The 143,373-nt window shown below is 41.3% G+C and overlaps 6 protein-coding genes and 2 long non-coding RNA genes across 16 annotated transcripts; 3 read left to right on the top strand and 5 right to left on the bottom strand.

The window, feature by feature from the left end:
• Positions 1–14,602: 14,602 nt before the first annotated feature.
• On the bottom strand, positions 14,603–18,229 carry LOC123651516. 2 transcript variants are annotated; one of them, XR_006740292.1, is made up of 5 exons: positions 17,788–18,229; positions 17,418–17,475; positions 16,626–16,861; positions 15,823–15,908; positions 14,603–14,768 (listed from the first exon to the last, which is right to left on the bottom strand). It is a non-coding gene; the product is annotated as an uncharacterized LOC123651516 (long non-coding RNA). The 2 variants fall into 2 exon arrangements; XR_006740293.1 differs by having other exon boundaries at positions 17,965–18,229.
• A 144-nt stretch (positions 18,230–18,373) lies between these two features.
• ZNF397 (zinc finger protein 397) lies at positions 18,374–25,323 on the top strand. 2 transcript variants are annotated; one of them, XM_036417540.2, is made up of 4 exons: positions 18,374–18,471; positions 19,920–20,410; positions 20,671–20,809; positions 24,161–25,323. In XM_036417540.2, the coding sequence occupies exons 2-4, from the start codon at positions 19,997–19,999 to the stop codon at positions 25,195–25,197; spliced, it is 1,590 nt and encodes a 529-aa protein (XP_036273433.1). In that variant the 5' UTR covers positions 18,374–18,471; positions 19,920–19,996; the 3' UTR covers positions 25,198–25,323. The 2 variants fall into 2 exon arrangements, with proteins under 2 accessions (XP_036273433.1, XP_036273434.1); XM_036417541.2 differs by lacking the exon at positions 18,374–18,471 and adding an exon at positions 18,827–19,031.
• A 5,161-nt stretch (positions 25,324–30,484) lies between these two features.
• Positions 30,485–39,310, top strand: LOC118707378 (zinc finger protein 271). The gene is made up of 2 exons (XM_045574507.1): positions 30,485–31,156; positions 36,282–39,310. Exons 1-2 carry the CDS (start codon positions 31,108–31,110, stop codon positions 38,228–38,230), a joined length of 1,998 nt encoding a protein of 665 aa, XP_045430463.1. The 5' UTR covers positions 30,485–31,107; the 3' UTR covers positions 38,231–39,310.
• Positions 39,311–41,830: 2,520 nt separating this feature from the next.
• On the bottom strand, positions 41,831–64,690 carry LOC123651515. Its single transcript, XR_006740291.1, has 2 exons — positions 64,592–64,690; positions 41,831–44,263 (listed from the first exon to the last, which is right to left on the bottom strand). It is a non-coding gene; the product is annotated as an uncharacterized LOC123651515 (long non-coding RNA).
• ZNF24 (zinc finger protein 24) lies at positions 46,258–53,185 on the bottom strand. Of its 2 annotated transcripts, none has more exons than XM_045574510.1 (4): positions 53,062–53,185; positions 50,712–51,226; positions 50,394–50,541; positions 46,258–47,558 (listed from the first exon to the last, which is right to left on the bottom strand). In XM_045574510.1, the coding sequence occupies exons 2-4, from the start codon at positions 51,129–51,131 to the stop codon at positions 47,020–47,022; spliced, it is 1,107 nt and encodes a 368-aa protein (XP_045430466.1). In that variant the 5' UTR covers positions 51,132–51,226; positions 53,062–53,185; the 3' UTR covers positions 46,258–47,019. The 2 variants fall into 2 exon arrangements, with proteins under 2 accessions (XP_045430466.1, XP_036273435.1); XM_036417542.2 differs by having other exon boundaries at positions 50,712–51,217; positions 53,063–53,165.
• Positions 64,691–65,551: 861 nt separating the features above from the next.
• Positions 65,552–87,096, bottom strand: CUNH18orf54 (chromosome unknown C18orf54 homolog). 3 transcript variants are annotated; one of them, XM_045574508.1, is made up of 11 exons: positions 86,915–87,096; positions 86,327–86,368; positions 85,497–85,596; positions 83,274–83,602; positions 81,483–82,262; positions 80,280–80,427; positions 75,672–75,774; positions 74,882–75,013; positions 72,610–72,680; positions 65,921–65,962; positions 65,552–65,801 (listed from the first exon to the last, which is right to left on the bottom strand). In XM_045574508.1, the coding sequence occupies exons 4-11, from the start codon at positions 83,554–83,556 to the stop codon at positions 65,657–65,659; spliced, it is 1,704 nt and encodes a 567-aa protein (XP_045430464.1). In that variant the 5' UTR covers positions 83,557–83,602; positions 85,497–85,596; positions 86,327–86,368; positions 86,915–87,096; the 3' UTR covers positions 65,552–65,656. The 3 variants fall into 3 exon arrangements, 2 of the variants coding, with proteins under 2 accessions (XP_045430464.1, XP_045430465.1); XR_006740290.1 differs by lacking the exons at positions 85,497–85,596; positions 86,327–86,368 and adding an exon at positions 68,517–69,061 and having other exon boundaries at positions 65,703–65,801; XM_045574509.1 differs by lacking the exons at positions 65,552–65,801; positions 65,921–65,962; positions 85,497–85,596; positions 86,327–86,368 and adding an exon at positions 66,683–69,061.
• Positions 87,097–87,215: 119 nt separating this feature from the next.
• On the top strand, positions 87,216–99,481 carry STARD6 (StAR related lipid transfer domain containing 6). 2 transcript variants are annotated; one of them, XM_045574512.1, is made up of 7 exons: positions 87,216–87,889; positions 91,340–91,433; positions 91,609–91,658; positions 92,380–92,506; positions 93,905–94,022; positions 96,373–96,466; positions 99,115–99,481. In XM_045574512.1, the coding sequence occupies exons 2-7, from the start codon at positions 91,344–91,346 to the stop codon at positions 99,311–99,313; spliced, it is 678 nt and encodes a 225-aa protein (XP_045430468.1). In that variant the 5' UTR covers positions 87,216–87,889; positions 91,340–91,343; the 3' UTR covers positions 99,314–99,481. The 2 variants fall into 2 exon arrangements, with proteins under 2 accessions (XP_045430468.1, XP_045430467.1); XM_045574511.1 differs by lacking the exons at positions 91,340–91,433; positions 91,609–91,658.
• Positions 99,482–108,214: 8,733 nt separating this feature from the next.
• On the bottom strand, positions 108,215–130,112 carry POLI (DNA polymerase iota). 3 transcript variants are annotated; one of them, XM_036418910.2, is made up of 10 exons: positions 130,016–130,112; positions 128,568–128,690; positions 126,401–126,565; positions 124,627–124,779; positions 123,099–123,335; positions 118,757–118,935; positions 117,229–117,320; positions 114,402–114,532; positions 112,039–112,244; positions 108,215–110,084 (listed from the first exon to the last, which is right to left on the bottom strand). In XM_036418910.2, exons 1-10 carry the CDS (start codon positions 130,032–130,034, stop codon positions 109,281–109,283), a joined length of 2,109 nt encoding a protein of 702 aa, XP_036274803.1. In that variant the 5' UTR covers positions 130,035–130,112; the 3' UTR covers positions 108,215–109,280. The 3 variants fall into 3 exon arrangements, with proteins under 3 accessions (XP_036274803.1, XP_045430447.1, XP_036274802.1); XM_045574491.1 differs by having other exon boundaries at positions 130,029–130,096; XM_036418909.2 differs by lacking the exon at positions 130,016–130,112 and adding an exon at positions 129,835–130,008.
• Between the last annotated feature and the right edge of the window lie 13,261 nt (positions 130,113–143,373).

Below are 143,373 nucleotides of genomic sequence, written 5' to 3'. Positions count from 1 at the left end.
TAGAACGAGAAAGAAGCTATTCTCTGAAACTGCCTCTGGGAAAGAGAAGTGGGTGTTCCCATGCCCCATTCACAAAAGCCACGGCCCGGACCCCGGACACTGCGATGGCCTTTACTGCAGAGGAAAGACCATCCACTGTGTGCCTGCGAGAAAGGTTCCGGCTTTCACATCCGGAGAGAACAGAGGATGTTTGACTCAGGAAGGGGAGGACATTTTTGTAAGTTTTTTGTTTTTTTTTCAAAGATATTTTACCATGGAAGTGTGTGTTGTCACCCAGAAGAACCATTCCTGTGGGATTGTGACTGGGGTCCCTCATGAGCTCAGCGGTTTTCATTGGACAGGATACGTGAAAGGGCAAAGGAGGAAATACATGTGAGGCCTACTATGTGCCAGGCTCCACATGGAAGAACCAGCTAATTTAAAATGCCAGCTTCTGTCTTCAAGTGTTGAAGATTATTGATTATCATTTAAAATATTTTTTTCTTCTTTGTGGTAATGGGTGTTAACTAGACTTATTGTGGCAATACAGCTGACGCTGAACAACACAGGTTTGAATTGCATAGGTCTGCTTATACATGGATTTTTTTTTTTCCCAATAAATATACAGATGGTCCTGTTGGGTTTTGCATTTGCAGATTCAACCAATTGCAAGTCAAAAATAGTAATTTCGAGCCGTGGTTAAGAAGCCAAGGATGCAGAGGGTCACTGTATGCATTATTCTACATTATTTTGTACACAGGACTCGAGCATCCTTGGATCTCTGTATCTGCGGGCTGGGGGTATCCCAGAACCAATCCCTTGCAAATACTGAAGGACAACTATAGCCAATTCTCTATAGCTAAGTTCTGGGGGAGTAGAAAGTTATGCACAAATTTTCACTGCGTGGGAGTCAGCACCCCTGACTCCCCCAATTGTTCAAGGATCAAGTGTATATACAAATACCATCATTATGTTGTACACCTGTCGCTAATACAATATTACATGTCAATAATCTCAATACCAAAAAAAAATAGAATAAAAAAAATCTTCCTGTTTCAATTGCTGTTAGAAAGTTTTAATTTTATCATGAAAGCACCTCTTTCTCTGCCACCAACGCCTTCCTCCAAAGCAGGCCAAGGAGCCGCAGTGGGAAGAGGTCTGGTCCTGCTTACATGGAGGGTGCCTGCGTGGCTTAGCACTGGGGAGCTCCGCGCATGCTCAGTTCCCAGCCTCCTTCCCTCCCCCGCGAGGGCCCTCCCCGTGGTTCAGAGGAGTGACGGATGGGCAGGGCTCTGCCAGCAGCAGCCAGGACATCATTAGGCGCTGGAGATCCGAACACTGTGCCCTGGGACTCGCGCTTGCACCTGGGTCACACCTGCTGCACCTGCCCCATCAGATCGCTGCATCCTCGCTCCCTCCGCACCTTCCCATGGGACCTGCAGAGCTGCCCCCAACACTGCAAACCCCCGCCTCCACTGGGCTTAAACCAATTTACTTTATATTTTCTGAATGTCCTAGATATTGGCTAGTTTGGCTGTTTTAAGCTTTAAAATAAAGGCTCTGGGGCTCTGGCTATAAGCATTTATTGGGTCCCTCTAAGACCGGTGTCATTCTGGTTGCTGAATTTAGATCGTTGCTATATTCTCTGCACAGCTAATTCCAATATCCTCGTATAATCTCCATAGCAACCCAATGAGGAATATATTACCACCCTCATTTTACAGAGGAGCAAGGTAAGCCTCAGAAGTTGGAAATGGGTAGGACGGTGATAATGACTCAAACCCACTTACTGATCTCCTAACCATCAGGGAATGCTGCCCGCAGCTCTCTTCATCCGGGTGGTTAGCCTAAAACCACACCCAATGACATGCTCAGAAGCCATCTTCACCGTATCTTTTAACTGTGTGTTTTTACAAGCCATCGACGTAAGGCTGCATTTAGAGGAGCTGGTTCTTAACGTGATTTTGGTTGCGGATGCCACAGAGGATCTGACAATGCTGCAGGCTGGACATACACACACACACACACACACCCCGCCCAGAAGGAGGCACGCACCGCACACCAGCGTGTGGGCTGCCAACGGTAAGGGTGTCTCCACCGACAGGTGGGGATCCTTCGGAGTCACAAGGCTGATGCTGCCGGAGGCCTCTCTCAGAGGTTACCAGCAAGCCCTCCCAGGCTTTGCCTTCTTTTTCCATGGAAGTGAAATGCGCCATTTTCGTGACTACATTGTGGCCATGGCACACGGAAATGACCCACAATGGGCTTTTCACACAGTCAGGACCCCGTGTCCTCAACAATGATGTGTGAGTGACCTTCCTACCCATCGACCTTAGTGACATGGTGTTGTCTTGCTACTGTGCAGGACATTTTCCCTATTAAAACAGCCTTGGCTTGTATTTTTTTTAATAGATTTTTATTGATTTCAGAGAAGAAGGGAGAGGGAGAGAGAGAGAGATAGAAACATCAATGATGAGAGAGAATCATTGATCGGCTGCCTCCTGCATGCCCCACACTGAGGACTGAGCCCAAAACCCAGGCATGTGCCCTGACTGGGAATCGAACTGTGACCTCCTAGTTTATGGGTCGATGTTCAACCACTGAGCCACGCTGGCTGGGCAGCTTGTATTTTAGAACACACGTAATAATAAGGCACAATTCATTCCCCTATCATGGAGCCGTTCAGAGAGAAAGGACTTCACAGCAGGGCATAAGAAACATGCTCAGGAGAAATTAGATCGAAATGTAAGACCCTCTGGAACTGCATGGACGTTAAGAGCCCAAGCTTGGGAGTAAGAGAGTAAGTAAGGTGGCTATAGGTTTGAGTTTGGGCTCTGCCACTTACTTCCCCTGTGACCTTGAGCCATTTACTTAACTTAATCTGACTTCTTAATCTGTGAAATGGGGATAATACTACACATCCTGCAGGATTCAGTTAATGTTAAGAATACATGTTAAGCCGGGACCAGTTTGGCTCAATGGATAGAGCGTCGGCTTGGGGACTGAAGGGTCCCGGGTTCGATTCCAGTCAAGGGCATGTACCTTGGTTGCGAGCATATCCCCAGTAGGGGGTGTGCAAGAGGCAGCTGATCGATGACTCTCTCATCGATGTTTCTAACTCTCTATCTCTCTCCCTTCCTCTCTGTAAAAAATCAATAAAATACATTTTTTTTAAAAAGAAAAAAAGCCCGAAGCCGATTTGGCTCAGTGGTAGAGCGTCGGTCTGCGGACTGAGGGGTCCCAGGTTTAATTCCAGTCAAGGGCATGTACATTGGTTGCGGGCACATCCCCGGTAGGGGGTGTGCAGGAGGCAGCTGGTCGATGTTCCTCTCCCATCGACGTTTCTGGCTCTCTATCTCTCTCTCCCTTCTTCTCTGTAAAAAATCAATAAAATATTTAAAAAAAAAAAAAAAAAAGAATACATGTTAAGATGAGAAACACACAATTTGGCACTTGGTAAGCACAGGACAGTGGGTGATATTATTCTTTGTAATTATTAATAGACTGGTCATCTGACATGATTATAAAAAATGATATTCTGATCAACAGATAATCCTATATAATAAAGAGGTAATATACAAGTAATTGACCATCACTACAACACACAAGATGGCTGACCCCATGTGGACACAAGATGGCCACCATAAGATGGCCAGCAGGGGAGGGCAGTTGTAGGCAATCAGGCCTGCAGGGGAGAGCAATTGGGGTGATCAAGCTGGCAGAGGAGGACAGTTGGGGGTGACCAGGCCTGCATGGGAGAACAGTTGGGGGGGAAAGCCAGGTTTGCAGGGGAGGGCATTTGGGGGGGGACCAGGCCAGCAGGGGAGGGCAATTAGGGGTGACCAGGCCAGCAGGGGAACAGTTGGGCGTCGATCAGGCTGGCAGGAGAGTAGTTAGGGGGTGACCAGGCTGGCAGGGGAGTAGTTAGGGGGTGATCAGGCTGGTAGGCAGAAGCGGTTAGAGGCAGGCAGGCAGGCAAACAGTTGGAAGCCAACAGTTCTGGATTGTGAGAGGGATGTCCCAGATGGGAGAGGCTGCAGGCTAAGCTGAGGGACACATACACACACCTCCTATGCATTAATTTTGTGCACCAGGCCTCATATTCACACACACACACACACACACACACACATATATATATAAACATATATATATATATATACATATATTTATAAATTATATATATATATATAAAACACTGTTAAAAGTAATATGTGGGGAGAAAAAAAAGTAATATGTGGAATTAAACTATGGACTCTTTGCCTGTATCCAAAAGGAAGCTCAATCAACTGGAGAACTGATTTTTAAGGAATTAGAACATAATAAAAATGCTTAAAGATGAAATAATATGACTTATCCTATCTTTACTCATTTGGAAAAATCCTCTAGGCTCAAGATTGCATTAATAAATATTAATCATCATTATTATATAATAGGCATGCAAAAATACAGAGTAAGAGAGGTTTCCAGATGATAAAATAGCAATTATTCTTTTACTACAGAATATTCCATGGTGTACCTTTTCATGAAGTCACCTGGAAGATTTGTTTTTAAAAGATATTGAGAACACAGTGGCTACTCACCGGATGCTTTCTGAATCAAAGGCCAGAGAAAACCAGAGGTGCCCGCCCTTTCGGTACCAGGACAGAGATGAAGCCACTGTGTGCTAGAGAGCTTAACTTGCCAACATGCATGCACATGTAGTGAATGGTGTCAAGTGACTAGTAATTAGTGCACAGCATTCCAACCTCGGCCTGGCTGCGAAACCAACATGGCTCTTAACCATACTCTGCTGGCTGCCAAATTTCATAATGAAGCATGCCATTTCCACACAGCCAGCTGCTCTGCTGATCAACTGTCTTACTGTCTCCGTAATCAATCTTATAAGCTGGGGTGGAAGGGGTCGATGTTTACAGAATACATAGAACGTGATGTTTCTTGAATAGATTTCAAATTCAAAAAAAAAAGAAAAAGAAAAAAAAAAAGAAGGTAAAAAATGCAATAGAACGCTGATCTGAGGTAATTCAGTTCAGAAATACAGCCCCCTCTTCCAGGCTATTATGTTGGTGCAGGTGCATGAGCTGCTATCTAAGTGAATGACAACACCAGTCACATGCATCCTTGGCAATCTGACTACTCACTGGTCTGAATGAAGCAGCATGAAGAGCACATGAAAACTATGAGTATATATAAACCAACAGGACGTCTCCAGGTTCATGAATCATACCTTGAGGAGATAAGCCACAGTTAAAAGTTAGTTTGCTGAGTCTCACAACACACAGACAATGAACAGTAGATGTCACTGATTCTATTACCTCGATACCCCGACTTCTCAACGCAGTGCCAGGTCTTTCTGTTGCAATGGCTATCTGCCTTGATTGTTCTATTACAACCACACTTATCCAGAGTCAGGAGGGGAAGCCGGAAGGAAGCACCAGGTGGAAAGGTAAGACAATGCAAAGCCGAGGCTCAGTGGGAGAAGCCCAAAAAGCACCCGGGGCTGAGCCTTCGTGACGGATGAGACTCTGTCAGAAGTCAGTACCAGAGAAGAATCAGTTAGAGCCAAGTTCGGCAAACTGCAGCTCGCGAGCCACATGCAGCTCTTTGGCCCCTTGCGTGTGGCTCTTCCACAAAATACCACGGCCTGGGCGAGTCTGTTTTGTAGAAGTGGCATTAGAAGAAGTTTAAGTTTAAAAATTTTGGTTCTCTAAAGAAATTTCAATCGTTGTACTGTTGATATTTGGTTCTGTTGACTAATGAGTTTTTTAGAGCTGCCTCATTCTCTTTAATTTATACCCTATAGAACACCTAGTCACTTGTCTGCAATTCCGTGTTTTTACAAACAATACCACAGCAAGCTCCTGGTACTCATCTCCCTATGCAGAGATGCAAATATATTGTGGGATAAAATCCTACAAGTACCATAGATCTTCTTTGGTGGGCGCATTATGTAATTAGGTCATAGTGTCTGTTGAACTTTGCAGCACGTGTTTGCTGTGTGCATATTGAATATTGCACATAGCAAACACGTCCCATGTTGCCACATAACCTCCAAGATTAGAGTTTGTTGTGGTTTATCACTCCTCACCTGGGGGTATACTCAACCTTTCCTCTGGTGTCAGGCGGTTCAATATTCCTCAAGACTTTCCTCAGTAAATAATGTGAGGTCCACCTCACACACTGTACCTTGCCTGTCCCCGCCCCCCACCCCACCCGCGCTAGTTCTCCTCTCACTGTGCCCTCCTCATAGGCAGGCATCCGCACCCCAGAACACGCTCCAGGTCGCATGGCCCCAGAATGCCTTGCCTAAATGGCGTGACCCATGCTGCAGCATGGATGGACCTTGAACACATGTGCTGAGTGAAATAAACATGCCATTGTTGGAGAATTCTTTTAAAACTTCTCAAACTGGTTACCATCTTCAGAAAGTTTAAATGTTCAATGTAGCTCAAATCTAACTGGAAGCCTCTGCTTAAGAAGCTCCCTCCCTCCCCCCACATCTCAGCCCCATAGAACTATCCTCCTCTAGCTTTGTTTGCTACATTCAGATCTTTAGTCCATTCCGCACATGTGTGTGTGCAAACATAGCAAAAGGATGCATACCAAATTATTAGTACTGGCTACCTAGCGCTTCCATAGTATAGAACTGGATCCTTTACAATGTATATGTCATTTTCATAAAGAAGAACAACAAAGAGTATTCAAACACACACACACACACACACACACACACACACACAACCGATTCAAAAAAAAACACACACACACACAAAAATCTCTGGCCAAATATCAACAGTACAACGATTGAAATTTCTTTTGAGAACCAAGTTTTTTAAGCTCTGCTGTCTTCCCTGCCAAGCCAAGAAAAGGAATAAAATAGACCAAATCACTTGGGAGCATTCAAATGTACTCAGCAAAAGCCAAACATCAACCCAGATTCTAGATAACCTCTTTCGCAACTTTAGAACAACAATTTTTTTCCCTTACATGGATTATCCAGAGGGAAGAGTAAATAAGCCCACATTCCATGAGGATAAAATGAACCTGTGGTTCATCGAACGCTCTAGCTTAGGCTAATGAGTAAGAGAGGCCAGGCCAGATGCTGATAACCAAACCCCAAGGAAAACAGCAGCACGTGAGTGAGCAAGCAGATGGCCGCTTGCAATTTAACGAGCAGACACTGCTCTTTGGATGGACAGCCCAACCTGGGGAGGCCTTTGGCTGCGGCTGGCCCCTGGGAGCCCTAGCTGGCTGGGCTTCAGCATCTGCTCAGCGGACAGCCCTCTCCTCCCACGAGTGGCTCCCATGATCCATGAAAAGCTCATGTTTCTGTCAGACAAGCACAGACCAGGCGCTCACACTCCTCCGAGACCGAGGCTAACTAACGCTTTACTTGCAGCCACACACAGGCAGACACAGGCAGGAAAGCGCTATTCTAGCTTCTACGGTGCTGGAAACCAAATCAGTTTTACTGAGAAAGAGATGTTGACAGGAAGCCAGGAAGGCTGGTCAACAACCTTAATTGCTCTAACCTTTAGTTGAGATTTTGTTAGCTGAAGCAGAATCTACCTTGTCCATGAAAGTTTCTGTTATTTCCTGCCCAGGGGCTACATGTAAATTTCTGTTTATATTGCTTAAGATGTTTTCCCCAAAGCCTCAATAAAAGGGGATGGCAAGGCCAGAGCAGTAGTAGTTCTCCCACTAGAGTTGGACTACCGCCTGGCCCCCCAAATTGCCAAATTGAATTTCTTCAAGTCTCTTCATTTGTGTGCGGCCCTGCTCCAGAAGCTGAACCCTGAATTGGAACTCTTTCTACGCGGGCCGTGAAAGAGAGTCATATACTACGGGTCCCATTTATATTTATTTTTTTAATATGTTTTATTGACTTCTTACAAAGAGGAAGAGAGAGGATAGAGAGTTAGAAACATCGATGAGAGAGAAACATCAATCAGCTGCCTCTTATACACCCTCTACTGGGGATGTGCCCGCAACCAGGGTACATGCCCTTGACCGGAATCGAACCTGGGACCTTTGAGTCCGCAGGCCGACGCTCTATCCACTGAGCCAAACCGGTTTCGGCAACGGGTCCCATTTAAAAAGCAGCCCTCGCTGGTGTCACTCAGGGGATAGAGCGTAGGCCTGCAGACTGAACGGTGCTGAGTTCGATTCCAGTCAAGGATACAAGCCTGGGTTGTGGGCTCGATCCCCAGCAGGGGGTGTGTAGAGGGCAGCCAATCAATGATTCTCTCTTATCGTTGATGTTTCTCTCTCTACCTCTCCCTTCCTCTCTGAAATGATTCTCTCATCACTGATGTTTCTATCTCTCTCTCCTTCTTCCTTCCTCTCTGAATAAAAATATATTTAAAATAAATAAATAGCAGAAAGAATTGGCAGGAACCACACCTTACTGAGGTTGTTTCTTATATATACCTGAGTGAAAATGTGTCGACACCATGTGAGAATGGGATCAGGCCTCAGAAATAGGCCCCAGGAGTGCAAAGGTCAATTCAGTAAAGGGAAAGAGGAAGGAGCCAGGAGCTCTCAAAAGAAATTTCGCTCGTTGTACTGTTGACATTTGGCCCTGTTGACTAATGAGTTTGCCGACCACTGGGTTAGGACACGAACTCACCCTTTTCCACTCAAAGTCAGCCCTGCAGACCTTCCCTGGAGCAAACAGTGTGTCCAGATCAAAGCGTCTGCGTATTACACTGCAAGTGGCTAGCATGCACCGAAAAGATCCCAGCCAGGACCTTAGGCGGATCTGACAAGGCCTACGTAGAATTATATACATCTTTAAGTACTTCCTTTTTTGTATAAACGATTCCAAGAACAAGGTGTGTGGACAGGGGATTAGGGCTCAGTCCATCCAGCTTTGAGTTTTGCAAGGAACAGCAGCTCAAAATTTCTATATACTACATATATAAAACCTTAAGGAGGAACAACTGAACAACTAGTCACTATGACGTGCGCTGATGACCAGAGGGCACTCAAGGGACATGGTGGGCATCAGCTGCAGCAGGATGGTGGAGCAGGTGAGCGGAACTCCGGTCACTGTCATCGGGGCAAGCCTCTGGTGGTTACTGAAAATTCTCTGCTCCTGTGTGCCGTGGTCCCGCCCAGCACTTGTACCCGCTGCCTGTGCCCAGCACCAGCCCCGGTCGCTCAGCATCATCAGCGTTTCTCCACCTCCCCCTGCTGCTGAGGGGCGATCGGGGCTGGCAGCCACCTCCCACACCCGCTGCCAGCAATGGCCCCCCTTGCTCCTGCAGCCGGCTTCGAAGCCACTGCTCACACCCGCTGCCAGCGCACAGCGCCAGTTGCGATCTCTCAGCACCATCAGCGGGTGTGAGAGATGGCTGCCAGCCCCGATCGCCCCTGAGTGCTTCTCCACCTCCCCCTACTCCTGAGGGGTGATGGGGGCAGCAGCCACCACTTTTGCCAGCTGATGGAACCAGCCCCGCTTGCACCACTGCTGGTGTCGATCCTCATTGTTCCACGCCGTCAGCAGGTGTGAGTGGGGCTGGTGCCATCAGCATGTGAGAGCAGCGGTGGTGGGGGCAAGGCTTCAGGCAGAGAGGGGGTGGGGGGGAGAGCAACAGGAGGGGTCAGGCGGAGGCATGGAGGATGGGCTGAGACCCACCTCTCGGCCCACAGTTCCTTTCAAGGTGCAAGAATTCATGCACTTAGTCCTAACAAAACCCAAATATGCAAATCAACCAAACAGCGGAATGACCGGTCACTATGATGTGCACTGACCACCACGGGGCAAACGCTCAATGCAGGAGCTGCCTCCTGGTGGTCAGTGCACTCCCACAGGGGGAGCACCACTGAGGCAGAAGCTGGGCTCGGGGCTGATGAGTGCAGCGGCAGTGGCGGGAGCCTCTCTCGCCTCCACAGCAGCACTAAGGACCTCTTGGGGGATGTCCAACTGCCGGGTTAGGCCCGCTCCCCAGAGGGATCCCAGACTGCGAGAGGGTGCAGGCCAGGCTGAGGGACCCTTCCCCAACCCGCTCCAGTGCATGAATGTCGTATACTGGGCCTCTAGTATTTAAATAAATAAATACTGGTGGTTTTTCATGTCAGTCTGAAATTATTGACATTACCTCTTGGGCTTTGTTTATGTTACCTTTTTCTAGCTAAAAAAAAACTTTTTTTAATTTATTAATCCCCTTACACACCAATCTCTATTTCTCCTAGATTCAGTACCCTTTCCATTAGCAGAAGTTTACCTTGCATTAAATTGAAGATTTACATTTAAATCATTCCCACACACACACACACACCCCAAAATAACTGCTAACACATTAAATAGGAGAAGGAAGTGGAGTTAAGAACTGGAGGCCATAAGAATTTTTTGTTTCTAAAGGATTGACTGTGACTGCCAACAATTTCATAGTTTTAGCTGCTTTCAAAGGGGAGGAATGTGATGATAGCTCCTGGGTGGGACAATTTTGGCTGCACTTGATTTAATCTACGCTTAAGACTCACAGAGACCAGCTTGGACTGCACTTTTTATTTATTTTTAAAGAAACAGCCATGCATTTTATCTGACTGCGGCCTTGGCACTACCTTAGACAGTAACAGAGGGAGCAGTACTACGCTGGGTCATGGAGTTACCCAACTCCAATCATCACTGAGTGTCTCACTGAAAGCCTGCAGGTGTGGTGCTCAGTGAGTCTGAGGGCCTGTCCTTTCGTGAAGGGCTATGTCACTCAGCTCCCAGGAAGCACAAGTCCACGAGAGAACGAGTGACAAGCCCTGGGCACATACAGCTGGCGTTTTTATTTGCACTCTGTCTTTTCCATTTGGTCAATAAATCATTTTAAACTCCCAAGAAATGCATCTCGATTTTGCATCCAATATCTTTATTTTTTGTTAATCCTCACCCAAGGACATTTCTCCATTGACTTTTAGAGAGAGTGGAAGGAGAGAGAGAGAAACATTTACTTGTTTGAATGATACACATTCCCTACATTGGTTGTGGGCACATCCCCAGTAGGGGGTGCGCAGGAGGCAGTTGGTCTGTGTTTCTAGCTCTCTATACCTCTCCCTTCCCCTCTGTAAAAATACATTTTTTAAAAAGAGCAAAAAGGGTATACATTTAGGTAAATACAATAAATTGCTTTTGATGGTTGATGAAAAAAATGATAATAACATTGTTTGATGTGGTTCTTAATGTATATAGAGGGAATATTTGGACAATTACATTCTAAATCAGGGAAAGGGGCCCGACGGGAGGGAAGGTTTCTATACATCATTCAAACGAGTAAAATGTCAAACCAGTGGACTGTGATACACTGTGCATATGCTAGAGCAACCACGAAGAACGCTGTGAAGACACACACTCAGACCACCATAGAGAAGATAAAACAAAATCTTAAAAGCTGTTTTAGTAACCCATATAAAGGCAAAATGGAGAAACAGGAAAAAAAAAAAAAAGGAATATTTAAGTAATGTAACCCATTGAACCTTGAGAGCATCTTTTTCTTCATGTGACTACAGACCATTTGGTTGTCTAGTCTGTAATATTATTTTCTTTTATAATTCAAATACTTAGTGAATCCTTTTGATGTTGAAAACCCAAAGTCTGTGTTCCGAAAGTGTTATGTGTTCGTGGGAATGAGAAATTACAGAGCAGTTTCCAATGGACTAAATTGCGGTTGCCCTGCCTTGTCTGGCCAACAGGTGGCAGCACGCTCCAGGGAAAAGCCTCAAGAATCCTGTGACCGATTTTCCACGGGAGGGTTTTCAGAACTGCTGGCCTGTGAACCACAAGTAAACAAAAACCTGTCTGCCGTGTTGCTTCTAGCCAAACTGTATTTCCAAAGCAGCAGAGGCCACACCATTTTACAGCTGGATTCAGGTCACCACTGTCACCAATTGCTAACTGCTTGTTTATTCACAAAGACAGCCCAGCGAAAACGGGCAAGGTTCCTGCCAACCGGAGAGGAGAGGTAAAAAAACAAGGGAAACTGGAGAAAACAAGAGACTGAAGAATGCTGGAGCAGTGCGGAACATCTCCCATCTGAGCATTTGATAACATTTCCGTCTACTAAATGTGATTAATAACATGTGACATTTTTACTGTTGATAATGCCAACCTTTTATAAAAATATAGCTCTAGTTGCTACGGGCCAGAAGGAAAAAGATGCTGAATGGTAAGGGTGTGCACCTGATATCCTGAGGCTACAGCAAAGCAGCAAAGATTTATAAATAGGTGATTATATAACAGATTCAAGACGCTAGCAGTAATCTGAAAAGTGCACAGGAGAAAGAGACATAGGAGGCAAGGAGATCATTTAGGAAGCTATTACATGAAAAACAAAAACAAAAAAGGTAGGAAAAAAAGACAACATGGAGCTATTTCAGAAGATGATTCCAAAGGTTCGGAGTTTTAAAATGACCAATTTCTGGTCCCTTACACTGGCCCTAAAATTCCTGCTTATTTATGACAACGTGAGGCAAACAATGGCAAGTTAATAAAGTAAGACAATTACTTGATTATAATAGCTCCATAATAATTCTTCCTTAATAAGAAGATTAGAAATGGAAGCAGGTAGTCAAATTGAATTTGGACATGTCAGAGTGGAAGCATCAGTTGATTACCCAGGTTAGACGTTCGAACAAGTTTGAAATTAAGATCTGGGGCTTGGTAGATGGAATGTGATGATACAATAAAGACCATGTGGTTGCTCTTCATCCCCCAATCCTGGCACAGACTGAGCCCATAACCCATGGAGTCTGCGCTCACTCGGGTTCCTGTCAGAATGAATGAAACTGTAGGGCACCCTTTGTGTCCACAGAGAACCGGAGAGGTGCGTATGAGATGAAAACTCACCTATTTATGTCAAAGTGTTACAGTAGAGAGACAGTGTTCCTCTAGTAGCCGCATCAGGCGTGGGAACACAGATTTGGCGTCATTCATATGTGAGTAGCAGAGTGCTGTCATGTCATTCCCTGAGAGAAGGCGTGTGTGCAGAGAAGAGTGTTACCCAGGAGCTCGGCCAGAGCCTCACGAAGGAGTAGGTGGTAAAGAGAAGCCAGCTAGTCAGTGTGTAAACGGGCAGTGTGTAAATGGAGGAAAAGCAGTGCCCTGGAAACTGAATGTTTAGAAAACAGGCAGGCTGCCAGCGGTGACCAATGCTAGAGGTCACAAAAGGACTGAGAGGCGGCCATCGGATGTGGTAACAAGGCCACTGTCTCCAAAAGCTCAGCTTCTGCGGGATGGGGAGAGGAGACTGCATCGCGTCAGGGTGAGGAATAAGAAGTGACTGCATCCTTCTCTCCATACTTCAAAGATTATACATTAGTATAAAGTTATAGCTTAGTTGTAGGCAAACTCTTTAGTCAACAGAGCCAAACACCAACAATTAAAATGTTTTTTGAGAGCCAAATTTTTTTTAAACTTAAACTTCTTCTTCAAAATAGACTCTCCCAGGCCATGGTATTTTGTGGAAGAACAACACTCAAGAGCTGCATGTAGCTCAAGAGCCGCAGTTTGCCAACCACAGTTACAGCTTAACACATTTTAGTACACTCTCAACAGGGATGGTAACATGCAAAAATGTGGTCACTTTGGCTCTTAAGGGTCAAGCATCAGCTGTCTGAAATGCCACCATAAAGAACACCTCCTTCCCCCAACAGCAAAATCCAAAGCACAGCTTTGTTTTCAGTGATGTTTATGCTGTACTTAGAGAGAACAGTAACCCACACCACGTGGGAAATAAATCCACACCGGTAAATCAAAGGATAAACACTGAATGCTCAAGAGACTCAAAGAAGACAATATTTTACATTTTATATGTCTTTTCCAGAATTAAATTAAATGTCATTGCTGCATTAATCTTGGCACTAGTGTTCTCTAATTCCTTTACTAAAAACAAAACAAAATAAATGCAGTTACCACTCCTGCTTTGGCCCCAGAAGTAGATAGGACACCGGGGAGGTCGAATTGACCTCTAAGTCAAAACACTACCAAATACTTTCTGGTATTCTGTCACAAGAGAGCAACAAAACCGTTTTTCAAAGGTAAATATTCCTGTTTGGTCCCATCTTCCTGGGGAAGGAGGAAACGAAAATCCAGCTGCCTTTCAAAGAGCAACTCTGAAGAGATTTGTCAAAACAACCTATATTAGGCTTGGCAAATAGCCAATCAGACCCAGGGAAACTCCTAATCTGGTCGGAGTTGCTTTTCTGAGACCAGGTGTCTCAGCTTCCCATTTACGGGTCAAACACTTGGCCGCCGCTGCTGCCACCACCACCAAACCACCACCACCACCAAACCAACAGCCACACCAGGTCGTTTTCTATTCCCAGATATTTCACTTAATGTGAATATAAGGCCTCTGGGTAACTGGGAATTTCCCTCTTCAACATGAGAACCATGGCTTATAGCTTCTGGGGTTTTTTTCGTGTTTTGTTTTTTGTTTTTTTGTTTGTTTGTTTTTTGGTTTTTTTCCATCAACTTGTAATGCTTTTATGACAAGGAAACAAAGCTTTTTTTTAATTTTTATTCATTTTTTACAGAGAGGAAGGGAGAGGGGTAGAGAGTTAGAAACATCGATGATGAGAGAATCATCGATCAGCTGCCTCTTGCACACCCCCTAACTGGGGATATGCCCACAACCAAGGTACATGCCCTTGACCAGAATCGAACACGGGACCTCTCAGTCCGCCGACCGACGCTCTATCCATTGAGCCAAACCGGTTTCAGCAAAACAAAGCTTTTTGTTTAAACAGTTCATTCGAGTCACTCTGGGAAGGCCCATTTGGTGTCTTAGAGGAGGAACCTATAAGCACAAAAATGAGGGATTTGTGTTGGTTTTAGACTCTGCTGGATGCCCGGTGCTTAAATCAGTCCTTTGTCCATGTGGACATCTGGACATAACTGTTTAAAGAATGGATCAGAATCCACATCTGTCAGACTCAGAAGTCTACACTCTATCTACCACATCAGTTTCCCAAACGAAATTTGATAAGAATCATTTCCAGTATTTGTCAAAAGTATAAATTCCTACAACTCTTCCTTGTGTGCTGATTGAAGGCCCAGAAATACATGCTTTTAACAAAGACCCTAAATAATTCTTACCATCAGGCAAATTCAGGAGTGTGGAAATGTTCCTTCTCTTGGCCTCCACACTCTCAACAACTCAACCCTCCCTCACCAAACGCCAACAGTACACATGCACTGAGCTCTGCTCTGCATGGGTTAATTCACTTGGTGCTCATAACAACCTCATAACATAGGTACCACAACTATCCTCATTTTTTTCAGAAAAGGAGATGGAGGCGCAAAAAATTTAAAAAGTATGCACAAGATTACAGAGCTAATAATTGAGAAGCCTGGGATTTGAAGCTGAAATTGTAACCAATACATTATTTTGCCCAGACACATGTGTCCCATTTGTCTCCAATGTTCGGGCCCCAATTTTCGCCTTTGGGCACTCATTACTCCTGGTGATGAAATTCACCTTGTACAGATGCTGGACCACACGGGAGAGGTAACCCTGGAAAAGCAGATCCTCTGCTCTTGTGGCATTCACACTAGGAGTTCTGAGCGGTAAGTAAAGTGAAGAAGCTTTTCTTTTATTTCACGTGAGCCCTTCCCTTTTCGTACCAGTGTTTCCCATGTACTAATATTGAGTGATATTTGCCGAATGAGTGGGGGATTCATTTTCCTTCAGCATCAGAATCCACTGTCTCTATCCGTTATTACCAAACAGTGGCTTACAGCTAAGGGACTGTCAGCACCCTTGTCTCACTTGATGACTGGGAAGTAGAGCACTGTTGAATGACACAGAAATGCAAGCAGTTGAACTTGACGGAATGGATAGCTGTACTCACCCATCACCAGTTTATGAGTCAGGAAGTGAGGTCTCACCAGACACTAAAGCTGCTGGTGCTATATCCTCCGACGCCCCGGCCTCCAACTGTAAGAAATAAATTTCCATTGTTTATGAGCCACTGAGTCTATGGCAGCCTTGGTTCAGCAGCCCAAATGGACTAAAACACCATGCAAAGTAGAAATTGTTGGTTAAGGCTTTTAAAAAGTAATCAGGCCGAAACCGGTTTGGCTCGGTGGATGGAGCATTGGCCTACAGACTGAAGGGTCCCAGGTTCGATTCCCTTGGTTTTGGGCACATCCCCAAGAGTAGGGGGTGGGCAGAAGCAGCTGATCAATGTTTCTAACTATCTCTCTCCCTTCCTCTCTGAAAAAAAATCAATAATATATACATATTTAAAAAAAAAAAAAAAAAAGGTAATCAGCTGCTATCCCACTGTAAACCAAGTCCTAGAAAGTAGCTCTAAATTTTCGGTCTACATCTCTTATAATTAATTAATTTGCATTTTAAATATAGTATGTACCACCTTATAAGGAATGATAGGAACTGGGGTTTTTTTCCTCATGTGTCACTTTCTTACCTATTTTGAAAAGAAATGAGATTATCTATTGAGGCAAATGCCACCGTTACACACTCAACACTCATCTATCTATTCCCTTTTTCTGCCTTTAACATGTTGCCTCTTTGCACAGTCCCTCTGGGAAAGTTTCCTGAGGTGTACTCAAACCAACCTCTACGGGGCCCACAGAGGAAGAGAGGGGCTGACAGCTCCAGAATTAAACCAAGTTTATTAGGAGGACTTACAGACAGAAGCAGAGACCGGAGCGGCAGCCGGACACTGAAACCTCCACACCCAGGAGCGGCTGCAGCTTCATATATTGAGCCTCCACGAACACAGGTGCCCTGCAGCCATGCCACGTGCTCCTTAAGCAGGTGGTTTCTAGCCAAGGTGTGCGAGAACATTGCTTTCAGGTGCTCTGGCCATGCCTCCCAGGGCGGACTGCTGGTCGCCCAGAGCAAGTTGCTTCTTCTTCTTTTTTCTTTTTTTAATATATTTTATTGATTTTTATTTTTTTTTTAAACAGGGAGAAAGGGAGAGGAATAGAGAGTTAGAAACATGGATGAGAGAGAAACATCAATCAGCTGCCTCCTGTACACTCCCCACTGGGGATGTGCCCGCAACCGAGGTACATGCCTTTGCCCAGAATCGAACCTGGGATCTTTCAGTCCGCAGGCCAATGCTCTATCCACTGTTGAGTCAAACCAGTTAGGGCACAACTTGCTTAAGATGGCATCAGGCCCCAGCCAGTTTGGCTCCGAGTATCAGCCTGCGGACTTGGGGGTCCCTAATTCAGTTCTGATCAAGGGCGCTCATCCAGGTTGTGAGCTCAGTCCCTGGGGGGGTGGGGGTGGGAGGGAGTGGGGGAACAGATGATCAGTGATTCTCTCTCACCATTGATGTTTCTGTCTCTCTCTCCCTCTCTCTTCCTCTCTGAAATCAATAAAAAAATTGTATATATTTATTTTTTTTTAAAAGATGGCATCTGTCAGGCCAAGCATAGACACCAGTCTTCCCAACACCCTTATTTTGTTCACCTTCCCCTGATTGTTGCTGGCCTCTCCTCGGCTCTGGGACATGAATCTTCTTTCCTCTCTGAAATCAATAAAAATGTATTTTTTTAAAAATTAGTAAGTCATTAATACCTCTGTATGCTGATGAATTTTTCCCCCAAATACGTGTCTTTTGTCTCCACAAGGTATTTGTTTTTATATATGTCAACTTGTATTAATGCTTTTAAAATAATCAAATACAAATAAAACGGGAAATGCTTGCAACAAATGAACTGATACCCTCAACAAGTAAAATACTTGCAAGTATAAAAGAAAAAAAGTGACACCTCAATTTTAAAAGTGGGGAAAGCCATTGAAGAACCGTATGTGTTCAATCACCAGGAGGGGGACATACCTTATCCTCGAGCTAACTACACACAGCAGGAAACATCATTTTTCACCTACGAAACGGCCAAGGAAAATTTAAATTCTAAGATTCCGGGGCAGCTGGATCCCAGAAAACCGGAAACCCCTCTGGGAGGGGCGGAGCCTGGGAGCGCACGGCGGCCCTGACCGGGACCCGCGCTCTGACCTGTAGTCTGGGGTGGGAAGCCGTGGCTGCTGCGACGCCGTGGTTACCATGGATCCGGCCTGTTGTCACGTGATCACTCTAATCAGAGAACCTGGGAAGGCACCGGAGCGACAGGAAAACGTTCCTAAAACATCGGAGGGGGGGAGATCCGGAGTGACTTGGAAACAAGATGGGGGGGCGGGGAGAAGTAGGTGGCGGGAGGCGGTGGGCAGCGAGCCGCCAGGGTGGGGAGGAGCGGCCTCTCACGGCGCCCCGCCCTTCCGCCATGCCGCCCGGCCCGGTCAGCCCCGCCCCAGCCCGGGGTCCCGGCTCTGCGGCGTCCGCGGACGCAGGGGGCGGACGGTGGAGGGACAGGATCCAGCGCGCTGATTGGCTGCCGGAGAGCGCGGTGGGGCGGGGCGGAGGGGCCCGGGGAGTCGCGAGCGGAAGGCCACGGGGGTGTATTTCCGGTCTTTGTGTCTCGCCGCCGGGTCGTTGGGCCCCTCGCCGGCCGCTGCTGGCTTCGCGGTGAGGCTCGCGGGCCCTGAGGTAGAGGGAGGCGGGGAGGGTGCGCGGCCGGCGGCGGCGCGGGGAGGAAGAGCCCGCTCCTCGCCGGCCCATCCCTGGGCCGAGGCGCCTCGTCCCGGCGGCGCCTCCTGGTGACCTGGGGACGCCGATGCGGTTCAGTGATTCTCCGATCCCTGGATCCCGCCGGGAGGGCACTTGCTCCCCACCGCCCCGACCTTGCAAATGCTGCTGCTGAACCGAACATCAAAGTAGAAAAGCCAGTGCCGCCGAGCTAAATAAACCACAGATCTGTAGCCTTCGTGTCCTCTCTCCAGCTAATGGTAGTGTTAGGGTTTGTTACCACTGTCCTGCTAATTGAAGAGCATTCCCTCCTGTGGACAGTCCCCCATCCCAACGTCAGATTCTGTCCGACCTGGATCGGAAAATGTAATACGTACTCGTTGCCATAGTTCACTTTTTAAAAATGTTTACTCCAGTATATTCTAAGCTTCTTGAGAGCTGAGATTGGCCTTTTCACTTCTGTCTCTATATCTGACGTGGTTTCAAACAAGAACTTCTTGGTTATTCCCAGGTAGAGTCATTTATTCAGGAGCAAAAGCCTTTGCATCCTCTGACGGGGCTCAGGACAGAGAACATAATTAGTTCCTGTGTTCCTTGAAGAAATTCAGTGAATACCAAAATTGATCAAATGGCAAATATTCAACATTTTTATTTAAATATTTAATATGCATTTTTTTAAAACTGTTTTACTACTAGTACCTTAAATGAATCAACACTATTTGCCATAGTTTACTAAAAATATATTCTTTAAAATCAGCATTTTAAAATCCCAGATAGATACTGTTACCTTTGGTAGTCTGAGGCTTATAACTTTATTAAAGAGGGAGTTCTGCCCTGGCTGGTTTGGCTCAGTGGATAGAGCGTCAGCCTGCGGAGTGAATGGTCCCAGGATTGATTCCAGTCAGGGCACATGCCCAGGTTGCAGGCTTAATCCCCAGTTGGTGGGCTTGCAGGAGGCAGCCTATCAATGATTCTCTCTCATCATTGATGTTTCTCTCTTTATCCCTTCCTCTCTGAAATCAATAAAAATAAGATTTTTACAAAAAAATAGTACTGTTTTACATGTTAAAGAGATTTTTCTCCTCGATGCGTCAGAATTGAAAGAATTAAAAAGGAAGTTTCTCAGTATGTGACTCATGTTAGTATTGCATTATTTTGCTTCTAAAATAATTTCTTATAGAATTAGTGGTAGAAATTCTATAAAATAGGACACAGTGAAAGACATGAGTGAATTTTAGTTTGCCACACGATTATTATTTATTTACATCCTCAAACTGGCTCCCTTTCAGTATATTATTGGGCTGACTGGTGTTTATTATCAGTCCTTCGAGGTGTGGTTTTGTTTTTTTTTCACTGCTATAAGTTAACAGTGCTTTTTCACTCTTCAGGAAAGAAGAGGTTATTCAAAGAATTTCTGAAGTAGAGAACCCAGTTGTGAGTTTTTTATCAGCTGTTTCAGGCCGGAATGGCTATGGAATGCAGAGCCGTTTCAACCCTGCTACCTCCAGATCCTCAGGAACAAGAACTAATACTAGTGAAAGTGGAAGAAAGCCTTTCCTGGGGGCAGAAATTAAAGCAGAATGGGAGTACTCGATCTTGCCAAGAATTGTTTCGCCAGCAGTTCAGGAAGTTTTGCTACCAGGAGACTCCTGGGCCCCGGGAGGCCCTGGGCCGCCTCCAGGAGCTGTGCCACCAGTGGCTCATGCCAGAGTTGCACACGAAGGAGCAGATCCTGGAGCTGCTGGTGCTGGAGCAGTTCCTGAGCATCCTGCCCGAGGAGCTGCGGGCCTGGGTTCAGCAACGTGGTCCCAAAAGTGGCGAGGAAGCTGTGACTCTGTTGGAGGACCTGGAGAGGGAATTTGATGATCCTGGGCAGCAGGTGGGGACAGGGAGGTACAGTATGCTGTGGGAAGAGGAATTTACAAACTGGAGCATGTGGCGTCATCATAACAGTAGATGGAAATTTGTCTCTATGGAACCATGACCCTGAAGTGACTACTAGGGCCATGCCCTTCTCTACCTTTAGTTATTTTTCCCTTATCCCTCATGCCTGGCATGTCTTTGTTAACCTCTGAGATTTTTACTAAGCATTTCCCTAGGGATTTTCTCACCACACTAACCGTATTTTACTGGTTTCAGATTCCAGCTAGTCCACAAGAACAAGCATTACCATGGAAGGATCTGACATGTCTTGGAGCATCCCGCGAGTTAAACACCCAACTCCAGCCTTTAAAGGCACAGCTGAAACCTTGGGAACCTTGCCTTTACCCCCAAAGTGGTAAGAAATAGGAACTCATCTGGGAACTGTTATCAATTGGGCCTCTGGCTTTGAAGATACACAATGAATTGCATTTTACAAACATGCCACATGTAAGCCTCACCTTTATTATTCTAGGCCAGAGGTGCTCTTGACCTAGAATTTAACAGCTTTGTATTCAGCAACCCTCACAGATCACAGTCAGGCTTCCTTGTGTCAGTTTCCCTGTCATTCATTTACTTTCTAGAAGCCCAGTGCATGAAAATTCTTCTCTTAGCCTGGCCTGCCCCTCTCATAGTCCAGAAGCCCTTAGGTGCAGGAGGCGATGCCCCTTCAGCCTCTACTGCTGCCACTGCCAGAAGCACAAGCCTCAGCCGGCCCTGGTTACCTGAGCCACAGGCAGCCGCCATCCAAGGCTTGCCTGCATCTCAGGTCATCCCTGGGGGTGCTGAGGAGACTGGGGGACTCCAAAGGCATGTGCACAGAGTGGACACACGCCCGCCGCCCCAGCAGAGCTGAGGGGATCAGGCACCGCCCTCATAGGGTGTGGGCGCTGCCATCTTTGAGAGTGGGGCAGTCAATTAGCATGTTCCTCCTTATTAGGTGTAGGTGCTGCCATCTTTGCAACAGCATGAGGGTCAATTATTATATTCCCTCTTTATTAGATAGGATTCCTTCTTTATTCCTTCCTTATGTATCTTACCTGAGTAATAATACATGTCTAATAGGCACTGGGTCTCTGTCTTCAAGGAACTTTCAGGTTTATGTAGGTGGTGGACAAGCAAGAAGGCAATTGCAGTATAGTGTAGTAAATTATAGAATAGGAATAGGCACTGGGCACTGTACCCAATCTTAGCGGTTCAAGGAATACTTCTTATAGAGACATCTAAGACTTGAACTAGATGTGGGGAAAATAGGCTAAAGGAAAAGACTTTCTCAATATTTCTGACACTGAATGTCTGAGATTTTCCCGCATAGCAGTTCTGACACTTAATGTGATGTATAGGGTTTTCCCCTCACAGTAATCAGTTCTCACACTTAACTCCCCAGAATTAGTGTAGATCCCACAGGTTAAGGTTTCAGTCTCACAAGACTGACCCCCCACTTCAGATGCCAATTGCAGGTAACGAGTCCAAGTTACCCACACATCTGACTTTTTGTGAATTGACAATTCCATGTCCCCCTCCTCGGGTTTCGTAGTTTCTTGAATGGCTCACAGGACTCGGGGGTTTCCCTTACTGCCACTGGTTTATCATAAAGGATATAAAAGAACTAGCAGTACATGGGGTAAAGCCAGAAGGGTCCTGAGTGCAGAGCTTCTGGAGCTGTGAAGTTTGGGATACCAGTCTCCTGACACTTGGATGCATTCACCATCCTGGAAGCTCTCTCAACGCCTTTAACGTTTTGTTTTTTACAGAGGTTTCCTTACCTGGGCACAATTGATGAAATCATTGGTCGATGATGATTAGCTAGCTAACTTAGTCCAGCCCTTCTTCCTGAAAGTCAGGAAATGGGGCTGAAAATTCCAATCCTCTAATCACTTGATTGGTTCCTATGGCAATCAGCCTACCTCCAAGAGTCAACTCATTAGCATAATCCCAGGTATAGTTGGTAGGGGCTTACAAACAATGACTCCTCTCACATCTACCACTTAGGAAATTTTAAGGGTTTTAAAAACTCTGTGCCCAGAACTGGGGATGAAGAACAAATATCTACATATATATATAAACCTAATATGCAAATTGTCCTTGTGGGAGTTTGACCAGGAGACTGGGTTTTCAATTGCTTGCTATGTGTGCTGACCACCAGGGGGCAGCATGGAACAAAGCAAAACCCTGACCGGCAGCCAAAAAGGGAGACTCCAGCCAGCAGCTGGAAGGCCCAATCAGCTCTGATGGCCAGCCAGGCCTAGGGACCCTACCAGTGCACTGGGCCTCTAGTAGTAGTATATCACACAAGCAAAGGCCACAAAGTCCTGAAGGTGAGAGAATATACCCCATTGTGGGAATTGCAGATAATTCAATTTAACCTGAACAGAGAATTAATAGAGGAGAGGTAGTAAGAGAAACTGGACAGGAAATGGGACCCAGATTGTGGAAACCTGTATGTCATTCTAATTAGTTTGTACAGTGCAGGGGGTTACATTTGAAGGGATTTGAACAAGGGAATGACGTGATTGGATATATGTTTTAAAATTTAGTTGCAGGATAGAGAATACATTTGAAGGCAGGAGGAGAGCCCTGTTAGAAACTTATAATCAAGTGGCCACAGTGAGTAAATCAAGGTGAATTATGGTGAGAGGTGGGGAATATCAAAGTTGACTCCTGCTTAACGGTATTTAGATTGTACTGAATTAGTTGGTCATTGTTAAAATGGAGTATGTGGGTAGGAATGGGGGTTTCAGGTTTTAGTCTTAACTGCTTGGTTAATAGTGGGCCTATTTCATATACATGGAAAACATAAAGAAAAAAACATACTGATGATGTATTTAGGCGCTTGTGAAATATTCACAAGTAGCTGAAACCAGCTTGGCTCAGTGGATAGAGCATCAGCTTGCGGATTGAAAGGTCCTGGGTTCGATTCCGGTCAAGGGTATGTACCTTGGTTGCAAGTACATCCCTGGTGAGGGTTGTGCAAGAGGTAGCTCATCTATGATCTTCTCTCATCGATGTTTCTAACTCTCTATCCCTCTCTTCCTCTCTGAAAAAAACAAAATATTTTTTTTTAAAAAGAAAAAAAATCAGTTATCTTCACTTTAAAAAAAAAAAAGAATCACTAAAAACAATTTTTTTTTTAAAGAAATATTCACAAGTAAATATGTCCAGTTAGCACTGGATATGAAAGTTTAGAGCTTACCAGAGGAAACAGGGTAGAACTGGGGATCTAATTAGTGTATAACGTAAGTACATTAGTAATTGAAGTCTAGAGGATAGACAGTTTATAGAATGGAGATGATACATGAGAGCCCAGCACAAAATTTGAAGGAACGTATGTTTGAGTGGTTGGCCTTGAATCTGAGAAGGAACAGCCACAGAAATCAGGCTAATATCGCTGTTTCTGGAAGGGAGGTGTTGTCCACAGAGTCAGTGTTACAGATATATGTGAACAGTGATATCTTTTGTGTTTGGCACATCTGTTTTCTCTCACATTGAAAGTGAGTGTTGACGAAGGACTTGTATACATGCATATAAGTACAACCAATGGACATAAAACTATGGGGAGGGAGGGGATATGGGGGAGGGAGGGAGGGGGGCAAAAAAAAAATCATTAAAATATGTAAAAATAAATAAATAAATAAATTAAAAAAAAAAAAGTGAGTGTTGAGAGTGACTGAAGAAATTAAAAATCTGGCTTTTGTTGTTATCATTTCAGATCGTGAGAACAATGAATCGACAAAGGAGGATAATTCAGGAGGAAAAACAGGACTTCCCCAGGAACTTTCATTCAGAGGAATCAGTGAACACAAAAGCAGCTTCGAGTGGCAGCAAGGAAGTGCTTCAAGGAAGAAATTAGGAAGCTCCCCTTCCCCAGCAGGCAGTTTTACTCAAGCCATCACACACAAATCCCTAAGCAAGAGATTCCATCATGAGCCACAAAGAAGCCTGATTCTAAGTACAAACTCCATAACATTTCAGAAAGTTCCTACAGAAGAGAGACCTCATAGATGTGAAGTATGTGGGCACAGGTTTAAACATCATTCCTCTCTAACACAACATCAGAGAATCCATACCGGAGAAAAGCCCTACAAATGCAGCCAGTGTGGGAAGGCCTTTAGCTTGAGGTCGTATCTGATTATTCATCAGAGAATTCACAGTGGAGAGAAAGCATATGAATGTAGTGAGTGTGGAAAAGCCTTCAATCAGAGCTCGGCTCTCATTAGACATCGGAAAATTCATACAGGTGAGAAAGCTTGTAAGTGTAATGAATGTGGCAAAGCATTCAGTCAAAGTTCCTATCTCATCATCCATCAAAGAATTCATACTGGTGAGAAACCCTATGAATGTAATGAGTGTGGGAAAACCTTTAGCCAAAGCTCAAAGCTTGTAAGACACCAGCGAATCCACACAGGAGAGAGACCTTATGAATGTAATGAATGTGGGAAAGCATTCAGGCAGAGCTCGGAGCTGATAACCCATCAGAGAATACATAGTGGAGAGAAGCCCTATGAATGCAATGAGTGTGGAAGAGCCTTCAGTTTGAGCTCAAATCTCATTAGACATCAGAGAATTCATAGTGGAGAGGAACCTTATCAATGTATTGAATGTGGCAAAACATTCAAAAGGAGCTCAGCCCTTGTTCAGCATCAGAGAATCCACTCTGGGGATGAAGCTTATATATGTAATGAATGTGGGAAGGCTTTCAGGCACAGATCAGTCCTCATGCGCCATCAGAGAGTCCACACTGTATAAAGTAACTGGTTGGTGAATACAATGAATATAAACTAGAGGCCTGGTGCATGAAATCTGTGCACTTGAGGGGAAAGGGGAGTCTCTCAGCCCAGCCTACACCCTCTCCAATCTGGGATCCCTTACAATCCAGGACTGCTGGCTCCCAACATCTCGCCTGCCTGCCAGCCTGATCAACACCTAACTGCTCCCCTACTGACCTGGTCGCCCCCATCTGCCCTCCCCTGCTGGCCATCTTGTGGCAGCCATCTTTGATCACATGGGGGTGGCCATCTTGTGTGAGGGTCAATTTGCATATTACCTCTATTGTATAGGATACTTCTGTCAAATGTTTATCTTTGTTAGTCAAAGACTCCATGAATGTTATAAACTCCTAGGTCTTGTGTCAGTCAGATTTTCTGCAGCTCTCCCCAGTGCACATGCACATTATCCCTTGAAAGCTTTTCCTGTGACTAGTCAGAGCAGCAGGTGGGAGAATTGTTGCTTCCTCCTTTTCTCTTACCATTAGGAATACTCAGGAAATAGGAAAAATGGACTAGTGCACTGAAACCTCATTTTCCAGGTAATGTCATGAAGAGGGTAAGCAGTCCATGCTCTAGTCACTCAGTCTGATTGCTGGTGTGCCAGGTTTGGGGGACAATATGAGGGACATTTTGTCTCAGGAATGCTAAAGTTTACTGATCAATTAAGAACAGTGACAGGACAGCAAGACAGATGGGGAAACAGTTTAATAAGTAATTTAATGAGCCCAGGGTTGGCTAGAAATGAGACAGTAATAATACAGATTAATTTACCCAGCAGTTCTTTTTGAGTTCTTTGTGCCAGGAGCTAGGTATCTTGGGAAATAAAGACATTTTGTACAGTTTAATTGACAGAGAAAACCCAGCAATGGCACTGGTATGATCAGTGCCACATGACATTAAGAAGTCCCTAACCCAAACTTGGTCAAGGAAAACGATCTGAAGGTTGAGGGGGAACATAGACACAGGTCTGGAAGAAAGTGAGAAATTAAAAGCCCCCTTTGTGTGGAGCATGCCTGGTGAGGTCCTAGTGAAGTGGAGTCAGCCAGTCTCTTAAGCAGTGCCTACAGTAAAACAGGAGCCTCTGGAGGAGTCTGTTAGAAAAACCCTGGAGTCCTTGGGTCACCAGGCGGCGAGTTTTGTCTTCGTCTGGTGGGCCCCAGAAAAAGGGTTAATAGTTTCCTTGCCCTACCTGTAGGTTAGACCTTCCATGAGGGTGAGGGTGGGGCCAAAAAGACCCAGCCTGGTAGTTGAGAGTCTAAATGTCCCAGACAGAAGGACATCTTTGGTTCTTACAAGTAAAACTGACAAAGTTGCTAGTAACTTCCTCCCACCTTCCAGTGCTCTGAATCAGAAGCTTGCTATGGCTGCCATATCATTGGGGCTGCACCCCCACAGTTCCTAGTGCACTGCTTTGGGCTCAGATGCTAAAAATATTTGTCATTTGCTGGGTCTGTGACTTATTCTCCAAGTACTCACACATGATCAGTTTTGTCTTATATCAACAGCATTCAGTCTTTCATGAATTCTGTTATAGACAAAGCTAAAGGGAAGTGACAACAGAAAGCAATAGTCATGGTCCATCCAGAGATTCCCATCTTCTGAGGGAACAGCAGGAAAAGTACCTCTAGACTGGTACTTCCCTACAGTAATGTGGGAAGAGATATAGGCTAGCCAGCAAGAGAAAAACCTGTTATTCAAAATACCTAACGGTTATAACTCACCAAAAATAGAAATCTTTGGGCATCTAGAATCTTGTGCAGAGGAAAAGAGAGTAGTACTCCAGTTGGGGCACACGCAGGTGAGCATGTATTAACCAGCAGGAATGGCAGGAGGGCCAACTGCCCAAGCTTAGAATGAAAAAAGAAAGGGAGAGAATCATTTGGAAAAGATGGTAAAATGCAACAAGAGTTATTCAACTCCTGTTTTCTTCCACAAACTGAAAGGGTAGGACAAACTACAAATGATACACCATCTATCACAGAAGGAGGATATTCTTTACACAAAGTTCTTTCACAGATCAATAGGTGCTTGTTTGGCTTTGTGTATATGTACTAGTTATTTCTCAGATGCCCATATTTTGCACACGAGGAAATGAAGGCTTAGGATCGCAGCTTACTCTCACATAACTACACAGTGGTGACGTTAGACTGAACCAGGCAGTAGGAATCCAGAACCCTTCTACTTCTCTACACTGTCTCCCCATTAAAAAGTCAACAGGAAAAAAAGTTAAATAGGCAAGTCACAAAAGAATAATTCAATGGATTTTATTGATACTAAGTGTTCAGCCTTGCTAGAATTAAAAAGGCTATATTGAAGCAAGAGTTGAGATGTCCCTCACCAAACTTAACAAAAATTCAGGGAAATTGGGACTCTAATGTTGCAAGTGGGATGTGAGTAGATACTGTCTGTGGCAATCAAACCAGAAGCCTTAAGCATTGCCTTTTGACTTTAAAATTCTACCTATAAATGTATGCTTCAAAAACCATCATCAATGAATACAATCTTAAAAGTGATGTTGATATTAAAGGACAAAACAATATGTAAAAGTAAGACAATTACATACCATATGATTCCATGTAAAATATACTTATGCATTAAATACTGGAAATAAATAATCTTAAAGTGCTTATACTAGTTCTCTGAGTGATAATATTATAGGTTATTTCATTTTTCCCACGCTGTGTCTTACAAATTTTCTTGCAATAAGTACGTAAAACTTGTAAAATTAGAGGGAAAAAAGAATGAAAGGAAGTGGCAGCCCAGGGTAGTTGGGAAATATTAAGAAAAGTACATGCTTTCCACAGCATCTCTTCCAAGTCCTAGATGGGTCGGCAACCTTTAAGAAAGAGCCACTTGGACCTGTTTTCGAAGGAAAAAAAAAACCTGGGAGCCGCAAAACCATTGCGACATTTAAAACAAATATAACACTGCATATATTGTTTCTTACCTTAATGCTATATACCGGATCGTGCAGAAAAAGGATTTTTTCACTTAACAAAAAGAGCCGCATGGGGCTCCGGAGCCGTGGGTTGCCGACACCTGTCCTAGGAGATTGGCTAATTTGTTAACTCGGTTTGTGACTTCCTTGTTGGCAAACAACAACGGTAGACTTACCCATCTCACACTAACATACACACAGTGTCTACAAATTGTAAATCTGCACATGTCAACTATCTGCATGATTTATAGGTGAGAAAAGGAATAGCCTTGAAGTGGAGACCTTTGTTCTTGCTGGTTCTTTTCCATTCTGCAGCTGTAAGCCAGTCAACTGACAATCTAGACTCAGTTCAAAGGAGCTGAAGTAAGTGATCTCTTACAGAGAGCTTCAACATTCTGTGTGTTTATAAAGGGGGGAAGGGGTGTCTCAAGGCACCATATAAGCCCGAAACCTGGCATGTGCCCTGACCTGAATGAACTGTGACCTCCTGGTTCATAGGTTCCTGCTCAACCACTAAGCCACGCCAGCCAGGCAGCAAGTAGCCTCTTGAAACACACACACACACACACACACACACACACACACACTGCCTACCCTTGAGCAAGAGTCAGGGCAATTGCCATGGCCTTCCCCTCCTCTCTCAGTATGTTCACACTTGTACAGAAAAAAGACCATGACCTTTTACATGTGTGACCAGCCAATAAGCCAGCTGCCAGTGACAAAGGTAATTGTTTTTCCTTCACCAGTGGGATAGAAAGTAATTCATGCCTTTCCCTTTTGCTCAAGCCTTGTTTCTTTTGGGATAGAGGCAGTCCAGGGGGGAATAATGTTTACCTTAAATGGACACAGACTCTCCAGTCCCAACTGTCCCTCTAGCCTCCAACATGTTTTCTTTCTTTGGTGCATGTACCTGCCTTTTTCCAGAAGACACTTCTTCTATCACTCAAATTCTCCTGAGGACTTCAAGAGCGCTTAGGTCACTCTGAGCCTGGGATAGGCCACCCAACTCAGTGATCATAAATAGAAAGAACAGAACCAGCGACATGTCCTGGCTTCTGAACCAGGGTCTGTAAGAACCAAGCCCTTGTTTCTGTCTGAGTCCTCGCCAGAAATATCTCTAATGCTCATGATTTCTAGCAACATTCTGTTCATGACAACATACGTATTCTCTAAGATGAAAGGACATTTCTCACTGTCCTTTTCACTTCTTCTGAGCCCTCTCCAGGATCACCATTAATATCCATATTTCTACTAACAATCTCTTCAAGGCATCCTAGGTGCTGTTTTGTTTGTTTTTCTATCATGAGCCTTAACATTCCTCTAGCCATTACCCAATTTTGTTTTATTTCAGAGAGGAAGGGGTGTGCACTTGACTGGAATCAAACCTGGGACCATTCAGTCTGCAGGCCAAACCAACTAGGGCCCCTATGGCCCCCCCCCCTTTTTTTTTTTTTAATATGATTTTTTACAGAGTGGAAGGGAGAGGGTAGAGAGAAACACTAATGAGAGAAACGTCGATCAGCTGCCGCCTGCACACACACACACACACACACACACACACACACACACACACACACGGGATGTGCCAGCAACCAAGGTACATTCCCCTTGACTAGAATCAAACCCAGGACCCTTCAGTCTGCATGCCACACCAACTAGGGCCCCTATGGCCTTTCTTGATGGCAGAAGACAGCCAGCTGTATTCCCAGAAATGTGGGCCTTAACTGCCCGGCGTCTCTGGTTTCCAGGGCGCTGCTGCCCCAATGCGGCAGAGAATCAGAGCAGCCGGCGCCCCTGGGACCCGGCTCCCACCGGCCCACTGCGTCCCTGGGGCCCGGCGGCCGGCATGCCCCCAAGGTCCCCGCGGACTCAGAGGCTCTGCAAAGCTCCGGGGACCCGGGAGGGCAGGAGGAAAGGAGAATGGAGCACACGCGGGAGAGGGAGTCTAGGGGGAGGCCAAGGCGGTAACTGAGGAAGAACTCGTCCTGCAGTCAGAACCTACCCGCCCCAGGGCGCTTTCCCGGGAGCTGTTTTCCGACATTCACGTCAAGAACCGGCAGGCGAGGCCAGGGCTCTGTGTCCGCTCCCAGGGCCCCCGCTACAGCGGGGCTGGGACAGCTCCGGGCTGCGGGCAGCTCCGCGGATGCGCGGGTATTAAGTCTCCGGCCGCCCGGCGCGTGCGCAGTGCGCGCCCAGCCATAGAGCTGCGGGTCCGCCCGCTTCCTAGAGCGGGCCGAGGTGGTGCCGCGCGGGGCCGGCGGCGGCCGCAGAGCTGCGAGGTGCTGGCGCTGTGGGCTCGCGAGAGGCGTAGGGTCGCGCGGGATCCCGCCTTGGAAGCGGCCTGAGGCCGTGGGGCGTCCAGGTCGCCGGGGTCGCCTCTGGGCGCGGCTTCTAGGCCCGGCGAGCGTGGTCAGGCCGTCTTTGCTGGCCCTTGGGTTCCGTTGAATGAACATCGCGCACCGGGGGTGGGTGGGGCAGAAGCTTGGGTGCCTCCGCGCCAGCCCCCCGCGCCTGGGAAGAGCAGCCTGAAGGCATGAAGGGGAGGAAGAAAAGACTCCTCCATGAAGGCTCGGCAGGTGGAAGGGAAGCGAACAGCAGTGTCCGGTCGTTGCAGCTCTACCTGACGTGGCTGGCATTGCCTCCAATGGGGCCTGAAGGAACGGAGAAGACATGTCCCCGGGGGGTACTGCCTGACGCCTGGGTGATGAGAGAGGAAGCTTAGTAAGTTTGCACAGGAGGTTTTGTTTCCTTCTTTATTTCTTTACATCTGGAGGACGTTCTTTGGTAGCCTGGTGTCGGGAATTGTATCTCCCGGCTCCGCAGTGATTCGCTCCCCAGCCCGGTGGTGCCCAGTTGCCTCGGGGTCTCAGAGCCCGACCTGGACAAGAAAAGCCCCCGAGGCCATGGTGATGCTCCGGGCGCTCCTGAGGGTCAGGTGTGCAGCGGCAGCCCATGGAGATACCGCTCAATTCTGAAGCTCAAGACCACCCGCTTCTGCCAGGTGAGCAGCAGTGTATTCTCTCTCTCTGGGTGGTTTTGGGGGTGGGGGTGTCACCATTGCTATATCAGTGTCATCGGTGTTATTGGCATTCTTCATTACCTGCACTTCACTGTTAGGCAGTGCCCGCCCTTCAGTGCTGCAAGCACAGTCACGTGACTTTGTTGTGAATTCTGGCAATCACGTTCTCAGGGAATGCCTCCCTCTCCTTTAAGTCCCCAAATCATCTATTTTCCTCATTATAATCACCTTATCACCAATCTGTTAGTATTCGATATTCCCCCTTTTAAATCTTTTCTTTCTGCCCTGACCGGTTTGGCTCAGTGGATAGAGCGTCGGCCTGCGGACTGAAAGGTCCCAGGTTTGATTCTAGTGAAGTGTTTGTACCTTAGTTGCAGGCTCCATCCCCAGTAGGGGGCGTGCAGGAGGTAGCTGATTGATGTTTCTCTCATCAATGTTTCTAACTCTCCCTCTTACTTCCTCTCTGAAAAAAATCAATAACATATATTTTAAAAATAAAATTTAAAAAAATGTTTAAATATTTTTTTATTGATTTCAGAAAGAAAGGGTAAGAGAGAGAGAGAGCAATATCAATGATGGGAGAGAATCATTGATTGGCTGCCTCTTGCATGTCCTGCAATGCGGACATGTATCCTTGACCAGAATCAAACCAGGACCCTTCAATCCACAGGGTCTATCTACTGAGCCAAACCAGTTACGCCGCAATTTTTTTTTTTTTTAATGATTGTTTCCTCATTAGTATTTGTACATACTAATTCATGTCTTGGAGGTTATTTTGAGGATCACGTCTATCGCTCCAGAAGAAGGGACCCCAAAACAGTGACCTAAAAGATCAGGCATTTTTAAACCATGTTATTTTCTTTGGTTCTGTGGTCATCAAGTTGGGCTGGGTTCAGCTGGGCAGTTGTTTTGTGTTTTTCAGGTCTTGCCTGTGATCACTCATGCCGTCATCTAGCTGCTCAGCTAGGGCAGGTCTAAGCCAGTATCAGTAATAATCAGTTGCGTACGTCTGGCTGTTGTGATTTCTATGGCCGGTAGCCCAGACTTTTTCACGGGGCAGCAAGTTTCCAAGCTCAGGCAGAGGCCAAGCCCTGGGATGCAAAGCACTTTCTAACCTGTTTGTGTTACATTTGTTAATATGTCATTCACCAAGCAAGTCACATGACCAGTTCCAAAGTCATTGTGGGTGAGAACTACACAAGGATTTAGATACTGGGGGAATAGGATTCAGTTGGGCCCAACTCGATATAATAATAAAAGGGTAATATGCTAATTAGACCAGATATCTTTCCAGACAAAGCCACAGTGGTGGGGGCCAAGGCAGAGGTGGTTAGGGGTGATCAGGCAGGTAGGGGAGGGCAGTTAGGGGGCAATCAGGCTGGCAGGCAGAGGCAGTTAGGGACAATCAGGCCAGGAGACAAAAGTGGTTAGAGGCGATCTGGCAGCCAGGGGAGCAGTTAGGGGCATCAGGCCGGCAGGCAGAGGTGGTTAGGGACGATCAAGCAGGCAGGAAGGGGAGCAGTTAGGAGCCAGCAGTCCCAGATTGCAAGAGGGATGGATGTTCAAGGGGTCCCAGATTGGAGAGGGTGCAGGCTGGGCTGAGGACTTCCACACCCCATGGTCTCTAGTCCTATATAATAAAAGCCTAATATGCACATTGACCTAACAGTGGAATGACTGGTCACTATGATGTGCACTGACCAGTAGGGGGCAGATGCTCAGTGCAGGAGCTGCCCCCATCCCACAGGCCCCAGGCCAGCCTAGGTGGGTACCAGCGTCACCCCTTCCACCCGATTGTTCCGCTAGTCCCCTCCAAGGTGGATGCAGGGGGACCCCGATCGCCCTGCTGGTCGTCCCAAAGACCGGCTCTGATCGCCAGCCAGGCCTAGGGACTCTACCCATGCATGAATTTTGTGCACCAGGCCTATAGTTATTACTGTAACAAGCACCACAGGCTCTAGCTGAGATCCTATATAAACCCTGAGAACACACCTGACTGGTACTAAGTTCTTTATAAATAGTAGCCACTGTTTTTTCTAAGAAATTCAACTTCTGTTATCCCTTTCTCCCTAGGTCTTCTGCCTCTTTTTAGTATTGGAGCATCTTTATTTTATTTATCCTATATTTAGAATTTGTCTTTCTTTAAGAATCTGTCCTTAGGCATCTAGTTCTCATCTTTCCTGAGAATCACTGAGCCTCCTCCTTGAAGTTTTACATAAATTGATGTACATATTATATTGCATCTGTTTGTTTCTCTTAAAGTGCGTATAAAATAGCATTTTAATTATAGTTAATACAAAAGTGCATTTATAAAATGTAGAAAGATACAAAACAGAAAGTTTAAATAACCTAGTCATTAACATTTATGTATCCTTCAAATAATTTAACTATTTAATAAATATTTGTTGATAAATGCTTATTAATAAGTTTGTTAATTATTATTGTCCAAATAATATTATTAATTAATGAGAGTTTACTCTGTACCAAGCACTGCTCTTAAGTGTGGGGGATAAAGCAGTGAACTGAACAGACAAGACTTTGCCCTCAAGGAGCTTACATTCTAGTGGGGAAAATAGGAAATAAACAAATATATAGTACAATATCAGGTAGTAATAGTGGTTATGGAAAAAATAAACCAGATGTATCAGTCAGTATTCTAGCAAAAGACAGTGGGCTCATTCAATTGGGGTAATTCAAAGTTTCATGAAAAAGATGGAAGGGTTACAGAAATCAACAAGGGATGGAGAACAGCTTGGAGACAAACAATGATGAGCACTTACTACCTCTTGGCCTTAAGGTACAAGAGGAGAGGTTGATTACCAGATCCTGGAGTGGGGAGCTATAGAATAGAGCTGCCTAATAGGAGCTGTAGCCTTTGCTAAAAGAAACAATTACTTCCCATTCCTGGCCCAGGAAGAGGGAAGCCAGGATGTGAGGGAAGCCAGGATGTAGGGTAACCAACTCATCCCAGTTTGCTTAGGATTTGGCACTGAAAGTCCCACATCCTGAGCAGCAACTCTGTTGGGGGGAAATCGGGAAAATTGGTCACTCTACAATTCTCCTCCCACTTTTAGCTAAATTTAATTGCAAGCCAGAAAGCACAGAACCCCAAGTGATGCAGTGCATAACCTATTATCAACCTACTGAAGCATAGAGCAGGGTGAACAGATCTACAGGTATAGAAGGACAATATCCATCACAGCCCACCCTTTTTAACCTATGATATCCACCTTTGTCCTTTGTTTAGGTTGTTATGTTCCCAACACAGCAGAAGAACAAAGTCTTAAGCTTCTATTTCATTGCAGGTTGACATATAATGAAATCATACTTCCACCTGAAACCTAAAACTTCACTACCCCCACTGCTATTCATATATATTTTTGCTGAATTTATACTTAAATATTTCATTTTTTATACAATTGCTCATTGTATACAGAAATACAATTGATGTTTGTATACTGCTGTAATAAACTTATTTACCAATTCTAATAGCTTTTTTGAGACACAAGGATTTTCTATATATGTGATTGTGTCATCTGTAAGTAAAGACAGTTTGACTTTGTTCTTATTTATGTTTCAGTTATTTTTTATGTCTTATTGCATTGGCTAGGAATACTGAATAGAAGTTGCACAGTGTGGAACAGAAATGTTAAAAGAGGGTATCCTTGCTTTGCTTCCTTGTTCATGAAAGAAAAGCATTCATTATTTACCCATTAAGTATAATGTGAGCTATTGGTTTTTCTTTGCCTTTTATTGGTAATTTACATATAACATCATTGATGTTTGCATTTCAGTGTACCATCTCCTTGTTTTTATTCATCCCATGTTTTGTTTCTTTTGTCTCCTTTTTAGCCTAATTTTGCATTATCAGGTTTTCGTTTTAAATTTTTATATTAATTTTATTGGTTTATACATTATTTCATTGTTATTTACTAGTTACTTCATAGCAACTTTTCTCAGATGTGATTCTGTGAGAGAATTTAGCCCAAGCACTCTAAGCATCCATTGTAAGTAATGTATTGTCACTCCTATTATGGTATCTATGTATCATTTTGGGGAGAATTACAAATAGTCACTCACACCATTTTCTTACAGAACCCCAGTTGAAAAGGGTTGCCTTCAAAATTACAACATAAACATTTAATTTATTGTACTTAATCTTTTTTTAGTATGTTTTTATTGATTTTTTGTGTGTGGGGGGGGAGGGATAGAAACATGGATGAGAAAGAAAATCATCAATTTCTTGCACACACCCCCACTGGGAATTGAACCCCCAAACCAGCATATTCTCCTGATCAGGAATCAAACCATGACCTGATTCATAGGTCGTCAACCAACCAATGAGCTGCTGTGGCTGGCTGTGGTGTGTTTAACATTGGGCTGACAATCAAGAAATTTAATGGAGTTCTCATAGTGCCTATGATCACAGGATCTGGAATTGTTGAGCAAAGAATGGCCTCCTCAAAAATCAACTCGAGATTTCTGACCCCATCTCTCTGACCTTTTCCTAATTTACTCTCCTTAGTAAGGAAGTTTGGCAGTGACTAACCAAAGTTTGGCTAACTCAAAAAAGGGCTTATGCATTCTTGGCCAATTCATTGGTAATAATCAAGACAAAAGAGATGGAGGAGTATCTAAAGACATATTTTTTTTAATTTCGGATTCTGTCTTGACTATTCCTGGGCATGATGCTTATTTCTTTACCATAATGATTGCCTCTGACCAGCCAGGTATACCCTCTCAGTGACAACCTGTGCACTGCTGCCTCCTGCATCCATTCCCGATTATTTCACATTGTTTACCTTACAAATGTTCATAAATTGTTTATGTAGCAGCTCTAATTTAGTCTAACTTTCCTAGTAGTCACTGTGATTAGATTTTGGTATTCTCAAATCTCCTGTGACAAATATATACAGATCAAATCTGGTAAGTCACTTCTCTTAACTGAATATTGTGGTCCATTACTTATTGAGTTTTCCTAGTTTTCCTCTCAGAGGATAATTTTGGATTTTGTAGCACTTCCATATTGTGATGACATCTGTTTCACTTGAAACTTTCTTACTTGTATAGAGTACACATTCCATTTGAATTTTGTTTATTGTTCTAGATGGTAAGACCAAGACCAAGATTGGAGAGCTGACTCCGGAGTTAGAAATCACAGCAGAAAATGAACCATTGGCTGAAGAGTCTGACAGTCCCAGAGACGATGTTCTGCAGGATTCTGAGTGCAGAGAATTCTGTGAATTGGGGGATACATTAAATGAAAAGGATAAGAACATCTTTAAAAGAGGACAGCGTAACTTTGATGAATGTGGACAAAACTTTGCTTGGAGTACAGGCCTCATTAGGCATCAAAGAAAACATTGGGAGAAACGCTATGAATGTGATAAGTGTGGGAAGGCCTTTCGTGTGAGCTCAGCTCTGGTTCTGCATCAAAGAATTCATACTGGGGAGAAACCCTATCCTTGTCATTGGTGTATTAAAAGTTTCAGTCGGAGCTCAGACCTTATTAAACATCAAAGAGTCCACACTGGTGAAAAACCCTATAAATGTGATGAATGTGGGAAAGCCTTCAGTCAGAGCTCAGATCTTATTATACATCAGAGAATCCACACGGGAGAAAAACCCTATCAGTGCAGTCACTGTCATAAAAGTTTTAGCCAGCGCTCAGACCTGGTTAAACACTTGAGAATCCATACTGGAGAGAAGCCTTATACATGTAACCAGTGTAACAAACATTTTAGTCAGAGTTCTGATGTTATAAAACATCAAAGAATCCACACTGGTGAAAAACCATATAAATGTGATGTGTGTGGGAAAGCCTTCAGTCAGAGCTCTGATCTTATTCTACATCAGAGAATCCATACCGGGGAGAAACCATATCCATGCGATCAGTGTAGCAAAAGTTTCAGTCAGAACTCAGACCTTATTAAACATCGAAGGATCCACACAGGAGAGAAACCCTATAAATGTAATGAATGTGGGAAGGCTTTTAATCAGAGTTCAGTCCTTATTCTGCACCAGAGAATCCACACTGGAGAGAAACCCTATCCGTGTACTCAGTGTAGCAAAACATTCAGCCGACTTTCAGATCTTATTAATCATCAGCGAATTCACACTGGAGAAAAGCCTTATCCATGTAACCAGTGCACTAAAATGTTTAGTCGAAGATCAGATCTTGTAAAGCACCATAGGATTCATACTGGTGAGAAACCCTATGAATGTGATGAGTGTGGGAAAACCTTTAGTCAAAGCTCCAACCTTATTCTACATCAGAGAATCCACACTGGAGAGAAACCTTATCCATGCAGTGATTGTTCTAAGAGCTTTAGTCGTCGTTCAGACCTTGTTAAACATAAAAGAATCCACACTGGAGAGAAACCATATGCATGTAATCAGTGCAATAAAAGTTTTAGTCAGAGCTCAGACCTCACTAAACATCAGAGAGTGCACTCTGGGGAGAAGCCCTATCATTGCAATACTTGTGAGAAAGCCTTCAGTCAGAGTTCTGACCTTATTCTTCATCGGAGAATTCACACTGGAGAAAAACCATACCCATGCACACAGTGCAACAAAAGTTTCACTCAGAACTCAGACCTTATCAAACACCAGAGAACCCACACCGGGGAAAAACCATACAAATGTAATGAGTGTGGAAAGGCCTTCAGTCAGTGCTCAGCTCTCATCCTACATCAGAGGATCCACACTGGGGAGAAACCGTATTGGTGTGATCAGTGTGGCAAAAGTTTTAGTCGGCACTCTGATCTCATTAACCATCGAAGAATCCACAATGGTGAAAAGCCATATAGAGGTGATACTTTTGGGAAAGCCTTCAGCACATGCACTGATGTTGAACATCAGAGTATCCACACTGGAGAGGAACCACTTTGGTGTATTCAGTGCAACAGAAGTTTTACCCAACTCTCTGAACTTATTGATCATGAAAAAGTCCATTCTGGCCAGGACAATCTAGATGTGATGAATGTGAGAAAATCTTTAGTGTATACACCAACTTTATTCAGTACCAGAGACACTATACTGGAAAAAAGCTTATGAATACTCTTGATGATTATGAAAAAGGTTTTAATGCTCAACTTTTGTAAGAAGAAGAAAAAACCACCCATAATGGAGAGAAAAGCATGGATTCAATTGTTATAATGGTTTAACTCAAGAGAAATTCTGAAGAGTCGTGTGTTGTGAGGAAATGTTCAATGTGAATAAAAATTTTACTAAATGTCAGCAACAATGGAAATTTGTATCTGCTATGATGTGAGAAATTCTCATCAAGTACAATCCACAAGAGGAGTGTTTTAAAGGAATTAAGAACCTTACCAGATATTGTAAAAATCAGTGTTGTGGGTGTGCAATCAGAACTTAGAAATATGTTAGTATTGTAACTTCAGATCTTTAGTGAGCCCAAATTACCTATCACATATTAGATACGTTATTTTAGAAAATGTAAGGAAAACTTAAAATTCCTTATTTAAATGGCACTTACCTGCTGACAGCTGCAGAGTTCTACCTTATGTTAATGCTAGTGATTGTTCAATCCAATGTATATCTTACATAATAAGAGGCTAATATGCAAATTGTCCTATCGACCGGGAGTTCAAGCAACAGTCAGGCCGTCCAACCGCCCATGTCTCCTCCCCCTAGCCAGGCTGGCCGGACCCCACCCATGCACAAATTCATCCACAGGGCCTCTAATATATATATATGTATGTACACATTGAGTGGCCAGATTATTATGCATTCAGATATCATGCCATTCTGATACTAAATTTATTAACTACACAACTGCAGTGCCCCATTTTCTACAAAAAAAAAAAAAAAAAAAAAAAAAGTTTTGTGGCCTACTTTGGGTTTTCCTGGTGAGGAGTTTTTAAGTTCCTGTGATGTACACAGCAAATATGGATTTCTTTTGCTCTCAGTAATAAAGCCTACAATCTTTAGTGGTTTGAAATAATTTCAATACTACCATTTAATCACAGCTTAAATATGTGAAACAATAAAAAAATTCATATGTCAAACTGTGATGATTTCTCTATTTTAATCTTGTCATCAATAAATTGAACAAAATTAAAGCTAAAGTAACACCCAATGACTAATTTGTGTAGCACATTCTGTTTAAAAATACCTACCCACTGATTTAAGTGGCAACATACATCAGACATTTGTTGATTTTTGACATGCCTACTGATATTAGGCTACATATATGCAAAGTTTTTTACTGAAAAATAGAATTTTTTAAAAAAATTCTAATTGTCTTTCTGGTATTAAACATTTGTTAAAATTATGCTGCAATCATATACTTTGAATATCCCTCATAATTATCTAATATTTCAATCCAGGCATTGCCAAATTATTATGTGTATGGCATTTATTAAGGCTTTATAGTCTACAAAAAGTTTGTACACAAAGGTTTGTATACTGTCCCAACAAAGCATGTATTATTTAAAGACTGATGTATACAGAAAACACATAGCTCAATGTAATCATAAAGGTAAACAAAATACTTAGCCCTAGCCAGTTTGGCTCAGCAGGTAGAGTGTTGGCCTGCGGACCAAAGGGTCCTGGGTTCAATTCTGGTTAAGGGCAGGTACTTTGGTTGCAGGCTCCTCCCTGGCCTGGGCCCTGGTGGGGCTTGTGCAGAAGGCAATCAATGCGTTTTTCTCACATCGACCTTTCTGTCTTTCCCTCTCCCACTTTCCCTAAAAATCAATGGAAAAATATTCTCAGAATTAGGGTGTTATGGAAATGACGACTGGAACATGTACTTGAAAGAGTAAGAATAAGATTGAAATAAAAGTGTAGTAAAAGAAAAGTAAAAGGAGTGTGATAGTAAACAAACAGGCACTTACACTTCCTGGGGTTTAGTGTCATCTAAAAAGTACTTGGTATGGTGGTAGTAAATATATTTCTGCATTTTGCTCTCAAGACAATGGAAAGCCATTAGGATCTTTGAACCAGGGAACGGCATGCTCACTTCTCTGCTTTATGAAGTCTAAGATTAAAAGGAAGAGAGCAGAAAGGAAAACTCTTTGAAAGTCTGGAAATAAAATGAGGCCCAGAAGTAGAGGAGCTTGAAGGTACTGACATGATAAGTTGAGAAATGAGTAGGGAGGCAAGTGTACAATCAATTATTGTCTGTTCTTTGGAGAATTTAAAAAGTGAAAAACGGTAGTCAATTTTATAGTGAAGTTTAGCCATCTCTCATGAGAATGAAATGTAAAGAGCCAACTGTTAACTACACATCTCCTGTGTCCTACTGGTAAACTCAAGTTCATGAATTTTTAAATACATCCAACGATATTTTCCTCAATTCCCTATCCTGATGAATTGCTCTACTAAACATTCTTGCTATCCAGATAAAATAAGGTAGCTATTCTACCCTCCTCATCCTCTCCATTTTCTAAATATACAGTAGTCCAGAAAAATTAGTACATACCAGCAATGGAGACTGAGAAGCATCCGTGAGGTCAGAAAAAAACCAGTGTTGTTCTGTAAGCTGAAGGAAATTGTCTATTATGCAAAATATTGGTGATGGCTCAAGCAATGTCTAATAAATATTAGAATCAGCAGGACAAGATTAGCAAACTTGACTAGAACTCTTAACATAAATTTGTATGATGTAAAGTCACACTCTCATTCCAGATATTTTTAGCTTTTTCCCCCTGATCAGTCTGGCTAGCTTATCAGCTTAAATTTTTTTTTTTTTTTTTAACTACCTTTTTATTTCTAAACCTTTTCTATTACTATATTACCTTCAAAAATATGTAAAGAATGTTTTTGAAACTTTAAAGAAACAACACACTGTGTTCTAGTCTCAGCAACTAATCATGTGACTTCTTTCCTCATTCAAAGTTAAATCATAGTCCCACCACTGCCTAGCCAGGTCTGCCATGATCTGCCCCCTGCCCATAGCCTTCACCCCCCTTTTCTCTCTGGCTTCATCCACTACTTCCCCCCATGTTCCTTCTGCTGTAGACACACTGACCTCCTTGCTATTTCTTGAACAAATCAGGCATTATTCCCACATTGAGTTCTTGGTACCGTGTTCACAGGCCTGCAATCTTCTCCAGTGTCAGCTTGCTTTCTTATGCTCACTCTCTTTCATCAACTCCCACATTCTCAGTGAAACCTTCCCTGGACAACCTACCTAAATGGCAGTGCCTTTCCTCCTCAGTTTCCGTATCCCTCTCCTGATTTATTTTCTCCTTACTATTCACCAAGACGTAGAATGTTTTTGGTGTCTCTTCCTTTTACTGCCATATATATAGTTTCCACACACAGGAGCAACAGATGTAAACCCCAGAAGTCTTGGGCTTGAGCAATTTCAAATCCACAGGCCTGAGATCTAAATGAGGGTCCCCAAGAACCATGGAAGGGGGATGGAGGTCATGGGGAGGGACTCCTGGGGTCACATACAGAAAACACTTGCGGGGAATGTCCAAGAACTATGGCTGCAGCATAATCAGCAGCGTAATCCCTTCTCAGTCCCTGGAATGAAGTATAGGAAGAGAAATTCCTGAAGACATAACTATATGAAAAGCTTTTCATCCACAGACGTTCCCAACATCAATGTTCAGTTATTATTGGTATGTAAAGTATATGTGTGTGGCGTGTGGTATAGAGTGGAGTAACAAATGGCAGAGGTTGACAAAGGCCAAATCATGGAAGTCCATGCTAATTTTATTAACCTATATAGTGCATAAAGTGTAAGTCTAGAATTTAAAATTACAGAGGTTTCTACAAATCAATAAGAAAATACAAATAACCTATATTAATCAGGACAGAAACCCAATTCAATTATCTTAAACAAGAAAGGGACTTTATTGGCTCACAAAACGTTAAAGTCCAGAGGTAGGGCAGGCTTTAGGCACAGCTGGATCAAGGGCCTCCAGAAAAATGACATCAGAACTCAGTCCTCTGTCCTTTCTGCTAGCCTCTGAGCTTCTCCTCAAACTCTCCCCACATGGTACACACACAGTCCTTAGTTCCTGGATCTCCATGAGCCGTGTTGCCAATAGTTTCCGCAGTTTGCTGAGGGCTCTCTGTGGCCTGGCCTGAGTTACATGCCTGTGCTTTCATCACTGCTGTCAAGGAGCTGCAGAACTCAGGGAGGCCAGACCTGGTTATGTATTCAGCTAAGCCATAGGGAATGGGTTCCCCGCAATAAATAAGGGCTCTGTTACAGAAGATGGGAAAAGAGATGCTGTACAAACAGAAACGACAAACATCCACATGTAGCCCAACTGGAAAGCTGATATAGAGGATGTGAACAAATAATCCACGGTGAAACTATAAATGGCCACTAAACATGACCTTACCATTCATCAGGGAAATGTAATTAGGATTTTTTTTTTTTTTTTCTCATCAGATAAAAGTACCAAGGGTAGGTAAGGCCTATGTAAAAATGAACACTTTCCCTACAGGTGGTAAAATATAAAGTCAGGAAGGCCTTCAGGAAGGCTAAGGTGAGCTATCAGGGAGCACACCTGCGGATGTAATACCCCACCGTACACAGCTCCATCCTAAAGGAATATTCACACACATGCACAAAGACATATGAGAAAAGTTTTACTTTGGCAATGTAACAGCAGGAGGAAAAAATACCTTCAACCTTGGTATTTTCAGAATATTGAATCCTAGTCAATCATTAAAGAAATTTAAAGACCTCAGGAATAGGTTTTTTAGACCAAAAAAAAAGGCAAGCTGTATAACAGTACATATATGATCCTGTTTATGTAAAAATAGCTTTATATGCTTATGTACATTCAAATGGAGATGAATGGAAAGGGGACTAGACAGATATATACTAAACTCTGGGAAGTGGAATGTGATTGAGGTGCTGGAGAAAAGGCTCTTTGTTCTTATACCTGTATCATTTATGCTTTACACATTGAGCTAGTAGTCATTTATACTTTCATAATTTAAAAAAAAGAAAAATGGGCAAACACAATTCATAACAGGAAATGCAAATGGCCAATAAACATAAGAAATGTTCTTCATTAACTATCAAAGGAAGGAAATAAATTTTGTCTATCAGATTGGTGCGAGTGTAGGCAAGCCCATAGGCACTCTTACTATTGAGGGAGTTAGAAATTTGTAATCTTTTAGGTGGCATCTCTTAAAATGCTGAATGTGCACATTCTCTGACCAAAAAACCCCACATGTATTTATCCTACAGAAATACCCACACAAGCAGCAAAATATATGTACAAGTATCTTTAACCATACCTTTTCTATAATAATTTAAAAAAAGAACAAAAACTATCCAGGGGTTGGTTAAATAAATAACAGTATATTCATGCAATGCAACAGTATTTGTAGCCATGAAAAACAATGTCTATATCAAATTGGGGAGGGGAGACAAACGTCAGAGCAGTACATGTAGAATGGGGATGTGTACCTACCTCAGATGGTTGCTGTGAGGATTAAGAGTTAATCCACGGTAAAGCACTTCAAAACAGTGCCTTTATAGGAACCACAAGTGTCGACTATTAACACATTTTTGCTTAAACTTGTATATGCCTAAGTCTGGAAGAGTAACAGACCGAGTAAGACTATAAGAAAGCATGTCCTTTTCCACTTTATATTCTGTACTATAAAAACTTTTAATGAGAGAATTTAATATTTTTCATATTTGTTAACTATAAAAGATAAAAAACCTCTGAACCATAAAAGATAAAATCTAAAATCAAGGTTTAACAGCCACTGCTCATGGCACTGTGAAAAAATTTATGTCTGTGGAGTTCACAGAACTACAATAGATTTGTGTTAGCTCTACTTGGCCACAGGCAAGTCACACAATCTCTGAATCCTGCTTTTAAGTCTACAAATCTAAGTGCGACAGGGATAGTGTCTAATCTGATGCCTGGGCATGCAGATTGTTTCAATACATATAATCCTCCCTTCAACCTACATTAACACGGTAGACATACTGCTAAATGGTAAAGTGCCAACTGGTGTGAATGTAGGGAGCTTAACCTCAGAAACCCAGAATTTACCAGTAATGAGCAAATGCTCAGTGGCTGCTGGGTAGGTATCAGCAGTCTGCATGCCATTAATAGTGACTGCTTGCCCTAACTGGTTTGGCTCAGTGGATAGTGTTGGTCGGCCTACAGACTCAAAGGTCCCAGATTCAATTTTGGTCAAGGGCATTACCTTGGTTGCAGGCACATCCCCAGTGGGAGGTGTGCAGGAGGCAGCTGATCGATGTTTCTCTTCTCTCCCTTCCTCTCTGTAAAAAAAAAAATCAATAAAATATATATATTTTTAAAAACAGTGACTGCTTGTTTGCTAACCAAAAGTTCCCAGTGCTTGACAACTGCCAGATCACCATTTCATCAGAGGCTGCGCAGTCTTCAGAATTGCTACGGTTATCTGTGTGGGTATAGATGAAATCATAAATCACTGAATAGTTATTTTAAATCATTTCTATTGGGGATGTAACCTAATCAGAAACACAAGTACACCAACCACTTCCTTTTCCTGGGGACCATCACCCAGTCTTTTTGGATCCAGCCATTTTCCCCACAGAGCCTTGCCATAGCCTCGGAATCTCTTCTAAACAACCCATAGCTATGAGCTGGCAAGACCCACCCTTATTTGCCAACTCTAACACTACGCTGTCTAAGCCGTCACATTAAACCTAACATCTTTGGCCTTTAAGACAAATCTACCACTCTGAAGCTTCTTGGTATACAGAAAAGAGATAAAATCTAAAAAAGTATGAAATTTCAGCCACTGAGAGCTTGGCTCCTTCTTAACTACTCTGACATAAAGAATCCTGTCATCCTAGCAGAATTCCAAATCTGCCGCCTAAAAGCCTACTTGGGAAGAAATTAGTTATAAATCAATCAATCAATCAATCAATCAACTCAAGACCATTTCATCTTAGAGCAGAGGAGTCTATACCTTCATTGGACGTTGACATGTTTCCTCTCAGCCACAGAAAGAAAAGGCCCAAAGTCCCTATATTTTCTTGTATAACTTAAAATACATCATATCATCACTACACACTTATAGTTCAATGAACCTTAATCTATAAAGCACATTTCTGATAATTATCAGAAAACCCATAACAAGCCCCATTCTGTGTTGCTTCTTCACCAGCTGGCCTTGCATTTATTACGATGCTTTTTAATAGGCTCATGCAAATTTCATCTTCCACTTTTTAAATTTGACCCAAGCACCAGTTGTAACCAAAATCTCTGGAACTATGAAATAGTTATTCAAATGGGTCATTTTCCACACAATGATGCCCACTAGAAAAGAGCCTTTTCAAATAATTCTATATTTTAACTTCCAGAGTTTTCCACTCACCAGTAGAACCACAGTACTTGGGATTCTCAGCCAAAGAGTATATAATCCTACGACTACAATGTATTACTTTCATACATTTTTAAAAAAATGTGTTAAGACTTAAAATTTTTTAAAAATAGTTCCATCAATTCTGTTAATAAACTAGTTAATAACCTAGTCGTTTATTTTTTTAAATAGAACAATTCATTCAACTTAACATGTAAGTACAACCTCAATGCTAATAGAGATTGATTAGTTTTATGAAATCTCCAAACTGTGATAGAATTTTAGACTCACCTCTGAGGAATGCTGGCGAGACGGTTAACAATCTGAGCTGTCTTCCTTTCCCCCACATACAATACCCTGGTAAGAGAACCATGGCTCCCCCAGGACTGCTCAGAAGGGGGCCAGAGGCTAACTCACAAGAAACTGCTTTGTAGTCCCCCAATAATATACAGTGGAAGAATGACCTACCTACACACGGTAGCGTTACAGTACCTAGCACAGTGCCTTGTCGGTAGAAAATGTTGAATGAATGTATGTGTGGCTGCTTTGTTAGCCTGGTTTCCAACCCTTTTTTTTACCAAAAAATAAAATAAAATAACAAACCTGATACTTGTTACCCACCTGGTCAGCAATTTTTTTTCTATCCTTAACAAAAACCAAGGTAAAATAATAATTAGATCTTCAAATCTTGTTTTCTAAAAGCCAGAATGGACTATTACCTTCATATTTGCCCCTCAACTATCATTCACTGCAAATTCTCTAGCGTCTTCTCTACGTTTGTAGTTTATGATTAATGTTTAGACTGTCCACTTTCTAATGATACATAGAACATTATTTTCATTAGTGGGATGCCTCCAAATTACAGAAAGGATGCATTTTTATTTCCCTACAGGCAAATGATTACATCTAGATAAATTCTTGATACACTTCAATCCTTGGATCAAAATATTTTTATATCTTTCCCAACCTAGGTGTCCCATTCACTTTTTGATGTTTTATCACCATCACTTCTAATTTTACTTTGAAGCTTTTATTCATTTTTTATCTTCTATTTTCTGAAATGCATATCCAAATTGGGTAAAAAAAAAAACCAAAAAAGTAAATTCTGAGAAGATGGTTTTGGTTTTCAGACTTCATAATCCTTATGTTGCCTTTTAACGTAGATAGGAAAGGAGTGTATCCTTGCAAAGAATGATTCAATAATCAACACAAACTAATGTGTCTGTCTACAAAGAAAAACTGTTAGAGACAAAGAACAGATCATTATTTGGAAAAAATAGTAAGAATATAAACATTACATGAAAAATTTAGACATTCATATGTGAATTACGTTCAAAATTTCTAGGCAGGAATGACACCATTTCTTTGCAAACAAAATAATGTTGAGTGACAATGTTCTACGTTTTCCCAGTGGATTTTCTAACATTCTTATAGGGAGACCAAACTGTATCATTATGTATCATTCCATGTTTTTAATTTTGTCTTCATTTCTGAAGAAATAGACCTGAGTGCTGACTTTTCCTTCTAATTTCTTAAACTTTCACAACATTCAGCAGTTTTTCTGCATTGTGTCTTCGCTGATGCCTGAAAAGGTTTGAGCTTTGACTATAGGATTTCCCACACTGCACACATTCGTAAGGTTTCTCCCCAGTGTGGATTCTCTGATGATTAATAAGCCCAGAATTCTGGCTAAAGGCTTTCCCGCATTCGAGACATTTGTACGGTTTTTCCCCAGTGTGCACTCGCTGGTGTTGTACAAGGATGGAACTTCGGCTGAACGCCTTCCCACATTCAACACATCCGTAGGGTTTCTCTCCACTGTGGATTCTTTGATGCAGAATCAGAGCTGAACCCTGACTGAAGTGTTTTCCACATTCATCGCATATATGTTGTTTCTTTCTCGAAGGATTTCTCTTTCTTTCAAACCTGCCCTTAGGGAAGCAGGCTTCTCCGTATTTAAAAATCTGAGGCACCCCCACACCGAGAGTGCCAGGAACTTCCTGAGATTCCACTGCTGAAGGAATCTCCTGCTTTGGAGCCAACGCTCCATTTTCAGTCCTAGCATCATCATCTGAAATAAACAGAAAATGTTAAGTATCGCTCATTTCCTGTTCTGGGAGAAAGAAACTTGAAGAACAAGTAAACAAATAGCTTGCATTCATCTATAAACTGTATTGTGCAAACCGATGCTCAGGTTGCCACTCTCAAAAGAGAAAAATATGAAATGGCTGGTTATGAGGCTAATGAGGTAAATAATTCAATGAGGGATTAAACAGTTAAATCTGAACAGGAGAAGTAACAGGCTAGTGGGTTATAAATGGTGATGAGGGGAAAAAGAACAGAAAGATTATAGATTTTAAGACATTCAGGAGAAATGACAATTAGGTCTAGATGGAACTTTGTAAGAACATAAAATAAGGTTGGTCATTAGAAAAGCATAATAATATCCTTTTGCTTTGAAAAGGAAGATATTACATCAAACTACAATGACATAAAAAAGAAGCAATCAGTTAGAAATGAGAAGACAGGACCAGTCACAGGCAAGATTAGGACCCAGGAGTCCTGACAGGGTTGAAGGTGAGCTGGGAGCATCCTGATAGTTCAGGTTGACACATACAAACACACTACGCCCTCACAAATGCACATTTTCCTGTGGAGAACACCGCCATATTGGGTGTTTCTCATGATCCAGATGAACTCTTATTTCTTAGCCTCAGATATATGTGTCTAGTGAATTATCAGAGTGGGGTACCATCACATCTGTAGGCAGTTATATGAGCAAGTTCCATTTAAAACTTTCCTGATACACACACACACACACACACACACACACACACACACCAATAAACAAATGTTTTTAATTATTTAAAAATATATAAAATTGCCCTGGCCAGTGTGGCTCAGCAGATAGAGTGTCAGCCTGTAGACCAAAGGGTCCCAGGTTCGATTCCAGTCAAGGGCACATGCATGATCCCCAGTGTAGGGTGTGCAGGAGGCAGCCAATCCATGATTCTCTTTCATCATGGATGTTTCTGTCTCTCTCTCTCTCCCTCTCCCTTCTTCTCTGAAATCAATAAAAAAAAATTTTTTAAATAAAAATATATAAAATTTATAAGTAAAAAAAAAAAAGACTTTCCTAAACCTTGAAAAGTCAAGACCATTACCACAGGGTGAGCAGTAGCACTCAGAAAGGTGGCAGTGAGCAGGTCTGTAATAAATGGTGAAGGAAGGGATAAAGGCAGGAGGAAAGGCTGACCAGGAGAGACTGAGAGGGTAGCGAGGACCTGTTAGGCCTGGACTCTTGGAGAACAGGGGAGTGTATGGATTAAGTGGAGACAAAGGGCACAGTAAGAAGAAAGTTCTCAAGTGTGGTAGAGACTGGATTGCTGAAATGAGGAATTAAAGAGGTGAAAAGTATTCTGAAACTCAGGCAGGGGAGAAGTTTTCTTTTTTTAATATATTTTTATTGATTTTCCACAGAAAGGGAGATAGAGTTAAACATTGATTAGAGAGAAACACCAATCAGCTGTCTCCTGAACACCCCCTACTGGGGATGTGCCCGCAACCAAGGTACATGCCCTTGACCAGAATTGAACCTGGGACCTTTCAGTCCGCAGGCTGATGCTCTATCCACTGAGCCAAATGGTTTTGGCAGGGGAGAAGTTTTCTACCCAAGAAAATGCCACCTCCAAACCAATGAGAATGCTTTGCAAACTGTATTGCACAGAACAAGGTCCAGATTCCCAGCATACTTCAGCCCCACTCCCCAAGTCCTGATTCATTTACACTGAATCAGAAAAATATGCCCGGTAATTTTAGGGATAAACTGGGTTGTATCAAAAGTATACAAATAAGGATGTGGCGTTAATTGTTAAAAATATTGGGAAGGACTAATCTAATTTTTCTGTATTTAAAAGCTTATTATAGCCCTAGCCAGTTTGGCTTAGCAGATAGAGTGTCGGCCTGTGGACTGAAGGGTCCCAGGTTCAATTCCGGTCTAGGGCACATGTCCCAGTTTCGGGCTCCATCCCCAGTTGGGGGCATGTAGGAGGCAACCGATCAATGATTCTCTTTCATCATTGATGTTTCAATCTTTTTCTACCCCTTCCTCTCTGAAATCAATAAATTAAAAAAAAAGCTTTTTATAGCTAGAAAACCCGTTTTTAAATGAATACTTACAAAAGGTGAAGAGCTTTATATAAATATCATTTTACCAAAGAACCTTGGAAAAAAATGACTCTGGATAGGATGTTGAAGAAAAAAATAGGTGAAAATTTAGAAAGACTCCAGGAATAAACAACAAATAAGCAGACATGAAGAGGCCTCAGGTAAGTTTACTATACCAGTGAGATGAGGCAGGAGACTGAAAGGACAGGGGACAGATGACCAATATGCACCACTGCGTGCAAAATGCACAGGGACCTGGTCTAGAGGTAGGCGCTGGCTCACAGTGAGGCAGACGCCGGCCAGCCTGAAATGGGCAGGTCATCAGGAGGCAGGGAAAGAGAAGAAAAGGCTGATGGCAGTCTAGGAACAAAAGCCCTGAGGTCAGCAAACTCACTGTGATGAGAAAAGAATCAAGCACCTGGCCGAAACCGGTTTGGCTCAGTGGTAGAGCGTCAGCCTGAGGACTGAAAGGTCCCAGGTTAGATTCTGGACAAGGGCATGTACCTTGGTTGGGGGCACATCCCCAGTAGGGGGTGTGCAAGAGGCAGCTGGTCGATGTTTCTAGCTCTCTATCTCTCTCCCTTCCTCTCTCTAAAAAAATCAATAAAATATATTTTTTTTAAAAAGAACCAAGCTCCTAAAGTGTGTCCAGTCTAACACACACACACACAATACGCAACGGGCTCTAGACATTAGACCTCGCTGTCTCCCCTCCCCCACGGGGAAGCCTGGTCCTCACCACAGTGTCTTAGGGAGTGGAGTTCCCAGGATGCCCACTTGAGCTGGTTTTCCACAGCATCAAGCTCAGAACTTGGTAATCCCTGAGCTTCTTCTTGAGATACAATCTCCTCTACCAGCACCTCCCGTTTCCGCCGGCGGAGAGAAACCTGCGAATGAAATGTGGTTCAGTTGACAGGGAATTTAACGAGAATCAGAACTACCGGGACATGAGACACCCCGGACAGCACATGTGCGCAGTGGAGTGGAGGTAGCTCAGCAGTGTGCCTGCCGGGGGGCCAGTGCTTCTGGCCCAGGAAAGCGGCACAAGCAGGCTCACCGGCTGCCCGGGATCATCCAGCTCACTCTCTAAATCCTCCAGCACCGTCACGGCCTCCTCTCCGTTCTCTGGGTGATGCTCTCGGACCCACGTCTGCAGCTCCTTGGGTAGGATGGCAACGAACTGCTCCAGCACGACCAGCTCCAGGATCTGTTCTTTCGTGTGTGACTCGGGCCTGAGCCACAGACGGCAGAGTTCTCGAAGCCGGCTCACAGCTTCCCGCGGCCCCGGTGAATCCTGGTACCCAAACTTCCGGAACCGCTGCCGGAACACCTCTGGGTCCGGGAGATGGTTCCAGGGGATGCTTGATCCCTCTTCACCATCGGGATCCTCCTCCAACTTCACTCTCAGAATTTTTTCCTCCTCATCTGCAGTTGGGATGATGAGTATCGAATCTTCTTCCACTGACGGTGCAGACATCCTGATTTTAAGACTCCAAGCAAAGACTATCAAGACGGGCAGAGCACGGGCCTCAGAGAAATACCTCGTGTTCTTCACAGGCAATCCTAAGACACAAAGAATTAAAAACGTAAGTCACCTGATATCTAAGAATTTGGATACATGTGGATAAAGGAAGTAAAAATATTTCTTTTTACTCAATTGAAAATTCCCATCAATAAACTATACCAGAAGTTGGCAAACTACAGCTGAGAGTCAAAGCTGGCCTGCTGCCCATTTTTTGTACACTTGTATTAAGAAATAGCTTTCAATTATTTTTTTTTAAATCCTCACCTGAGGATATTTCTTCCATTGATTTCTAGAGAGAGTGAAAAAGCAGGAGGAAGGGAAGAGAGAGAAAGAGAAACACTGACATTGACCTAAGAGAGACACATCGATTCTGCACGTGCCCCAAAAGGGTCAAACCCTCAACCTTTGAGTTTGCAGGCCAATGCTCCAACCACTGAGCAAGCCTACCAGGGCAGTTTTCACATGGTTGAAAAGACTCAAAAGAATACTTTGTGATGCTCTGGCCGGTTTGGCTCAGTAGATAGAGCGTAGGCCTGCATACTGAAAGGTCCCAGGTTCGATTCTGGTCAAGGGCATGTACCTTGGTTGTGGGCACATCCCCAGTGGGGGGTGTGCAAGAGGCAGCTGATGGATGTTTCTCTCTCATCTATGTTTCTAGCTTTCTATCCCTCTACCTACCTCTCTGTAAAAAAAAAAACAACAAAAAACAAACAAAAAAGCACTCAAATATATATATTTTTAAAAGAATTGTTCACTTGCTCAACGATATATTGAAAAAAAAAATTAGCCTCCAGTGCTTTATGTTGAAAATATTATGCAGTCGCTCACCACACTGTGACTATTTTAACTTATGACAGGCGTTCATCACAGATTCCATGAAAGGCCCCCCCCCCCCCTCCCCAAGCCCTGGCAGGCGCCCAGGACCTGGTCCTCACACTAGGTGACTGCTTTCCCAGCTTCGATTACAGAGAAAGTGGGTGCTATTTCTGGCCATTTCCCCAGTATCTAGGTATCTGCACCGTCACGGCCCTGCCCCTGGTTCTCTCACACGTATTAGAAACGGGGGTGCAGTGCAGATCCTCCACGCATCCACTCGGGACCCGGGATGAGAAAACCGGTCCTTTAGAAAACTTACTGCAACCCCATCAAGACGAAGACCAGGATCAGGAAAAAGCCCTTATCAGATCCGTATCTTACGCAAGTTTAACTCACTCCTCCGGAGTGGGGCGGTCCTACCAATAGGGTTTATAGCCAGCACCTCGTCCCTTCCCACTCCTGCCAAATCAGAAGTGGCAGCATCCAGTCTTCTCACAGGAGGTGCGGGGAGGGCAGCCCGCGGCCCGGGGAGTATGTGGGGGGCTGGGGGGACGATGATCGCCCTACCTGACGCCCGCACAGTGCCGCCGGGAGCCCGGCCCCACCCCGCCCTCCGCCGGCCCCTCCGCACCGGCGGCTGCGGATTTCACACGCCCCAAGGCCACCCAGGCGCGTCCACAGCCCAGCCAACGCACTTCCGCCCGCAGCCGGCGGAACTACAAGTCCCGGCAGCACTCGCGCAAGGCCTGCCCTTCCCCGCCCCCGCCCGAGCCCAGTCCCAGAACTCCCCGCGAGACGCTGGGCCTCGAAATAGAACAAAACCGGCTGGTGGGGGAGGGGAAAGGCCGGGGTCGCGGAGGACGCGGGGCAGGAGGACCAGCGGAGGGCGCAGAGCCCCTCCTGGCCTTCGGGCCACCCCCTATGCCGCAGCTGCGGGGCGCGGAGACGGCGGCCTGCGCCTCCCGGGACCCGAGGAAGGTCCCGCCGCGGTTCGTCGCCGGCTCCTGCCGCACCCCGCGGCCCCGCGCCCGGCTCCCCGCAGGCCCTCCCGCACTCCCGGCGCAAACCTCGGGCTCGGGAAGCGCAGCAGCTCCGCTGTCCGCGGCCGACGCAGAGACGCCGATCCCAGCCGTTTCCCAGAAGCCCCCGGCGCGGACGGCTTCCTGTCTGCGGCCCGGGAGGCGGGAGCGCGAAGCCCCGCGTTGCCATGGGGACGCGCCCCGGGCGGGGGAGGGGCGCCCGGCGACAATGACCGCTTTGAGGCCGCGCTGGGCCGGGTGCCTCTCTCCCCGGGCAGCCCCCGCCCCGCGTTCCGCCTCCAGACAAGTTAGAGGAGGAGGGGTCCTGCCCCCGGGATGGCCTTTGCGGGGCCACCCGCCTCTGCTCGGGCTCAGCCTCCTGGCGCCGCCGACAGGTGTCAGCGCCGGCGCCGGCGATGCTCGCCGTCGGAGCGGCCCCGCGCCCGGCCTCACCCGCGGTGGCGTCCATCCCCGCCGCTGCCCGGTGCCGTCGGGATGTGCATCGGCCCCATTTCCCAGCCGACCCCGCACAGCAACGAACCGCAACCAGCGAGGGGGAGGCGGGCTTGGAAGCCAAGGCAGGACCTCCACGTTCGGCTCCCACCGGCGATGCTACGGAGCTTGATTTTGACCAGTTTGACTATTAGGGTAGCGAGGTGAGAAAGCTCAGAGCTTGCCTTGGACCGCTTTGGCTCAGTGGATAGAGCGCCGGCCTGCAGACTGAAGGGTCCCAGGTTCGATTCCCACCCATCAAGGGCATGTTCCTTGGTTGCAGGCAGATCCCCAGTGGGAGGTGTGCAGGAGGCAGCTGAAGGATATTTCTAACTCTCTCTATCCCTCTCCCTTTCCCTCTCTAAAAAAAAAATAAAATATATTTTTAAAAAGAAAAGAAAGCTCAGAACTTTGGGAATGCTCCCACATTGAATTTGTGGTCATCTGACTTCAGGCTGGCCATTTGTACCCCTAAAACAGCGGCTGAGGTGACCGTTGAACAACATAGATCATTCTGCTTTATTTCCTACGGAGTATGACAAAAGCCTTTTGACATTGTCCTGCAAGGCTCTCTGTGTCTGCCCCCTACCTTCCCTGTCTGACCGCCCCTTAAGCTCACCTTGGCCCAGGATCCTGGGCCTCACTGGCCATCTTTCCCCCATGGAAGCTTTCCCACCCTCCTGGCCCCGTTGGACGGGATCTCATCTACCCGAGTCCCTGCGTTTTGTTTTGTTTTGTTTTGTTTTGTTTGTATGCCCGAGAGGGCAGAACTTGTCTGTCTTGTTCACCACAGGATCCCCACCCGATCATAGGCTGCTGCCTGCAGGGTTTACATTGAACTTAATGCACAACCAGTGAATTATGCTGGCCACGTGTCCACCCTGGCTAGGTCACATGTCAGGCACCGGAAGCTACACTCCAGAGCCCCGTTGTTTACCGTCTGAGTTAGACATGCAGGTCCAGCCACGGAGAAGTGCTGCAGGGTCCGTGGGCTGTGGCCCTGGTGACGGCTACTAGTCATGGCCAGTGACTGTGCACGTCCGCATTCAGGCAAGGGAGGGCCCTCTGCAGCGTGCCCTCCGCCTGGGCTGGGTGAGTGAGAGAGCACCGAGCAAGGGAGGGCATAGCACTCCTTTATCCGTGGCCCAGGCTTCATCTCCCCAGAAACCCTGCCAACTCGGATCTCCTCTTTCTCCCTCCACTGAGGCGGCTTCAGAAATCCAGCCTGTCCTTCTCCTCCTTGGCTCCTGCCACCAAGCTGTTTGGCTGCTGGTACCACCTCTCCCCCTTCGGTGGCCCTAAAGTAAGGTGACTAGACGTCCCGCTTTTGGCAGGATTTTTAACAATTGGTCCCGCATCCAAAAATCTTTTTAACAATTTGTCCCGTGTCTAAAGATTCTTTCCAAAAATCAGGACTTTTTATGCCGCACTGGTTTGGCTCAGTGGATAGAGCGTCGGCCTGCGGACTGAAAGGTCCCGGGTTTGATTCCCGTCAAGGGCATGAACCTTGGTTGTGGGCGCATCCCCAGTGGGGGGGGGGGTGCAAGAGGCAGCTGATTGATGATTTTCTCTCATTGATGTTTCTTACTCTCTATCCCTCTCTCTTCCTCTCTGTAAAAAAATCAATAAAATATATATATATTTTTTAAAAAGGAACATTGAGTTATAGATGTAACGTTGAAGGCTCAGATAGGTGAAGTGCATCTAAAAAAAAATTCACTTCAGAGTATTTTCTGTGTGAAAATGAGTCGATCTAATGGGGTACGAATGGCATGCTCCTTTTTATCGAAGTTAGCCCGGGTCACAGTAATTCTCCACTGAGATAAACTAGCATCTTCTCCTCATTGGGAGACTCTGTAAGTGCAAAATACCTCCCAGGACTCAGCGGCACCCTGAAAGACCATCATGCACTTCGAGAACAAGCAGAGAAGCGCAGGTCGACCACCACGAGCTGAATGCAACTCTGTGCGGTTTACGGCAGCACCATGTGCAGACAGACATTTCCCTCAGGATACGTGATGCGGACGTCCTTTTATTGACGTGGCGGCCAAGATACTGTCTTTCTATCACTAAGCATGCACATCCTGAGGCCTCTGCTACTTTAATAGGTGGCTCATTCCTCTCTTAACCGAGAGACCAGCACCAAATAGACTCCCTACATTGTTAATAATGGAAAATATACAGAGCTCAATATGTAGTCATATTCCTTAGAAATATAATTGACCTCGCCAAAACCGGTTTGGCTCAGTGGATAGAGCGTGGGCCTGCAGACTCAAGGGTCCCAGGTTCAATTCCGGTCAAGGGCACAACCCCAGTAGAGGGTGTGCAGGAGGCAGCTGGTCGATGTTTCTCTCACATCGATGTTTCTAGCTCTCTATCCGTCTCCCTTCCTCTCCGTGAAATATCAATAAAATATATTTTTTTAAAAAAGAAATATAATTGACATCTGCAAATCCCATAGTTAAAATTTACATTTACTTCTCCTCCTGCTAATCTTATCAATAGAATGAGCAGAGCTTTGTAATCCCACGTGTCTGGGGTTACCCTAAGCACTGGACATGGCTGGATCGTCTGATGACACACTTACTTTTGTGAGGGACCCCACACAGAGAAATTCTCCATGTTGGGTAACTATGACGCCAGTAAACATGATTCATACATTCTCAGAACAGTCTTACCCAGACTCCCTGAGAAAGGGAGATCCTGTTGCATATCGTCAGAGCACGTTTAATAACACAACACGTCGGTCACTTTATATTTATACAGGGAATCTGAGGGAGTGTGGGTAAAACTTTGGTGGACTCTAAATTAACTTTAGTGGTTTCATTCATACAAGAGTGTCAACATCCCGGGTCCCAATGTGTCAACGTCTGTCTGGAAAATCATCTTATGAAGAACATCTGGGACCTGGACAGGTTGCCTTGTTGTGTCTGAAACGCGGTCACAGCTAAAGGGGCTGGGAGCGACCTGGAGGGACAGGCCTCCGCTGGGGCCTCCTTTTCCGGGAAAGCCTTGCACCCTCCATTACACACTGCACTCGCCAACACCCGGATTACACCAGTCAGTCTTGCCTGGACAGTCTTTTCTTCATCTCCCTTTTATTGTATATTTCCCTTCATGTTAAGAGGGTCATCAACCTGACATAAGCATAGACAACCCACCTTATTACCAGAACATTCCTTAGGGTTAGGCTGAAGCCACTCCCTGAAGACACATAATCATCTTAATGCTTTCACCGAGTTATCTCCAAATTACATAATAAAGGAGATCATTTTTTCCTACACGGGAAATTTCTTAAGTCTCATCAGTAATGTATATGGTCGCAGCCGGAGAGGAGAGGGCTGGGTGCTGCCTGGCGTTCCCTAACAGGAAGGAAATAAAACCCCCAGCCTGGGCTAAACCTCCCGAACCGGCAGCGCTGAGCCCCAGGTATGAGACAGACCCTGGGGACCCAGGCTCCGGCGGGGGAGACAGGGCTGTGAGGCGGAATCCCAAGCGAGCAGCGAAAAGCAGGGCCCCTGGAGTCTCGCGCACATTCAGAGGACTGAATGTTGACTCTGATGCTGGATTACCCTAGCGGGAAGAAACAAAGCCTCCGGCGGCGCTGAGCCTCAGTCCGGACTGCTCTGAACCCCAGTCCTGAACCAGACCCTGGGGACCCAGGCTTGGGCAGGGGGAGACGGGGCTGTGAGGCGGAATCCCAGAGGAGTGGCGAAAAGCGGAGCCTCCAGAGTCACGCGCACTGCGCGCAGAGGACAGTCTGTTGACTCTGATCCTGGACTTCCCTAGCGGGAAGGAGAAAAAAAAAAGCTCCAGACTGGAGGAATGTGACAGGGAGCAGGAGCCCCTGCTGGACACCAGCCAGCCGGGCGCCGGCAGGGAGCCGGGCAACGGGGCCCCCAGGGGGGTGGTGCCCCTGAGCCATCGACCTCTGAGGGCGGGCAATGGAGCCAAGGCTGGGGGCTGCTTCCTGGGCGGCGCCGAACCCGGCAACAGGCTGGAGCAGTGCGGGAGCCCGTGGAGAACAAAGGGGTGCCACAGGCCAACCTGCTGAGCTCCCAGGACAGGAGGAAGAAACCGAAGAAGTTCTCAATGTGAAGAAATCAAGTGAGAGCAAAAGATAGTAAAATTACTTAAGAAAGAATACAAAGAAGATCTTGAAAAATCAAAGACTAAGTCAGAACTCAACTCACCAGCCAACATTGCAACATAAATGCGTTTAAAAAAAAAAAAAAAAAAAAAAAGGGCAGAATGTTGGAACAGAGGCGGCCAGGCCTAGAGTGCCCAGGCACAAAGCAGTGGCAACCAGGCCCGGAGCAGCAACGGCCAGGCCCCAGAGCAGCAGCAGCCAGAACCAGAGCAACAACAGCCAGCACTGGAGCAGCCAGACCTGGGGCAGTGGCAGCCAGGCCTGAGGCGGAGGCAGCCAAGCCCAGGGTGGCCAGTCCAGGAACACCCAGACCTGGAGTGGACGGGCCCGGAAAAGCCGGGCCCAGAGCAGCCGGGTTGGGAGCAGCCAGGCCCAGAAGAGCAGTAGCCAAGCCCGGAGCATCCAGGCTGGGAGCGGCCAGACTCGGAACGGCCGGGCTCGAGGCAGCCGGGCCCAGAGCAGCCAGGTCTGGTGCGGCCAGGCCCGGAGCAGCGGCTGCCAGGCTAGGAGCGGCCAGGCCCGGAGCAGCCTGGTCTGGTGCGGCCAGGCCCGGAGCAGCGGCTGCCAGGCTGGGAGCGGCCAGGCCCGGAGCAGCCGGGTCTGGTGCGGCCAGGCCCGGAGCAGCGCCTGCCAGGCTGGGAGCGGCCAGGCCCGGAGCGGCCGGGTCCGGAGCAGCCAGGCCCAGAGCAGCCGGGTCGGGTGTGGCCAGGCCCGGAGCAGCAGCAGCCAGGTCCAGAGCAACTAGGTCGGGAGCGGTGGTGACCAGACCCGGAGCAGCTGGTTGTGGAACGAACCAGAGCAACAGAGGCCAGGCCCGGAGCATCCAGGCCCGGAACAGCTCGCTCCTCGCCTGCCCCTGCCCCTGCCCCACGACTGCCTCTCAGACATGGCTGGAAACTTTTGCGGGAACTTGAGGGTCTGCTGAATCAAGTGATGAAGGCTTAGATCTGGATGTGTTGAGTTAGTATAGGGCTGGGGTGTTTATCTGTGAGTGCCTTGGGTGGGGCCTGGATGAGGCTGGTTGACCTATTTGGAAATGTCTTTTGTGTGAAATGTATCATTGGGCATGTGGTAGTATTATTGATATGAGAAAATGCTAAGTAACTGATTTACTATCTGAAAAGGGATTTACTATTGGGGAAAGGGAGGGAGGAAGAGACTGAACATAAACTGCACCTATGGATGAGGAAAATGGGGGATGGGGAGGGGGCGGAGGGTGGGGTGGGAATCTGGTGGAGGGGGGAAGAAATGAGGAACCTTTGTAACAATATGAACAATAAAGATTGATTTAAAACAAACAAACAAACAAAAAAAACCTTTGCTAAATTTATGAGGGCTGAACTCGTTCAGCTCAGAAGATAAAGAGGCACATCCTCCCTCTTGCCCGATTCTTGGGCCTTCTTAGGCGACTAAGAACCTTGTGGAGGTGTCAGAGGTCATCCCTCACGAAGTGAAGGAACCCCAAAGGGAAATTCCAACTCAACTGTAATTAACTGACTGGCTCGTCCGGGAGAGCGCCAATAAAGCCTGGTAAGCCAGCGCCCCGAGTCCTTCTGGCTGTTTTAGACAGCCAGGAGAGAAACCGAGGCACGTAAGAGGGTTGAATTGCGACATGAGGGGCGACAGCCTCATGGAGCTCAACCCATAAGCAGTACACTTTGCAACCCACTACATAACATCCCCAGAAAAAATTTGCTCAGACTCTGCAGATATTCGATAATAATAATAATAAATTTTAAAAGATGGGAAATTGCACCCCTGAGGTTGCTAAACCCCAAGAATCCCAGCCCCCGGTTAACACTCCAGCAGGGTACTTGTACAATTCATATGGAATTTCAACTTGCAAGTATTTACAAAAATGGGAAACTTTAACTGAAAATGTTGTGGGGTTGAACCCTGGGTTCAAAATAAGACCACCGGTGGCTGATGATTTAATAAAAAAAAAGCAGGCAAAAAATTATTGAAATATCTGGCCAGGACAGCCGCAAGAGCACCACATGCAGGCGGACTCTACAGGACTGCACCGCTTTAGGGGCAGGTAGTTATTTTTAAAAGTTCTGAGAAGGAAAACCCCTATTTTGCAACAAACTGTTGTTTGGAATTTTCTGCTGTTCTTCCTAGATAAAAATGTTGCTTTCTAGTTTGCTTTAGCCTGTTTGAAGAAAGATGAAGATAAACTTAGCTGTCTGACCTTGTTGGCCAGAGACCAGATATGCCCACAATCTCAATACCATGCCAGGTATACCTTCTCAACTGGATAGAACTGTATTGTTTTTCAAGGTCAGCATCGAGATAACCACTAAGTGCACATAGGGCTGGCTCTTTAATTAAAAAAAAGGAAGTTCTGCCTGCAACCTTGCTTAGAATTTGAATTCATCTTATTTCAATGATACCAACTTGAAATGGCCAAAGTGGGGAACTTTTGACATCCCCAAATTGATTTCTCTGCGTGCTCAATTAGAAAAAGCCGGCTCTAAAATTAAATTAAATGAATGGGAAGCTTATCTTGATTGGAAATTAGAGGCTTCTAGGAGAGGATTGGATAAAATATCTTCCCTACAAGACGTCAATAAGAAAATTTTGGAGACCATCTCTGAACTGAAGAAGGCCACTGAAGCAAGTAAGTGCCGAGGCCCCACTCCTCTCCCTCTCACTGCTCCTCCCCTATACCCTTTGCTGAGCTTCCTTGCACAGACTCGCCCTCCATCTCTCTTCCTCCTCCTCATATATCTCCTCAACCACCATTCCCTGCTGATCTAGGGAAAATTGAGAATACAGACTCAAGAAAGATAATTCAAGAATTCTAACAGCTCCTTTCCGGGAAAAGCCTGTCTCAGGTAGAGGGGATCCAGCAATTGTATATGTTCCTTGGACTAGAACAGAATTAAGAAACTTAGCTAAAGATTTTCCTGACCCTCTGCAGGACCCTGATGGGTTTGCAAAGGAATTTGATTTAACTGTTAGAACATATGATCTTGGCTATTCTGACCTGTTCCAATTAATACATTTACTGGTTTCTGAGAGCAAGGCAACAGAATGGCTGAATAAGGTTCGCTGGAATACTCCTGTAGATGATTAAAAAAAAAAAAAAAAAAAAAAAACAGAAAGAGACAGAGAAAAATGCAGGGAATTGGCCCATCGGCTTTATCAAGCCATACCTGAAATTTTTCCTCAGAGAATGGACTGCACCAAGATCCAGTAATGTAAAAGAAAGCCTGATGAAAATCAGTGCTTGATTTCTTTGAACATTTTGAAAAGACTTTCAAACGATATTCAGGTCTGTCGCCAGACAGTTTCAAGGATCATCAAAAATGATCCCTTACTAAATTCGGCATTTTTGGAAGGACTAGATGAAGAACTTGTAACTCTGATCAAACAACATAAATAGAACTGGCAGACTACCCATGCTGATGAACTGGCTCTTCTAGCTGATCAGCTATCTAAAACTATCCAAAAGAAAGAAAAAGATAAAGTTACCCAAATTATGAACTTACAGCTTCAACAATTAAGCAACCAAGCCAGTTCAACTCTGAAGTCTCTTAGAAAAGGAGAGAAAGGAGTCTGTTTTTACTGCAAAAACCAGGCCACTATAAGAAAGACTAGAAAACTGAAATGGGATTTGAAAAGAGAAAACAGACAGAAAACAGCAAGCATAGGGCTGCTCCGAGGACTATGAGAGGGTACTTTCACTTCTCCTTACTATCGATAATACTTTAGGAGGAATTGAAATTATCATAAAAGGAGAAGTTACTAAAGCCCTTGTGGATACTGGGGCCACTTTATCCGTTCTTAACCCTACCCATCTAAGTTCCCCTCTCCCTCAGAGCAAGCTTCTGTACAAATGGTAGGGGTGTCTGTCCAACCAATGACTGTTTTTAAGTCAGAACCCATCCCCTTTCAACTAGGGGATGTTACGGGGCAACATATATTCTTACTAGTCAAATTGGCCCCAATTCACCTGATACGGAGAGATTTTCTTGAAACCCATGATGCTCATATATCTTTTTCCCAAAAAGGTGAAATGTACTTAGAACTAAATGAATCAAATACTGAACCAATTGAGAAAATAATGATTTTAATATATTTTTTTATTGATTTTTTTTTTACAAAGAGGAAGGGAGAGAGATAGAGAGCTAGAAATGTCAATGAGAGAGAAACATCAACCAGACTGCCTCTTGCACTTGCACACCCCCTACTGGGGATGTGCCCGCAACCAACGTACATGCCCTTGACCGGAATCGAACCTGGGACCCTTCAGTGCGCAGACCAACCAATGCTCTACCACTGAGCCAAACCGGTTTCGGCGGAAAATAATGATTTTAAAGGAACTTTCACCAGAGGAAAATAATCTCGAAACTGAACGTTTGTTGCAAAAAGTTCCAATGCAACTTTGGGTTCTTTCCAGTACAGATATTGGCAAGATTGAGTCAGGCACTCCTATTAAAATAACAATTGATAGTACTTTGCCTTTACCTAATATTCACCAATATCCTCTAAGACCTGATGCACTAGCTGGAATTAAGCCCATTATACAAGATTACAGTATTTTTCGGACCATAAGATGCACTTTTTTCCCCCCCCCAGAAGTGGGGGGAAAAAGTCCCTGCGTCTTATGGTCCAAATATAGCCTACACATATACTTAAAAAAAAAAAGTTTTTTTACTTGCCCGGCTCTGTGTGGTCTCTGTGTGCTTGCCCGGCTCTAAAATGGTTCTAAATGCTGCTGTTTACTTTACAGGGTTGATTACATGTGTTTATGACTGTGATGTTGGGTTTTAATGCACATAAAATATTTTAGGACTCTATTTGTTTCAGAATCTTTTTTTCTTCATTTCCCTTCTCTAAAAACTGGTGCGTCTTATGGTCCGGAGCGTCTTATGGTCCGAAAAATACTTAAAAGGAGGACTTATAATTCCATGTACAAGTCCCTGTAATTCTCCTATCTTTCCAGTAAAGAAACCAAGTGGGAAAGGGTGGAGATTTGTGCAGGATCTCAGAGCTATAAATAGGATAGTTATTCCCCAACATCCTGTGGTTCCAAACCCACATACTTTATTATCAACTATTCCTGAGGACTGCCAATATTTTTCAGTAATAGATTTATGTAGTGCTTTTTTCAGCATTCCAGTAGAAAAGGACAGTCAATATCTCCTTGCTTTCACTTGGAAAGATCGACAATTTACTTGGACTGTGATGCCCCAAGGATATAAAGTCCCACCTATTTCTCCCAAATATTAAAAGCTGGTCTTAATGATGTTAAATTTTCTAGAGGGCTGGGCCGCTCACTCCAAGGTGAGTGGGTTGGACCACCCACCCGTGCTTTCTCAAGAGAACCCAATGGCTCTTATAAAGGGTGAGACAACCTGCTCACGAATACCTGGGGACCGATATCTATGTTTCCTCAGAAAATCTTGTCCGTTTAAAAATTGGAGCCAGTGAGCTATAGGCCACAGCCCCACAGAGTGGCTTTCTCCTCCTCCCTAGGGACTCTTAGGGATGTTTTTGTAGAAGGAAGTTAGGGGAGGACAGAGAAGCTTGAAAACCACTATTCATTAATAAGCAATGATGATGAGCAGAAATAAAGCGCTTTTGGTGTGATAACTGTATTAGTAACGGGATCTGAATGTCTTGAGAGAAAGGGCTGGTTCAGTCAGTCTACACCAGATCTAGGCAATTTGGGGAGGAATTTGCATCTTAATGTACAATGACACTAAATTTGAAGAAATTCTTGCTTCTACAGGGGCTTTCGCTGGATAAGATTTGTTGCTGAGGCACGAAGTGTAGAAGTAAGTTGTATCTGTGCTGATGGTGGGTAGGTTAAATGACTCAAGGCAATGAGGAATTTACAGTTCTTCCGAGGTAATGCAGGCAGCGATGTGACAGGTGGTTTAAGGAGAAAAAGGACAGCTGTCAAAAGCTGTGAGAATAAAGACCTGTGAAAAGCCATAGGATTTGGTAAAAGGTGTGGGTGAATTCATGGGTTCTAATTCCAACAAATAGCTAGATCCACGCAGCTCAAGTTTTTAAAAATAGCAGCCCTGGCTGGTTTGGCTCGGTGGTTAGAGGGCGAGCCTGCAGATGGAAGGGTCCTAGGTTTGATTCCCGTCAAAGTTACATGTCTGGATCCCTAATAGGGGTCCTGCCGGAGACAGCCAGTCAATGATTCTCCTCATTGATGTTTCTATTTCTCCCTTCCTCTCTGAAATCAATTAAAAAAAAAAGTTAAAAAGTTAAAAAAGGAGCAAAATATGAGACAGGGGAAGGAAAAAAGAAAGGTAGCCAGCCTACTAGCCTTTGGAAGGTTAGAATGTTTGGAACAGGAAATACAAGACTTGGTCAGAGCTTTAAAGAAATAGCAGAGTATACTTTAGAATATGAAGTTTAAGTAACCTGAGTGAAAGAAAATGGAGTGTTTCAAGTAGGGGAATAATATAACAAAGCTGAGACTATTTCCATGGGAGGTCTGGGAGAATGAGCACTTGGTTGCAGCATATTTGATTAAATAAACCACAGTGGTGGTGTGCAGAGTCTGTCTTCAGGGTAAGGGCTGAAAGTGCAGGGAGAAAGGTTTAAGGCTGAAACGGGTATTAGGAGGCCACTGGACCAGTCTCGGCTAAGGTGCTGAAGGATGGATCAAAGTTAAACTTGTTGTCTGGCCGGCATGGCTCAGTGTGAGCATCGACCTATGAACCAGGTTAGTTTGATTCCGTCAGGGCACATGCCTGGATTGTGGCCTTGATCCCCAGTGTGGGGCGTGCAGGAGGAAGCCGATCAATGATTCTCTCTCATCATTGATGTATCTGTCTCTTACTCTCTGAAATCTATATATCTATATATGTATATACATACATACATACATATACATTTATTAAATTTTTTACATTGGGAGAAAGGTTGTTAGACAAGTCCCATCAAGATAACAATAATGGCCCTACCCAGTTTGGCTCAGTGGATAGAGCATCGGCCTGCGGACTGAAGGGTCCCAGGTTTGATTCAGGTCAAGGGCATGTACTGTGGTTGAGAGCACATCCCCAGTAGGGGATGTGCAGGAGGCAGCTGATTGAATGTTTCTCTCACATTGATGTTTCTAACTCTATCCTTCTCTCTTCCTCTCTGTAAAAAATATATTTTAAAAAAATAATAATGTAAATGGGGAGGTTAAAAAGCAAAGATTTTCTTGTTCAAAAAAGGAAAATGCTATTGACCACTGATGACTATTTAAAGAAAGGAAGCAGAGAAGTAGGGAGTAACTTCAAATATCACAGGAAAAATATCTAACAATTATTGCTCTACAATGTGTTCAGGTTTAGGCCTAGGTTTGTCCCAATCATTGTGATAGACACTGCACCCCAAACAGAGAAGGCTAAAAAGGCTAATGCCAGTAACCCTGATGTTTGGGGGCAGCAATCTGAATCTGTGCAGTAACCTTACGTACATTCTTGATAAACTATGTCACTTTCCTCCACAATCTGATCTTGCAAGACCCGTTACCCAAATGCTCATTTTACAGAGGCCATAAGCCATGATATTGCCCCCGGAGGAGGGTTATCAGCTGTGGCATCAGGCCAGGCCCTTAGATATGATCCTCAAGACCCCCATCCCAACCCACAGGGCTTCTTGCAAAGCCCATGAAAGGTCCAAAGTCCCCATCCATATTTGGGGGACAAAGAAACCAAAAGGGGATAAAAGGGCTTTCACCATATTGGTTTGCTCAGACTCTGGAGGTGACTCCTCTGAGACCGCTGGTGTAATAAAGCTGTGTAACTCCAATTCTCTAAGCGTAGCTTGAGTTTCTTTGGTCTTCTACAATAAAACGAACATCAACGACCCATGTATGAAATTCCCAATTGATAGAAGGAATGGAATGACACACCGCCTTCCACATTTGAAGAAACTTTAGTTTTTAAGAAATTACCAATTTTATTGGCCTATTATTTCTTTTGTCTGCTTTCATGCCATGTGCCTTTTGGCAAGTTCACTTCTTCACAACAGCACTTCCATCAAATAGGTTCTGAGACACAGTGAAGAGTGTGACAGGAAAACTTAAAACAATAATCCAAATCTATGAGTAATTGTATGTATTCAAAATACAGGTAGGAGAAAGGAATCTTGTCCTGATTCATCTTCAGGCACATTTTGGTATACCTATATGTAATTTAACAAGACAGTATCATAAACATTAAATACAAAACACCAAAAACATCCACATATAGAATTTCAACAAGAAATAACATAAAAAAAGAAGACAATTAACTCAAACAAACCCAAGAGAGAGTTCCTCAATTTGGTCAGAAATCTCCATGAAGCTGAAATAAATTATCACAGAAAATAATTAAAAGTAAAGTTCTTACTGATAACAGAAAAAATATAGTTGAGTTTTGTCATCACATATATATCATACTTGTATCCTTTGATCTCAAGTAACTTTGGAATTAGGTTAAATTTGTTTCATCTTCAAAAATTTTAATGTCTTATTAAATTTCTTACTACTTAATATTTTTAATATACCTGAGAAAAAAGATAAAATTTTATATTCCCAATACAATTTTTAAAATCTAATTGTTCTCATTTTCTGCTTTAATTCCCAATTCAGCAGTCAACACTGTAGTCTCCCTTTCCCCCAGAAAATCTCAAAATAAAAATTACTGAGCCTTGGCCGAAACCGGTTTGGCTCAGTGGTAGAGCATTGGTTGTGGGCACATCCCCGGTAGGGGGTGTGCAAGACGCAGCTGGTCTATGTTTCTCTCTCATCGACGTTTCTAGCTCTCTCTTTCCCTTCCTCCTCTCTGTAAAATATCAATAAAATATATTTTAAAAAATTACTGAGCCTTGGCCAGGTGACTTAGTTGATTGTAGTGTCATCCTGTACAACAAAAGATGGTGGGTTTGATTTCCGGTCAGGGCACATACCTACGTTGTGAGTTTGATCCCTGGTTGGGGTGCATACAGGAGGCAACCAATCAATGTTTCTCTCACAACATCTCTCTCTCTCTAAAAATCGATGAACAAAAGAAAACTTTTTTATAATACTGAAAGAGCCCTGGCCGGTATTGTTCAGTGGATAGAGCAAATAGCCCTTGGACCAAAGGGTTGCAGGTTCGATGCCCAGTCAAGGACATGTAACTGGGTTGCAAGTTTGATCCCTGGTCCTAGTTGAGCAGCAACCATTCTATGTCTCTCTCTCACATCAATGTTTCTGTCTCTCTCCTTCCCTTCCACTCTAGAAACCAATGGAAAGAATGTCCTTAGTGAGCATTAGCAAAAACAACAAAAACTAAAATATTTAACATGTAATAAATCAATTCTTAAATTTCTTATCACTTATCATTTAGTTTTTTTCTTAGTTGACTCTCCTAAATATTTTTTAAAGGCTGAAATTAATAATTTTGATAAATTTATTCCCTTTTCAGGTAGATTAACTTCCATATTTAACAAAAAATGTACTCCATTAAATATAATCAAGTTTCTTAAAAATATTAGTTATAACATAAAATTTTATAGCAGGCTTATCTTATTTATCAATAGTATTGAAGATATTTTATTGCAAATGAGGGCAGTAAGCAAACCAGTGCCATTCGGTCATTACACATAATCCTTTTGGAGATGCTTTCTAAGTATATACTCTGTCTGATCAGCATATATTATATAATTTAGAAGTTTATTATGTGATGACTCTATCTTCTCTGCCTTCTTCAGAATTTGTCTAAGAGTGGATTTCACTAAGCCTGGAGCATGATCAGCTCAGATCCACCTGAAGTTCACCTGCTTAAAACCTGCAAGAGCTAAACCACATTTTTAAATCATCAAAGTAACGCCTGTTTGGGTGCAAACTATTAGCTGAGAAGCAGAAGACTGTAAGATAATCAGAAAACATGTCCCTGGCAGGTACTTCCACATAGTAAACCAAACAAACTTACTGAGGCAAGAGACTCTCAATCTGAGCACAGGAACACTATGACAACTGGCTCACTGGCCCAGAAAAAAAAGAGACAGGGTTCACTCTACATTTTTGACAAGTAAGTTCTATAGCAAAGATTTTATATAGATAGAGCTTTACATTTAGAGAAATTAAAAAATTCTGACCTAATGTATTTAGAAATTCCTATTTAACAATAAAGCTACTTGGCAAGGATGCTGCCAATGAGTAGAGAGTTAATTTGTAGCATTTGTATATATAGGTATTCTTTAATTTCATATCCTTCGTTAGTCACACTTTATAACTTAAATTCTTAGTTTTGTGGTAAAGAATATAGCTCTGCTCACTTCCAGGTAGAGACAAACTTTAAAGACTACTGATTGCTTTAGAGAAAGTTCAGTTCTTACAAAGTAGCTTTATTGCTTTCCAATTTCCCATATTCATTTTCTTTAGTTATAAAATTTCATAAAGCAGTTGTCCACTGATCTCATAGTTTCTACTCATTTGAGTTAACTCCCAAACTAAAAATCTGATAAATAATCTAATATCAAAATATCAAATTCTCAGATATCCTCCCACAAAATGTTTTGTAAACTGTCAAGTAATATCAAGATTATCTTAAGTCTGGCCAGGTAGTTCAGTTGATTATATCATTGTCCTGATAACCAAGGTTGTGGGTTTGATCCCAGTCAGACCACATATAAGAATCAATCAATGAATGTATAAATAAGTGAAACAACAAATTGGTTTCCCTCTCTTCCTCTCTCCCTAAAATAAAACTTAAAAAACCCCACTATCTTTTAAAGGATCAAATCAAAGCATTAATTAAACAAAGTTCTCTTGGATTACACAACATAAAGCAATATTTCTTTTAACAATGAACCCCCTCTATTATTAACGTTATTTGCAAATACAACATATCTTAAAACTTCAAAGTAACATACTTCCATATGGATTAGATACACAACAAGAATTTTTATATTCCTTTAAGTTCCTTAAAAGTGGATGTTAACAGTAACAGAAAGTCTATTCCACTTAAGATATTTTAAATAGAAACCAGGAAGAATTTCTTAATCCAGAACTAGACGATAAAATGGTGAGGATGCTGAAGGTTAGGTCCACATGAGCTTCAAGAATGGAAATCATCCATCTTTGAATTAGATATTTGCTGACCTGAAGGCCAAAGTCAGTCTATAGAATAGTGTAGGTCCTTCCAGTTCACATCTGGCATTTTGGCATAAAATGAAGATAGGTCACAAAACCTACAGACACTTTCAAGTTTGTTTTTAAAATAATAATTGAACCAATCAGAATAGTGTATGGCTTATCATTCTTCTGCCATTTTAAGCAATAGGAAAAAAAATACATTTCTGTTTTTGTGGTGACTATTTATTGGTTAAACTTTTATTTTCCTCTTCACATTTTCGGTGACTGTTTCCCACTGGTATCATCAACCAGGTCCCTCAGGCGAGATAAATGGTGCAAAGCCCTTCATTAAAAAGTATAAAACACATTATAAACCAATATTAAGGACTGAATAGGCAACGCAGACAACAAGAAATGGTGATTACATTGTTTATTAACTTCAAAGTTAATAAGAAAAATGGATTTATAGAATAACATATCAAACTTTGAGAATTTTTTCTTTATAAAATCTTGATAACTGAATAATTGAGGGTACAAATAATTCATCTAAAATTCTATAAAAACTTTTAAAAATTATTTTTGACATTCCAAGATTTTTTTTGAAAGTTTTCCAAGTAAGCTTAGTAAGAAACAATAGGTTATCACATGTAACAAAACATTTTTTTCAAGTAATTTTCACAATAATGTATTTCATTTCAGAAACAATGTGGATAGTTTATCTTTTACATGTACATTCAAGATTGCTAAAATAAAAGAACACTAAAGGATCAGTTAGTTCTGAGGAAAACTAATTTTTATTGAGCATGGAGGAAACAAATGACAATTTTGTTGAATAATGTAGTATTATACTAACAACATGATTTTCGCTAAAATGAAGCTAAGATTACAGGTCAGGTATCAGTGGAGAAAACTCAGTTGTTTTCCTTCAAACAACCAGGAAGAGAGAGGCCTTTTAACTTTCCAATCTTCCTCTAAAAATACTATTCCAGTTTTCCCTCTCCTATCCTTCAGAAAATGTCAACCATATTAATCGACCATATTTCAGATCTCTGATAAATAAGAGATCAAGAAAAACAAATAACAACGTGTATCTCTAACGGTTAATTTCTAAGATGAGCTAAAGGTGGTTACTATAACAACCTATTCTACGGTCTTTAACACAGGCTCAACAAGTGTATATTAAATTAAATAAACCTTCTACTTTACCCAGGATAAAGAGATGGAGGAAACTATTAGTGTTAATTACTGCATTATATGTATTTCAAGCAAGTGTCTCTTTCTTAGACTACTCAAATATAATCAACTAGAGGCCTAGTGCATGAAATTTGTGCACAGGGAGAGTCCCTTGACCTGGCTAGAGATCAGGGCTGATCAGAAGTACTTCCTTCTGGCTCCCAGCTAGGGCCTCCCTTCCCCAGCTGCTAGGTGCTGACTGGGGCCTTCCTTTGTTTTGCGCTGCACCCTGGTGGTCAGCACATGTCATAGCGAGTGATCAAACTGAGTCTCCCAGTCAAACTCCCTCAGAAACAATTTGTACATTACACACACACACACACACATACATATATATATATACACATATACATATACATACACATACACACACACACAGACACACATATACACATACTAGAGGCCTGGTGCACAAAAATTGTGTGAGGAGTCCTTCAGCCCAGCCTGCACCCTCTTCCAGTCTGGGACCCTTGGGGGATGTCCACTTGCTGGCTTAGGCCACTCCCCCCAGGGATCAGGCTTAAGCCGGCAGTCAGACATTCCTCTTGCAGTCTGGGGCTCTCATAATGCGAAACCCTTGCTCCTTACTGCCTGCCTATAGCAGAGGCGGGAGAAGCTCCTGCCACCACCACTGTGCTCACCAATTGTGAGCCCGACTTCTGACTTCTGGCTGAGCGGTGCTCCCCCTGAGGGATGCACACTGATGACCAGGGGGGGGGGGGGGGGGGGGGGGGCAGCTCCTGCATTGAGTGTCTAACCCCTGGTGGTCAATGCACATCATAGCAACTGGTCATTCGACTGTTCAGTCGATTTGCATATTAGGGTTTTAATATTAGATATATTAGAGGTCTGGTGCATGAATTCGTGCATGATTGGGGTTCAGCCAGCCTGGCCAGGGGGAGGGGACATGGCCAGTTGGCAGGCCTGCCTACAGGCCAAACTCCTGGTTGAGGGGAAAATTTGCATATTTGCCTTTTATTATATGGGATAGATAAAAGAAGAAATTGGATTCTGCTACCCTTGGCAACTTCAGTTAATTTTTGAGAGTCTCATTTGCTTTAACTAAATGACAGTAATTAAAGTTACTAAGCAATCAGAGGTAAAAATTAACTAGACCCTATCATTTCTACATCCTATAGTACATCTCTCTACCTAAAGAATTATTTTCTTCCTAGAAGCATACAGATATGAGAAAAAAAAGATAATTTACAAATATATTTGGGAATTATCTTCCTTTTTCTTTTCAGGTGTAATATTTTCTCTTGTGATTCAAGTGAAAGAAAAAGGCAAGTGACTAGAGTCTTATCTTACAACCCCAATGGCCAAACCCCTTTAATTTAAAGGGCCTATGAAAATGGATAGAGAAAAAATATCCTCATCTTTATTTTCACTAAATTCCACCTATAAATGAGTATTTCTTTCCATTATGCATATAAGCAACAGACCAAATCTGTGACTTCATATGCCACAAAAATTGGAGATATTTTCATGTCACATTATAATCATTACAGGAGTATCAAAATCATTTAAACTCATCATTACCTCAAAATTATAATAGTTATATGATAGTTTCAAATTTCAATAGGTATCATACCAACTGTTAGAACATATGTTACCTGTCTACATCCAAATTTCATGTGACATAACTGGTCAACCACTAGACAGCTTTAAGCCTAGTTGTTTATTCAGTGAACAGTGAGGTGTTACTGGTGACCCAGAAATCAATGCTTTCCAATATTTTTTTTCTCTAATTGTTTGCTGATCAACATGTGAACTAAGTAAAAAACCATGACATAATTTAATGCTTTTATTCAAGCGATGTAAAAGGCCTACATATTAATTATGTTATTACAAAATGAATTTTAACTTACCTGTATTTTAAATGTAATTAGCAATTTATTTTAATATTTTCATAACTGGTTCCTTTTTAGTCCTATGTACTTTTGTTTTATACCTTTAAAAAATAAACTGGTTTGGCTCAGTGGATAGAGCGTTGGCCTGCAGACTGAAAGGTCCCAGGTTCGATTCTGGGCAAGGGCATGTACCTTGGTTGCGGGCACATCCCCAGTAGGGGGTGTGCAAAAGGCAGCTGATAGATGTTTCTCTCTCATCGATGTTTCTAGCTCCCTCTCCCTCTCCTTTCCTCTCTGTAAAAAAAAATCAATAAAATATATTTTTTAAAAAGAAAATAGGTGGATTAACACCTTTAGGGCATTTGGATTATCTTTATATCCATATTATATCTACTTTAGTTTTTTGTGGATAAAGGTCAAATAATGAATTATTTATGATTATTATATTTCTTCTAGATGGAATATATGAAAATACATGTCATGATCAAGTTTTTTTTCCAGGACATCCACACCAATACATGTTAAAATTGTTGCTATTGTTCAGAAAGAAAAAAGCATCAATTAAGGCCATTCACATCATTATATTTTAGGTGTCTAAAATTATCTCATTAGGTCCTAAGAATATTTTAAATAGGGAAAAATACAGGATTAAGAGAAAACTTCAAGATTAAACAATATGTACCAAGAAGTTTAATATCCTTGTAACTACTTAATTCCATCCTGTAACCTTCTGATTTCAATCTAAGAGATGGCTAAAATAGATTTGTACCCATAAGATATTCATAAGTTGTTAGAGAATACTTACTTTTGAAGTGACTTAGTAATAGGAACTATACCTTCCTTCGATTGTGATTTAGAGAAATCATCATCTGAAACCTATTATTAAAAAGACCAAATGTAACAAAATACTGAAAATACTATATAATTATAAACATAAATGCTATTTAATATGTGACTTAAAAAAACAGTACAAAAAACTTTATGAAGAAATAATTCTAGCAAACATTTTTCAATAAAGTATTACATATATTTTCTCTTTATTGTAAAAATAATATAACTATATTTAGATTCATCTTTTAATTGTCCTAAAGTGTGCTTTTAAATTATGTCCAATAAAAAAATAAAATTGTGGTTTGAAATTATGACTTTATTTATTTTTAAATATATTTTATTGATTAACAGAGAGAAAAGGAGAGAGATAGAGAGTAGAAATGTCGATGAGAGAGAAACATCGACCAGTTGCCTCTTGCACACCCCCCACCGGGGATGTGCCTGCAACCAAGGTACATGCCCTTGACCGGAATCGAACCTGGGACCCTGCAGTCCGCAGACCAACGCTCCACCACTGAGCCAAACTGGCTTCGGCTGAAATTATGACTTTATAATGAACTCGGTCTTGTCTCAATAATGTTTAAAAGGAGAAGAAAAATAAATTACACATTTTATGTTAATGTTATGGTCATTAGAATGGAAAGAGAAAAATTAAGAAATAAAACTCCAAAGAGCAGGCTGTGATAGTTCCCAAGAATTAATCTACTCATTTGTAATGAAAACTGAATTTCAGAAAGCTCTACTAATAATCTTATCAAAACAATATTAAAAAACTTTTATTACTTATTTTAATGTTTAAATAATTTAAGTATTACTATTTAAGTTTTTTGATGTTTTTATTACTAGGGCAATTATTTTATTAACTAGAGGCCTGGTGCACAGATTTGTGTACCAGTAGGGTCCCTTGGCCTGTGGGATTGGGCTGAAACGAAACGAGCTTCCTGACATCCTCAAGGGAGTCCCAGATTATGAGGGAGCATAGGCTAGGCCGAGGGACCCCCACCAGTGCATGATCAGGGCAGGGAGGAACACAGGAGGTTGGCCAGCCTGGGAGGGACCACGGCAGGGCTCCAGGGCATGTACAGCCTATCTCGCTCAGTCACCATCAGCTGGACCCCATCAGAAGATAACCTACTTACTGGTCAGTGGGGCAGGTGCAGCAACCAATCAATATTTCTCTCACATTAATGTTCATCTCTCTTTTTCTCTAAAAATCAATGAAAAGGTCCTCAGGTGAGGATTAAAAAAAAAAAAAAGGTTTTCTAATCTCCCCGATTTATAAATACAAGTTGGAGTTCACAGAATAATTTTGTAGGGAATTAAAAAACAACTTTTACAATCCGTTCATACCATGTTGTGATATCATCATATCTAAATAAGATGGTGTATTTATACAATCAGAAAGGATATATGCACCCCTATGTTCATAGCAGCACAATCTACAATAGCCAGAATTTGGAAACAGCCTAGGTGCCCGTCAGCAGATGATTGGATCAAAAAACTATGGTACATCTACACAATGGAATACTATGCTGCCATAAAGAAGAAGGAATTCTCATCATTTGCAGCAACCTGGATGGAATTGGAGAACATCATGCTGAGTGAAATAAGCCAATCAATGAAAGAGAAACACCACATGACCTCACTCATTTGTGGATAATAAAGAGCATTATAAACTGATGAACCAAAAGATAGATATAGAGACAGTAAAGCAACAAGCAGATTGTCAAATTACAGCGGGGAGGGGAGGAGGATCTGGGGGAGATAATAGATCAACCGAAGGACTTGTATACATGCATATAAGTACAACCAATGGACATAAAACTATGGGGAGGGAGGGGCTATGGGGGAGGGAGGGAGGGGGGCAAAAAAAATCATTAAAATATGTAAAAATAAATAAATAAATTAATTTAAAAAAAAATGGCAGAAAAAAAATAAATAAAATAAAATACTAAAAAAAAAAAAAAAAAAAAAAAAAAAAATAAATAAATAAATAAATAAATAAGATGGTGTATTTATAACCATAAACTAAATAAAACAATCTATTCATGGATGTACAACTGCAGAAATCTAATAATATTCAATGTGAATAAGTTTATGGGAAGAAAAAAAAGAATCATCCAACTGTACAACATGTGTTATGTGACTTGCTTATTAACATGAAACTAGAGGTCAAACTAAAGAGGATCTAGAAAGAAATCTTATCCCTTCACAGATCCCAATTCATAAATCAAGTTTGTGCTTACTTGTTTAAGCTCTCCTTTTGGCTCCATAGTTTTATTCTGATTAAAACTTTCTTGTACGGCTTGAAGATTAAACAACATTTGTTTCAGGGCTTCAACAGGACCATGATGTTTTCCTCCAGACAAAGTATAGCTCTAAGGTTAAAACAGATGATCAATTAACCATCCAAGAGAGGAAAAAGAACAACTATAACAATCTGAACAATAAAGATTTTTTTTTTAATTTAAAAAAATAAAAGATTTTTAGAACTAAAACATCCCCAGAGTGCAGGTAAGTCAACCTGCTCTTTTCAGATGTATAAATGGAACTGATTATCAGGTGAGCAAGAACTATAATTTAAAATAGTATTCTCTACACATTTTAAAATATATTTGACACACAGAATATTGGTTTTCCACGCCCCAGGCAGGCCCTGCCACTCCACATGCCTGCCTCTAGAGTCCCCCAGTCCTTTTAGCCCCCCAGCTGCCCATGGTCGCCCGAGGTGCAGGCAAGCCTCGGATGGTGCTGCCCAGCCACCCAGGGCTGCCCGAGGCTCAGATAACCAGGGCCGGCCAAGGGTTGCAGATTGAGCTGCCAGCAGTGGCAGTAGAGTTGTGATGGGGCGTTGCCTTCCCCTGATTGCTGGGTCACCTCCTGCGCCTGAGGGCTCCCAGACTGTGAGAGGAGGCAGGCCAGGCTGAGGGACTGCCCTCCAGTGCATGAGTGTTCATGCACTGGGCTTCTAGTCTTTTAATTCATGCACTGGGCCTCTAGTCTTTTAATAAGTTAAAAAGATTTAACTTCACCCACCTGATCATCATCATTTAAAATGTCCTCTAAGAAACTTTTAGCATATTTTGTCCTTGAAGCTTGTTGAGGACTGTCATCAGAGTTAATAGGAACAGGAGACTTACTATATAGGGTTTAAGAGACAAGATAGCAATTAAGTTCCCAATTTATAAAAATTATGCATTGTATAATTGAATGGTTATCATTTAAATATAAATGGTGACCAAGAAATAACTGTTATAGCCCTAACCAGTTTATATCAGTGGATAGAGTGTCGGCCTGCGGACTGAGGGGTCCCGGGTTTGATTCCAGTCAAGGGCATGTACCTTGGTTGCGGGCACATCCCAGTGGAGGTCGTGCAGAAGGCAGCTAATAGATGTTTCTAAACTCTCTGTCCCTCTTCCTTCCTCTCTGTAAAAAAAATCAATAAAAATATATTAAAAAAAAGAAATAACTGTTATAGATATGATTCAAATTGATGTTCCTTGCTAATTATTTTGAGTACATTCAGTTCAATTTTTTAAAAAATACTTTTTTATTGATTTCAGAGAGAAAGGGAAATAGAAACATCAATGATGAGAGAGAATAATTAATTGGCTGCCTCCTGCACACCCCCCACTGGGGATGTGCCCGCGACCAAGGTACATGACTTTGACCAGATTCCCACTGGGAATCGAGCCCAAAACCTGGGCATGTGCCCTTCACCAGAATTGAAATGGGACCCTTCAGTCCACAGGGTGACGCTCTATCCACTGAGCCAAACCACCTAGGGCCAATTTTTTAAAAATATGTATTTTATTGATTTTTTACAGAAAGGAAGGGAGAGGGAGAATTAGAAACATCGATGAGAGAAACATGGATCAGCTGCCTCCTGCACACCCCCCACTGGGGATGTGCCTGCAACCAAGGTACATGCCTTTGACCAGAATCGAACCCGGGACCCTCCAGTCTGCAGGTCGACGCTCTATCCACTGGGCCAAACTGGTTTTGGCTAGGGCCAATTTTTTTTTTTACAGATAATAATTTGTCCAATGTCATACTAAGTCTGGGTCTATTCCTTCATCTAACAATCCATCATTAATTTTATATATAAACACTAGAGGCCCAGTGCATGAAATTTGTGCAGCCTGCACCCTCTCCAATCTGGGACCCCTCAAGGGATGTCTGACTGCCCATTTAGGTCCAATCCTACTTGGCAGTTGGACATCCCTCTCACAATCCAGGACTGCTGGCTCCCAACTGCTTGCTTTCCTGATTGCCCCTAACCGCTTTTGCCTACCAGCCTGATCACCCCCCAACCACTCACCTGTCAGCCTGATTGATGCCTAACTACTCCCTTTCCAGCCTAATTGATGTATAACTCCTCCCCTGCCAGCCTGATTGATGTATAACTCCTACCCTGCCAGCCTGATTGATGTATAACTCCTCCCCTTCCAGCCCGATTACCCTTAACTGCCTTACTCTGCAGGCCTGGTCACCCCTAACTGCCCCCCCCCCCCCCCCCCCTGGCCTGATCGCCTACAACTGCTCTCCCTTGCAGACCTGTTCCCTCCCAACTGCCTTCCCCTGCTGGCCATTTGGTGTCCACATGGAAGCAGCCATCTTTGACCACATGGGGGCAGCCATCTTGTGTGCTGGAGTGATAGTCAATTTGCATATTACGTTTTTATTAGATAGGATACCCATCACTATATAAACCCTATCTTCTTCTTTTTTAAATATATTTTATTCATTTTTTACAGAGAGGAAGGGAGAAGAAGAACAGAGAGCTAGAAACATCAATGAGGAGAAACATCAACCAGCTGCCTCTTGCACACCCCCTACTGGGGATGTGTCTGCAACCAAGGTAACATGCCCTTGACTGGAATCGAACCTGGGACCCTTCAGTCCACAAGCCGACACTCTATCCACTGAGCCACACTGGTTTCAGCTGAACCCAATCTTCTAAACATCAACTACTGTATACAAAATACTGGGCCAAACAACTGATAATAATAATTATATTAGCCAGAAGTTATATTATTTAACTATAAATGACATTAAAATTTTTAATACCTTAAATACCTCTGATATTATTTGCTCATCCATTTGGGTTCCAAGTGAAAGCAAAGTATTGCAGCTATGGTACTCTACAAATACACAGAACAACTGATAGAGAAATTAAGAAATAAAGATAGTCCTAGCTGGTCTGGCTCAATAGATAGGGTGCCAGCCTGCAAACTGAAGGGTTCTGGGTTCAATTCCAGTCAAGGGCACATGCCCAGGTTGCGGGTTCAATCCCCAGTAGGGGGCGTGCAAGGTAACCAATTAATGATTCTCTCTCATCATTCATGTTTCTACATCTCCCTCTCTGAAATCAATAAATATATATTTCAAAAAAAGAAATAAAGATAAATTTAAAAATTAGAGCTACTAACTCATTTAAAAAATATTATTGAACCAACAATCTATAATAATAAAAGCATAACATGCTAATTAGACCGGACAGCCAATGTCCTTCCAGATGAAGCTGGGGCTGTGAGGGACAAGACCCTTGCTCAAATTTCGTGCATTGGCCTCTAGTTGAAAAAGAAACTAAACAAACAAACAAAAAAAGTATTTTGAATAATCACCAAATTACAATTTATGAGATTACCATGTCCTGACTTAAGTATCTTTTATTTCTTTTCTTTTTAAAAAAAAAATATATTTTATTGATATTTTACAGAGAGGAATGGAGAGAGATAGAGAGCTAGAAACCTCGATGAGAGAGAAACATCAACCAGCTGCCTCCTGCACACTCCCCACCGGGGATGTGCCCGCAACCTAGGTACATACCCCTGACCGGAATCGAACCCGGGACCCCTCAGACCGCAGTCCGACGCTCCACCACTGAGCCAAACCGGTTTCGGCTTTTATTTCTTTTCTAATCAATTGAATCCTCACACAAAAACGCCAAAGCAAAAGAATTTGTACAAGACCTTGTATAAAGTAGAATTATACAAAGTAAACAAAACTTGTACAAGATCTCAGGTAAGAACTGACAGAGCTGGAATTTCAAACCAGTATTGTAGTCAGTGCACATATTTAAAAATAAATAAATAAAAATAAAGACATTCAGTTGAGAAGTAACCAAAAAAGGATCCATCCTATCTAATAAAAGAGTAATATACAAATTGACCATCACTCCAACTCACAAGATGGCTGCCCCCATGTGGACACAAGATGGCCACCACAAGATGGCCAATAGGGGAGGGCACTTGGGGATGATCAAGCCTGCAGGGGCGGGCAGTTAGGCATAACCAGGCTGGCAGAGAAGGAAAGTTGGGGGCAACCGGGCCTGCAGGGAAGGGCACCTGGGAGGGACCCAGGCCTGCAGGAGAGAGCAGTTAGGGGGGACCAGGCCTGCAAGGGAGGGCAGTTAGTGGTGACCAGGCCTGCAGGGGAGGGCAGTTGGACCAGGCCTGCAGGGGAGAGCAGTTTGGGGGGACCTGGGCATGCAGGGGAAGACAGTTGGGGAGACCAGACCAGCAGGGAAGAGCAGTCAGAGGTGATGAGGCTGGCAGGGGAGGGCAGCTGTGGGGGAACCCAGGCTTGCAGGGAAGAACAGTTGGGGGGACCAGGCCTATAGGAGAAGGCAGTTGGGTGCGACCAGGCTGGCAGGGAGGGCAGTTAGGGGTGACCAGGCCGGCAGGGGAGGGCAATTAGGCATCAATCAGGCTGACAGAGGAGTGGTTAGGGGTGATCAGGCTGGGTAGGCACAAGTGGTTATGGACAATCAGGCAGGCAGGCAGATGAGCAGTTGGGAGCCAGCAGTCCTGGATTATGAGAGGGATCCCAGATTGGAAAGGGTACAGGCTGGGCTGAGATATACAGCCTCCCACCCGCCCTGCACGAATTTAGTGCACTGGGCCTCTAATTAACTAATTAACTCCATCTATGGCAAAATGAAAGTCTAGACAACTGAATATAATAAATATCAGAAACTAAGGCAGGATATAGGGTTACCAAGAATGCATTTTTAATAAGTCTAGATATAATAATATCACTAAAAAAATATTTCCTATCTAAATTAATCCTTACTCTAAGTTCACATTCACAGTTATCTAGGTGAACACTTCTTAAATTATTCTGAGAAACTACAATATATAATTGAAACATTAAATATACAAATGAAAATAATCTTAGGAATTATAAAAATTTATACAACTAGATTAAAAAATGAACTATCATTTAAGGAAAATAACTGAAAGAGAAAGTAAAATGTAAATGAAAAGAAATGGATAACTCTTAATATATGTAGAGAATATAGTAGAAAGAAAGTAATAAAACTTCCATAGCCCTCCTCTTACTACAAAATAGTTGCTTTTGGTTCTAATTCCTCATAGTAAACATATATCAATATTTTATAGTGCAACAGAAGGAACATGAAATAAAAACAAATGTTACATAATGTACCTGTTACATAACCCACAATCTTGTAACAAATAAAAAATATCAAGCAAAGCAACACTGAACACTATTTTCTACAGAATTACCATGTTATTACCATTGCTAGTTATATAAAAATAAATTACAATAGATGTTCATACATTTTTCATATGGAAAACTAGTCACCTTAGATGACTTTTCCATTAATAACATACTTACAAAGTAACAGGAACATTTTCCCACGATCTTTCTGCTTCCAGTTTATCCAATGAACAAGGACTATCATCCTGTTTCATAGACTTCGGTAACTTAGTACAATGCTCTAGATTTTTCTTGGCCTTCAGGATAAGTAATTCAATTTTGTCACCTATTTTAAAAGACTACATTAATTAAGAAAAAAGTAAATGCAAAGCATTGCAAAATCTCATAAAGCAACAAGGATTCAGATAAGTTGGAATATATACAGGGTGTCCCCCAAAATGTATACACACACTTTGAATAAATGTAAAGGCAGTGTTTTTTATAATACGGTTCATTTTCAAAATTGAGCTACCAGTTATTAAAGTGTGTATACATTTTTTGGAGATACCCTCTACACATCTTTAATAGCAAATTATGTCAAAATGTTACATTTCAAACAAATAAAAGTAGATATTTTCTAGTTATAAAATGCTACTTAAAATGAAAAACATAAGAGTTCAAAATACCGCATTTTCCGGCGTATAAGACGACCCCCTAATTTTACAGTTAAAACATAGGTTTAGGCCTATATTCGCTGTATAAGACTACCCCCCACTTCCAAGGCAACAGCAGTTCTTTTTTTAATAGACCGCTTCTCTGACTCTGGCCAATGTGAGCAGGCTTTTTATGCATGCAAATTATATATGTTCTGTACCAGAAGCTATACTGTGTTCTAGTAAAAAGCCTGCTAGGGCAGTGGTATAGTGCCATCCTAGATTTCCAAGTGAGGTGCTTTCTATCCGTCCTCTTTTCTCTGTTCCCTCTGCTGAGACCTGAATTCAGACCACTGAAAAAGCCCGGTTGACTTTTTTTCGTTTCAAAAGTCATCTTATACACTGGAAAATACGGTATATACAATCTGATCAATACATTAAGAATGTAGCATAAAAGCTCCTAGATATTGCCAAAACCGGCTTGGCTCAGTGGATGGAGCATCGGTCTGCAGACTGAAGGGTCCCAGGTTCGATTTCGGTCAAGGACATGTACCTTGGTTGCGGGCACATCCCCGGTGGGGGGTGTGCAAGAGGCAGCTGGTCAATGTTTCTCTCTCATCGATGTTTCTAAGTCTCTATCCCTCTCTCTTCCTCTCTGTAAAAAAAAAAAATTTAAAAAAAAAAGCTCCTAGATATTAGGTAAGATTTACAGCATTTTCTCTGATTATTAAAAACAAAAAACAATTACCATTGAATGGCTTTTTGGATTGTCCTGGAAGTGGATTCTCACATTGACATTGGCTATGCTCAGAATCACATTTATATTCATTACCAAATCCTTGACCACTACTCAAGAAATCTGAAATATTTGAAGGTTCATAAGAATATTCAAAACAATCTAATTTATTCATAGGTCGAGAAGTTCTTTGTGCCTGATAACTATGTCTTGGGGAACACTGCTCGTTTTTAAATACTTTATAAGTACTTTGACTATTTGTGTCAGGTAGCAAGTCATGATTGTGGAGCCAGACTGGATATTTGAAGTCAGGTATACTAGTTATCCCTGAAACATTAAGGTCAGATTTATGGCCAGTGAGCCATCGTGGGTAATTCTTTTCAAGATCTCGTTCTGAACTGTCCTTGAAAGATGATTTCTTAAAAAAAGATGGATCAGAAATGCATTTAGTCGTCTTATTCACAAGTTTTAAGTTTTTTAGCTTATGACACTGCTTTCCATTTATATTTGTATGTACAACAGGAGTAACTAAGTAATCCTTGCTCCTGGCAATGCAGGGTTCTTGAAAATTTTGATTCTTTTCAGTGTCCGATAAACTCCGTCTTCCAATGCATTTCTTGGTTTTCTTGGTAATTTGATGACCTGGTCCAACACAAGTAAAAGGAAATGATCCATCTGCTGGAAGTCTTAACAGATCATCAGTTGTTAGGCTAATGGAATCTATGTCATTAATAGTCCGTCTTCTAGAAGATAAGGACAAGGAGCCTTCTTTGTGATCAAATTTTTCGAAAGCTGAAAAACAAAGCATACTTCTGTTTATCTTCCCATATCGCATATAAAAACACTTCAAAATATTCAACAGTAAATGAGAATTAAGAATTTAAGAAAAAAAGAATTAAAGAACCATTTTTGCCACTTCCCCATGATCTTCAATAAAGTTGATTAAAAGAATAAACAGGATAGGTTGACGAAATAGAATGTGCTTTTTCTCCCTCACATATCCATTTAACTAATTTCTACCCTTATCTCTACAACCTCTTGATTTTTTCCATGTTCTTTAATTTACTGTTCCTTCAGTTTTTTTCATCTAGACATACGCAATCCACTGACACACTCACATTAATATTGGTCACTCAATACTGGCTGCAACACAGGATTTGGAAATGTTTGTAAATAAATTAGGTGGGAAATAATTTGTTTTCTTTACTAACTCTGCGATAGCAAATAGCTGTTCTAATTCTCTTCTGGAATAGTGCCCATATCCTTCTAAGATTTGAATGCAAACTTTTTCCATACTAGGGCTAATAAGTGCTCAGTAACTGGTTATCAACAGACTCATATTCCAAATTTGTCTTCATAAAAGCCTTATGAAGGAAAAACTCAATGTAGTGTGAATATTACTGTTCCATAGAATACAAATCAGGAAGACTAATATAATCCTTTGCAATCAATTGCATAGAAACAAGTATAAACTAAGAAAGGCTGAGACTCACTTAAAGTCATTAAGCTATTAAATGAAAACTAACACCACCAAGTCAACACTTTTTTCGCAATGCTATAATAAACGGCTTAAGGATTTAGGATCAGCCACCTGCTGTAATTCAGGAGCTTCCACTCCAAGGTAGCAAGGGGATCTTAGCTGAAAATTCCTGAGTACCAGATAAGTAAACATCTTTTAAGAAATACAGTCAGATCTCAACATTATAAAAGTAATTTTTACCCCAAAAGAATAAAAAAAGAAGCATCTGGATTTCAAGTGATTTAAATCAGTAGACAAAAAGAAAACAAATAATAAAAGCATACCATGGTTTGGTTGATAAATATAGTTGGAGAATTCTGGCATATTAGCAGGACATTTATCAATGTTAATCTTTCCAGTGCTTACACCAGGATACATCTGGCTTCGATCAAAATCATCAATATAGGCCTGTAGAGCCTGAGATGCAGAACTGTACAGTTTATCCTTATACTGAACAGTGATATCAGGATTAGAGAAATTACTACCACTGAGGCTGCAGTTTGCTAACAGAGAAGATACTGACGATTCCCGAGAACAAACTCTGTGCTTTGTATTTGGTTTTGCCATGCCTTCCTCAAAATGGGTTATTTATGTTCATTTTTCTTAGAAACCACTGTAATACAAAAACAAAAGGTTAAGGTTCCAAAAGGAATAATTGCCATATACAGAGAAATTATTCTATATGTAAACTTTTTCATAATTTTCTTTAAAGAATAAAATGCATTATCTATAAATCCTTTAAAGGCAATACATATTATAGATTTTTATTTTAGTTATTGTGAATTCCTTCATCATTTGTTTAGAAAACAATTATTAAGTACTTTCTATGTGCCTGGAATTATATATATAAAGATTATCTGAGAACATGAATAAAAAGTACCAAGGAAAGGGAACTCACTTTCTTTATACATCCCCAAACAACTGATTTGCATAGTATTTTCTTATGGTAATATATTCTATGACATCACAATACTTAACATTCCTTTATACATAATACTTCTCAATTCATAAGCCTACCACCATGCACTACAGATAGTAGGTCCTCAATAAATTTTAAATGCATCAAATGATGTATTAAAAACAAGAAGGAACAGTGGAGAATGTTGTAAATGCCAATATGTAACTTAAGCCAACTCCTTCACAATGGAGTGCAAAATGCTCTTTTCCTAAAACATCTATCTAAATAAAAGCCTAAGCAACCGGTCGACTGTTAGCTATGATGGGCACTGACCACTAGGGGGCAGACACGCCAATCAGTAGGTTAGCTTGTGGCAGGGTTCCTGCAGATGGGGTCCCTCCCTGACCCAATTGTGCACTGGTGGGACCCTGGATTGTGAGAGGGCCTAGGCCAGGTCAAAGAACTGTACACCGGGCGTCTAGTTAATAATCATTTTCTGACCTTCATTTTTGGTACTATCCTTACTATATTCAATTCTTATATTAAGCAGATTCAGACTACCTCTCTTTTAAAGGAGACTTAATTAGAAAACTTACTTAATGTATTCATTTTACTGCTTTTGCATCATTAAAATTAGCAGAATTCCTAACAATAACAAGATTTATATTTGAAGCCCTAAGAAATAACAAAATGAACAGGCACTACTTCAGTGCACAATGTGACATTCTTTTAAAAATTAAATCAATGGATTTTCTGTACTGAAAATAAAACTTTCATGTCTAGAACTTAATACATGCTATAATATTATAAAGTTAGTATGTTTAACTTTTGGCTAAAGACAGAGTAAAACATCCTCCACCCAACCTTCAACCGTGTCACTGCCTTTGCAAGAGCTGAAAGCAGTGCGTGGAAGCAGCAACAGAACACAATGCTTAGCCTCTGCTTTCCCCGAATGCGGTGACGCTGGTGTAACACTAACCAATGGCCAGGCAGCTAGTCCCGGCAGCAAAGACATGGAACAACCTAAGGGTCCCTCGGTGGGTGTCTGCTATGGATACAATGAAATACCGCTCAGCTGCAGAAAGGATGGAATGCGCCATTTGCAACATGGGTCGATGGCGAGAGTATCATGCGAAGCAAAGGAAGTCAGACAGAAAGGGACAAGAACCGTAGGATTTCATCACTCACATGTGGGCTATAAAACAGAAAACAACAGAAACTCAGACACAGACAACAGTATGGGTACCTGAGGGGAAGGGAATAGGAGTGGGGTAAAGGGGTCAAATACATGGTGTCCGAAGGAGACAAGACTTTAGGTAGAGAGCACACAGCTCACCATGAAGACGATGTTTTTATTATGCAATTGCAGGCCTGGAATCTGTATGCTAGTAACCAAGACGTGCAGTACCAGGTGACAGGTTTTTAAAAAATATTATTTAAAAAATATATTTTATTGATTTTTTACAGAGAGGAATTGAGAGGGATAGAGTTAGAAACATCAATGAGAGAGAAATATCTGCTGCCTCCTGCATTTCCCCCCCTCCCCCCATCCCCTACTGGGTGCGTGCTGGCAACCAAGGTACATGCCCTTGACCTGAATCGAACGAACCTGGGACAGGAAGCTCTATCCACTGAGCCAAACTGGTTTCGGCCAGATGATAGGTTTTTTGCCTTTTCTTCGCCCTACTTCCTAAAGATGCTTCCGTTTTCTTTCATTTTTTAAATATATTTTTATTGATTTTGTACAGAGAGGAAGGGAGAGAGATACAGAGTTAGAAACATCGATGAGAAAGAGTCATCGATCAGCTGCCTCTTGCACACCCCCTACTGGGGATATGCTCGCAACCAAGGTACATGCTCTTGACCTGAATCGAACCCAGGACCCTTCAGTCCCCAAAGATGCTTCCATTTTCTCGTTAATATTGCCTGAATAATAAAACCTGACCAAACGTTTTCTCCCTTATTCGAACACAAGTTACCTGTTTTAATTTTACAAAAACAAAACCCTAAAAGGCACCGTTGATGGATTGTGGTCCTCAGTACGTGGGCAATTAACTTTTAATTCTCCGGAGGCAAAAAAATAAACAAAAATCGACCACAGAACTATCATTGCGGAAAGTTTACAAAAGTAAACAAAAGTGTGTGTGTGTGGGGGAAGCATTTAACAATCCCCTTTGCAGCTATCATTCTGCTTTCAAACAATTCCCGGCAGACCCACACTTCCGTTGACCTCCCACTTCTCCCCCCAGGAATATTTGGAAGCAGATCCCGAACATCTTACTCTTTCTTCCATGAACACCCGTTCGTATCTGCATCGATACGGAAGCCCATCATCCCGAACGGAATGTGAAACGAATGGGGGGGGGGGGGGGGAAGTCCACCACCTTTGATTTCGAAATCACAAGGTTCCGTATTAAGTAACCAATGGGAACAGCTCACCATCAATGAACAACTCTTAGGAATGACGGCTCCGGGCCGGCTCTGATGGAGCAAAAGAGAGCATGTGAGCCGGCGGCGGGAGGGCCGGCGCCCCCGCCCCGGGGCACCCCGTCTCCTCCGGGCGTTGGGCTCCAACCGCCCCCGCCCGCGTCCCGGGGGCGCCCTTCCCTGGGGATCCCCGCGACCCGGCACGGCTGCTCCGAGACCATCATCCTTCAGGCGAGAGAACCAGCGCCTCGGGAGCGGACGAGGAGCACCCGAAACCCTCGGGGTGATGGCCCCCAGAGCCAAGCCCCCACCCCGCACCCCCACTCCCATCGACACCTCGACTCCCCGCGACCCACGTCGGGTACCCTCGGTCCGGATCCGCGATCCTCCCCCTAAAACGGTCCCTCTCCCGCAGGGACTCTCAGCGAGCGCCCTCCCGCAAGAGGCGTCTTTTTCCCCTCCCTCCCTCCCCGCCACCCGCCCCGGAGCCTCCCCCTCGGGCTGTCAGAGGACCGGACGCCCCCCGAAACCCCGGCCCCGCTTTATCGGGCCGAACTCGCCGACAAAGGTCCAGACCACTAGAGAGAAATAAAAACGCACACTTCGTACAACTGCCCGCCGAACACCCAGGCCTGTCGCCCGGCGGGAGACGCAACAGAGCATCCCTGTCGGCCACCGCGCCGCCCGCGCCTCAGGCTCCGCTCGCTCGCAGCATCCTCCTCCGCCGTCACAGCGGAGCTCGACGCCCGCGCGGGCTTTCAAACTGACCCAACATGGCGCCGGCTCGCGGTGCGCATGCGTGGTGCTCCGGCGCCCGGGGGCGGGGGGGGGCAGTCAGCCGAGGGCCGGAGGGCGTTAAGTCGCACTGCCTGCTGGGAAGTGTAGTTCCCCCCCTACGCATCCCTCTGGGGTGGGTGTTCTGGTTACGCGCATCCACGTCGCTGCCGCTCGCGCCCTCTCCCACCTCCCTCTCCGCCGGCTCCCGGGGCCGAATGAGGGCACTCGGTAGCGGAGATTTGGGATTTCGGACTCCAGCTCTCCACTCCTTCCAAGTGCGCTGGTCCCCTCGCTTCCGGAGCATCTCTTTCCAGGATAAGACATCATCTGGGCCACGGGCGACGTCCCAGACCGCTTCCTCCCCTCCCTCCTCAGTTCCTTCCTTTTTTCCTCCCCGAGCCCGGCCCCCCTTGGGCTCCCCAGCCCCTCACACTCAAAGCAGATGCGGGATCGGATCGGAGGAAGGAGGGCTCGGGTCCAACACACTCCTGGGGGTCCTGGATTCCCAGGAAGAACGGCAGTGACCCCGTACGGACCGGGGACCCAGGCAGGCAGCCCGGGAAGAGGGAGATTATGCTGTACAGACAGATGTAAAGACCCACGTAACAACGTGTGTGAACTGCCCTCAAGGCCGGCTCAGGAGATGAGGTGCGAAGAACCCAGTTTCAACCAAGTGGCATATCCAAGAAGATGCCATCGCAGTGTTGGTTTGTGTTTCTTTCCCACTGACCCTGCGGGCGAAGAGACCCTGATCACTCCACCGGAACAGACCGCACTCAGCCCATGTCACACTGCCAGGTGGTAGATATAACAGTGTTCTTGCCGCTTGCTCTCTCTTGTTTTCCTTCTCCCTAGCCCGCTGGACTTAATCTTTGATTTTTTCTTAGCAAATGAAAAAAAAATCCAGAAACGATAAAATTCATTTGAGTGGTTCAATTAAACACATGTTTATTGTGGCAGTAAGTGCTAGGTGATTTGACAATGAATTGGACAGAGTCCCTGCAGTTTACACTCTAGCGGTATGTTTCTGTAATCGGTGCAATTTCTGAATTAGTCAATATCATGTATGCTGCTGGTTGGAAATAAATAATTTATATTTGCTGAGACAAATCCAGGTCAGGGGCCGGCCACGGACTGCTAATGGCATGAGCCTAAAAAGTTAGGCTTTTTGCCCTGGCCGGTGTGGCTCAGTGGATAGAGCCTCCGCCTGTGGACTGAAGGGTCCCGGGTCCCATTCCGGTGAAGGGCATATGCCCAGGTTGCAGGTCTCATTCTCAGTAGGGGGCTGCAGAAGGCAGCCGATTAATGATGCCCTCTCATCATTGATGTTTCTATCTCCCCCTCTCTTCCTCTCTGAAATAAATAAAAATATATATTTTTTAAAAGGTTAGACTTTTAAAATCCACATTCCACCTAAATGTTTTTTTAACTAGTCATTCTTTAAAATAATTTAACAGTCCTTTTCATTGACAATATCTTTAATGTTTCTCTTTCTACCTTTTTCTTTCATCTTGGAGTATATATAATGTGCACATGTTCCTAATAAGAGCATAAAGTGTAATAAAGGACACGGAGAAGACATAAAGAAACATATCAAATAAATTGGTGTAATTCGTGGATCAAAATAACTCTACTTCCACTTTGTTCCTTCATAGTTAAAGAGATATGGAGGCCGAAACCGATTTGGCTCAGTGGATAGAAAGGTCCCAGATTCAATTCCGGTCAAGGGCATGTACCTTGGTTGTGGGTACATCCCCAGTAGGGGGTGTACAGGAGGCAGCTGACCGATGCTTCTCTCTCATCGATATTTCTAACTCTCTAACCCTCTACCTTCCTCTCTGTAAAAAATAAAAATATTTTTTTTAAAAAGAGAGATATGGAGACCTCCAGAAGGATTTGGAGAAGAGTCTGAAGAGTTAAAATTCTGGACTAGATCTATTAGGAAAGATAAAGAAACTAAGAATCTATTAGGAAAGAGCAGTTACAGTGGTATATGAAAGCTTTTCAAGTAGAAATGTCAATCACGTGTCATGCCTTGATGGAGAACTAAACAGGAGAAAATAGATTTATCTTCCAACCTAAAGAGCTTTAGGTGAGAGCTAAGGAGGACGTATCCTGAAAATTAAACTTTAAGAAGGTTTATTGAGGCAGCTCTTTGGAGAGTTTTTTTTTAAAAATATATTTTATTGATTTTTTTAACAGAGAGGAAGAGAGAGGGATAGAGTTAGAAACATCAATGAGAGAGAATCATTGATCAGTTGCCTCTTGCACACCCCCCACTGGGGATGTGCCCGCAACCAAGGTACATGCCCTTGACTGGAATCGAACCCGGGACCTTTCAGTCTGCAGGCCGACGCTCTATCCACTGAGCCAAACCGGTTTTGGCTGGAGAGTTTTTTTTTTAAAAGGTAGTTCTAGATGAGTCCATTTTAAGAACAGAAACTAACCTTTTTGATCACCAAGAAGGGGCTTCACACTGTTTCAATCCCTTTTACACATATTAACTCAATCTGTACAATGACCCCATGAGACAGGTATTATTATTCCTTATCTGTATATATGAAAAAAAGATATAGATATGAAAGTTGAAATTCAAGTTAAGCAATTTATCCGAAGTGATATAGCTGGTGTGAATGGCAAAGGCAGGATATGAATCCAGTTCTGTGCTGTCACCCTCTTCCCACCATACCAGCCAGCTTCTCTCTCTCTCTCTCTCTCTCTCTCTCTCTCTCTCTCTCTCTCTCTCTCTCTCTCTCTCTTTCACTCTCGCTCTCGATCTTTTTCAAAAAATATATTTTAGCCGAAACCGCTTTGGCTCAGTGGATAGAGCGTCGGCCTGCAGACTGAAAGGTCCCGGGATCGATTCCGATCAGGGGCATGTACCTTGGTTGCTGGCACATCCCCAGTGGGGGGTGTGCAAGAGGCAGCTGATCCATGATTCTCTCATCAATGTTTCTAATGCTCTATCACCCTCCCTTCCTCTCTGTAAGAAAAATCAATAATATATATATTGATCAGCTGCCTCTTGCACACTTTCTACTGGGGATGTGCCGGAAACCAAGGTACATGCCCTTGACCAGAATCAAACCTGGGACCTTTGAGTCCACAGGCTGACACCCTATCCACTGAGCCAAGTCGGTTAGGTCCAGCCAGCTTCTCTCAACTGAAAACGAGATGATGGGCTGAAGGATCAATGAGACTCTAGCTCCTGAACTCATTCACAGCAGAAACAATATCTTACTCAACTGTATTTGCCATACCTACCTCGATACCTAACCCCTACTGAGTTGATTCTAACTTTATATACTGTCTGACGTTTAAACAAAGACACCAGGGAAGATGAGTTAGACATCCATATTGGGGAAGAATGTTACAAGCAGAGGGAACAGCAAGTAAAAGGCCCTGAGGTAGAAAGATGCTTAGTTGCTTTTGAGGAACAGCAGCTAAGTGGGAGAGTTGAAGGCAGGAGTTGCCTTTGGAGAGAAAGCCAGGGGTCAAATCATTTAGTGCCACTCACTTTAAAAAGATGAATTTCCACCGAAACTGGTTTGGCTCAGTGGATAGAGCGTTGGTCTGTGGACTGAAAGGACCCAGGTTCAATTCCAGTCAAGGGCATGTACCTTGGTTGCGGGCACATCCCCAGTAGGGGGTGTGCAGGAGGCAGCTGATTGATGTTTCCTTCTCATCGATGTTTCTCTCTATCCCTCTCTCTTCCTCTCTGTAAGAAATCAATAAAATAGATTAAAAAAAAACAAACAGATGAATTTCCAAGAACACCTGATCAACAGATTGTGGTGCTTTGCAAAAGAAAGAAAGAAAAAAAAGGCATGATTGATAGAAATAATAATGATTTATTGATTGATTGTTATATGCCTAGCAATAGGGAAGGACATTTAAGTGCATTATTTCAATCCTCACGTTACTTCTAGAGGTTAGGTACTATCCCAGTTTTAAAACTTGAGAAAATGGGGAAACAGAAATATCAAATAATGTGGTTCACAATTAGCCCACGGCAGAGAGAGGAGGCGAGCCAGGTCTCCAGAGCCTTGCCTTTGTGTGATGCCACGTCCACAGTTTCTCTCATTGCGAACAGGGAGGAGGGGACTCTTGCCTGCGGGCATTCCACAGGTAATTACCATTCATTGCCATGTGCTGGGCACTGTAGAACCAGTAATCAAATGTAACACAGCGTTTTAAAACTTTGCTTGATCATATTCTTACCAGTCATTTCTTTTTAAACCTTTGCAGGTAGATGGACTATAAGGTACTTGCCCAACAAACTGCTCAAGAGATTTTAGGTTACAGTCAAGATACATCAAGCTGGAAAGTGGTTAAATCTTCTGTAAGAAAACAAATATCTTTCAAGATTTTGTTTTTAAATGAGAAACAGTTCGTTGTAAAAAACATTTTTTTTTACAAACAAACCATTTTTGCTTTGTTTTATTTTGTTGTTTTTTTTCTTTTTCTTTTTCTGTACTTGGCAGCTAACTTATTTGTTAATTTTTTTCCCCTTTGAGAAAAAAATAACTGTTTCTAGCAAGGCTTCTAAAAAATTCCTTGGAAATCTGTAAGTACAATTTCCTATTTGCAATCATTGTTTTGAATTCAGTGGCATTTATGTATCTAAAGTTTAAAGTTTGCTGACCTCTTATTTATACCATATTACATACTTAAATTGAGATTTAGGGCTGAAAGGTGCTGCATAGCCACACAAACTTCTTATCAATTATTGTTGACTTATTATAAACATAGCAGGTAAATGTTTATAAGAGAGATTTCAGAAAAATCCTAAATGAAATTTGGCCCTCTAGAAAAATATCTACAGCCCAGCTAGCATAGCTCAGTGGTTGAGCATCAACCTATGAACCAGGAGGTTGAAGTTTGATTCCTGGTCAGGACACATGCCCAGGTTGTGGGCTCGATCCCCATGGGGAGATGCAGGAGGCAGCAGATCAATGGTTCTATCTCATCGTTGATCTTTCTGTCTCTCCCTCTCCCTTCCTTTCTGAAATCAATAAAACTATATATTTTTTAAATCTACAGAAACATTATAAACAAAGTTTTTAGAAAAATGAACCTTGAAATAATTTATATTAATTATTATAAGATATTTAAATAAACCTTGCTACTTCTAATTGAATATTAGTGTTTTGAATTGCTGATATGACCCTCAAATTTTCTTTACTGTTGATTGCTAAATTAGTCTGTGTTATACTATGATAACATTATATTTTCAACTTAGACTGAATTAGCTAAATTTTGAATTTTCTTTATTTTGTTAACTATAGATATCGTGTTGAAGGAATAATTTCAGAATCAACATCTAAACTAGCTGATTTCCTCTTCAAGCCTGAAATTAGAATTACATGGGATAAATCATTGAAAGAGTACACTCTGATACACAAGATTGATTCGGTAATTTGTTGCTTAATATTAAACCTTTCCTTTATTAATATATTTTTTATATCTTAGTGATTTAAGTTTATTAAACCTATATTAGGTAGACACTTCATATTTTATAGATTCACATTGAGTTTAAATCTTATAAAAACCTTAAAACTTCCTTCTTTATCACTCAAGAGTTTAATTGTAATTGGCTTCTTTCTGTTTTAAATGCACACCACGTTCTGAATCTGGTTAGCTCTCTCGAAGATGTGTGCCTTTGGTTATGAGGGGACAAACTCTTGGATTCTCCAACATTAGGTGGAGAAAAGATTAAACATGCCTTATTAAAGGGAAGCCAGTATATTTATATTAACCTGCGGGATCAGGCTGAAACCAGCTGTCTGACATGTCCTGAGGGGTCCCGGATGGTGAGAGGGCACAGGCCAGGCTGAGGGACCCCACCAGTGCATAATTGGGGCAGGGGAGGGATTGGGGAGGATTCCAAGGCATGTCCGGCCCATCTTGCTCAGTCCTGACTGGCCAGACCCCAGCAGCAAGCTAATTTACCAGTCGGAGTATCTGCCCTCTGGTGGTCAGTGCACATCATAGCGAGCAGTTAAGTGGCCTTAGCATATCATTAGCATATTACACTTTGATTGGTTGAATGGATGACCAGACACTTGGCATATTAGGATTTTTTTTATATAGGACTAGAAGCCCAGTTTATGAAAATTCGTGTACTCGGTGGGGAGGGGTCCCTCAGCCCGGCCTATGCCCTCTAGCAATCTGGGACCCTTCAGGGGATGTCCACCTGCTAACGTAGGCCTGCTCCCTGGGGGATTGGGCCTACGCTGGCAGTCAGACATCACTCTGGCAGGCTGGGAGCCATCCATCAGACATCTTTAGTGCTGCCGAGGAGGCAGAAGAGGTTTCCTCGATTCCTCTCTGCTCGTAGCCTTCAGCCCGGTTTGTGGCTGAGCGGATCTCCCCCTGAGAGAGTGCACTGACCAGCAGGGAGGTCAGTGAGAGACAACCAAACTCTCTTTATTGGGGGATTAAGCCTGCAACCTTGGCATGTACCCTGAACAGAAATCAAACTGTGATCTCCTGGTTCACGGGTTGACACTCAACCACTGAGCCACACTGGCAGCCGTTTTCATTTTGTTGATGGTTTCCTTTACTGTGCAGAAGCTTTTTAGTTTGTAGTCCCACTTGTTTGTTTTCGCTTTTGTTGTCTTGTACTTACTGGTATAATAATATCTAATGTTCCTTTAACACAGAAAATGCAGGTTGTTTGGGTTTTTAAAATTGCAAAGTCCTGCTTTTTCCAAGTAGAGGCCAATCTTCTACAGGGAAATCCTTTGGGGAGCAGTACAAGGAATAGACGTTAACTAACTGTTGCCATCTTTATGGTTTGGTTTGTTTCAGGACACATTCATATGTCATGCCGTTACACAAAGTTTTGCCATGGGCTCCATTTCCTCCCGAGACTTTATCAACATGGTATACTTCAAGCGCTGTGACGGGAATGTGTATGTGATCAGCTGTAAGTTGAAATGTTTTTGCCCACATTTTAGAATTACTACGAGTTATTAATAATGTTTCCTTTTAGCTCACGTTTTGGAAGAAATATCTTTTCAATGTTTTATCTTTTATTTACTTGGGGAGACTAATATAATACATACATGTATAATGTAGACTGGCCCGACTCTGGAGGTGCCTTTTACATCACAGTCAATGGTGGTGGCATCTTCTGGCCTTTTTGCAGCATATAACCACAGCGCTGAGTGCAGGTAAATCCCTGTAGGCTGAATCTGCACAGCAAACATTTCAAAACTACCGTAATCTTCAGATATATCATTTTATATTTGAACTGCAAAGAATGAGCTTATCCAGTAACTGTTTTCACTAGATGAATCTTTACATATAATGATGCTTATATTTCTTTTAGAGGTTTTGATGTATCCTTAGCCTCCCAGTAAAACCCCAATGTGAGACAATTTCTTAACATGTATTATTCACTTGAAACATTACCAGTTCATACCATGAAGGTCACTGGGGCCACACAACTCCAAATAGGTCATGAGGAAGGAGCTATGGCAGGACAGCGGCCTCTGTCTCCATAACTTAGTTTAATCTGACCACTACTCTCTGAATAGCTTTCCCTGTAAGCTATGTGGAGATAGGGACAGTTAAGTGCTTTTAATTATTATTTCCCAACAAGGTTTCTGATGTGTCGGTGGTACTAAGTTCCAGAGTCTAGACTGAGTCATAGTTGTGCTAATGGCACTCACACAAACTTACCTCTGGTGCAGCATACTGCTAAGGGCTGATGTTCACCCCTTTCCTATAGTTGTCATTTAGTTATCTCAGTTTTAAAACGAGGGCGGATAAAAATCTACTCACTGTCTACAATGCGAAATAGTGTCTGAGTCATAGATCTGCTGTCTTCTGTGTTTTGAAAGCAGACCATTTCTATCTCATTTTTAGCGGTAAAAAAGAAGTACGAAGTCACAGTCAACAAATGGCTGTAATCAGTCATCCAGTGATCAGTACTGAATTTGCTTTAAGAAATTTCTTTGAATAAATTATCAATGAATACTGATAGTTTTCTTCTCTTTACTATGCTTTGAGCTAAATATTTTGCATCTTTATCTCACCAGTAAGGAAACTGGAGTTCAGAGAAACAAGTTAGATAGGGATAAGCTGCTGAACCAGAATTAAAACACAGTCTTTCTAGTTTTCCAAAATCAGTGCTAACTACCAAACCAGTATTCCTCACTAAAGACCCATATCTGTTCGTGGAATAAAACAAATTTTCTTTTACGAACAAGCATAATCTCCATATTTTAAACAGGGAAAATATGTTACTATCACTTCTGGAAGTACCATTATGCCAACATAATAGGTTCTGTTAAGGTGATGAAACAAGTAATAAAAATGGAAAATTCATTCAACCACACATTTCTTAAGCTAGACCAAAGCTAATGCTTAACATTTTACTTCCTACAGAATTGATAGCTTATGTTAAAACCACATGGGAAAATCCATCTTCTCTGACAAGAGCAGGATTCAGTTGCACATAATAAATATATTTTAAAAATATTTTTTGAAAGAGTACATATAATTATCATAAGCAATCATAATCAAATCACCTCCCTTCTATATTCATATACAATTATACTGCATAATTCCTAAAACAACTCTACTGATTTTTTAAACATATATTTTTATTGATTTCAGAGAGGAAGGGAAGAGAGAATCATTGATTGGCTGCCTCCTGTGCGTCCCCTTACTGGGGAATTAAGCCGGCAACCTGGGCATGTGCCTTGCCTGAATCCAACTGTGACCTCCTAGTTCATAGCTCGATGCTCAACCACTGAGCCACACCGGTTGGGCAAACTTTCTGATTTTTAATTTCACATTGAATGTAGAGAATTTGCAGAAAAGGACATTTAAACTACCTTCCTTGACATGCCAAATAAATACATTCAATATATTTTTTAAAAAAATGATTTAACAAAAAGTCTACAAACCCATTCTCCTACTAGCCCTTTTCTTTTGATTTCTTTTGCTTCAAATCTCAGAAAGTAATAAAATGATACTTTGAACAGTTTTTCCTGTATGTAAAAGCTAACATCATCTTTAGAAATACTAGCGTGAAAATGTTTGAGAGGACAATTGTGCTCAAACCGGTACTTTCTCAGTTTTGGCCTGTGTACACATTCATATGTACAAACATACAGCCCATGTATAAACCCAATGTCAGTGCTGATAATGCCTAAGTTAAATTAAAAGCTGTGTTATATATATATATATTTAAAACATACTGCTTGAAATAGAATTTTTTACCTTTGTGGAAGAGGTTTCATTTTATTTCTTTTTAAATTACTTAGCTATAAGTGTGGATTTTCCAGGATTTCCTCCATCTTCACATTACATCCGTGGTTATAACCATGCTTCTGGCTTTGTCTGTTCACCTCTGAACGAGTAAGTATCATTTGCATTTATTTATTATAACGGTTTTTTAGTTCAATTTATGATTTAATTAAAGGATTCCTAACTCATTAGTAGAATATGTACCAGCACATTCTATTGGGGAAAAATGGCCCCCAAATGTGATCTTTAAAATAACTGTTTTATAACAGAAAATATAAGTATTTTCATATGAAGTATAATCAGAAAAGATAATTTGCTATAAAGTATGATCTGAGGTTCCTGGGACAAGTCACACATACACAAAGTTTTTCCCTTCTGGGGTTAATCTTAGCCTGATGTTTTATATTTCTCCATTAGATTCAGTTCTGTGAATAACTAAGGAATTTTTGTGAATTGAAAATAAATTCTCTAGAATTATAATAGTTACATTTATCAGCAATGAATGCTTTATCTTGAACACCTTCCTTCTAATAGACTGCCTAAGTACAGATGCCTGCAAAATGAGACTTCTGGTAGGTTAATTCAGGTAAGAGTTGGAAATCAGAGATGAGGCATTGCTTACGGATGGCCAGCCTAGAGATAATAAAAATGGTAATATACAATACCATTCTGTAAGTTCATGTACATTATTAACTCAGAGTATATCATTTCACAAAATCCTTAGGTTTTAATTTTTGGTAAATGATTTTATATTAAGTAAAAAAACCCAAAACATTAGCACATAAAGATAAATGTAAAAAGCTTTATATCGGTCCAAAATAAACTTCAGTATAAGAAAAAATATTTATGTGAAGGAAGTAAAAATAAAACTACATTTCAGATCTATATCCTTATGTTTTCTCTACTGAATTAGAGGACTAAAAGAAATTACAAGTATTTGCATTAATAAACAGGATAATTGGTGCAGGCGATGCTGATATATGAATGTGTGGCCAAGACTTGATTTTCCACAGCAGGAGAGAAAACAATGGAAGGATTATTACTCCCAATCAACATGGTAAATCGGCTGCTGGCAAAGACTCTAGTTGTGAAGTTACATATTCTAAAGTGTGCTTCACAGGCAAAGTCTCCTTCTTGCACCCTGTCAACTCCCTTTCCGCTCTAAAAAAACATGAAGTTTACATTGAACCAATATAAAGTTTTTACATTTGCATTTTTACATCTGTACTTAGTAGGCAGTCTATTAGAAGCTCGGACCTAGACACCTCCAGCAGGGTGGGAACTCTGCCCAGCATCCTGTTGGAGAAAAGATGTAATCTTATTCACAGTCTCAGAGGCAGGTACTGACAAAAAGTGATTCCTCTGTACCTTCTCTTTCCATGCAGCCCAACATTTTGGACAGCTGACATCTGTAAACAAGTCATGCAGTACACAAGACAAATTATCAATAGTAAATGCACTCTCTAGGAAATATTGGAAATATTGGAAGGCTTTCTTGAGTGTAAAGCCCTAGTAAACTCACGGAGAAATTTAAGTCCTTAGACTTATTCCCAACCCAGCATTTGAAGCACCATAAAAAGAGTCTGAACTCTGCATAGAGAAGGGTGTAAGAAAATGGATCCTCACATGGGTTTGGACCAGTGGTCTTCATACCCCCATAAAATTTTGTAAAACCATATTCTGCCTTGCGTATTTTAAAACTTACTAAAATTTTTATAGGATTAAAATAAGAATGCCACTTCCAGCTTATTATAAATATTGCCTACTTAAAAATTTGTTGTAATTCCCTTATAAATGTATTCTATAAAATATAAATTCCATAACATATTATATTATCAATTAAAAAATATATACAAGCTTTAAGTCAGAAATTTTACATCATTTCTTTTTTCCTGGAACCCATATTTTTACTTTTTTTCTCTCACATAACTTTATCCTAATAAAATATGCTTTATGCTTTGAATTCTTTTATTAATCATTCTTAGTTCTCTGCAAAAATGAGTATTTAATTTTCAAAATTAAATTTATTTTCTGTAACTATAAGTATATAAATATTAAAAATATAAATGTGTGTGGGATTAAATTATCCTATCTAATGAAGAGGGAATATGCAAATTGACTGTCATGCCATCACAAAATATGGTGGCACCCATAGCCACAAGATGGTGGCACCCAGTCCCCTCAGCCCCACCGGAGTCCCCTAGTCCTTTCAACCCCACTGGCAGGGAGGGGACAGGTGGGCAATGTGGCCAGACCTACCTTTAGCCCCCCAGCCACCCAGGGCCGACCCAAGGCATGAAGACAAGTCTGGGATGTCGGCTGCCCCACCGATGCCTGAGGCACAGGCAGCTATGAGTGCTGTCTTTGTGTATACTTAGACAACCATCCAAAAAGATACAGTCAAAACTATAGTGATTTTCTCTGAGGAACAGGATGAAGGGAACAATTATGAAAATTTTGTATTTAAATTTTCAAAAGCATACATTACTTTTGTAACTTAAAAAAGTCAATGTGACAAAAAGGGAAACCTGACTAAAACTGAAGACTGTAAGACACAGTCGGACTAGTTACTATTTTCATATAAAACGTCTATGAGTGTGAAAATCATTGTACCTTTTCTTTTTTCCTTCTTTTCTTCTATATCTATGTATCCTATCATAATCACTATGGAGAGACTCCACTGTGAATAAGACAAGCCTGTAAATTCAATAGATAAATCTAAAGATTATTTATGTTTTTAATTCTTCCTTTGTTTACAGTAATCCAGCACAATCCAAACTAGTGATGTTTGTCCAGACAGAAATGAAGGGGAAATTGTCCCCATCAATAATTGAAGCAACTATGCCTTCCAACTTAGTGGCCCTCATCCTCAATGCAAAAGATGGAATAAAGACATACAAAGGTCCGCCAGATCGTGGATATAACCGTAATAGCCAGTCACTCCATAAGAAGAAATGAGGTTGTTTACAACGAGGCCATATAAAATCATGTGTGGCAGTTACTGCAGTTTACTTCTAAGTCAATATGCATAAGTACTGTTAAACTTTTCTAGACAGTATTCTTGTACAAATTATTGAAGGTACGTTGTGGAAATAAGAACTCATAGTTGTACAGGAGAACAGTCTTAAATATAGTCTTGAATGGCATATAAGACTGATGGTCAATAACAAGTAAATATTTTTTGTTTTATTTTTTTAAATTATATTTTTATTGAATTCAGAGAGGAAGGGAGAGGGAGAGATAGACACATGAGTGATGAGAGAAACTGGCTGCCTCCTCCATGAACCTTATTGGGGACTGAGGCCACAACTCGGGCATGTGTCCTGACTGGGAATTGAACCATGGCCTCCTGGTTCATAGGTCGATGCTCAACCACTGAGCAACACCAGCTTGGCCAATAAAAAGTGTTCTTTTTATTTTTTAAATATATACTTTTTAAATCAATTTTAGAGAGGAAGGGAGAGGGAAAGATAGAAACATCAATGATGAGAATCATCGATAAGCTGCCTCCCGCACGCCCCCTACTGGGGATTGAGTCTGCAACCGAAGCATGCACCCCTGACCTGAATCAAACCTGGGACCCTTCAGTTCGCAGGCCAACACTCTATCCACTGAGCCATACCGACTAGGGCAGCAATTGTTCTTAATGCCCTTTTATCTTTTGTCCCTCCACCCCCCCTGGAAAATGTTCTCCAAAAAAGTCAATAAGAAAACACATGAGATCATCATTAATTAAAGATTAAAATATATTTTAAATTGATTTTCCTTCTCTTACTGCTTAAAGTTGATAATTGTAAAAAAAAAAAACAAAACACAAAAACATGCACATAAAATTGGAAAGAATTACACTGGAATTATGACCAATGATATCTAGCATTTAGAATTGAATGAGTCATGAATCAAGTTCTGGTTCTAGCCAAGCTGTAGCAGCTCATCCTCCCAAGTCCCTTTTCTATACAAGTAAAAGACCCTGCGCATAACGACAAACAGGCATAGGAGACGAGCAGAGGTGGAAAGAGGACAAACTTCCTAGGGACTTTTGGGACTTGAGAAATGGCATAGCAGTGGGTTCCCTGGGTTTCCTTGGACAAGGCACTGCCTACAGGAGGCTCCAGCCTGGAACCACCAATATAAGGAACAACAACAGTTTCTAGAAAAAGCCTGTTCCTCCTCGTCATAGGAGTGGCTATCAGTGAGGGTGGCCTACCAGAACAAAGTCTTCTTGACGACACCTACCCATCACCAGCCAGACAGAAAGCTAAGAATTGCACCCGCCTCCCCTACAGGGTCAGCGGGGCCAAGCGGAGCAGTGATCTTCCCCCCCACCTTGTTCATGGCCCACAGAGCAGGTGGTTATTGGCAAGGCTGAGCGAGGAGCCAGTCTTCCCTCAGCCCTGCCAGAAGCAGGCAGCACTGAGCACCCTCTAGTGCAGGCTGGCCAAGCAGGGAGCTATTAGATATTTTCCACCTCCCACCCATGGAAGCAGGGAGCAAGGCTTTGTGTCCCTGCCGGGGTAGTGTCGGGACTCCCCTGGCAAAGTGAGCTTCACCTCACCTAGGAGCGGCCAAACAGCCAGCTAGTGCACAGAAGGGCTAGTCACATCTGGCCTCACTGCCCTCCCACCATCCCGTGTCACCCAGGCCCGCCAAGATGCTGAGCCTCCACCCCACCAGCACCAGTGTTCTCCTCTGTAGAATGTTGAACGGTCGCCCCCCAAAAGCCAGGTCTTTATCAAATCTCTGGAGCCCTTATAAGAAAAGGGCCAAAACCTGTTTGGCTCAATGGATAGAGCATCAGCCTGTGGACTGAAAGGTCCCGGGTTCAATTCCGGTCAAGGGCATGTACCTTGGTTGCGGGCACATCCCCAGTGGGGGATGTGCAAGAGGCAGCTGATCGATGTCTCTCTCATTAATGTTTCTAACTCTCTATCCCTCTCTCTTCCTCTCTGTAAAAAATCAATAAAATATATATAAGAAAAAGAAAGAAGAAAATCCCTAAAAAAACAAAAAACAAGAAAAGGAATTTTGCAGATGTAAAGTTTTAAGGATCTCAAAGTAAAATAATTCTTGGTTACCTGGATGGGCCCTAAATCTAATCACAAGTGTCCTTACAAGAGACGCACAGTGGAGAGACGGTGAAGAGGGAAGGCCACGTGAAGACAGAGGCCGAGAGTGGAGCTCTACGGCCACAAACCAAGGAACACCTAGTACCTAGTGTGGTAGTTACAGTAGTTACAGGAAACGAAGACGCCCCTTTGGTGTCTGATCAGGCTCGGTGGGCATTGGGTCTCCACTCCCACCTGGCATCAACAAGTTAAAACAAGAAAGTCGGAGATGGGATAGCACACCTGCCTCCTCCCTCCGCCACCCAGGTGTCACTTCAATCTAGGATTCTGTGATCTACATCAGGTGCCAAAGCAGCTCTTCTTGATCCAGAGACCTATGAAATAAAGTTACCTGCCCTTCTGCCTGTACACACACACACACACACACACACACACACACTCACTCACTCACACACACTCTATAATAATAAAAGGATAATATGGTGATTAACCGGACAGCCCAACAACCTCTGGGCATCCTAAAGGACAAAGCCAGCAGGGCCAGCTGCTGTGGTGGCAGTGGGGGCCAAGGCAGCTGGGGCTGCGAGTAGGACCCTCTGGCCTCCATGAGCCCACTGCCCCACCCCTGCTCCAGCCGCCAACCCTGAGTGCGGTTCCCGGGTCCCACAGCGCAGCCCCTGCCTCTGCTGACCCTGCCCCTTCCAGACGAAGCCAGGGCTGCGAGGGCCCAGGCCCCTGCATGAATTTCGTGCATTGGGCCTCTAGTACAATTCTAAAAAAGGGACAGGATAACCACAGTAAACATACCCATTGGGAAGGGGGAAGAATGTAGTCACTGGTTCATAGCAATTCTGATATCCCACTGGGCCTCATGTTGGCAATGGGGAAATGTTCCCAGGCTAGACCCTGATCCTGCTCTCTGGGACCTGCTCCCTGACTCATTGTGCTCCAGTGAGAACAATGGTTTTCATGGCTCTGTCTGAGGTGTCACTGTCTGAGATGTCCTCCTTTTCCATCCTCTTCCTCTATTCTTTCTGAAGAAATATTCCTTGTTTGTAGCTGATTAACTTTTTTAGGTTGCTTCCTACACAAAACCAGTCAAGGGACAACAGGCATATTTATTTTTTATTATTTTTTAAAATTATATGTTTCTTTATTCGTTTCAGAGAGGGAGGAGAGAGAGAAACATCAATGAGAGAGAATCATTGATGGGCTGCCTCCTCCATGCCCCCCACTGGGGATTAAGTCTGCAACCCAGGCATGTGCCCTTGGCAGGAATCGAACCTGGGACTCTTCAGTCCGCAGGCTGACGCTCTATCCACTGAGCCAAGCTGGCTAGGGCCCAAGAGGCATTTTTATAGCTTCATCCATCTTTTAGGCAAGTTGGTGTTTTTGCTAGTAACCCGTTTTTTCACACATTTTTTCTATATCTGGTTATGATACATTATATACCCCAAAGCCACACCTAGAAGTGGAATCAACACATGCTTTTCTAGATTTTCTTACTGCCACTTTTGGATCAGGCTTTTGTGGGACCAAATCCTTGGACTTTTGTCCACTTGAAAAATCTACTTAACTCTCTCAGAAGTCTTAACAAAATGTCTGATAGTCACAATATTGATTTGAAGTTGGACTTGTGCTCATGTCTTACTTTGAGACTTTGCTATCTGTGTGGCTCGAGATAAGACAACAGTTTTGTTTTCCAATTCAGTAGCTCTGGCTCTGTATATCACCTTTAACTTCTGCGTGCAACCTAAGTGGGTATTTCCACTCCCCAAAGCTCAACTATTTTAATACTTCAGGCTATACAGCTAAAGCCCACCAGGTGGCGCTTCCTACATTCTACCTGGAGATACCCTCGATTAAAGTCAAAGTTCATTAGGTATAATTTGTTTTCTAAGGTACACAGACAGCTGTTTTAGCAAATGTTTCACAAAACAGCTTAATAATTCCAAAAATTAACCACACATTTTTTCTTGACTCAAAAAGAATATATTGTCATCATAAAGTCGTCAAGCATTTATATATATATATATATATATATATATATATATATATATATATATACATACACACACACACACACACAATATATATTTAATTCTCACCTGAGGATATTTTCCCATTGACTTTTAGAGTGCAAAAAACAGAAACATCAATGTGAAACACACTGATTGCCTCCTGCATGCACACCTACTCGTTACTATTGTTTTCTACATAAAATATCTTAATCATTGATTAATGAACATTTTACTTTGAAATATAACTAAAATTTATACTTTGAAGAAATTGTCAGAGAAAACTTATGAGATTTTGTTTTGTTGAACCTCTATTTGAAAGCAAATACCCAGATGCTAATAATCTGAATTAATGCCTTATTTTAATGCCTGGAATCAATACTGACTATATATAATGGTAACCTACATATTCACATAATTCCATACAAAATTTCAGTGATGTCACAAATGATCCTTAACAATTTATCATTCAGCTACCCAAAGGCAAATAACTGAACTTGGCTGAATACCAACATTAAAGCTAAGCCTTGGTGTATCCCTACTTACTCAGATATTGGGAGTGTGCGCCTCCCAATTCTTTTTACTGTTAGGGTGTTACACCAAGGAACTTGTTTATAACGAACTAGAATACGATAGTCTGGCTACATCTAAAGATGGAATATTCTACTATTAATATCTCAAAATTTTCTATCAGTATATCTGTATCCACATTAGTTTACATAAATGAACTGTAGGCTCAATTTTATTACAGTACAATTTTGTAATGTGGGACAAAAATAAATTGCTACTATGACTCAAATATACTGAAGTAACCACTTTTTAAGAATTCAGAAGTATGTTTATAAAATTATTTTTTTTATTGATTTCAGAGAGGAAGGGAGTGGGGGGAAGAGAGAAACATCAATGATGAGAGAGGATCATCGACTGGCTGCCTCCTGCACGCCCCACACTGGGATTCCAACCTGCAACCTGGGCATGTGCCCTGACCGGGACTTGAACTATAACTTCCTGGTTCTTAGATTGATGCTCAACCACTGAGCCATGCTATATGTATTTTATATATATGTGCATATGCAAACAGACATACATACACATATAGCAGGAAGGTTCTGGGTATCCAGAATCCTGCTCACCTCCTTTCTACCTTGCTTCTGATGGGGATGATGGAAAACACACACAGGCAGCCTCGGTTGACTGCACTGTCTTCCGGTTGCAAATTAGGTTTCACCCACTGGCCGAAGTCTGGTGCGAGCTGTGGAGCACCGTCACTTTTCTTACTTGTCATCGTTGTTTCTGCTGGCGATCGAGGACAAGGAAGGGTGAGGCTCTCCCCTGCCCCACTCCATGTTCCAGTGTCCCCCTGCCAAAAGGCGACTGCATCAACGAGAGGGGGCAGCAGCTTCCTCATCCTGGGGGCATGGTGGTGGGTGACTGCTCCCCAGCTCCTAGATGTTGAGAAGCAGTGGCAGTGGTGACAGCGTATGGACTCCAGCTTCTTGCATTCTTAGTTCCACCGATGGTTTCTAGACACAGCTCACCCAGTGCACGGTTCTGTCTAGTCCTCAGATTTGTTTCTGGACTCCCAGCCTAGAACCCACACCTTCAGCTCCCCCATGATTTTGTAAGCATTTAATTCACTACATTAAATTTCTCCTTGCTTAACATATCCATACAAGTTCCAAAACAACATTTGAAAGTTTATAGTTTTTTCAAAGGATCTATATGAAAAATACTTTATTATTAATACCTTAAACTTTGGCGTATCTTTTATGTAATAAATACAACTTAGGAAAGAAAGGAAGGATATCCCAAGTACCATCTAATTATGAGAGCTCACCTATATATATATCAAAAGTGGAACTTTGTGAACTAAAACTGAGACATCATTATTTACACAGATCAATTTTATAGGAGAACAAGGTTATGTAGAGAGATTATAGGAAAAAAATAGTGCAGATAATACTGTGAGGCAACAGGATGAAAGTGAATTCCACACAACTCAATAATTTATTTACAAGTGGTAGCAGCATGCAAAAGCGAGGAATGTAACAAATAAGAAAAGAAAATAAATCTACGTTTGCAGACAGCAGACACAACCTTGGACTCCCACAAGGTAAAGATAACACTGACCAGGAACCTTGCGGGACTATTCTCTCAGCAAAAGGATGAACTAGAAAAAATAACCCAATGACAAGATAAAAGAATTAATGGGGGAGGGAAAGGGATAGGAGTATCCCTGGTGTATTTTATAACCATAGTCTGCCATTTTTAGATGTTATGCATGTTAAATAAAGATAATACAAAATATTTAGAATGTTTAAATTTCAAATCAGTAGAGGGAAAACATATTAAGTAGAAAACTCAGCCAATTCAAAAAGACAGAAAAGGAATAAGGATGGGAAAGAAGCATAGCACAGAACAAGGGGAAAACGGGCAGTAAAAAGTAAGATGGAAAAATAAATCCATATATATTTGTACTTCTGCACTATGGTGGAACGGACATGCTTCATACCAAACAGACTCTGTAATTCATTGTTTGGTTTTACTGAATAAGAGAAAAGCCCTCTCTCTTTACCCTCACACAGAAAAAAAGAAAAGAAAAAAAAAGAAAAGAAAAGCTGAAACAAAAGCAGGAAAGGAACAGGAAGCATCAGGCAAAAAACTTGGATGGTAGAGAGTTTACCCTAAAAGCAAATGGCCTGCAGATGACCTCTGGAGACAAAACCTTAAGACAGCAGCAAGGTCAGGCGGCTCAAAGGAAGAGAACTGCATTCAGTCAGAACCTAGAAGGGATTAAAGTGGTGCCAGTGGATTGGCACTGCCTCGCTGGAAACAAATGCAAACCATCTCTGAAGGGAGGAAGCACACACAATGTAGGTCCTTGGTCTGTTCACAGTTTAGGTTGACTCACACACACCCTTAAGGAAATAAGCAAAAAATGGTACACATCAATATCAGAAAGTTGAAACTTATAAAAATTTAAAATAGTATTGAAATAATCAGAAATAGAATATAAAATATTTGAGGTTTGTTTTTTTTCAAGACTGTAATGAATAAATAGGTAGAAAGAGTCAAATGAAAAATATACTAAAATTAAAACCATTCTTAGTGTTTTAAACAGGTCAGACACCGCTGAAAAACAAATCAGTGAACATAAGGAAACTGATGAAATTGGCCAAAATGTAGCAGATAAACAAGATAATGGAAAGAAGCAGAGACTAAGGGACATGAAAGGTAGAGTAAAAAGTCCATCATTGTGCAATCAGGAGTCCCAGAATAGTAAAGCTATCTTTGAAGGGCTAGTGGCGAAGAGTTTTAGAGAACATGAAAGATATAGGATATCAGCATATATCAAGGATAAATAAAAATAAATTCACACTTCAAAATTTTATAAACTAGAGGCCTGGTGCACAAAATTTGTGCATGGGTAGGGTCTCTAGGCCTGGCTGACCATCAGGGCTGATCAGGGTCTTCCAGCGGCCAGCGGGGCCTTCCTTCATCCCAAGCTACCCCTTAGTGGTGAGTGCACCTCATAGCGAGCTATCTGTCTCCCGGTCAAACTCCCATGGGGCTCATTTGTATATTAGGCTTTTATATAGAGAGATAATCTAACACTAAAGATAGTTTTATTAAAAGCCAACAAAGAAAAGATAACTTAAAAAGTCAGATGCTGGTTTCTGTCTGAAATGGTTACACAGATTATTAGAACTTTTTTAAAAAAACAGATTATCTAAAAAAGTGATAAACTCTTTTTATAAATTTAACTACCTTATCAGAAAACTACCTGTAGAGGAAGGTTAGGGAGATGTGGGGGAGATAAGAGATCAATCGAAGGACTTGTATGCATGCATATAAGCATAACCAATAGATGTAAAATCTGGGGGGTAAGGGCTTGTGTGGGAGTGGGGGAGGCAATGGTAAGATATGTACACATATAATATCTTGATAATAAAATAAATGGGTGTAAGCAAAATGAAAAAAACAAAACAAAAAAAAACAACCAATAACAAAATAACCAAACTATACCGTATTTTCCAGTGTATAAGACAACCCCCTAATTTTACAGTTAAAACATAGGTTTAGGCCTATATTCGCTGTATAAGACGACCCCCCACTTTCGAGGCAACACCAGTTCTTTTTTTAATAGACTGCCTCTCTGACTCTGGCCAATCTGAGCAGGCTTTTTACTAGAACACAGTGTAGCTTTGGGTACAGAACATGTATAATTTGCATGCATAAAAAGCCTGCTTGGATTGGCTGAGTTAGAGAGGCGGTCTATCAAAAAAGAACTGGTGTTGCCTCAGAAGTGGGGGGTGGTCTTATACAGCGAATATAGGCCTAAACCTATGTTTTAACTGTAAAATTAGGGGGTCGTCTTATACGCTGGAAAATACGGTATGTAGAAACTCTTAAGGTTATTTGTATGGTGAATAAGTTCTGACGTTCTTGCTACAAGTTATTGCTTTTGATAATCCCAAACTCCCTGTTAAAAATATGATGATTAGCAAATTTTCAAATTTCAAGGAATCTGAAACTTAGTTCAAACTTACCTACAAAATATTTTTAAGCTACCCTTTACTCACATTTTTGTACTTTATTTTTATCACCTTTTCTTTATATCTTTGAAGGTTATAAATAGGACTCCTCCAACAGCGCTTTGGTGTGTTCTAGAAACATTCTTTCTTACAAATTAAAGGTGACCACAATCTTTCATCTAATTTTTAATCTGGCAGTACAAGGTGAAGGCAATAAAAATGGGAGAAAGAGGACATCCATCACTTTAGTAACTGTATATTCATTGTGGATGACATTCTTATTCTCATCTACAAAATGTAGAGATGCAAAAACATAACTACCGCTTTTAGACCCTGCAGACTGGCCAGAGGAAATGGGCCTCTTCCACTACCTTGCATCCTTATACATCCAGTCTGCCTGTACTTCCAGTTTCTGTCCTTTTCACCTCTCCGCATGGAAAAGTTCCTTCTAGTTCTCTACATGCATAGACACTGGCCTGCCCAACTCCCCACCCTTTATTCAATAGTCACTTAATGCCCTCTGTGTGTCAGACATTGTGGTAGGTTCCAGGTGTATTATGAAGTATTAACTGAATATGCATCCCTTTCCTATTTAAAAAAATTAACTTAATAAATGGTACATAGTAGTTTAAAGATATCTACATTTTTAACAGGCGAGTTGGCAGAATATTGTGGTTAATTTTTAAAGAAATACATTTTTATTCATTTCAGAAAGGAGGGGAGGATAAATAGAAACATCAATGATGAGCGAGAATCATTGATTTGCTGCCTCCTGCATACCCCCTACTGGGAATCGAGTTGGCAACCTGGGCCTGTGCCCTGACTGGGAATCAATCATGATCTCCTGGTTCATAGGTTGATGCTCAAACACTAGCCGGGCTTAGCTGTTTCTTAATGGGCTAAATTTCGTAAAATATTCCATATTTCACAGAAAAAAAAACACTATTTGATATGACATAGCAATGATCTGGCCAGTCTATTTTTTTTATATGCAGGCATATACAGTATATCTTTCCCCTCATTTTATGGGAAATTAACTAATGCTAAGATATATTTTTATTGAAAAGCAATATAAAAGTTTTTAAATATAGGAGGAAGGTAATGTTTTACATTGCTTCTTCTATTATGAATTTTTTATATTTTGTGTCAGAATTTACTTCCCATAACTATTCTTGCTTTAGAACATTTTATATTGGATTGTGACATTAAATATCGATTAGTGTTTAATTTAGATGAGCTTAATAAACTGCTGATCTGAGAACAATGGTCTTTCCCTTATTTTTTAGACCTTTTTTGCTGAACATGCTTATTTACGTACATTGTGGAAATCTGATCCTGTTCTTCTCTTCCAATCAGCCAACAGTTCTTTTTGTACCTCTTCTGGAAGTTCATAGAAAACTTTAGGATCAACATCTGAAGGAAAAGTAATTTTCTCAGCAGTAGAATCTTGCTCTCCATTTTCTGCAAGTCCTTCGTGATGAGATGCTGCTGCGGTCGGTTGCTTATGGCTATCTGTAGTGTGATTTTTGGAGAAAAGTTGTTCACTCTGCAAATTTGGGAATGAATGAAAAACAGATACAGTGGGGTTTGTATTTGAAAAGTGGAATCCTTGAGATTTTTTAGGTGCTTGACTCATTCGTTCATCTTTTAAGCTGCTGTCTAAAGAATGTGAATAATCCTTTTGGCTGGACAGGAAGGAGGAATGGTTATTTAAGCCTGAGGTTCCTGGCTCACAGGGAGATGATGAGGATATCTGTTTGCTATTAGATAAATTATCTCTAGGATTTAAGGGACTATCTTGCATTTGCTTTGTAGAAAAGAAAGATAATATTCCTTTAGAGGCTTTTAATGGACAACTCAAACTTCTTTTTCCTTGAACTTTTTCTCTAGATTTTCCAGACAGGATTTCTTCTTGAATATCTACTGGAAGCTGTTTAAAGACTTCTTGGTCAATACCCTCAGGAAGTGTCTTCTTTTGATCTTTAGAAAAACTTGTAGTATTTAGTGAAGATTCCAGAGTTCTTGGACTTTCAATTCTTCCAGTTGGTAGAAAATCCCAATTTGTTTTTTTGTCTTTGGAAAAATCCTCCATATGAGTATCTTTCATTTTCTGGAACACAAGGATAACACAATAATTTAGATATCTAATATCTTTAAATATTCATGATGCTAATGTACCTTATTATCGGACCAATGTGTTTCTATCCTATTCTGTAACTTCAACTCTTTGGGTCAGCTCTCACCAACTAGAGATGACTAATCCACCGCCATTAGTCACACTATTGTGTGCATCTTTACTCACTCTTCCAGGAAGAGGTTTATTTCATAGATAGCACTGAGCCACCTGGAAAGAATCTTAACAATTGTGGATTCAAACTTCCAATTCTGTGAATAAAAGAATGATGGCCTAAAAAAATAAGTGATTCTCCAAGGGATAGCTAAACATTTAAGTATATATGTATAAATATATATTTATAAATATTTATATATATGCATAGAGCATCAAGAACTAGTTTTCTAAAAATCCCTATTCTAAACTGTAACATTTAATGGAAAGGAAAAAAATATATTTTCATGGTGAAAATCCAACATCATTAAGATATAACACTTTTCAAAAAATTAAATTTATTGGGGTGACATTGGTTAAAAGGATTATATAGGTTTCAAGTATACAATTCTACATGATTTGTATATTGTATTGTGTACCCACCACCCAAAGTCATATCTTCTTCCTTCAACATATATTTGATCCCCTTAACCTTTTACTTGCCCTTTTATATATTCATGAAATAAAAATTTAAAAACACCTTCAATTCTAATTTGCATATTTTTTACATAAAATTTTTCACTTAAAATTTTAAGCTTCATAAAAATGTATACACAGTCAAATATAATTCAGGAAACATCAACAAAATAACTTAAAAATAAAAGAAGAAGAGATTCGGGCCATTGCCAGACACACACAAGGTGCTTTCACTTCTATTTGCCTCTCTAATACCACTGTGCATTAATACTCATTTTACAGATTACAAAGCAAAAAGTCAACACCTTTTAAAATTTCAGTTAATAGATGAAATAAAATTGGTCAGAGAAAAATAGTAATTTGAAGAGGGCACTAATTCATATTTCTGTAACACTATTCTATTCTCATTTTGAACTTCTATGTAAATAAAATATTACTAAAATTATACTGACTAACAAATAAAGTAAAGAATAAAAACACTTTAAATTAAAAGAGTTAATTGCAGATGCCCTAACGGATTTGGCTCAGTGGATAGAGTATCAGCCTATAGACTGAAAGGTCCCAGGTTCTATTCTGGTCAGGGACATGTACCTTGGTTGCAGGCACATCCCCAGTAGGAGGTGTGCAGGAGACAGCTGGTTAATGTTTCTCTCTCATCGATGTTTCTAACTCTCTTTCCCTTTTTCTCTGTAAAAAAAAAAAAATCAATAAAAGATTAAAAAAAAAAAAAAGTTAATTGCTGACATGGACAATTTAGTAAAAGACTGTTATTTTTTTAAAGAAGCCCACATTTAGTAAATAAAGGTTTGCTAAAGGGTCATACACAGGGCTTTGTTATAGTCATCTGAAAATATGACTGGCCTTTGCCTTTCTACTGCCAACCTCTTATTTCTAAATTATAAAATTAGCAGTCATATTCTATCAATATTGCTATCAGAATTCAATTTAATGTCAAAACAAAGAAAATTTAAATACTTTAACAAAACACTGAGGGCGTACTGGTAGCTTATATATAAATTAACATACAATATAATCTAAAAATATTTCCATATGTATGAGCTAATCATCATATTCCTGTATACGGTTATGAAATGTTTTAATACTTCCAAAACAGGGAATCTCTATAATGGTTTCTTTTTTTACCCAGTGATGCTTATGTTTTCTTCTTAATCACATACAATATACTTATGAATAGCACCTGTAATAGGATAGGTATTTTATATAAATGTAAGTCACTTAAAAGGAAACTCTAAATTATATCCATTAAACACAAACTGAGATCTATAATTTAATCATACAAATCCAGTAAGAGTGTACTTACAAAACTGTGCTTGCCAGAGCATGAAGTTGTTGATGATGATGGTGTTAAATAATAATCAATAGTCCCTTTCTTAGTAGTATTTAGTGATTTAAGATTGCAGAAGCACACACTTAAAAGGGTAAGATGAAATGGCATCTTCACATTCACCATGTTTCGGAAAAGTTTCATAAGTATGTCAACCATTGGGGTCATCACATCATAACTTCCTAAATAAAATGTTTAAGAAAACAGTATCTAAACACATTATAAAATAACCAGAGGCCCTGTGCATGAAATTTACAGTCTGGGAGCCCACTTGCCTAAGCCATTAATTGGACATCCTTAGTGCTGCCACGGAGGCGGGAGAGGCTCCCACCACCATTGTTGCCAGCCATGAGCCACAGGGGGAGTGCAGTGACCACCAGGGGGAAGCTTCTGCATTGAGTGTCTGTCCCCTGGTGGTTAGTGCGCATCACAGTGACCAGTGGTTACACCATTCGTTCTATTTGCATATTAGCCTTTTATTATATAGTATTAACATTAAGAGTTTAATATAATTTAAATTTAAATCATAAATAGGTATTATTGACATTTTGACAGTATATATGGAAACTAGAACATCTCAACATTACTACCAAATGCCAAATGAGTAAAAGTTTTCAAAAGAGTTGAAATATGGAATATCTGGTTAAGGTAGTAGTGATGTCAGGAAATATCCCCCTGTGTATATGCTCTTACATTGAAGTTTCTCTCTTCTCCCTTCATATCTCTCAGAAATCAATAAACTATTCTTTAAAACACCTAAAGCAAGCAGAAAGAAAACAACAAAGTTGAAGTAAATAATACAGAAAAAATAAAAACAGAAAAAAACAATGACAACAGAAGTTGGATTTTAAAAAAGATCAAAATTGACAAACCTTTGCTAGAATTACAAAGGAAAAAAGAGAATACACAAATTACCAAAATCAGGAGTGAAAGAGGAACCTCACTACAGACTTCACAAAAATTAGAAGAATTATAAGGGAATATTAACTTCATGACAACAAATTAGACAACTAGGATGAAATGAATATATTTATAAATGATACAAATTACTAAAACAGACTCAAAATAAATAACAAATCTGGATAAATACGTAGTTAACAAATCAAATTTCTACTTTAAGATCTTTCTACAAACAAAAGCCCAGGACCATAAACACCAAAAGCAATTTAGAAAAAACTTGAAGCTGGAGAACTTACAATACCTAATTTCAAGAAAGTATCAATATAGGGTAGAACTGGTAAAGGATAAACATATAGATCAATGGAATAAGAACATTAAGAAATACATTTCTACAAAAATGTTTAGTTTTTTACAAAGGTGTAATAACAGTTCAATGAGGAAAGAATAGTCTTTTCAACAAATTCTGCTGGAACAAGTGGATACCTACACGCAAAAGAATGAACTAAGACCCTTACCTTATACCACACATAAAAATTACTCAAAGTGGATCTAAATTTAAAGCTCAAAACTTTAAAATTTTTAAAAGAAAACATAGAAATATCTATGATCTTTGGTTTAGGCAAATAACTTTTAGATATAACACTAAAAGCACTATTCATAAAAGAAAATACAAACAATGAAATGCCACTACATAGCCTCAAGAATGACTATCATAAACTGGTAATACTAAATGCCAGTGAGAATGTAAAAAAACTGGAATGTTGCCAAGACCGGTTTGGCTCAATGGATAGAGCGTCGGCTTGGGGACTGAGAGGTCCCGGGTTCGATTCTGGTCGGGGGCATGTACCTTGGTTGCGGGCATATCCCCAGTGGGGGGTGTGCAGGAGGCAGCTGATTGATGACCCTCTCTCATCGGTGTTTCTAACTCTCTATCTCTCTCCCTATCTCTCTGTACAAAATCAATAAAATATATTTAAAAAAAAGAAAAGAAAAAAAAAAAGAAAAGAAAAAACTGGAATGCTCATACACTGTTGATGAGAATGTAAACTGTTATACCCACTTTGGAAAAAATTAAGCAGTGTCTTAGAGTTCAACTCACCATAAAACCCAGCAGGTTAAACCAAGTATATACCCACCCAATGACTTGCCAGCATCATTTTTTTATAATAGCCAAAAAAGTTGGAAACAATCTAAGTTCTCAAAAAGAAGATATCTCATGGCATATAATTACAGTTTCTTCTGAACTTGGGAACCATTCTTAACTCTTTACTTTTATAATCTATTAAACAGAAGTTTTCTAAGTGAAAATTTCTGATAAAGAGTTTTAATAGCTCACTAACCCCCTGTGAAAATCCTCTATCTTTGAATTATATTTCCAATTTACAATTTGCTCTTTTAAGAGCCCAATTAAATTAAATTATTAGGAAGTTAGCTCATACCTGTCCCTAACTTCTGAATTAAGTGGGATGGAATAGAGCACTGACGACTCTCACGGCTACAGTGCTTCTCAGATGAATGCCGACGGATTGTTAATCTTATTGTATGTGGCTTTCTTCCATCTTGGCATACTCTAAAAATAAAGTGAAAGGGAAAATAGCAATTTGAAAAATATCACCTAAAGATTTTTAAAAATTGTCAAATTAATTTATATAAAATGACAAATTTAGTAACTAAAATAATTATAAATACAGTTGATAAGTAGGCAATAAGCAATAAAGATCCTGGACTAGCCCAAATAAATTATGCAAAGTCTACACACTAAGGCTCTGAAATTTTAAGTGTTAAGGCTCTCGGGCCTCACTCAGAATTGAGTGCTATCAGAAAAAGAACAGAAGACATAATTATAACAAGCAATTTTATAATCCAAGTCCAAATTATAACTAAAAGCAAAATATCAAAATCAATAGGAAATTAAAGAAACAGAGAATCATTCACTGACAAAAACCATTATATGAAAAGTGACAGATTTTTACACATATTTTAAAAACACAGGATCACAAAAAGAAAATAAAAGTTAATGAGATTACTTTGTCAAAGAGTACTTTCCAAATAGACCCAAGAGAGCCAATAATAATGTCACCATTATATTCCATATTAAGCAATAACTTGAAATATCAATTATATATTATATTTAGGAAGTACATATACATGCATCCTAAAGAATGTTCCATCCAGCCCTGGCCAGGTAGCTCAATTGGTTAGATCATCTTCCTGATACACCAAGGTTTAAGGTTTAATGTCTCATCAGGGCACATACAAAAATCAAGCACTGACTACATAAATAAGTGGAATAAATCAGTGTTTATCTTTCTCTCTCTCCTTCCCTTTCTCTTTAAAATCAATAAATATAATTTTTTTTAATTAGTGTTCCATACAAATGTGGAACACTAAAACAAAGGTTTTAATGATATAGATAGAAAATTCACTTAAAGAACAGAAAATCTAATTAGAGAAAATACATGTAATTAAAGAATAACATTTTCCTTTTCATCTGTATGGCAATGAATGAAAAATCAAGTACAAAATACAAATATTGTACACTGTTAAATATACTCAAATTAAGTATTTTGAATTAGAAAATTTTGATTTCTGTAATAATTTCTCTTATTTATCACAAAATATCTTGATTGCTGCTTTACTAAAATAATAAATATCTTAAACAGTTTCTGTAAACATATTACTAATATAAATATTTTCCAGTTAAACTTGTTCTAATACGTTCATATGCAATTCAAAGACAATGATTTGATTCCTATAACTAATTAAGACATAATATAAAAAGGTGATATTCTAAGCAATCTTGAACTATTGCCTAGAAATTAGATTAAAAATTAGATGATTTTATACCTCTTACATATCTACATATACTCAAGAAGGAAAACACATTCACACACATGATTTTTTTTTTGCCAGGCATTTAAAAGATATTACACCTCAATCACTGAAGTAAGGGGCCATGGTACAGAAGAGAGACTGGCAAGCAGAAATAAGGATAAATGGTTAATATTTGGTATTGCACAGGTTTACAGCACCTAGACTCATTTCTGGGTTGATTCTTCAAATAAGAAAACCTATAAAAGTTGTAATTCTTGTGGTTTTCCTATGTGCAGAACTATTTCTAATGGCCAGGCTTTTCATAAAAGTCTTCTATTTAGTTGAAGCAAAAACAGATGACCCACTTTCATAGGCATATGCATGGGCCCAACCTTAGTCATAGCACTGGAGCTGGTCATCATCAGCAAATGATGAGCTCCATAGAGAACCACACTGCATGTGACAGCAAAGTTGTAGGAAATTTCACTTCATCAGTTTCTGCTACTTAGAGTCATCCAAAACCCCTTTTCTCTAGTCTAGGGGTGTCAAACTCAATCAGAGAAGGGGCCAAAATCTAAAATCCAGCCTAAATCGCGGGCCGAATGGTTTACTGAACAGTCATAAACTGTCATTGTGATGGAAACACAGCGGAGTGCAGTGATGACAGCACGGTGCGGGCCACATTGCAAGGCCTGGCGGGACGGATTTGGCCCACGGGCCTTGTGTTTGACACATGTGCTCTAGTCAGTCAATCATCCAGGCATCATTACAGAAGCACACCTGCCTACCCAAAACTGTTAGACCCATGACACCCCATTTTGAGAAATCAAAGAAATGAGAAGAGATAATACTCTTCTACGGAGCATTGGAATAGATATATGATGGCAAAGGAGCATGTCAGAAAGGTGCATGTCTTGTTTTGCTTATGCTAGGCTACTTGAATACTCATAGTTAGAGTGGACACGCTTCATGTACTTACAGACCAGTAAGCTGCACACACCCACATTCACTCTCACTACTCACACACAGCCGCACTTAGCTATTCTTTTGTCTGACTCCATTTTCTTTCACACAAAGTAAGTCTAAGGAGATATAAGGGTTCTTCTGCTTTCTCTATTGTTATTGTTCTTAGTAACTACCTATCCTCAACCATTATAAATTTAGAAGTGCAGAACTCTAGAAAGATAGATAAAAACCCCTTAGGTAACTACCAGCAGCTTAACATTCACAATATTACCACAATGTTACTAAAAATCAATGGAACTAGATGGATTAAATTTAGCTTAGAGCATCTATTACTACCTTTGCAATAGTTTATAATGTAGAGAAATTCAGTGATAAATAATCCATTATTATACTGATTAGTCCTATTAATCTTTAAGTTCCAAGACAGAACATCAAGTATTCTTTCCAGTACAGAATATATAGGATATGGAAACATGGAAAAATCACCTGTTCAAAAGACTAGCAAGTAATTCTTGGATCTTACTTTTAGCTTCGACTTCTGATGAACATTTTTTAAGTGAATCTTCTTCACTAAAGGACTACCAAAAAAGCACAAATAAGGATTACTGTACACCCAAATAAGCATATATAATTACCAACGTGTATGTCAGGTAAAATAACACAGCTTTGACTAACTTACCTCTTGTGCTTAGTTTGAACCACTTACTAGTTCACTTTTATTTTTTTAATATATTTTATTGATTTAAAAAATATATATATATTTTATTGATTTTTTTATAGAGAGGAAGAGAGAGGGATAGAGAGTTAGAAACGTCGATGAGAGAGAATCTTCGATCAGCTGCCTCCTGCACACCCCCTACTGGGAATGTGTCTGCAACCAAGGTACATGCCCTTGACCGGAATCAAACCTGGGACCTTTCAGTCCGCAGGCCGACGGCTCTATCCACTGGTTTGGACCAGTCTCGGCTATTTTATTGATTTTTTTAAAGAGAGGGATAGAGAATTAGAAACATCAATGAGAGAGAAACATCGATCAGCTGCCTCTTTCACACCCTATTGGGAATGTGCCCACAACCAAAGTTCATTCCCTTGACCAGACTCAAACCTGGGACCTTTGAGTCCGCAGGCCAATGCTCTATCCACTGAGCCAAACCAGTTAGGGCTAGTTCACTTTTATATGAACTCTTTTATCTTCAAGTTATCATACTGCAGTAGAAAGTACACTGGAAGTCAAAACAATTTTAAAGCTCTAGTAGCAACTCCAAGCTTTCATGTATGATTACAGCGAGGCTCTTACTCTCCTAAAACTTGAATTTAACCTTGGGCAAGTTATTTAACTTTTCTAACCTACAGTATCCTTATCTTAAAAAAACAAAACAAACAAACCAAAAAAAAAAAAAAAAAACAACCCTAGAGAATAAGAGAAAGAGAGGAAAAGATTATAAACAATAGAACTACCTACCTTGAAGATTTGTGAAAATTAAATTGGCTAATGTACATGAAGTACTTAGTAAAGTGCCTGTCACATAAAAATTAATCGATCAATATGAACTAGGTAACTAAACTTTTCTCCATCTCCTAAATCATTAGACTTCTCTAAAGCCAAGACTTTTTAAAATATATATATTTCATTGATTTTTTACAGAGAGCAAGGGAGCTGGAGAGAGAATTAGAAACATCGACGAGAGAGAAACATCAATCAGCTGCCTCTTACACACCCCTTATTGGAGATGTGCCCACAACCAAGGTACAACAGTGGTCAGAGTGAGTCACAGCTGGTCAACTAGGTTTTATATATATATAGATAGGCTATTGGCTAACTTGAGATTGAAATACTAGTTCCTAGATTTAATTTAAGAATATTTTAAATATATTATAATAAATTAGCTTCCTCACAGGAAAGGGGTCATGTACCTAACAAGCAAACTAGATTAGTAAAAACAGCAATAAACTAGAAATCTTTCTCAAATAATGTGATAACCAGTAAGTACTCCAGTAAAATGTCATTATGCACCTGAGGTGGTCCTGAGGGTGTTACAGGAGAGTTATCTTCTCCAAAACTGAGCTTCTGGATACGCTGAGCAATGGGAATTCCTAATTCCTTCTCTAATATTTTGGAGGAAACATTTTGAAGATCATGCACACTACTGATACCCAGTGCTTCAAGGCGTTTGGCAGTTTTATAGCCAATACCTAAACAAAATAAAATGCATAGGGTGTTACAATAGCTTTCTCCTTAAAATAAAGCTAATTAAAATACTGTCATTCCTGTATCAACCATGTCTTTAAATTCCATAATGAATATTTTTCTAAGATCAAAGTTCATTACAAATTAAGTTGTTGTTCTTCTGCCTTTGAGTTATATAAACCACTTTGAAAACTTAACAACCCTAATATGTTTAATATAGTGAATATAGAGATATTCTTAAAAAATATTAATATTAAATTCAGGCTTGATAAAATGAGATTTTTTACCACCTGTTATATACCACTGTGGAAGTTTTCAAGGATCATGGTGATTTTTCATATAAAGAAAAACTGTCATAAGAGCAATTAAAATTAATTAGCATGTGCTTATTAGTTAATCTAACTGATTTCTAAACACATACCAAATATTTATCTACAAGTCATATCTGGCAATATTTGCCATCGCATATAATTAAGAGCCAGAAAACAAACAAAAAATCCTCTTTGGCAAAACTCCTATCATACAGTTTTTTGCAGGAAAACTCAGTCATATTTTATCATAGGGAATTTAGTGCCCCTTTACTCCTCTCATTTAAAAAATTAATTTTTCAGTTATCTGGTTTCCTTGAACAGTAAATAAGTAAATCAAAAGCAATGGTGTATAAAATTGTAAAATTTATGGCAAAGCAGTGAGTAACACATTTTGGAATCATATAAACCCAGGTTAAAAATGTGAAGAAATCTAAAGATTAAGTTTCAGTTGTCTTAGAAATTCACTTTCATAGAATTCTATTATAACACCTTTGTCCCCAGCAATGCCATAGAAACAAAATTTAACATACAATTATTAATAGTCTATAATAGGGGTGTCGAACTCAATCAGAGAAGGGGCCAAAATCTAAAATCCAGCATAAATCGCGGGCCGAATGGTTTACTGAACAGTCATAAACTGTCATTGTGATGGAAACGCAGCGGAGTGCAGTGATGACAGCGCGGTGCGGGCCACATTGCAAGGCCTGGCGGGACGGATTTGGCCCGCGGGCCTTGTGTTTGACACATGTGGTCTATAAAAACCTAAATATCTAATCTTCAAGGATACAATCTTGCCCCACAACCTGAATAGATCACCGAACCTTTCAAAAAGTCAATTTCCTCATTTTTAAAATAAAAACTTCGCCTAAATCTTTGGAAGGTTCCTTGTAGCCTAATATTTTATACTAGAGGCCCGGTACACGAAATTCATGCATTGTGGTGGTGGGAGGGGGGGAGTCCCTCTGCCTGGCCTGCACCTTCTCGCAATCTGGGAACCTCTTGGGGGATGTCTGACTGCCGGTTTAGGGATCCCTGCAGGATAGGGCCTAAACTGGCAGTCAGACATCCCTCTCACAATCTGGAACTGCTGGTTCCTAATTGCTTACCTGCCTGCCTGCCTGATCACCCCTAACCATTCGGCCGGCCTGCCTGACTGACCCTAATCACCTCTGCCTCAGCCTCTGCTGTGGTGGCTTTTTCCAGAGAACACCCAGAATGACATCAGGAAGGACATTTGACTGTCTAGTCCAATTAGCATATTACCTTTTTATTATTATAGATACTAGTGACCTGGTGCATGAATTTGTGCACATTAAAAGGAAAATTAATTAAATATTTTAATATCACTATTCTCCCTTTTTCTATAATAGGAGTGTTAACCAAATTCACCATTGGCAATGACAGATTGAAATACATGAGTGATTGGCGCCAGTGAGAGTTTCATATTTATCGTGCATGCGAGAGTCAACTTAGCCTTTTATATATAATAAACTTGCCTAATTAGACCTGCTTTCCGATTTAGCTAAACTTTTTCCAGCCCAGTGAAACACCGCAACTTCTCTTTCAGGTAATTGTCAGCCACCAGCAGTAAATATCAACACAAAGCAGGTTATTATTGTAGATCATGCAGGTAGAACAAAGGGTAAAATATTTAACTGTAGCACTGTTTGACTATATTTTGCATAGTGAGAAAATCTGAAGTCATTTTTAAGTTCCACCATTTCTTGCTTCTTTTCAGTTGGGTCAAGTTTCTAAACTTTCTAAATCTCCATTTTTCTGGCTAATGAAAATAGGATTCTACCAAGTCTCCTATCTACCTACTCCAGGACTTCTGTGAAGATCAAATGAGATGAGGCATGTAAAAATGCTTCAGTGTTTGTATCAGGCTATCAAGCAAGTCAGGTTCCTGGGCTAAAAAAACTTCAAGGAGGCTAGTCGCTAGGGAGAGGAAGCTGGGCGTTGCTATGTGACATCATTACCCGGTGCCCACAGAGACCATTTCCTGGCTGGGCTGTCGGCTGCATTTTGTGTCATGGGTCTTGGCTGCCTTGGCTGAAATTTGGTGGGGTATTGCCCTGGAGTGGTGGTGGGGCCTGTGTCTCACATGGGGGAAGCTAAGTGTTAGTTTGTCGGCGCCAGGTCTGTGGTGCCATGTATTTTAAATGGCCAGTGCATGTCATGGCAGCTCCTACATTGAGTGTCTGCCCTTGCTGGTCAGTGCATGTCATAGCTTCCGGTTGGATGGATGGACACTTAGCCTTTTACATATTAGGTCTAGTAATAATTAATGTCGTTTTCTAATACTTTTTTAAATCGAATTTATTTAAACAATACAACAAAATTTAATCAACAATATAGTTGCCGTTGTTTTCTACTACTTGTGCCCAACGCTCAGGAAGCATTTTAATCCCTCTGTTGTAAAAGTCTTGTGATTTTGATGCAAAAAATTCGGTCAATGCATTTTTGAGGCATTCTTCATTATTAAATTTTTTCCAAGAAGAAAGTTTTGCAAAGAACGAAACAAATGGTAATCGGAAGGGGCAATATCAGGAGAATATGCAGGTTGAGGGAGAACTTCCCATTCCAACTGGCGCAGTTTTTCAGCAGTGATTCTTGCAGTATGTGGTCGTGCGTTATCGTGGTGAAGAATTACGCCCTTCCGATTAATCAGCGCGGGTTCTTTTTCTCTTAAAGCTTGGGCTAACCTTTCCAATTGGGCACTATACACTGCACTTGTAATGGTTTGGTTAGATGGTAAAAGTTCATAATGAAGAATTCCTTTAAAATTCCACCAAACACACAACATCACTTTTTTCGCATGCAAGTCAGGTTTTGACGTGGGCTGCGGAGCCTCATTTTTGTCCAACCAATGAGGCCGCCTTTTCAAATTAACATACAGCACCCATTGTTCATCTCCGGTAACAATTTGCTCTAAAAACGGCAAACGGTTTTGACGAGAGAGGAGCGAACTGCAAATTGTGACTCTTTGATTACGGTTGTTGTCTGTCAACTCATGAGGAACCCATTTTCCAAACTTTTGGACTTTGCCAAGTGCACGCAATTGATTGGAAATTGTTTTTTGTGAACAATTTAAAGTTGTCGCAAGCTCTTGTTGGGTAATTTGAGGATTTTGCACCAAAAGAGCTTGAAGAGCTTCTTGATCAAAATTGGACACACGGCCTCGACCACTCTTGTCATCTAACGAAAAATTTCCCTCGCGAAATTTCTCAAACCAACGCTGGCATTTTCTGGCGCTAACTGCATCTTGACCAAGAGCACTACAGATGTTTTTTGCAGCCTCACCTGCTTTTCTTCCTAATTGGAACTCGTAAAGCGTGAAGGCCGAATATGCTCTTCATCCGCCATCTTCTTAGCCCTAGTTTTGCAACAAAAACCAAACCAAACACAAACTTTTTCAAGCAAAACTTATTAATTGCACTTCACACGTTCTGTAGATACCACGTGTTTGAAGGTTATGTCAATACAAGTCAACACCAAGCAAGATTTTAAACGAATGTTGAAAACGACATTAATTATTACTAGACCCGATATATTGATAATCCTCAAGTAGAGTTAATAAAAAACTTCTTTAGATATAATGTACAGTATAAGATTATGAACCAGGGATTGGAAATAAAGGACTATACACTTCCAGTTATAGCTTTCATGATCATATTCAAACTACACAAAAGTAGGTGAAACTATAAAAGTACTTTTATATATTTCCTAATACAGATTCCCTCCAAAGAACATTAGCTTGTTTGGTTTTCTCCAAGAGCCAAGTATATAGGCTTTAAGAATTAACTACATATATCTATAATTTTTCAAAAAAATACAAAAAAATATATATGTCTTACCAGGCATTTCCTTTATGTGTTTCAGACTATGAATGAGATCTTGAGAACTTTCAGGTAGTAAGACTGTTTGTTGATTTGGTTTAAAGATGCCAGAAACTAGTTTTGCCAGTAATTTGTTGGAAGCCACTCCAGCACAGCCAGTGAGACCCAGCTGATTGTACATGGCTTCCCTCATCTCTGCCGCAATCTGAGATCCAACAAGAAGTCTGATGTGCAAGACGTCATGCAGGTTTACAGCTATAAAAATAGCCAATGTCATTAAAAGAACCACAAAACAATTTAGTTTCCTTTTTTACAAATGCATTTTATTTATAAATGAAGGTTTATTTAACGTAAATTCAATGTTCCACCACCACCATACTGCCACCCACTTAACTAATCTGCTTTGTTCTTCACTGGAATTCTGTTAAGTAACTAACTACAGGGTGTGAACTCTAAGGCCTGTGATAGAGAATGCACAGACGTGCTTAATGATGAACAGAGTATGAAAACTCATCTCTCATGAAAAATTCCTACTGACATCAGTAAACCTTTTATATTCCTGTTATCTGTAAGTAAGCATAAAAGTATTACATTAATAAGATAGTTAACATTACAGTTTTAGGGAACTAAATCTAAACTTTATGTACTGGCTGTATGAAAAACAATTTTAAATCTGTCCATATTTAAGAAATCTCTTATGAAAAGTGCAGGGAAATTATCAAGAAACCAATTTTCTTAGGTGTGAAAATGGTCTTACAATTATATGAGACAATCCTTATCCTCAGGTGTACTTACAAATGAAGTGTTAGATTGCAATTTACTTTCAAATGGCTCGTCAATCAGTCAACCAATCAATAAAGAAAATATGGAAAATGGTAACAATAGCTGTATGGACAAGAAGAGTACAATGAGTGTACTCATTGCATTATATTCTGTCAATTTTTCTGTAGGTTTAAATTTTTTAAAATAAAAACTTGTGGGAAATAGGAAGAATTCATGAAGAATTAGTAGGCCTGAACTAACTTCCACAAGGGTTAGATCAGGGGACAATAGGGTTTTGGTGCCTTGGGGAACTGGAACCAAGAGACAACAAAATCAAATGTATTTGTTCTACCTGAAAATCTTGCTTAAATATCACTTTAAGAGAATAAAAAGTTATTCTAAAAAGTATATTATCAAGCCAACTCCTGTAACTTAAGAGGTATGAAACTTAAAAAATGGTAATGCATGGACCATGTAAGAGAAATGAAAAGTGCACAGAGCACTGAGCTACATGAGCAACAGCTAATTTTAGCCATCTTAGATTACTGAAATATGGCTATACCTCCAACACAAGACGTAACATTTTCAGAAAGTCAATTAATTTATCTCACAGAACATTAAGCCAGAGAAGATATAGGCATAACCCACAACACAGACAACAAGGGGAGGGAAAGGGGTGGATGCAGGTAGGCAAAGTGGGGGGGAATGGGAACATCTATAATAGTATCAATAATAAAAATATAAAAAACACAATACTGAATAGAATAAATAAGAAACCACTTACACTGATCATTGTATACATGACCCGACACAGTCAGTGCTGAAAGGTCATCACTTGGAAGCTGCTGTAGTCTCTTCTCAACCATTTCTGTTAGATCCACAAAATTTTCATCAAATCCAAGTCTCTCAACAACTGGACTAAATTCTTCCAGCAACTCTAAATTTAAATAATATTGGAACACAAATGTAACAAGTTATAACTATAATAAATTTAACTACCTTAATATTTTATGCTTACCTCAAGTATGTTGTTAAAAGTTTTACATATATTTACAGTTCCACTATATATATATACATACACATACACATACACACACATATATATATATGTTTTTTTAAAAATATATATTTTATGATTTTTTACAGAGAGCCAGAAACGTCAATGAGAGAGAAACATCGACCAGCCGCCTCTTGTACACCTCCTATTGGGGATGCGCCCGAAACCAATGTACATGCCCCTGACTGGAATCGAACCTGGGACCTTTCAGTCTGCAGGCCGACGCTCTGCCACTGAGCCAAACTGGTTTCGGCAGTTCCACAATATATTTAATAAAATCCTCAGTAACTGGGATTTTTCTTTCTGCATCACATTTTTAAATAAAGACAATATATTTCTAACAAAATAAGTCCAAAAATGATATTCCCTGGGCGGATACTCATAGCATATTTAGTGCAATCTCCTATACTTATAGTTACTATATTTTACATTAAATATAAATGATTATAGTTAATTGTGATCTTGAAGCAGTGGGTCAAAGAATGAATATGGTCTGCCTAGAAAAGCAAAAGCAATAATATATTCTGGCTATATTTTCCACAGGAGTTTCTAAAGATAAAACAAAAAATTATAAATTACCATTATTACTGAGCCCAAACGAAAACTCACTTGATTTTCCAAATACACCACAATTCAATATTTTAATTCAAATTTCCATAGCCAATAATGAATCTGAGCATTCCTTTTTTCCAGGTAATTATTGGACATGTATTTGCCCTTTATGTCAGGTGCCCATTAATATTTTTGTCATTTTTCTTGAGCATTTTTGCTTGTTAGTTTGTTAGCACGTTTAGTCATATTTAACCCTTTCATCTGAAACTACTACAAATACTAAATGTACAAACAAAAACAGGAGCAAAAATACAAATAAACATAAAGCTAGTTTTTCATTATGTTAAATATTACAAAAGCATTTCCCAACTAACATTAATGCATTAACCTATAGCATATCTCTCATGATTAATTTAAATTAAAAAATTAAAGTATTTGGTCCCAGATGCAGTGACTCAGTGATTGTGGGTTGACCTATAAATCAGGAGGTCATGGTTCAATTCCCGGTCAGGGCACATGCCTGGTTGCAGCTTGATCCCGAGTAAGGGTTGTACAGGAGACAATCAATCAATGATTCTCATTATTGATGTTTCTATTTCTCCCTCTTGAAATCAATAAAAATATATTTTCTTAAAAATTAAAATATTTGGCTTTCTTTAGTATATCTTCCCATTTCCTCACTATTAAATACTGTTTTACATTTGTTCTCATATTTACATGACACCATTCATGACAGATTTCAAACTTCCTTTAACTTTACATTTTTTGTCAAAGTTATTTATATAAAGTCATCCTCATAAATATTTCAAAAATTGGGCATGACCTAAAATAAAGTTATTAGCAAAAAGGAACTGACTTATGGCGATTTACACTTATTAAAATATTCCTGTAATGAACAGGCCTCCTATGTAAAAATTAATGGTAAAATAACATTGCCTGTAATCTGTACCTGTCACCTTATACGATATCTCTCTGTAACGCGTCAAGTCTTCGCCATTAACCAACACCAGCTGTGGACACTTTTCTTTTGCATCTCTTACATTCATAAGTTTCTTTACTCCAAGTTCCCTAGCTTCATAGTTGCAGGTAACCACCAAAAATTTCTGCTGAACACCTATAGAAATAAATATTTATGAGAAAACGGAGCAGAACTAAATAAACATCTTAAAGTGTAATTTACGAATTCCATCTTACAATTGTGAGTTGTAAGGCAATCTGTTTTCATAAAAATACAAAGCTCTAGCCCAGCCGGCGGGCTCAGTGGTTAAGTGGCAACCTAGGAGCCAGGTCACAGTTCGGTTCCTGATTAGGGCACACGCCCAATGGGTGTGTGCAAGAGGCAGCGAATCGATGTTTCTCTCTCATGGATATTTCATTCTCTCTCCTTCTCACTTCCTCTCTTACATCAATAAAAACACACTGAGTGGCCAGATTATTATGATCTCTGAATGCATAATAATCTGGCCACTCAGTGTATATCCAATATAATAAAAGACTAATTATGCAAATTGTCCCCTCAACCAGGACTTCGACCAGCAGGCAGGCTGACCAGACCCCACTCATGAACGAATTCATGCATTAGGCCTTAAATAAATAAATAAATAAATAAATAAATACACACACACACACACACACACACACACACTGAGTGGCCAGATTATTATGCATTCAGAGATCATAATAATCTGACCACTGGGGGGGAAGGGTGGGATTGATAAGATATGTACACATATAATACCTTAATAAAAAAATGAAAAAAAAATTGCCCATTCAGTGTATATTTAAAATAAAAAGCTGCAGCCGAAACCGGTTTGGCTAGTGGATAGAGCATTGGCCTGCGGACTGAAAGATCCTGGGTTTGATTCTGGTCAAGGGCATGTACCTTGGTTGCAGGCACATCCCTAGTAGAGGGTGTGCAAGAGGCAGCTGATCTATGATTCTCTCTCATCGATGTTTCTAACTCTCTATCCCTCTCTCTTCCTCTCTGTAAAATATCAATAAAATATATTAAAAAAATAAAATAAAAATAAAAAGTTGTATCTTGGTTTAAAAATACAGTGCCCCATTCATCAAAGTTCTATAAGTAAAATTTAACAGATATTTACCACACATCAATATATTCTATGGAGTCTTCAGCAAAAAATACAAATAAAGTCATTACGGAATTTTTTTCAGGCAATACAGAACCAGAATAATTTATACTGAATTAATTTATACAACTCTAGCCCATGATTTATCAAAAAAACAAAGCAGATGAAAAATAACAGTACAATTACTGGTGCTGCCAGAAAAACTCACTTATCTTCTGAGAAACTGTCCAATGAATATAAAGCAAAGTTCTGTTAACACGTGTCAACCTACAGCAATTATCAGGGATCCCCCCCCCCCCCCCCCCCCGCCAGTAAATGTTCTAATTATTGAACTATTCTTCCTAGCCACCTACAGAAGATTCGACAGTGAGGGGCCATTCTGAGCCCTCTCCTTATCAAAATGATTAAACCCTGATCTACAGCACTTATAGAAATTCTAGTTTACTGAGTCTTAGTGGCTTATCATTGCTAAAAATCTGCTCTTTTACACAAATTGACTACATGTTTACCACCATAAAGATAATGTTCACCTGTAACAATATAAACACAAACACATAGAAAAGAAAGTAAGAGGATTGTGTCAAATTCACCATTTATTAAATGAGGCTTATAAAGTTTTACACCTGGTATTGAAGCAAAGATTCTGTCCATAAAGCACGTTAAAAACTGCTTCCAGCCCTGACTGGTTTGGCTCAGTGGAATAGAGCTTGGGCCTGCAGAGTGAAGGGTCCCAGGTTCAATTCTCGTCAGGAGCATATACCTGGGTTGCGGGCACATCCCCAGTAAGAGGTGTGCAGGAGGCAGCTGATCAATGTTTCTCATCAATGTTTCTAACTCTCTCTCTCTCTCTCTCTCCCTTCCTCTCGGTAAAAAAAAAAAAAAAAAAAAAAAAAAAAAAAATCAATAAAATATATATTTTTTAAAAAGCTGTTTCTAAAATCTAACGTGGTTAATAAATGAGAATACAATAAACATGAGTGCGAATCCTCTTATACAATGAAAAACATTCTGGACATTCATAATTACCTAAAGGTTTGCCCTTTAGTTCCGGGTTTGAAATCATTTCTACTTGTGCATAAAAGCAATCCAGGTCCACATGTACTATCACTCTGGATGAAGAACTTCCTGCTGCCACCACCCGATCATGAACTGATCAAACAAATACAAAGAAACACAGACATATATTCAGGCTGCTTATCATCTCTGAGCAACTGGCAGTTCCTTACAACATGGTGACGGAGGAAAAAAAGAATGCAGAGTGATTTCAAAAGTCCTTTCTGGGAATTATTATATCTGTCAAAACATCTACAAATTACAAAGACGTGAGAGCAACTCCTTCTACAGTAGGCTCTCTAGCCCTGTTTACTTAGCACTTCTTTGTGCACTGTATTTTTCTCAAGAAGTAATAATTTTGAGGGGGGAGGAGGTTAAAACTTGATTAATAATGGAAGCTGCAAGAGGTAATCCTCTCACTTGGGAGTTGATAGTAAAATTTAGAGTAAATCAGAAGGGGCAGAAAAGTTTAAACACTGATTTCAACTAACTTAAAAGTTATCCTAAGTGCCATGTCCTTCCATTAAAAAAAAAAAAAATCAGAAATACAAAACTGCAGAAGGCAGTATATGTTTCCAGTGGGTTATATTTAGCTCCTCTAAAAGGATTGTGACTCAGTGCTGAAATCACCAGTGGCTCGCATTTATACACTACCAATAAACACTCGCTCAATTGAAAGTGCGTAAATATTTCTTGGAGTGTTATGCTGATATTAATTTCTTAGTTAATTTGACAAATATACCACGGTGAGGTAAGATAGTAACATTAGGTAAAACTATTTCTCCAACTTCTCCAAATCTAAGATTATTCCAAAACTTTTAAGTTTAAAAAAAAAAGGGGGGGAGCCGAAACCGGTTTGGCTCAGTGGATAGAGTGTGCGCCTGCGGACTGAAAGGTCCCCGGTTCGATTTCGATCAGGGGCATGTACCTTGGTTGCGGGCACATCCCCAGTGTGTGTGTGTGTGTGTGTGTGTGTGTTTGGGGGGGGGGGGATGTAGGAGGCGGCTGGTCGATGTTCGACGTTTCTAGCTCTCTATCCCTCTCTCTTCCTCTCGGTAAAAAATCAATAAAATATATTTTTTTAAAAATCTTTAAAAAAGTGGGTAGGGGGAAGGAAAGGAGAGCCCGGGGTGGATGCAAAGCAGATCGGAGGCTGGACGCGGGTCACCAGGGAGATGACCACGGCGCACGTGCCTCGTGGAGGGTCCCGAGCCGCTCTCAGGGGGTCTCCGAGGGACACCCTCAACGTCCGAGGTGAAGCCACCCCTCTGGGTCTCAGCCACAAAACCAGGCAGCAGACAGCCGCCCTCGTGGCAGCGCCAGGAGCCACGCGGGGCGGGGACGGTCACACCCCAACGGCCGCCGCCGCCACCGCCCCGGGCGCCCGCCCGCCCCGCCCTGCTCCTCGCGCCCGGGCGCACCCGCCGGGCCCACCGACATCCCCGCCTCCGCGCGTTCCCCGGCCTGAGCTGCGTCCTCTTCCCCGTCGCCGGCGCCTTCCGCCTCGGGCTCCGCCCCCAGCTCCGCCCTCCCTTCCGCGGCGGCCAACCGTATAGCAGCTTCCGGCCGGTTCCGCCCGGTCTCTAGGGAAACCGGGGGCCCGCCCCCGGCCGCCTCAGCCCTCGCGCCTGCGCGGTCTGAGCCGATTGGCTAGTGGCCCGGATGGACGCGCTGTTGGGGAGTCGTGGGGGATCCACGTGCGGAGATTTCCTAGCCGCGTCGAGGCCGGAAGGGAGGGGTTGCCACCCCAAACTGCTCATTTTGTTTTTGTTTTTGTTTTTGTTTTGAGGTCAGCGATGTTAGTACTCTTTATCTTTACCCAGAGGCCCACCAGTTCTGCGGATCAATTGTTAGGAAAATCAATATTATATAGACACCGAAGATTCATGGGGATGGGGATGGGGAAAAGGGTGAACATTAGGGCAACAGCAAGGCGGCCACATAAATGAATATGATTAGCAAGTATGTTAAAGTTTGTTGCATTTTGGTTGTTGTTTGATCCAAAGAGACTGTACCAAATTGGCCCCATGAATTTTTTAACAATCTAAACCACATGTGTCAAACACAAGGCCCGCGGGCCAAATCCGTCCCGCCAGGCCTTGCAATGTGGCCCGCACCGCGCTGTCATCACTGCACTCCGCTGCGTTTCCATCACAATGACAGTTTATGACTGTTCAGTAAACCATTCGGCCCGCGATTTAGGCTGGATTTTAGATTTTGGCCCCTTCTCTGATTGAGTTCAACACCCCTAATCTAAACTGAATAGAATTTTAATACATGAGTCAGATAAAATTTCTAATCGAGACCATCAACTTGTGTGACTTTGGCCAGGTTATGTAACTACTCTGAGCCTCAGTTTATCCACTGTAAAAAAATAAGAGTCCTACCTTGGCCCGTGGCTCACTTGGTTGGAGCATCTTCCTCTGCACCAAAAGGTTTCAGGTTCCATTCCTCGTCAAGGAACATGCCTAGATCTCAGGTTCCATCCTGATAGGGGAGGCAACCAATCGTGGTTCTCTCATATTTCTCTCTCTCTCTCTCTCATTATTAAACATATCCTTAGGTGAGATTTTCCAAATTATCCTATATAATAAAAGGGTATGCCAAAACCGGTTTGGCTCAGTGGATAGAGCATCAGCCTGCAGACTGAAAGGCCCCAGGTTCGATTCCAGTCAAGGGCATGTACCTTGGTTGTGGGCACATCCCTGTGGGGGGGTGGGTGCAGGAGGCAGCTGATAGATGTTTCTCTCTCATTGATGTTTCTAGCTCTCTATCCCTCTCCCTTTCTCTCTGTAAAAAAAAATCAATAAGATATATTAAAGAAATAGAAAAAAATAAAAGGGTAATATGCAAATTATCCCCTCCACTGGGAGTTTGACCAGCTGGTCCTACTCCCAATTACCCCCCCCCCCCCTCACTCAGATCAGGCCAGCCCACAAACTGCCTGCAGCCCCTCCCCCTGGCCGGCCAGCCCGATCAGGCCCAATCAGGGCAGGCCCACCAGTGTACGAATTTGTGCACTGGGACTCTAGTTACAAATAAAGTCCTGAGAATAAATGAATGACTAAATGAAAACTAACATACACCTTAATATTCCAATGTGTATCACACGTCTGCCTTCTGTTAAGATGTCTTGTGTGCCTGTGTATGTGTGCATTTCTTTCAACAGAGGAAATTTAGAAGTGTGTGTGTGTGTGTGTGTGTGTGTATACAACTATACATATATCCAAACACTTATGTAATTCTTTTCACAGGATCTGCTTTTACAAATAGGATGTGAGAACCTTGAGAACATCTTTTTAAAAAAAACATTTTATTGATTTTTTTACAGAGAGGAAGAGAGAGGGATAGAGAGTTAGAAACATTGGTGAAAGAGAATCATCGATCAGCTGCCTCTTGCACATCTGCCACTGGGGATGTGCCTAAAACCAAGGTACATGCCTTTGACCGGAATCGAACCCGGGACCTTTCAATTCGCAGGCTCTATCCACTGAGCCAAACCGGTTTCGGCGAGAACATCTTTAAAGGACATATTGATGAATCCATAAAGGAGAAGAAATAACAGGCAGAGCCCAGACTCACTGATTTGGAGACCAAGGCTTCCTCTTAGACATTTGAACCAGTTCCCTAAAAGTTTCCATTGTAGGATCTAAGGGACTGATGTAAAACCCTGCTGATTTCTTTGTGAATGCTATTTGGTAAGTCTAGGTAAAGAGCTTTTGCATTAAGTGCCTCCTTGACCACTAAGTGCTCCTTGGGCTATTTTCAAGGGTCCAATTACTTGTAGAAAACAGAGCGGTTTTTTTTTTCTTAATTCCTCCATGTCAAGAATGACCCACACCATAATACATGGGATACCATGACAAATTAAAACTGCTCCTTTGTAAGAGCCCTAAGCTTCCTACCCTCAACAACTTCAGAAAAATCGAGTCAGCATGAAAAACAACAACACACATAATAAAGCCCTCTTTTGTTAGTTTCATTTATTTTCCTGTCAAGTGTCAAATTGAAGAGTGGCTTTTCACTTAGTAGAATAATAGGCAAGTAGAACCTTGAAAACCCAAGAGGAGGGAGTAGGGCTGGCTTTATGAGTGTGCAACCTAAGCAGAAACTCGGAGCCCCATGCTGAGACAGGTCCCACACTTGGTTTCATGCTCCTCAACTGTCATCTTGAAATGGTTAATATTTGCAAAATGGAGCCGGCGTTTCCATTTTGCACTGGACCTCACAAATTATTTAGCCAGTGCTGGGAACAAAGAAGTGGCATAGAAAAATGACACTTACAAAACACCTGCATGTCAGGCACCAGGCTCAGAGCTCAAAACAGTTATTTCATTCAATATGCCGCAGAGGGTAGGTATCATTCTCCTTTTGCCAAAGATATAATAAAATAGGCCAGCAGACACTAAGCTGCCTAACTCAAGGTTATGTATGCATCTAGTAATGTTAGATCCACTTTTCAGTTTTCTGTGAAAGAGAATTCATTAGTAATGCTTCTCCCTGGAAGGAAATCGTTCCCTTTGCCCATTTTTGTTGGAGCTTCGAACACCAGGTAACCTGGAATAGGGAGGGAAAACATTCCTCAAATATATTAAGAAGCATAAAAGACTCATAGGAGCTGATATGTGTTGTTTTGTTGTGACTTAAGGGACTTTTTGATTTGTTTATTTTTTAAGTGCTCTAACCTTCCCTACAGTTTAATTAATAGGCTCTAAACAGATAATTTCAGGAAATAAATATTTTAAGGCTGGAACATAATTGTATATTTAAGTGCAAAATCAAATGCAAAGCAGAATAAATCAAAGTATGCTTGAAACAATATTCATGGGGAAGAGTATGGGGTTTTAGAGTAAGGTGACCAGAAGTCCCGCTTTTGGCGGGACAGTTCCGATTTTTAACAATTTGTCCCGTGTCCTGCGGCGTTTTAAAAAAGTCTAAAAGATTTAAAAGAATCTTTCCAAGAATCGGTACTTTTTAAAAACGCTGTGGGACGCGGGACAAATTGTTAAAAATCGGAACTGTCCCTCCAAAAGCGAGACGTCTGGTCACCTTATTTTAGAGTGTAGCTGGTGGACAAAGAAAAATGGGGGGTATATTTTAGAGCTTCAGAAGTCAGGATACAGTTCCTCATGTTGTGGTGAGAACCGCTGCTGTAGAGCAGCCTAAGACCATTGGAAAACACAGGTATTCACATTATGATTCATCACAGTAGCAACATTACAGTTATGAAGTAGCAACAAAAATAATTTTATGGTTTGGGGGTCACCACAGCATGAGGAACTGTATTAAAGGGTCGCGGCATTAGAAAGGTGGAGAACCACTGGGATACATTAAAAGTGACAAGCACGAACACTATGACAGTGCAGGGTGGGAAGGTGCCTGCTTCTCTCCTACGTCCTGAATTGGCCGTATAGGGTTCAGAGGACGGGCTGGAGACAGTGTTCAAGGGCTTCGACATGAAGAGTGGGAGGGTATTTATGAGTGCCTGTATTTCATGTTGGTGGGTGGCTAGGTAGTCAGAGGTTGACCATGGGGTCAAAGGGACAATTTGGATTGGCAAAAACACAGAGAGCGTGGTTTTGTAAGATCTTTGGCCTAGTGCAAAGATGGACTCTCAGTCGGGGTCCATTTTGTTCCCTAGGAGATATTTGGCAACATGGTCAACCTTTCGTGGTCACATTGGGGAACTGGAGCGCTCCCTATGGCACCCGTGGCTGGAGGCCAGAGATATTGTTGAATATGGACAGCCCTTCGCCGTAAAAAATCACCACCCCAAAGTGTCAGTGGGGCCAAAGTTGGGGCGCTCTGGCCTAGTAGTGTTTATACCATCCTTCTCCCCACTCCCTAATGCCATCCTTAGTTTAAGGTCCCCAGTTGTAATAAAGAGTTGGTCTTCAGATATGTGCTTTTAATTATACATGACATTTTTTAGAGAGAGGAGGATATAAGAGAGGGAGGCAAGTGTTATTTAATTGCTTTTCACTGTGGGAATCTACATACTGAAACTAAAAAGCAAATGAATGCATTTTTGAGAAAAAGAGATCTAAGAAAAAAATGCACATGTTTACGGAGCATGTGAGTTGCCTGTAGGGAGAAAGGCTAATGAGTCAGAAATAATTTACAAGGCTTAGACTCAAAAACCGGAAAACACAGGAAGGCTTCAGATGGTTGAAAGCACACTGTAATTATGATACGTTGTTGTACAACGTGCATGTCACGCAGCATTTAATAACTTTCTTTCAAGGATCGGAAACTCTGTGCATAAAAGCTTCAAATGTCATGAAGAATCTCTCTTCCTCTCTCACCAGAGCTGCAGTTTCAAGCTTTCTTGGTATAACCTAAAAATATTTGCTGCTTCCCATGTGATTGCGGCTAACAGAAGGTGTGAGAAGCTGGAGTTTTTCTAACAGTCAGCTTCTCTGTGCTTTGACCTTTCTGTGGTTCTGCAGTTCTGATGAAAAGCCTGCACAGTCAGTTTAGTAATAACGTTTCAAATGTCGCCTGTTGGGTGTACTGGATGGACCTTGCCTCATCATTTTGGAGAGAGAGAGGTGGGAACTAAAGTGATCACAATACAAATCCTTTGGTCCCAGCCTGTAAAGTCTGCAAACTTCAGTCGCTGAGAAATAGAGAAGTACTTGATGTCATCTAGAAAGTGGGAGCAGAGTAACAGAGGTCAGGTATATGGTGTTAAATTGATAGACATCTAACTTAACAATCGCAATCTTTCTGATTGCAAACGTAGTTTATGATTATTCTAAATAATTTGGAAAACGGAAAGAAAATAAGCAATGGAAATAATCATAATAACCCATAATCCTGGTGCTCAGAGATAAACTACATTTTGCCTTTTTATAAAACACAACTTAAAGTAAAGTTTTTGTTTCATTTCACAAATAAATTTCTGTACCTATTTCTTTACCAAACCACAAAACCACTGTGAGATGCACTGCCTGAATAAAGAACACAGATAAAAGTTAATAGACTTGTTTTTGATGTTATTTGAAGGAAATGAATTAACGTTGTCTTATCATCTCAGAAATGTTAATAATCTCAATTTTTCTGGTTTAAATTAATAGAAACTCTATAAGGGAAAATATTTATATTTATAGGATTTATTTCTTGAAGTTGATTCAAAGACTCTATTAAGGTGCTTATTAATCCTGAAAGTACTGCTTGTGCCTCTGATAAAATAAAAAATTTTTTTCATCCATCATTTAAGACATTGTAGTGAGACAAAAAGGTATCAGTTATAAAGTGAAAATCCACTCTGCTCCCCATTGCACCTTGAGATAACCACTGTTAACAATATATATTAATACTAGAGGCCTGGTGCACAAAATTCATGCATGGGGGGAGGGTGTGTGTCCCTCAGCCCAGCTTGCACCCTCTCCAGTCTGGGATCCCTTGAGGGATGTCCAACTGCCCGTTTAGGCCCAAACATAATTTCTCTTCCCTGCAGGAAGATCTACTGCATTCTTCTAATGGATGTGCTGTTTTACCAGCTCCATACTGATAGACACTTATTCCTGATCTTTTGCTGTAGTGAACATTCTTGTACACTTTGTATGTCTTTGTGCTCTTCTTCAGGAGTCTGATCCCACCCTTCCCTTGGACAAAGCTAACCTCCTAAAATTCGGTAAGACTATTATCTGTATCTTTTTAAATTAATAAGAATCATATGAAAAATAAAAGCCAGAAAAATTATTAAGAAGTCAATGGTAATAATACCTGAAGCCAGAATTGCTGAATCTCCAATCCATGGTTAGAAATGGAGTACTACCCACAAGCTCTCCCACCATGTTTGACATGGCTCCCAGTATCAGATAGTAACTGATCAGATAAAGAACAATCAGAAAGAACAAGAGCAATTGGTTCATTTTGGTGTCACTTGGGTAGTTACATTAACTCAGATAATGGTATCTGTTACCTTTACTTGTGCAATGAAAAAATGACAAATTAATAAAGAATCCAATCCTCAGAAAACAATGGCACATCTACACAGTGGAATACTATGCTGCCATAAGAAAGAAGGAATTCTTACCATTTGCATCAACCTGGATGGAATTGGAGAACATCATGTTAAGTGAAATAAGCCAGTCAATGAAAGAAAAATACCACATGATCTCACTCATTTATGGATAATAAAGAAAATTATAAACTATTGAACAAAAAGATAGATACAGAGACAGTAAAGCATCAAACAGAATGTCAAATTACAGCAGGAAAATTAGGGAGAGTTGGGGGAGATAAGAGATCAACCGAAAGACTTGTATGCATCCATATAAGCATAACCAATGGACGCAAAACTCGGAGGGTTGAGGGCATGTATGAGAGTGAGGTGGGAAGGCAATGGTAAGATATGTACACATATAATACCGTAATAAAAAAAAGAAGAAAAAAAAAGAATCTAATCCACTGTAGACAATATCCTGGTTTTGGACTTACACAGAATTACAAAATCAATACCTACTTAATATATTTTTTAAAATGTTGGCATACTTCATGGAATCACAGATCACAGTCAGGAAAGACAAAGACAAGGAACTGCCACAGACTGGAGAACACTAAGAAAATATAACAAAGAAATGGAAGGTAGGATCCTAGATCATATCCTGGGACACTGGGAGAAAACTGGTGAAATTGAAATAAGCTTTGTAGTTTAGTTAATAATTTTGTACTAATGTTATCTCTTGCTTTGGGTAATTATAGTTATGTTCGTTGTTAACCTGAGAGAAACTGGGGAAAGGGTAAACAAACTATTTTATGAACGGCTTTTGCAACTTCTGCCAGTCTATAATTATTTCAAAAGATTTTTAGAAAATTGCATTGGAAAATTCCTCAGGAAGTTGTTACTTCAGAGAGAGAGATAATATTTCTCAATGATTCCAACAGAGTCAGCTTTTCCTCCAACTTTGAAACAGAGCACTCTTTCTTCCATTGAGCAGCAGATAAAGTGCAGCTGCTGGCTTGTGCTTCAGGAATATTTTGTGCCGAAATATATATCTTAAGATACAAGAATTAAACCTTGCGCAGCAAAGTGTTCATACTTTGAGAGGCCCATGGGAAGTGAGGCCAATTGAGACCAATATTTATATTTCTAATCTTATATTTGGGCCAGAATATTTGCTTGTTGAATGGAATATTGATCTAAGTTGACTAGATAATTTAGAATTGGGAAATTTTTTCTCTTTCCATTATTTTTCTTTCTTTTGTTTAAATGTTTTTTAAAAATTGATTTTTAGAGAAGAGAGAAGAAGGGAGAGGGAGAAAGAGAAAGATGTGGGAGAGAAACATCCAAAGGCAGCCAGCCTCCTGCCCCCCATCCCTCACCCTCCAATATGCATGTGCCCTGATCTGGAATTGAACCAGCAACCTTTTGGTGCATGGGAAGACATTCAACCAACTGAGCCACACCGGCCAAGGCTAGTTTTCTTTCTTGTTAACTACATACAGTTAAATTTGAATAAATAAAATGTAGATGATCATGTGACTTCACTGTACTCCAAAATAGGAACTTTGCTAAATGGGTGATTGGAGAATTAGTTCTTTGAGATTACCTCGTAAGTGATAATCATTAAAAAGAGGTCCTTTCATTAGGTTATCCATTATACCCCGTTTTATAATTACACTCAGTAATCATCTACCACATGCTTGCCCATTCATCTATCTCTAGTCTAATACGTAGCTCAACAAGGAAATGTCCTCCCTAGTTTATGGGTGAGGGAATGGAGGCTCAGACAAGCTAGTAACTGGCTGCATCTAGGCTTCAAACTCAGATTGGACTGTCTCCAAATTTCTATTTATATTGGTTGACCTTGCAACAAATCCTATGCTTAATGAATTATGCCATAGTAATATTTCAGTATATTTCTTTTGACATATTTGAACTATCTTGTTAATTTTAAGAGGAAATGTGATATTTCATTTGAAAATTATCATGTATAATTATATTTTCTTCAACATAGAAATATATATGAAAATCCAAGATATTCCAAGTTATTAAGTTACTAGGTTTTATTAGTAACAGAATGTATTTAGTTAATAAATTATATATTTCATAAGTACATTAACTTAGCTATATCAAGATCCTAGAGTACCTTTTAATAATGTATAGTACTCCAGAACACTAAATGTGTTTTTTAAAAGCCAGAAAAAATATCAGTAATCTAAAGGAGTACCCAAAGTTGACTTTAAAAGTCTTGGGCCCTTTATTTACCACTTGGAATTATAGTGAAAAATTCATGATAATATTCTTGGCACAAAGTTACCCTTTCAAAGCACAGGTAAATAATTAGCCCTATTCTGATCTGACTGAGAGATCCTACTAAGAAATTGAATTATGAATTTGGGGATGGAAAATATTATTCAGATGAGCTTTAATTCTAGAATACAGATGCTCTATAATTGGATTGGTAGGCCAAGATCATCCCCTTGATAAAGAGGAAAAGAAAACTTTGTGGCTGCTGTTGCTTTCACCTTACAATTAAAAGTGGCATAATTAGATACTGTACTTTAGCACCCTGTTATAAGATGCAGGTTTAAACCTATCCCTTATGCCATGAAACCAACGAGTTTCATTCCCTGCTCCCAGCAGCCCTTTTCAGGGAAGCTGAAATGCATTGGAAGGGGTTCTGAGATACTCTTTGCCTGAGCAGACACTGTTCTCTCAAGCTAAACAGAGCACATCAACACTCCTTATTTAAGTTTTCTAAACTACAGCATGACCTAGCTGATCATTGTTTTTGTTTTTTGTTTTTAAATATATTTTATTGAAGAGAGTGGGATAGAGAGTTAGAAATATCGATGAGAGAGAAACATCGATCAGCTGCCTCCTGCACCCCTCCCCCTCCCCCCACTGGGTATGTGCCCGCAACCAAGACACATGCCCCTGACCGGAATCGAACCCGGGACCCTTCAGTCCCCAGGCTGACTCTCCATCCACTGAGCCAAACTGGTTTCGGCTGATTATTGTTTCTTAAATGTTCCTGATCACAAGAATCATCCAGGTACCAGTTTAAAATACCTTTCCCTAGGGGTGTCATCTGCAAATTCTAATTTAATAGTTTGGGGTAGAGTCTGAGGACCGGAATTTTAGACAAATGTCACAGGTGAGCAGGCATATTTGAGGCGCAAATTAAAAAAAAAATAAAGCATCTGTTACTCCTATGGAGTGTCATTAATGACTACTGGAAAGAGTAGGGACATTGCTATTAGACACATTTCAGGCTTCCTCATTTACGAATTTTTAAATCTCTCCTTCAATGTCTGTTTTAAAGGTAATCATAATATCTATCTCTCAAACGTATTGTTAATTATTAAATATGAAGGAGCTGGGCTCTTGCTACACGAAGTGTGGTCTGTGGATCAGTCAGTAGCAGTCACGAGAAGTTGTTAAAAATGTAGACTCTTGGGTCCTGCCCCAGACCTGCTGAATGGGAATAGGCAAGCTAAATAGAAGAAGAAGAAGAAGAAGAAGAAGAAGAAGAAGAAGAAGAAGAAGAAGAAGAAAAAGTAACTATGAATGGTGATAGATTTATCGTAGTGACCATTCTGCAATATATACAAATATGGAATCATTATATTGTACATCCGAAGTGAATATAAAATGTCAATTATATGTCAATATAGGGGGAATAAAAGCAAATTGTCTCCTTCCCCAAAAGATGATGCCTGGATGATTCATATGCACATTAAAGTTGGCCAAGCACCGACCTGGTCAATGAGTCAAGTATACAGGAAGTGCTAGGTTCTTTCCTTTCCATTATACTCACTGCACTAATAACTTCAATTCAACTAGGACTCATTGACTGTCACCAGCATTTCTTAATGTTGGCTTAAGCCCGTCAGGCCCACTTTCAGCCCTTGCACAGTGGAAAGGCATTCATGAATAAACAGATGCATGGGCTGGAGATTAAGCTACTGCAAAAGGTAACTGAGGATTTCACGTTCGGGGGTGAAGATGATAATGCGAATTTTTCAGTCTACTCTGATGATTATTTCCGAACTGGTATGTGCCTCGCTAAGTTTCCTACATAGCTTTCATACCATTCAGCAGTTGATACTAGCAGGGGAGGCCTAGAGCTGTCATTGCTTGAACAAAAATTTGAGGAAGGTTTCATCCAGACCTTGCGTTTTTGTTTGTTTGTTTTGTTTTCACTTTGGGAGTTTATTATTGAACCCTGCAGAGTCAGGAGAGGAGAATTAGGTAGAACCTGTCTTACTGCATCAAAGACATTTTCAGTAATTGCCCACATTGAGAGGTACGGTACATGTTAGTACATGACAAATGAAAATGAAGGCTACATTTTAAACGCTAAGGGTGCACTCAGGAAACCATGAAAAAAAAAAAAAAAAAAGGCTGGCTGCTGCAATAATGTTTTAGCTGGAGTGCTTATTGTAAAAACAGCAAATACATTTTGTTTGATGTTTAGAAGTAAATATTTATTTTGAGAAATGTGATTTACAGTTCTAATTTAAACTTTAGCATTTTAATCTAATCCTCAGATTTTATTATCCTTATTAACTCATTGAATTCTCACCTTGACAGATATTCCACAAAAATGTCTGGTGTTTCTTAAAAAGTGTGCTCCCTAGAAGAACTTATTGAAATCTGGTGCTTATAAGTGTTCCATTGCTATCAGCGTCACTGGCTAGTTGATATTAATAAAGGGAAGAAAGCAAAGGGAAGTCAGACGCTGCATGCATGGTTACCTGGGAAGCTTCAGCAGGAATCTACAGCTTCACAGGACGTTGTTCCTCCAAGGGAATGGACACCCCTGCTTCCGGTATCCAGTACTGGATTGTTGGAGGCGGAAGGGAGAGATAGGCACGTGTGCAGTGGAAATCAGGGTGGCACAGGGGAGTGGTGTGCCTGAAGGCTAGCCTGCGGAACAGTGGATTGCTTGGGGGGTGGGCCCCACCGGAAGCATGTGAAATTTTGGAACGTTAATTGGTTAAAGAAGGTTTTGGTTGAAATTTCCAAAGAGTTCTCTCTCTCTTGTTCTCCCTTGCTCCATGACCTACATTCATTTGCCTGTGCATTCACCCATTCTTTCTCCATAGCCATGAGGCCTTAGCAGTCGCATTAGACGGTGTTCTGCAGCTAAGCCAGCAGCCTGACTCCAACCACAGCCACACTGCTTCCATCTCCTGGGCTCTTGGAGAAGCTGGTAAGGTATGCTCTCTTCTATGGTTCCCAACTTCTTGGGGAAAGATCTGTGCCCTGGAAGAGTAGAGCACCAAGTTGGGTATGCCTGGAATTCCACACCGTAGGTCTTTGAATTTACTTATGACCGTTCTTTGCCATATTGTGGAGGAAAAGCTTATTCATCGCCATTTCAATGAGATGGATGCAGAAAAGGAAATAAGACATTCCTTGCTTGATTTTGAGAAAGTAAAAAAGGAAGAAGCTTCTTTCACTAAAATCAATGGGTCATTAAAGAATTAGAGCTTCAAGAAAAGGACTTTGCACCTAAACTCACACTATAAACCACCCTTCATGTTATGGGTTGAATTGTGTTGAATTCGTATGTTGAGAGATAGGCACATGTGAATGTAGTACATCAGAATGTAGCCTTATTTGGAGATAAGGTCTTTACAGAAGTAATCAAGTTAAAAAGTCACTAGGTAGGTCTTTGATCCAATATGACTAGTGTCCTTATAAGGAAAGGGAATTTCAACTCATAGAGGGCAGATGATACGAAGATAGCCATCTAAAAAGGAAAAGGGCCTGGAACAGAGCCTTCCCTCACAGAAGGAACTAAATCTTGCTCTCATTGATTTTGGGATTCTAGCCTCAAAAACTAGACAGTAGCCCTACCTGGTTTGGCTCAGTGGCTGGAGCCACTGAAGGGTCCCAGGTTCGATTCTAGTCAAGGGCATATGCCCAGGTTTCAGGCTCGATCCCTAGTTGGGGGTGTGCAGGAGGTAGCCAGTTGACGATTCTCCATCATCATTAATGTTTCTATCTCTCCCTCTCTGAAATCAATAAAAATATATTAAAAAATGAAACAAAACTAGACAATAAATTTGTTTAATCCACAGTTTGTAATACCTTGTTATAGCAGTCCTAGTGGAAAATATTTACTTCATGGATCATTGGGAATGGAAACCAGCGATGGATGTTGTATCTGTCAGAATTAGGGCAGCTGAGCTATCTATTATGTGCTTAAGAGTATTAAAAAAGTACAAGATTATCGATTTAGTGTTTTTTTTCTTTCTATTCTAACCTTGTCTTGCTTTTAACTTGGTAATAACTGTGTATACATTATCGTTATATTGCCAACAGTTCAGGAATGCTTTCACCTATATAATTTCATTGTCATTATGAAGTAGTTTCTCATTCATTAACTCTGCTCATCTTCAAAGAAACCTTGAGCCAGACAGGAACTTATCAGATCACCCTCAAGAATGGGGCCAAGTTCTAGGACAGAAACACCCCTATTACCTCCGCTCCATGACCTTTGCTGATGGCCCCATATCCTGATGGAACTGAGTGGGATTTTATCCTCCAATCAGGAATAATTGTGTCAGGTGACAATAGGAAGCAGAAAGTACCTATTCTGGATTGTGCAGAAATTGGTTATCTGGTGAATCAAGGAAGAGGTGGAACTAAGGCTAACCTTGCAAGGAGAAGATGGAATCTGAGGTGCACACCACAGATGTCACGTCCTTCCAATACCTCAAAGTTCTGCCTAAGGGCCTGAAATTCCCACTCTTGGGAAGGGTTCTTATAGAGAACCCTTATCTACACAGAAGTCATTGGGATTTCTGAAAT

This window comes from Pipistrellus kuhlii, unplaced genomic scaffold (genome assembly GCF_014108245.1).
Source record: "Pipistrellus kuhlii isolate mPipKuh1 unplaced genomic scaffold, mPipKuh1.p scaffold_m20_p_6, whole genome shotgun sequence".
NCBI classification, from domain to species: domain Eukaryota; kingdom Metazoa; phylum Chordata; class Mammalia; order Chiroptera; family Vespertilionidae; genus Pipistrellus; species Pipistrellus kuhlii.
The sequence above is the reverse complement of the archived record's forward strand: the minus strand, read 5'-3'. Positions and strand labels throughout refer to the sequence as shown.

Bases quoted from the DNA above. Each gene is read 5' to 3' on its own strand.
- CUNH18orf54 (XM_045574508.1), bottom strand. From the start codon at position 83,556: ATGGCAAAACCAAATACAAAGCACAGAGTTTGTTCTCGGGAATCGTCA. The intron at 82,263-83,273 runs GTATGCTTTTAT...TTTGTTTTTCAG, and splicing joins TATTTATCAACCAAACCATG to CTTTCGAAAAATTTGATCAC. The intron at 72,681-74,881 runs GTAAGCACAAAC...TTTTAATAATAG, and splicing joins CAAAAGGAGAGCTTAAACAA to GTTTCAGATGATGATTTCTC.
- LOC118707378 (XM_045574507.1), top strand. From the start codon at position 31,108: ATGGAGATACCGCTCAATTCTGAAGCTCAAGACCACCCGCTTCTGCCA. The intron at 31,157-36,281 runs GTGAGCAGCAGT...TTATTGTTCTAG, and splicing joins AGACCACCCGCTTCTGCCAG to ATGGTAAGACCAAGACCAAG.
- ZNF397 (XM_036417540.2), top strand. From the start codon at position 19,997: ATGGCTATGGAATGCAGAGCCGTTTCAACCCTGCTACCTCCAGATCCT. The intron at 20,411-20,670 runs GTGGGGACAGGG...TACTGGTTTCAG, and splicing joins TTGATGATCCTGGGCAGCAG to ATTCCAGCTAGTCCACAAGA. The intron at 20,810-24,160 runs GTAAGAAATAGG...TTATCATTTCAG, and splicing joins TTGCCTTTACCCCCAAAGTG to ATCGTGAGAACAATGAATCG.
- ZNF24 (XM_045574510.1), bottom strand. From the start codon at position 51,131: ATGTCTGCACCGTCAGTGGAAGAAGATTCGATACTCATCATCCCAACT. The intron at 50,542-50,711 runs GTGAGCCTGCTT...TTTCATTCGCAG, and splicing joins TGGATGATCCCGGGCAGCCG to GTTTCTCTCCGCCGGCGGAA. The intron at 47,559-50,393 runs GTGAGGACCAGG...TGTTTATTTCAG, and splicing joins CCACTCCCTAAGACACTGTG to ATGATGATGCTAGGACTGAA.
- POLI (XM_036418910.2), bottom strand. The intron at 114,533-117,228 runs GTGATTTTTCCA...CTTTATTTTTAG, and splicing joins CTTGCTAGTCTTTTGAACAG to AGTATGCCAAGATGGAAGAA. The intron at 110,085-112,038 runs GTAAGTACACTC...CTTGTGTTCCAG, and splicing joins GCTCTGGCAAGCACAGTTTT to AAAATGAAAGATACTCATAT.
- STARD6 (XM_045574511.1), top strand. From the start codon at position 87,534: ATGCGGGATCGGATCGGAGGAAGGAGGGCTCGGGTCCAACACACTCCT. The intron at 92,507-93,904 runs GTAATTTGTTGC...GGTTTGTTTCAG, and splicing joins TGATACACAAGATTGATTCG to GACACATTCATATGTCATGC. The intron at 96,467-99,114 runs GTAAGTATCATT...CTTTGTTTACAG, and splicing joins GTCTGTTCACCTCTGAACGA to TAATCCAGCACAATCCAAAC.